At 34.8% G+C, this 144179-nt stretch overlaps 3 protein-coding genes and 1 pseudogene across 3 annotated transcripts; all 4 read right to left on the bottom strand.

Annotated features, from left to right (window-relative positions):
• Positions 1-24632: 24632 nt before the first annotated feature.
• On the bottom strand, positions 24633-26795 carry LOC128280883 (uncharacterized). The gene is made up of 2 exons (XM_053019510.1): positions 26470-26795; positions 24633-25854 (listed from the first exon to the last, which is right to left on the bottom strand). Exons 1-2 carry the CDS (start codon positions 26793-26795, stop codon positions 24633-24635), a joined length of 1548 nt encoding a protein of 515 aa, XP_052875470.1.
• A 9329-nt stretch (positions 26796-36124) lies between these two features.
• LOC108481697 (rust resistance kinase Lr10-like) lies at positions 36125-137620 on the bottom strand (annotated as a pseudogene).
• On the bottom strand, positions 127373-129808 carry LOC108481695 (rust resistance kinase Lr10-like). The gene is made up of 3 exons (XM_053031274.1): positions 129730-129808; positions 129602-129631; positions 127373-128672 (listed from the first exon to the last, which is right to left on the bottom strand). Exons 1-3 carry the CDS (start codon positions 129797-129799, stop codon positions 127534-127536), a joined length of 1239 nt encoding a protein of 412 aa, XP_052887234.1. The 5' UTR covers positions 129800-129808; the 3' UTR covers positions 127373-127533.
• On the bottom strand, positions 133585-134845 carry LOC128295590 (rust resistance kinase Lr10-like). Its single transcript, XM_053031277.1, has one exon. It carries the CDS (start codon positions 134796-134798, stop codon positions 133746-133748), a length of 1053 nt encoding a protein of 350 aa, XP_052887237.1. The 5' UTR covers positions 134799-134845; the 3' UTR covers positions 133585-133745.
• Positions 137621-144179: the final 6559 nt, after the last annotated feature.

Here is a 144179-nt window from a genome sequence, read left to right as displayed (position 1 = left end):
TGGAATTAACTGAGGAGATAAGACAAGACCTTGTTGAGACTATTATGGGAATTCAAAAATGTGGTCTAAAAACGCATACAGGAGGATTTGCAATTGCCAAAATAAACATGAGGTTTTGTGGCACTGTTGGTCCACCATGAAAAGGGATCGCATCAGTTGTACAATGAATGCCAAATTTAAGGGAGTCAAGACTTATGGAGCATGTATGTTATGGGCCCGAGCTCGTCAAAAGTTTCAAGCTGACAATGACTCATCTTTGTGGACGTCAACTGCTCCATTAAGAGGGGAGATAGCTTCATATACCAATATTACAAAGTCAAAAGTCATCCATTTAAAAAAAAAACTACACAATGCCAAAAGTTTGTAGTCTTTTCAAAGATAATGCGCCATACCACGTACAACAAAGGCTGCCAAAAGAAAAGAAAAAGAAGAAAAAACAAATTACAAAATATGACCGAGACTGGTAAAAATTGGCATAAGGTACTAAAGCCTACTCTCTATGCTTACGCTGGGGCAAACAACTTCAATTCCAGTTGTTTCAAATGTTCCAACCATCATCCTTGGAATGGGTGCATTGTTTGGCTTTCTTGAGCAGTCTGATGTGCCGTCAATAGCTACAATGGTTTGCTCCAGGCGGTGGCCATTGATTTCCAGCTATGGGGCATCAGGCCGTATGCAGTCTCTGAAGCTTAAAATGATAGATTCTTTCTTCAAAACCAGTTTCTAACAAAGTGGATGACGGTATCATGAAGGAAGCTCTCTTAGACTTCTATAAAGTTCAGGAAAGAGGAAACCTGATCAAATCATTATTTTCAGGGATGGGGTTAGCGAGTCTCAATTCAATCAAGTTTTGATCAAGTTGTTGAGGCTTGCAAGTTCCTTGACGAGAAGTGGAACCCTAAAGATTGTGGTTATTGTTGTACGAAAAACCATCATACCAAGTTTTTTTTTCAGCAGGGATCTCCTGACAATGTGCTACATGGTACTGTTATTGACAACAAAGTATGCCATCCAAAGAACATTGATTTTTACCTTGGTACCCATGCTGGAATGGTTGGAATCACGAGGCAGACCCACTATCATGTTTTCTTAGACCAGGCTGGGTTTTTGGCTGATGATCTGCAAGAGTTTGTTCATTCTCTATCTTATATGTATCAAAGGAGCACCACAGCCATATTTGTTGTGGCTCCTATTTGCTACACTCATTTGGCAACTTCACAGTTAGAGGTAATTTGTAAAGATTAGGGATGCTTCAGAAACATCATCGAGTCATGGTAGGATGTATGCTCCGGGAGTAATCTCTGTACCTCAGCTTTCCAGGTTGAAGGATAAAGTCATCAACTTATCATTGAACCATCTTTTTGTAGGGTTTGACAGACAACAGCCTGGACTGCTGCTGGGGCAATCCCTTTCTCATGGGTTTATGAATCAAGATTTTTCCTCCAAGCTTTGATGGAGTTAAGAATTGAATACCTCCAGTAAACTTAACTTGAAAGTATTCATCCTAAGCAAATGTACCAAAAATGGATGACACAGACTTATGACAAAGAAGGTTCGTCCAAAAGAATTTCATAAAGAAAACCTTGTGCTGAAAGTTATCCTTCCCATGCAAAAGGATGCAGAATTGGAAAGGGCCATATGTTGCAAAGAGGGATTTCTCTAGAGGTGCACTGATTTTGACAAGAAATGGATAGGAAGAATTTATCTGATCTAGTGAATTCGAACTCGGTCAAGGAGTACTTTGTCTGAAGGAGAAGGGAAGCCAAGGTGAAAACCCGCAAAGGGCACTTTGGGACTTCTATTTCAAAAAAAAGAAAAAAGAAAAGAAAAAGAGAAAAAAATAAAAAGAAAAAAGAGAAAAAAAAAAGAAAAAATGGAGAGGCCAAGGTGAAAACCCACAAAGGGCGCCTTGAGACCAAAAGGGTTTTAAGTTGAAAACCCGAAAGGGCAGCTCAAATTTGGAAAGTCATGCAGTAACGTTGCTATACTAGATTCAACGAGAAGTGAAGTATGTTACATATCGAGGCATCAACGAATTACTTTGGATCTTTTAAACACATGTTGAACTCAAGAAAGTCTTCATGGAGATGGTGTATAGACGCTCAAGCGGCGATATCTGGGGCATCTAATTTCTGTCATATTTACTATCTTTGGATTCTTTTTCTTCGCAAAGATATGTTCTCAGTTTAATCTTTTTGCATTCCTTCCAATAATTTGTCCAAATCTAATTGTCCTCAGGATCAATTTATTTGTCTCCCATTATTCATAAAGTATGTTGCATTGAAATAATGATAGATGAATTAAAATATCTTCACAAATGAAGTTTTGCATATTACTCTAGAAATTTATAGATAATATAAGAAACTGAAACAAGATAATTGTTTAAGGAATTCTCATATGTATGGGTTAGAGATACTCGAGAGATTTTCTTCTTCAGTCCAAAAGGTGGTTGGACGTTTTAAGCAATATTGATCTTAAGAAAGGATCATTTCATAAACATCTTCAGTGGGTCGTAACATTAGGGGAATGATACAGTAGACCAAATTGATGGAGAAAATTCGAGGCATACGAGCAGAGTATGATTGATATGTCGAGAAGAACGAAGTGGAAAGCTCAATAGATGAATGAGTGATGATGTCCGAAATAGGAGTCATTTTCATAAACAGTTTGCATTGTAATATGTCTAATTAGGAGCATTTGACTCATTTCGATCATGGCATCTTAATTATTTAGCATAAGCATAAATTCCAGGAAATCAATTTTACAGGTGGATTCCCAGTGGACAATGTAGCAAGATTGATCGAAAATTACAAAATTCAGCGCCTTAATCCCCTAAGCAGTAGGGTAACAGGTTAAATTTGCAGATCTTATCTCCCTAAGCAAGAGTGGAGCAGATCGAAGACCCACCTTAATCCCTAAGCAAGAGGGTAACAAAGTTAAATTTGCAGATCTTATCTCCTAAGCAGTAGTGGAGCAGATCGAAGACTCGCCTTAATCCCCTAAGCAGTTGGGTAACAGGTTAAATTTGCAGATCTTATCTCTCGAAGCAGTAGTGGAGCAGATCGAAGACTCGCCTTAATCCCCTAAGCGATAGGGTAACAGGTTAAAATTGCAGATCTTATCTCCCTAAGCAGTAGTGGAGCAGATCGAAGACCCGCCTTAACCTCCTAAACAGTAGGGTAACAGGCTAAAATTGCAGATCTTATCTCCCTAAGCAGTAGTGGAGCAGATCGAAGACCCGCCTTAACCCCCTAAACAGTAGGGTAACAGGCTAAAATTACAGATCTTATCTCCCTAAGCAGTAGAGGAATAGATCAAAGACGATGCGCCTTAACCCCTTAAGCAGTAGGGTAACAGGCTAAAATTACAAATCTTATCTCCTTAAGCAATAGTGGAGTGGATTGAAGACTCACCTTAACTCCCTAAGCAGTAGGGTAATAGGCTAAGATATAGCAGATCTGACCTTCAGATGTTTACATCAAACCAGATCCAAGATGACAGATTTGGCATCTTTGTATTAGATGTGGAGCAGATCGAAGACATAGCTGATTTGACTTTCACGTGTTTATGTTGAAGCAAATCTAAGATGATTTAGCGTCTCTGTATTGTCAGAAAGCAGATCGAAGATAGCAGATTTGGCATCTCTGTATTGTCAGAGAGCAGATAGAAGATAGCAGATTTGGTGTCTCTATATTGTTAGAGGGCAGATTGAAGATAGCAGATTTGGCGTCTCTATATTGCTAGAGGGCAGATCGAAGATAGCAGATTTGGCGTCTCTGTATTGTCAGAGGACAGATCGAAGATAGCAGATTTGGCGTCTCTGTATTGTCAGAGGGCAGATCGAAGATAGCAGATTTGGCATCTCTGTATTGTCAGAGAGCAGATCGAAGATAGTAGATTTGGCATCTCTGTATTTTCAGAGAGCAAATTGAAGATATAGCAGATTTGGCTTTCACGTGTTTACACTGAAGCAGATCTAAGATGATTTGGCGTCTCTGTATTAGACGGGGAGCAGATCGAAGATAACAGATTTGGCGTCTCTGTATTAGACGGGGAGCAGATCAAAGATAGCAGATATCGCCTTCTTGAGTTGCAGTGAAGCAGATTGAAGCCGTCAAGAGGCCATTTAAAGAAGATCAAAGATCAAGAACTCAAGACTCGGCGAGCCCGGGCAAAATTGGTCTTTTTATAGTCTTTGCTCTATTCCTATTACACAGTAATGAGCAAAGAGGGGCAGTTGTAGACACTCAATTTTGCCCGGGCCCAGAAATAAGTCCAAAAACAAAAATAATAAACCCCAAAAAAAAAGTCCAAGTTCAGTCCAGAATTACAAATATAATTTGGCCCGATCGGAATGGTCCATTACTTGAATAGATTTAAGGTCCATCTACAAGCTTGACTCATATGGAAATATAATCTTCAATGATATGCAATCTTAGATGTGATATGCAATCTTAGATATGATACAATCTTAGATATTATTGCAATCTTAGATATGATACAATCTTAGATATGATTGCAATCTTAGAAGATATGATTTTGTAATCTTAGAGATTTAATTTGTAGATACCTTTTAATCTTAACCGTTGATATAATTGATCTGTACCGTTGGATTTGGGGAGGCTCAACTATAAATAGAGGCCTCTCCCTTCATTGTAAAAAACTTGACTTCACTTGAGTTTTGGGAAGCAATAAGAATTCTTAAGAGCATTCATTCAAATTTCTCTCTCTGTTGCGTTCTTATTTTCTACGGTTTGTTCTTATTTATTCTTTGTTCATTTTCGTTTTCAACCTTTTTTATTTTGATTTAATCCCTATTTCCTTGATTTTTAATTATCTTTTATATTTTATTTTTTTAATAATTTTAGTATTATATCAAACTATTTTTTTTATTAAATTCTATATTATTCATTGTTTTAAAAAATATATTTCATTTAATTGAAAAAGTTTTTCTTAAATAAGGCAATGTTTGGTGTTTAGAAATTCGGGAAATAGCGCCCTAACATGTTGGTTTGCGATTTTTCGTTTGACTAAATAACCAAATATCCTTTTAATAAATTTGCAAAATCATGAGATAATTTTAGTTACGAGGATTTAAAACATCGTGTCCTAACATGCTGGATGTGATGTTTGTATATTTTCGGAACAAAGGAATCTCAAGTTTCAACTTTAAATTGTTCAAGTTTTAAAATCTTTTCAAATTTTCGATATTAGGACAATAAATAATCAATTCGGTACCAATTTTGGGCGTTACGAGGGTGCTAATCCTTTCTTGTGCGTAACCGACTCCCGAACCTGTTTTCTTGAATTTTGTAGACCAAAATGTTTTATAAAGGTGATCCAATCACATCTAAAAAGGTTGGTGGCGACTCCCATTTTCATTTTTTAAAAAGTCGAACCCGTTTTTCAAACCCCTTTTAAAAATGGTTTCGACACTTTTCTTCTCCCTTTCGTCGGACGTCGCCTCCTTTAAAGATCCCACAGGCTACAGCCGCTGTCAACACTAGCACGACTCCGGTAAGACCTCTCCTTTCTCTCTTATACTTCGTGCTTGTAATAGATCCGAATAAAAAAGGAAAAAAAAAAGAAACAAAATAAAGTCATAAATAATCACCTTTGAAAATATTATTTGGTTGCTTTCTACTGATTTTTGTGTATTGTATACAATCTGTCTTTTGTTTCTCTTCAAAAGAAAGGGAAAAACATAAAATCCCCTTTTACAATAAAAAATTGAAGGCTTTATAGCCAAGTACAAACAGTTTCTACCGTTTTCTTGCTTCAATATCATAGATTGTGGAGCTGTGGAGGAGTGCATGATCGTGGGGAGTGGACGCGTGAGCTAAGGGTCATGTGTGGGCGTGCCGACATGCGTGGGGCGTTGATCGTGGGGGGCTGTGGCGCCAACTGCTTTCAGAACCCTTAGGGTTGCTGGAATTTTTTGTTAGGCCATTTAGGCCAGTTAAGGAGTTGGGCCACTACAATTTGGTCTATTTGGGGTTTGTATTTTGGGCTGTTTTATGTTTTATTTTTGTATATATATGGGCCCGGGCTAAAAATTGGGTCTACAATAGTCACATAATCAATAGTAGTCAGTCTTTGTCTTTAGTACTTTCCTTTACCCCTATTAACATAACTCGGACCTAAACGGATACGCGGATCCAACCCACACACCGAAGATAATATACAGTGTTTCATCGGCCGAAACCGGAATACACCGTAGGGTAACATTAACAGTAACAGTAACAGTTATAACCAGGTACGAAGTACCTCTTCGGAACGAATCCGGAACAGTCACAATAGTTGACACATATAGTGTCTCATCGACACACAGTCGGAATATCCCTGAACACTTCCAATCCTATGGCATGCCAATTGTATCCGACTAGCCCGACATTGTTAATAGGGTATTCAAATTGTTTCATTTCAATACAGAAGTAGTAACAGTTTCCATCATGTCATTCATTATACATTCTAACTATTAAAAAGAACAATTACATTATATTAAATCATTAAATATAGTTTATAGAAATACAAATCGTAGTTCTCGAGTTTACTCGATATCCTCGTTCACTTTCTCTTTTCCCTTTTTCGGTGACATTTCCGGTGCTACGTTGGCTACATAAAATTTAACATTTAAAATTATCAATATATGTTATTTAATAACACGCTCTTTAATTTCCATGTAACTTTTACTATATTTCCAATTAGGTCCTACCACCATAACCATTCTTTTTCTTCAAATAACCTTATAAATTTCATTTTATACCTACTTTAAACAACTTTCAACTCTTAATATTCAATATAAAATATCAATTCTACAATTTAAATAATTTAATCCCTACTATAACAAAACTTATATCTATCTTTACAATTCAATCCTTCTCCCACTTCTAACTTGAATTTTTATCAATTAAACCCATATTTCTTCCATTTATTCAACTTAATCAACATATAAAAATTCAATAACTTTCTAAATTTCAACATAACTCAGATAGTATTTCTTTCTAGGATTCCATAGACACCAAAATTATAAGAAAATGGATAAATCGACTTACCAATTAAGCTTGAAACTCTAAACCCCTAAATTTTCCTTTTTCTTTTCTTTCCCTTTTTTCTTCTTTCTTCCCCTGCTATTCGTGCCCTTCTTTTTCCTTTTTCTTTATGTTGTTTTTTTTTCTTTTATTTATTATAACTATTATATTATATCATTATTATTATATTTTAAATTATTATTATTATTTCTTATATAATAAGTAAATACATATTTGTACATACATTTGTACCAATTAAAATAATACAAATGTATTCATACATACCACACACTTGTCTCCTAAGGCTTTCTTGCTAATTTAATCTCTTGACTTTTCTATAGTTTATAATTAAACTTTTATCCTTTATTCAATCTAGTCCTTTCACTAACTTAGCTTTAATCCAAGCTAATTGACTTAACCAAAATCTAATTAACTACACCACTAATAAATATTTACGAATTCATTTTGCGGAAATTATGATCCGAAAATTTAATTTTTCCGATGACCTTAAAATTTGGGCCGTTACATATTCAAACTTATCTCCCACTGTAAAAAGGTCATGCAAACAATTCATGTTGACACTCTTCTTCTTGATTTTCCCAACTTTCCCAAAAGCTAAAATCTATCCCTAGCCTCTAGTCCACCCTCCTTCGTTATATCACCATCTTCATCATTCGTTGATCTTACTAGTAAAAAACATCATCTTTTATGGTGAGGATATTTTTATAATTATATAAAAAAAGTAAGCTAAAAAAACTTTAAATGATTTTGAGGTGAAACACAAATTATCATATTTTTAAATATTAATAAAGGTAAAATAAAAGTTTAAAAATTCTCAAGGGCTAAATGAATTTATAAATTTAGGGAGGATATATATATATATTTTCTATATGAACTTTAGGGAAAAAATGAATCCACTTAATATGAATTAAACTCAAAACATCATAATCTTCATTACCTAAAATTTATTATATCAACTAAAATCACATTTATTTTTTATCTTTTTTTATAAATTTATTATATAATATTTTTCACCTACATCGTGGGTAAATCAAAATTTAATACATCTTTATTTTGACAAGTACTAGTCCCATATGCATGAAAGAGTATTAAATTGAATTATTAAGTTATAATAATTTTATATTCAAATGGTTTAATCTAACTAATCATTTATAGGTGATAAATTGTACAATTTAGTGTGATTAATTTGATTATTGAAAAATAAAATTTTAATAAATTTGGACCAAGTATTAACCTTTTATCACCTTTATAAATTCCGAAAATAATGAGGATGACCAAGTCAATGCAAGTCTTAAGCCTTAAGTCTTATTTGAAGCACAAAAAATTATCTGTTATTGCTTTGGTCCTTTTATGTACTCCTAGTGTCACGGGGCTAGACCTTTCGTCTCGCAATCCGTTCGGCCTTAGGCAATTTGCACGTCCAAACTCGCCCAAGTCAGACTTTACGCTCAAATGAGGATTCCTTAAGAACTCTTCCCAAGGCACCAATTTGTATAGCGAAAGTGTTTGTGCCAAAAGAAGCTAAAAGTAAGCAAAAGAAAGCCAAAGAAAGAATGCACACAAGGTGTTTGAGTAAATACCCAAGAATTCTATTACTCTTAAGAATTCAACATACAATGGATGGTTTACAAATGAGGGGGAGGCTCTCTATTTATAGTTGAGCTCCCCCAGAACCGACGGTCAAGATACATTTACATCGATGCACGAGATTAATGATATCATATGATTTAAGGGATTTACAAGATATGCCTTATCAAATCTAATCTAATCTTTATAAGATATGATTCTCTCTATCTTTTAAGACTAGTTGCCCAAAATAGCCTAAGTTGCCATATCTTCGCTATTGGGCCACCCAGGCTTCAATCTGACAGGCTTCTCCAACATTCCCTTGAATCGGGCCAGTTCTTGTGGGATGAATGATCCCTATCTAATCGATCGACCTCCATGGGGCGCATTTTGTGCCATGGTCACGGGCTTAAAGCTTTCGCCCGTGACATTCTCCCTCACCCATTCTCGCAACGCCCTCATTGCGACTTTCGAATGACACTGACTTGATTCATCTTGAAACTCTCTCGCTGCCTTGGCTTCTTCCCGACTTGCCTTGCAATCTGGTTGTCCCTTCTTCGGAACCTTTGCCTCGGCTTTCATCACCTCTTAGCTTGAACAGATGCACTCGTGGGTACATCTCGTAGGCAAGAAGTCTCTATTTTAACTTGCCCCAATTCTGACTTGGTCCCATTGGAATCCCCTCTGTAAAAGCCCAAATTAGCCCGGGCCTTTTACAAAAATAAACCATTACAACTAAAATTAAACCCATACAAATAAACCCAAAACCAAACCCAAATTTAACCCAATTCAAATCCCAAAGGCCCAAAAACCTAACTACCTAGCCCAAGCCCAATTAGCCCATTAGTCAAACTAGGGTTTCAGAAAAGCTGAAACCCTAGCCACCTAGCCACCAGCCGTCACTGACCTGGAGCACTTGCTCCACCGCCACTGTCTCCATCAGCCACTTGCACCATCTCGTCGTCCACTTGCCTGCAACAAAAAAGACAGAAAGTAATAGAAAAATGCTTGTAAAAATGGCTATAAAAGCCGAATCAAAACCAATGTAAAGGAGGGACCAATTTTTTATGAATACAAACAATAGATTCGGCCATTGTTAATACCAAGCAATAGATTTCAGATATCAAAAACAGATCTAAACACCAAAGCAGTGAATATCAGAATATAAGAATCGAAATTGGAGAAATAGTAGGTGACGTTTCGTCTTTTAAATTTTAGATCTCTTTTTTTTCTTTTCCTTTTTTTTATACATGCAAATATAGACATATATATATAAACAACAAAAAAAGAAGAAAAAATTACCTTTTCTTTTCCACTGTGGCCGGAGGCGACGGAGCTACGGCGGCGCACAGTGGCCCTCTTGGCCGGCTTCTGGACATGGTCCAGAGAGAAAACCCTTCCCTCTCCCTTTTTTTTTTCTTTCACTTTGCAAAAATGAATTTTTTTTGAAGAAAAAAGCCTTTTATAGCCTCCCAAAACGACGTCGTTTTGGGGGCTACCCTTTAACCCCAAAACGACGTCGTTTTGAGCTAACCCACGTGTTGACCCGACCGGCTCCAAGGATCCGCGTGTTTTTACTTAAAGGTCCAATTGCGCAAATGGCCCTTCCGCCTTTTTATGTTTTCGCAATTGAGTTTTTAATATTTCTTAATTTGACCCTGAAATTTGTTGCGCTTTGTGATTTAGCCCTCTGTCATGCGCTGCGTTTTAGGATGAGGGAATATTGTGCTTTTGGTCCCCCCAGGTTACGCGCATATCATTTTTTAGTCCTTTTCTCTTTGTTTCTTTTTAAAATTGCCCCAAAACTTTGTTTTTGTTCTGAATTTAGTCTTTTTTTAGATTTAAGTTGATTTTTATATTATCTTTGCTATTTTATTTTATTTTAAATATTATTTATATTATTCTTATAACTTTTATTATTAAATTTCTTATTATTACTATTATTTTTATTCCTTTTACTATCTATTATCAATATATTATTACTATAGCTATTATTATTATTATATTATTATCATTATTATTATTATTATTATTATTATTATTATTATTATTATTAATTTTAATACTATTATTACACTTATATGTATATATATTTATATGTAAAGTTATCAATGGTTATTTTAATAGTATCATCACCTTAATATTAATATGTATTTATTTTAACATATATATGTATATATTTATGTAATATTATTAATAATTGTTTTTAACATTATTATTATTTCTTAGATGTATATATCATGTCTTTTAATACTACATTTTTAATACTATATTATGTATATATTTTTACTTGTATTATGTACATATTTTCAATAACTACATCATATGTATATATATTATGTACATACTTTTAATATTATTATGTATTTATTTTAATATATATGTACATATTTATGTAGTATTACTAATAGTATTGTTTTTAAACATCATTATTATTTCTAATATATATATATTATGTACACTTTTTATTTCTATTTTATTTTTTATTTTTTATTATTTTTTATTTGTCAATATTATTTATTATTTTTCTAATATTTTGATATTTTGATATTTTATATTTTATATATTTTTATTATTCGCATCATTATTCGCATTTTTTACAATAATATTCTTAGATCTTTTTACTATCATTTTAGAAACTTTTTTTACATTTTTAATTTTAAAAATAAGACAATGTACCGATTTTAAAATCAAGTATGTGATTTCATCGCTATGTTGGGTGAATTACGTTGGCTCGTGTTAAAAAACGGGACATCCTTTAAAAAAAAACCAAAAATTTTGAATTCTCGTATTTCAATCGGATCACGATTAAATATTAAATTAAACTTGCATTTTTGAGAATTAAGACAACGCGTGTTTAACAAGATACCAATTTTGGGCGTCGCGAGGGTGCTAATACCTTTCTCGTGCGTAACCGACTCCCGAACCCTATTTTTCTCTAGATTTTCGCGTAGACCCAAATTCGGCCTTCATTTTTGTTCAAGAATAAATTTTCTTTTCAAAAAAAGATGATTTATTAGGCATCCGATCACACCTAGAAAAAAGGTCGGTGGCGACTCCATTTCTCTATAAAACCGAAATTCTATTTTTTTAAATTTTCAAATAATCGCCTCAACTAGCGACCAAAGCGAAATTTTTACATCGCTACACCCTTAATTCTCACATCTTGGCTTCGTTTCGGCCACAGTCCCTCGGCCTTCTTGCTTACGAACTTTGAAAGGGCCCCTACGATCTTGCGAAGCCAACAAGTCAGAAATTAAAACACTATTAGTGTGTTTGCAATGTACCTTACTCGTGGCATTCACTCGTCTCGACTGCTTTCGCATGACTTCTTTCTCCTTGAAGTCTGATGCCCAATCCACCTTCCCCAAAGGTGGTGCCTCCACAGTCGACTCTACAGGTTTCATATCAGACTCACGCTCTACTAACTTTTCTAAAGGGGATTTCGTAACATTCTGTTTTGTCGAATTAATGCTTCCCCCATATGAAACATCTTAGACTAGTTGAATTGACGACAACACCTTGGTCCCAACCTTCATATCCCTATGCACTGGCACAACAATCTTTGATGACCGACCAGTGACAATATGGATTTCATCGGCTCATGGAAACAGAACTGTCCGAATCCTGTCAAGGAAGTTCAAACCAAGAACATAATCGTAATCATCTAATTGGATTACCTCAAAGTCTTCCCTGCCTTTCTATTCACCGATTTGTAGCTCCACATTACGAGCTACTCCGACAATTAGGGCCTCTTCAAAATTTACTGTCTTGATCTTCTTATTCGATTTCCTAATCGATAGACCAAGCTTCTTGGAAGCCTTTTCTGATATGAACAAGTCTGACGCTCCCGTATCAATAAGAGCACTCCGCTTCTGACCCACAATATTGATGTCCACAAACATCAACCCCTCTCTACTATTCCTTTTGTTAAGAATAAGAACCATCGAACCGATCCTCGATGTTCTTCCCTTCATATGCTTCACCTCTTCTTTCGGCTTAACTTTTATTTGGATAGGCGACATTATCGATCTCTTCGGATATTTTTGCAACATGTGTGGTCCTTGACAAAGGAAGCATTTTATTCTCTCCCCCTTGTCCCTTGGGTTGTTGGATTCTCGCTTCCCATCTCGTGGTCTCTCATTGCCACTTGTGCTATCAGTTCCCCACTTCGCATCTCGTGGTTTCTCATCGCCACTTGTGCTATCAGTACTGTGGCCATCATCGCTATCTCCCTCTTCATCTTCCTCATAGTTTCTCTCACCATTGCCCTTTCCATTGGGCTGAGACGATTCAAACTTGTCTTTCGTTAGACCAAGTTCAACAAAGGACTCTGCTTCAGCCATGGCTACAGTAAGTTCAGTGATCTCTTGCCTACGCAATTCTTGTTTTGCCCACAGCTTTAACCCATCCTCGAACCAATAGAATGCTTCTTTCTCACTCAAGACGGAGATTTGAAGCATCAATTCACTAAATGCCCGAACATACTCCCGAACAGTGCCTTGTTGCGTGAGACGGTACAACTTAACCCGAGCCTCCTTCTCGACATACTGTGGGTAAAACTGCTTCTTCAACTCTCTTTGGAACTCCTCCCAAGTCCTAATTGAGTTCCCTCCACGTTTCTGATCCGTGGACCTACGACGCCACCACAAGAGAGCCACATCAGTAAAATAGATTGAAGTAGTGTTTACCTTAATTGCATCATCCTCGATGCTCATCGCTCGGAAGTATTACTTTATTTCCCACAAGAAGTTGTCCACGTCTCTCGCGGACCTTGCACCTTTGAACTTCTCCAGTTTGGGAACATCCATTGCTTGTTACTTCGACTTTGAAGACAACATCCCATTATTCAAAGCAGCTTTGTAAATCATGAGCTCTCCCTTAAGCTCTTTGATCTCTTTCTTCATGGCTAACATCATATCCTCGAGATTCTCATTCCTCTCTGCCAGCTTTTTCGTAGTGGAGTTCACTAACTCATTCAGCTTTTCTGCATTGGCACCGAGAGAATCCAACACAAAATCTCTGAGTTGCTCCTCTATTGAGTCAAACCCATCTGTGCGTCCCTCGACCAACTCAAGCGACTCATTCATGTTCCCTACGGATTCCTCGAGATTAGCAACTCAATCTTCCAACGCTGACAGCATGTCCCTCGAGCGACTTACTTTTCTACCCCTCCAACGAGTCTGCATTGGCTCATTCTGATCAATAACTTCTTTTGACATCCCAACAGTGCCTTCGAATCAATAGCTCGGATACCACTTGTCACGGGGTTAGACCTTTCGTCTCGCAATCCGTGCGGCCTTAGGCAATTTACACGTCCAAACTCGCCCAAGTTAGCCTTTACGCTCAAATGAGGATTCCTTAAGAACTCCTTCTAAGGCACCAATTTGTATAGCAGTAGCGTTTGTGCCAAAAGAAGCTAAAAGTAAGCCAAAGAAAGAATGCACACAAGGTGCTTGAGTAAATGCCCAAAAATTCTATTACTCTTAAGAATTCAACATACAATGGATGGTTTACAAATGAGGGTGAGGCTCTCTATTTATAGTTGAGCTTCCCCAGAACCGACAGCCAAGATACATTTACATCAACAGACGAGATTAACGATATCCCATGATTTAAGGGATTTACAAGATATGCCTTATCAAATCTAATCTAATCTTTACAAGATATGATTATCTCTATCTTTTAATATTAGTTTCCCAAAATAGCCTAAGTTGCCATATCTTCGCTATTGGGCCACCCAGGCTTCAATCTGATAGGCTTCTCCAACATTCCTTTGAATCGGGCCAGTTCTTGTGGGCTGAATGATCCCCACCTAATCGATCGACCTCCATGGGGCGCATCTTGTGCCATGGTCACGGGCTTAGAACTTTGGCCCGTGACACTAGTATGGTCTCGGAGGATCTTTATTAAGATATAGCTACAAAACTCCTTGTCAATTGATTTGATGTAATTTTATTTTTTTCATAAAAAATATTTTTATTTAATTAAAATTAAAATTAAAATTAAAATATTTAAAAACTTAAATTTGAAAAATATGTGGAGACTTAAATTAATTCCGTTTAATTTTAAATGAAAATGGTTTAACATAGAGGTGCCCATGAGTCACACTAGGTCGAATCGAGGTCTGGTTCCAAAAAATTTTCAAGCTCGTGTTAGTTTTCAATTCAACCCACTCAAAAGCTCTTTTTCTATTCAAAATAATAAAATATTAAAATATACTTTTAATTAATATTTTATATATTTTATAATTAAATTTAAATTTTAAAATAACTTTTAATTAAATTCAACTCAAACCAAATCAAAATAAAATATAAAATACTATTCAAATTTGACCCAAATTGAGTTGGGCCGGGCAGGCTACCCGGTCATCACAGTTCTATTTTAGCACAGGTAGGTAAAGTTGAATCATTAGATTGGGATCTATGTATGCTTCGCCTAAATACTTATTTAGGCTGAATTACTTGGACTTCATTTATGAATTTAATTTTTTTACTAATATGTGTGAGAAGCCCATTCTTTTACAAATTTTGGGCCACTTCGGTTTCTGTATTCAGGAATTAAACATTCATAAAAATCTAAAAAAATATATTAAATTATTAGTTATTAACTTAACCAGTTCAATCAGTTTGACCATTAGTTCTCGACTCAACTCATTTGATTGGATTAGTTCTCGATTCAACTCATTTGATCGGTTCAACTGACAGAACAACAATAATTAAATGAATTCATTCAACATCCATAAAAATCTAAAAAAGAATATTAAATCAATTCCACATGTTGAATAGCTAAGTTTTTTTTCTCAATTTTTTTATTTTTATTAATTTCAAATAATTTTTTTATTTAATCGATTCAACCATTTTATTCAAACTAGGGACAAAACTAAGGTGTTGGCAAGGTCCTCGATCCCTTTAAATAGAAAAATTTTCATTTAAGTCCTTTTAAAATTTTAATTTAATAAAGATGAATTGCAATTTAAACCCTAAAATATAAAAATTTGATTTAATCCTTTAAAATTATAAAGATATAGGCTATTAAAATAGTGAAAATGCATTTTTGCTATAGTAAAATTACAATTTAATTTCAACTCCTAAATTATTATTTTTATTTAGCCTGGTTCAAACCATTCTTAGTCCAATCAATCCAACCAACCAACCAACCAACCAATCAATCCTATTCCAGTAACATTAGTTACATAATCAAATCTCGATGGAATCCAAATTTAGAGAATCAAAATGGATTTAATTATCAAATTTGTCGTAACCATTTTTTTAAAAAAACGGGAATCGACTTGGATTTTGAAAATAAAAGAACGGGAGTCGCCACCGATCCTTTTTAACGAGGTGTGATCAGGTCACCTCATAAAAGTGGTTGTTTTTAATAAATAGTTTGGTTTATTTAAACAACAATTTTGGTCTCGAGAATCGAGAAAACAGGTTCGGAGTCGGTTACATACGAGGAAGGATTAGCACTCGTCGCCCAAAATTGGTACCTAGTTGATTAATTAGTGTCTTAGTGTCAAAAATTAAAAAAACTTGAAAGAATTTTAAAATACGATCCTTCTTTATAAAAAGCTCAAGTGTTAAAGACTCTCTCGTCTCAAAATGTAAAATGTCACACCCAGTAAGTTAGGACACGACATCTTAAATTTTCGAGAGCGAGCTTGCCTTTTATGAAATCTGTATTTTATTAAAAGGGTATTCGATTATTTAGAATAAACGAGAGAAGTCGAAACCCAGTAAGTTAGGGCACGTTTTCTCGAATTCTCAAACACCGAATATTGCCTTTATTTCTAAACAAAACTCTTATTTCGAGATGACAAAATATCATACCCGGTAAGTTAGGGCACAACACTTCACATCTTCGAGAACAAGCATTTTTTTTAAAACTCGTATAATGATTTAAAAAGAATATATTTCGTTATTTAGGTTAAACGAGAAAAGTCGAAACCCAGTAAGTTAGGGCACGGTTATCTCAAATTGCCTAATATAGGATATTACTTTTATGGAAGAATTGTTTGAATATATTGAGTAACAAAATATAACGTGATTTATAAAGGCAAATTTTGGTATTAATAATAATGTATAATAATAAACGTGGCGATAACAAAAATAATAAGGTGAGCAATTATATAAAAATGAAATGATAGCAAGCCTAGTAGTGTGTAAATATAACAAATGCATGAAGAAAATAAAACCAATGAATACATGAAATAATAAAGATGCATAAAAATGACAAAAGAAAAATGACGATGATGACGAAAATAATAATAATAGTATAAGACGACAATAATACATATGGTATTAAAATATATATAATAATAGAAACGAAAAAAAAATATATGATATATTAAAATATACGGGATATATATAAAATGAGCTCATAATAGTTATAAAATATACATAATAGAATGTATGCATAATATGCTATTTATAATATATATATATGTACATGATATGTGTAAAATGTAATGATAAGCATAATATGATATCAATATATACGTGCATAATATGGAATATTATATATTAAAGGATGTACATATGGGATACGAATGTATTAATCAAAATAATAATGTCATAAAAGAACTAATATTACTATATAAATATATGCGTATATAATGAAAATACATACTACTATATAATAATAATATAGAAATACGAAAAGCAAGTATAATAATAATAATGAAAATATTAAATCAAAGTAATAAACAAATAATGCTATATACAAATATATATATACGTATACATATAAAAGCATACATTAATATATAACAACAATAGTAATAATAAATATAATGTCGAAATGCAAAGAGCAAACAAAATGTAATGGAAATATTAAAGTAAAGTAATTAATATAGTGCTATATAAAATATATATGCATATATATGTAAATAAACATACCTTAATATGTATTAATATGAATAATAGTAATATTAATGGATAAAGGAAACAAAATAATAATGGTACAATAAAAAAATAATGGTAATATGTTGCTAAATATAATAGTAATAGTAATAATAATAATAGTAAATATGATAATAAATAATGTTATTAGTAAAAGAAGGTAGAAATAATATAGAAATCAAATTAAATCGAAAAGGACCAAATTCAAACAAAATCAAAGTTTTGGGGCCAATTTGAAAGGAGATATAAAGAGGACCCATTTAAATACGCGCGTAACCTCGGAGGGCCAAAAGGGCAACTTCCCGAGTCCTTAAAACGGCGTCATGAAGGAGAACCAAATCACAAAGCGATAAACTTGAGGCTAATTTAAAAGACATGAAAACTTGATTGCAAAATGTATAAAAGCGGAAGGACTGCGCATAATTAGACCATTATATAAAACACGCGGATCCTCAAAGCGTCGGATCGGGTTCTTGCGGGTCATGTGAACGGCAGCGTCGTTTTGCTTTTAAATGGGCACCAAAACGGCGCCGTTTAGGTAGGCTATAAAAGCTTGAAAATTTCTAAAAAAAAATCATTTCAATTGCTTGAGGAAAGAAAAAAAGGAGAGAGAGGGAGAGGGCGATTTAGGCCGGGGAATCGCCGCCGGTCACCGGAGCGCCGTCATGCCGTCGCCGGCCACCGTGCACGGTGGCCGGAGTTTCGAAAAGGTAAAAAAATTTTTTTATATATTTTTACTGTTTTTAATATATATGCATACATACATGTAAACAAAGAAGAAAAAAAGTAAAGAAAAAGAAAAGAAAAAAAAGAAAACCGATTCAAACTTAGAGGATTTTAGAAAACCTTTTGATTTCGGTTATGATCTCCTCCTTGAGTTTCGTTTTCGCTTCTTGATATATTGATGATATCTATTCTTTGCTTTGTATTTTTGATAATAATGTTGTTTTTATTTTCTTTTCCAAAAAACCTCCCTACAATAGTTTTGGTGTGGCCTTTTATATGCATTTCCTTACAACTTGCTCGCTTTCTATCTTGTTTATTGTTTGCAGTACCAGTGGTGGAGCAGAGTCCACTTGCAGGCGTCGGTGGTGGAGCAGAGGGTGGGGAGCATGTCTTGTGGCTAGGGTTTCTTGGAGGAGTTTAGGAGGGTGGGCTAGGGTTAGGTGGGGTTTGGGCTTAGTTAATGAGTTAGGGGTTGGTTTGTAATTGGGTTTAGTGGGTTTTGAGTATTGGGCCCAAAATTGGGCTTGTACAGATGCCCCTCTTTGCTTGTTGTCGTGTAACGAGAACAGAGCAAAGACTTGAGAAAGACTAATTTTGCCCGATCTCACTATGTCTGGACTTGTCTAGCGCTCCTTTTCCCCAGGTAGCTTCATTCCAATCTTGTTGCTTCACTCCGCTTCACTGCTCTACTGCAGCTTCAAGAAGGTAAGGTTTGTTTTGATCTGCTCCACTGCAACTCTATGGAGCTAAGACATGTGATTTCAATCTGCTTCACTGAAACTTCAAGGAGATCTGCTGTGGCTTCGATCAACTCCATCTTTGTTTGGGAAGAAGATATTTAATTTTCACTGTTACCCTACTTGCTAAGGGATTAAGGCTTGTCATCTTTGATCTGTTTCCCATCGCTTAGGGTTTTAGATCTGATACTCAACCTATTACCCTACTTGCTTAGGGGTTTAAGGTTCTTCGTCTTCGATCTGCTCCACTACTGCTTAGGGAGATAAGATCTGCAATTTAACCTGTTACCCTACTGCTTAGGGGTTTAAGGTTCTTCTTCTTCGATCTACACCACTACTGCTTAGGGGGATAAGATCTACAATTTGGTCTGTTTCCCTACTGCTTAGGGGTTTAAGATCCTATGAACATCAGCTTGTTACCCTTCTGCTTAGGGGGTTAGAGCTTGGTGGTTTGAATCTGCTTCACTGCATTCGAGGAGGCAAGATCTGTAATTTTCAACTTATTACCCTACTACTTAGGGGGTTAAAGCTCATTATCTTCGATCTGTTTCCCTACTGCTTAGGGGATTAAGATCTATAAATCTTCAATCTGCTTCACTGCAACTTCAGGAAGACAAGATTCACTGGATTCGATTTGTTCCACTGCAACTTCAGGGAGACAAAATCTGTAATTTTCAGCCTATTACCCTACTGCTTAGGGGGTTAAGGCCCATCTTCTTTGATCTGTTTCCCTACTGCTTAGGAGGTTAAGATCTTCATCTTCGATCTGTTTCCCTACTGCCTAGGGAGATAAGATCTGCAATTCGGTCTGTTACCCTACCGATTAGGGGTTTAAGACCCTTCGTCTTCGATCTGTTTCCCTACTGCTTAGGGGGTTAAGATCTGTAAACCTTCAGCCTGCTACCCTATTGCTTAGGGGGTTAAGGCTTATGAATTCACTGATTCTAGGGACATGACCTGTAGAATCAGTTCCCTGTATATATGCTTATGTCAAAGAATTAGGATGTTATGATCAAAATGAATCAAATGTTCCTAATTAGATGCACTTATGAATGTTCTATGAATGTATGAGTGCAGCATGTTGTGAGCATGAATCCCTGCTTAGGTTGCCATTGCTCTTAGTTAATCAAGGTTCCTTTACTGAAATGGTATCCTGTCTTCTTGTTCAGCTTAAATTTTGAATAGAAAACCCAAGGGGTAGTCCCAATTTAAACTCTTTCTTCTCAGATGCTTCCAATCTTTGAGTTTGGTTAGTTCTAAATAATAGTCCTGTTTCAGGTTCCTGTACTATTTAGAAACTTTCAGAGTAATATGCAGAACTCTTTTTGTGAAAATGGCTTTAGTCCATTAATCATCATTTCAATGCAAAATGCTTGAAAAAGATCATGACAAAACTGAAATTTATCAGAAACAACATTTGAAGGGAATATATTAATTACAGTCAACAAACATTGCTGGAATACAAAATGGATAAAAGGGAATAGGTGCCCCAGATATCGCAGCGTGAGTTTCTCTGTACTGACTTCTTGAAGGCTCCCTTTTTTTTGCCCAATATGCGTTTAGGGGATCTAGAGTACTCTTGCTGATGCCCCAAGATGTAACATCTCTCCTCTTTGTTAATTTAGGTACCATAAGACCATCGCATGCCCCACCTTTGATCAAAATTTGAATTGCCCTTTATGGGTTTTCAATTCAAAATCCCTTTGGTCTTAAGATGCTCTTTTGAGTTTTCACCCGCCTCTCTCCTTTTTTTTTTTTTTTTATTTTTTTTTATTTTTTTTAGGCGAAGTATTTCTTAACCGAATCCGAATTCACGGGATTGGATAAGGTCTTGCCATCCATTTCAGCCAATATCAATGCTCCGCCAGAAAAGGCTTTCTTCACCACATAAGGCCCTTCCCAATTCGACATCCATTTTCCTCTGAAGTCTTTTTGTATGGGCAGGATCTTTTTCAGTACTAGGTCTCCCTCGTGGAATTCTCTGGGACGAACCTTTTTGTCGTAAGCTCGCATCATTCGCTTTTGGTACATCTGACCATGGCGAATAGCCCGTAGCCTCTTTTCTTCAATCAAATTCAACTGATCGTATCGGGACTGGATCCATTCTGCTTCATCTAACTTTACCTCTGACAAAACTCTAAGGGAAGGGATCTCGACCTCGATAGGTAAAATTGCCTCCATTCCATAAACTAATGAGAAAGGCGTTGCCCCAGTAGAAGTTCTAATAGACGTTCGATAAGCATAGAGGGCAAATGGTAGCTTCTCATGCCAATCTTTATAAGTTTCCGTCATCTTTCCTACAATCTTCTTGATGTTCTTATTGGCTGCTTTGACTGCACCGTTCATCTTCGGGCGATACGGTGACGAGTTGTGGTGTCTGATCTTGAACTGACTGCAGACATCCGCTATCGTGCTATTATTTAAATTCAATGCGTTGTCAGATATGATCCTTTCTGGCATTCTATATCGACAGATGATTTCCTTTTTTAGGAACTTGCTAACTGCTGATTTAGTGACATTGGCGTATGAAGAGGCCTCCACCCATTTGGTGAAATAATCGATGACCACAAAGATAAAACGATGCCCATTTGAAGCTTTTGGCAAAATCGGCCCAATCACATCCATGCCCCACATCGAGAAAGGCCATGGCGAGGTCATGACATGCAGATGTGAGGGAGGCACATTAATCTTGTCTCCATAGATTTGGCACTTATGACATCTTTTGGCGTAGTTAATACAGTCTCCTTCCATGGTGGACCAATAATAACCGAACCTCATAATTTGTCTGGCCATTGTAAAACCATTAGCGTGTGTCCCGCAGATGCCCTCATGGACTTCTTTCAAGATTTTCTCGGCCTCAATGGCGTCTACACACCTTAATAGTACCTGATCCTTCCTTCTTTGTACAGATCTCCCCATCTAAGACATAGTCACTCGCCAGTCTTCTCAACGTTCTCTTGTCATTCTCGGTAGCTTGGTTAGGGTACTCACGATTCTTCACATATCGTAGGATGTCGTGGTACCAAGGGTGATCATCATTTTCCTCTTCTTCTTCAAGGTTGTAACAATGAGCCGGGGCCTCGTAAATGCTCATTTGGATCGGTTTCACATCTTCTGGCTGGTTCACCTTGATCATAGAAGCCAAAGTTGCTAGGGCGTCAGCCATCTGATTTTCTTCTCGTGGGAGGTAGTAGAAGACAATATCATCGAACTCTTTAATTAACTCAAGGATTAACCTCCGTAATTGATCAATTTGGGGTCTCTTGTCTCCCATTCACCTTTGAGTTGATAAATTACTAGGCGTAATCTCCATATACCTCTAACACATTGATTTTACGTTCTATGGCCGCACGTATTCCCATGATGCATGCCTCGATTCGCCATATTGTTTGTGCAATGAAATCTAATTTACTAGTGAATGGATAATGATCTCCACTCGGGGACACCAGAATCGCCCCGATTCCGCTACCCATGGCATTTGATGCTCGTCAAAGTTTAGCTTCAAGGGTGACCCTCTTGAGGGTCTTCTTGATGGTTGCTATGCACATTAGATCTTCATTTGGGAAATCAAAGTTCAGAGGCTCGTAGTCCTCTAGGGCTCTCTGGCTAAGAAATCTGCTATTGCACTCCCTTTACTACCTTCCGTTCACATAGACTATATCGAATTCAGAAAGTAGAATTTGCCATCGGGCCATTCTCCCGTTCAAGGCAGTTGACTCCATCAAGTACTTCAGAGGATCCATTTTAGAGATCAGCCAAGTTGTATGGTACAACATGTATTGTCTCAGTCTTCGGGTTGTCCAAATCAAGGCACAAGACAACTTTTCAATGAACGAGTATCTCGTCTCACACTCGATAAACTTTTCTTGAGGTAATATATCGCTTTTTCTTTCCTTCCCGATTCATCGTGTTGGCCAAGTACGCATCCCATAGAATTTTCAAATACCGTCAAATACAGTATCAATGGCTTATCTGGATTAGGTGGTGTCAATACTGGGGCATTGGACAAATATTGCTTAACCTTGTCGAAAGTCTTCTGGCATTCCTCGTCCCAACCACCAGGGTTGTGTTTCTTAAGGAGACGGAATATGGGGTCACATTTTTTAGTTAGTTGTGAAATAAATCGAGCGATGTAATTTAATCTTCCTAGGAATCCTCGGACTTCCTTTTGAGTACGTGGTGGAGGTAATTCTTGTATGGCCTTGACTTTGTCTGGGTCGATCTCAATCCCTTTTCCACTGACCACGAATCCTAGCAGTTTTCCTGACCTGGCTCCGAAGGTACATTTTGCAGGATTGAGCTTCAACGGAATTTTCTCAACCTCAAAATAATTTTCTTAAGACTTGCACATGTTCTTTTCATCCGAGATTTGGCGATCATGTCGTCGACATAAACTTCAATTTCTTTATGCATCATATCATGAAATAGGGTAACCATGGCTCTCGATATGTTGCTCCGCATTTTCAATCCAAACGGCATTACTTTATAGCAAAAGGTTCCCACATGGTCACAAATGTGGTTTTATTCATGTCTTGAGGATGCATTTTGATCCGATTGTACCCGAGAAACCATCCATGAAGGAGAAAAGTGAGTAACTCGCCGTGTTGTCCACTAAGGTGTCGATATGAGGCAATGGGAAATTATCTTTCGGCTGGCCTTGTTTAAGTCTCTGTAGTCTACACACATCCGTATTTTCCCATCTTTTTAGGGACGGGGACGATGTTGGCTACCCATTCTGAGTACTTAACTACTTGTAAGAAACCAGCATCAAATTGCTTCTTGACCTCCTCTTTTATTTTTAACAGAACATCGGGCCGCATCCTTCGAAGCTTTTGCTGAACTGGCCTGCATTCTTCTTTGATGGGGAGCCTGTGTACCACAAGGTCAGTACTTAGCCCAGGCATATCCTGATATGACCATGCAAAGACATCCTTGAACTCTTGGAGTAACTCAATAAGGTCCCGCTTTGTCTCTGTAGCGATGCAAGTTCCGATCTTTACTTCTCTTCTTTCTAGTTCATCTCCCAAGTTCACGACTTCTACGGTCTCTTTGTGGGGTAGAATCTGTTTCTCCTTGTGTTCTACCATCCTCAACAAATCGGGGATAAGTTACAATCATGTCATCTCCAAAATCCTCGGATCCTCTAGACACATATCGCGCTCAAAGGGAGACTCCGAATTAATAGCAAGGTCACTCACATCGTTGATATCTGGAGACCTGTTTTGGGCAGAAAGGAAGATGCAAAGAACAAAAGAATCTAAGAACAATGGCATGTACGGTATGAGTATGAAAGAATATTTGCACTGAATAAGACGAAAGGATGCATTTTATTGAAATAACGATTTCGAACATAGGCCTATTTTACAAAAAGACACTTATTACTCCTAGGCCTAGGGTAATAAGCGTGTTTTGGGCATTACTCTGTGTTAGTTTTAAAGACTACAGGAATCTCTTCCGCAGTCCAATTATTCAAAGCACTTTCTGGCTCATAAGGGCGAATGCCAGTCCCATTCTCTTCTCCAGTTCCTCCTTTGAACGTGGCATTAATGTCAAGTTTTCCTCATTTCTTGATGGACTCTTGGCACGCCAATCTTCCCTCGGCATAAATAGTTCCTCCCGACACAAATGTTCGGATATATGGGGAAAGGTCATTGGTTTCCATTTAATCTCTTCCCGCTCAAACGCGCTCTTCTCCTTTCTCGTTTCTTCTCTTGCTCCTCTTTCTTTTGTCTTGCATCCGGCTTGAATCCTAAGCCAAAGCGGTCCCGTTGTCCGTGAGCATAGGTACTTTGACCCTTCCTTGTAGGCTTCTTCCAAGTCCTTTCCACGGCAAGGCTCCTTCCCAACCATCGGTTGTAGTCCCATTCTTGTGGTTTTGGAAAGTCCGGTGTTGGGACTTTATTTCCTTCGACAACAAATGTCGATTTATTTAATTCCAACGATCGAAAAGAACATTCTATGGCTTCATCATCTGTCCCCACATATGGTGCGTTGCTGGTAACAGATGCAATGATGTCTTCCTCCGCATTTATGGTCACCAATCGACCTTCCGTTATAAGTTTAAGCTTCTGATGTAATGATGACGGCACTGCCCCTGCCGAGTGGATCCAAGGTCTTCCCAATAGGCAATTATAAGAGGGTTTAATGTCTATCACTAAGAAGTCTATCTCGTACGTGCTAGGACCGATTTGAAGGGGTAATTCAATCCTCCCCATTACGTTTCTTTCAGTACCGTCAAACGCCCTTACTACATTTAGGCATGTCTTCATATGGGAACTATCCACGGGCAACCTTTTCAGTGTGGATAGGGGTAAGACGTTTAGTGCTGATCCATTATCGATCAGTACCCCCGGTAATGTGTATCCCTTGCAACGCGTGGTAATGTGCAGGGCCTTTGTGGACCCCATGCCTCCTAGTGGTATTTCGTCGTCGTTAAAGAAAATAAAATTGTCAGCGCTGATATTGTTGACCAGGCGGTCCAGTTTGTTGACAGAGATGTCATGCGCGACGTATGTCTCGTTCAGCACTTTCATTAACGCGCTCCGATGCGTTTCTGAGCTCAAGAGTAAGGCCAGCACCGAAATGCGAGCTGGTTGCTTATGTAGCTGTTCAACGACGCTGTACTCACTGTGTTTTAAAAATTTTAAGAATTCCCTGGCTTCATTCTCGGTTACTGACTCATTGACTGGCGATTCGAACTCGACCATCTTTTCTTTCCTTTGCTCTACTGTCGGGACCTTTTCTTTGGCAATTTTGGTTCCTGTGCCTTCGGGAACATAACGTCTCCCACTGCGTGTAAAAAAACCTACGTCTTGGTTTTCTTGTGAAGCACTGGCCGGGCTCTTCTTTCCTGGGATCGTCACATTGCAGCTGTAATTTCATGGCACCCTCTTGCTATCTTTATAAGGGAAAGCAACGGGCTTCTGGATCACGACTTTGGGTGCGACTTGGGTCCCATCTTCATTAGTTCTTAAGCGTGATATGATGACCAATGGGTGGTTGATTTTGCAAGCGTTTCTCGTCGACCCTTCTTCAGAGGCACACACGTACGCTTTTCACGGTTCCGACATATTCAAGAATTCCACTCCTTATTATCCATCAATCCTTGTACTAAAGCCACGAATTGGCTGCATTTCGGATCTCATGGTCCTCTTGGTCGTGGAACTCACAATAATTCTTCGCTTTCGAGGCTTAGCCCCAATTCGTGCCATCAAACCTCTTTCCACCATTTTCTTCCACACTTCTTTCAACGGGGTATTCACTTCTGCAACATTCATCTTAATTTCCTTCCCTGAACTCTTGATTATGGCATTCATACCCTTATCCCCATGATTCGGTAATGGGTTTTCTGCACTAGGTGTATCATCAAATTTCACGATGCCAATGTTGATGAGTCTTTCAACTAGCTTCTTGAAAGTGGTGCAGTTTTCTATCGAGTGCCCTGTGGCTCCTGCATGGTATTCGCATTGGGTGTTTGCGTCGTACCATTTGGGGAATGGGGGTTGCATTGGCTTTAGATAGAAGGGCGACACTACATGGGCATCGAATAAGCTCTGGTACAATTCCTTGTAGGACATCGGGATAGGAGTAAACTGGACTCTTTCCGTGCTAGGCCTTGGGTTGAAGTCCCGTCTTGCGGAGCCATGATGGCTGGTAGTCACCATCTTTGGTTGGCTCATGGTGACTGGCTTATTATACATACTCATGTTGTTCACATCGTTCTCTTTCCTTCTCGGGGTTGATCTCTTAGCACTTTCCCCTGCTTCAATCCTTCCACATCTTACCGCGTTCTCTATCATTTCTCCAGACATTACTATGTCTGAGAAGCTTTTAGTAGCGCTCCCTAGCATGTGGTTAATGAATGGAGCCTTCAACAGTATTGATAAAGAGCATGGTCGTTTTTTCTCCGTAAGAGGTGGTTGAACTTGCGTTGCTACCTCTCTCCATCTTTGGGCGTATTGCTCAAACTCTCATTTTGTTTCTTCTCCATGTTCTGTAATGTGACTCTATCAGGGGCCATGTCTGTCACGTGACTGTACTGCTTCATGAAAGCCTGCGCTAAATCCCTCCATGAACTGATATGGTTACGACTCAGTTGGTTGTACCACCTAGAAGCGGCTCCAACTAGACTTTCCTGGAAACAGTGGATCAATAGTTGGTCATTATTGACATAGCCTGCCATGCGTCTGCAGAACATAGTGATGTGGGCTTCGGGACAGCTAGTCCCGTTGTATTTCTCAAATTCTGGGGTCTTGAACTTTGGAGGGAGTACCAGGTCTGGAACCAAACTTAATTCCTTAGCGTCGATTCCACCACGATAGTCGGTGTTTTCCATTTCTTTAAATTTTTCTTCCAACCATCTACATCTTTCCTCAAGCTCTCTCGGGAGTTCTACCCTTGTCTTTTCTGCTTCTATTACTTCATCGAGATTGAGGACCACAGGGTTGGTCGGATTATCCCCCGGATTAGAGCCCGAACCAGTCTGATAATTCATCTGTGCCGAGACACCGGTTTGAAATGGTTGAGGCCTGATAGTGACTGATGGCCTTCTTGGGTACACATCAGGTTGTGTCTGAACGTCCGCTGGGACAAACCCCGGAGGGTAGACGGGATCTTCGTTGTCATCTCCATTATTGATTATGGGGCTTTTCCCTTTTTCTAATCCACCAGCCAATAGACGCATTAATTGATCCATCATACTCCTTTGGGACTCCAGCATCTGGTCCCTTACATCTTGCTGGATTTTGGCCAGCTGTTCTTGCATACGTATTTGTAGTTGATCCTGCATCTCTTTTTGCATTTGTTCCAATCTTTCTAACCTTTGATCCATTGCTTTTGTTTTCCTCTTGTACCGTGAACGATGTTCCGTGGTAATCGCCATGATTTTTAGGGTTTCTTGTAAGTTTTAGTGCGTATGATGCAATCTTGATGCATGAATGCAATGAATAAGATGGATGCAAAACAGCGTTGATTCCAATTCGATTTCATTAGAGTAACTTTTCTAGAAAACAAGTTTCTTTACATAAAATAGATTACATATAAGGCTTGGCCCTGATACTTAAGGCCTTAACTCGCCTAAGAAGCCAAGCTAGCTTTTGGCCTCGATCCGTCTCTAACTCAGATTTTAAACTCAAAGACATCGGCTTGTACGCTAACGCTTGCAAGTGGTCACCACTTCTGCATTTCTTGAGTCAAAGCCTCGCCCATGATGTAGTCCCTACTCCTGACTTGGTCTTGGGATTGATGAAGTTGCTCCTTCCATCGCTCGTTATTTACTTCGAGGAGCTCTATCTGAAGTTCACGATTTTGCAGCGCTGTTTTGAGTTCCTCTATATTCTTTTTTAATTCTTCGATTCTACTCTGACTAGCTTTCAACTCGATTGCAGAGTTACGCGAGCGGTACTGATATAATAACCTCTCTAACTCTGATACCCGGATCTTTAACCCTTCTTTCTCATTTTGACTTTCTACCAAACTTCTCTTTAGAGCACCTTCTCGAGCTTGAGTATCGCGAAATTTTTCCTCCCACTGGTTGGCTTTGCTTTGCTCTTTTCTAACTTCATGTCGCCATTGTTCGGATGTTTTTCCTAACCCAGCGGTTCTCATTGATCTACGCAGCTTCTTATAGTCCGTTTTTAAACTGTCTAAGTCCTCTTCGGCCTTGTTCTTCCCCTTTCTGAGTCTTTCAGCTTCTAATTTCTGGGCATCGACGTCTAACCCTAACTGCATCTTTTCTTCTTCCAAATGCTCGATCCTTTTTTCTAGCTCTAGACTCTTTCTCTCGAAATCTTGCCTGATGATTTCCAGCTCAGATGGGATTACTTTCAAGTGCTCTTCTACCGACTGAGGATTCCCTTGATCTGATATAGGGATGTTGTCGTTAATCCTCTGATTCCACCATCGGTCGTACTCAGGAGTAGTCATGGGATTTGCAGCAAACTTCTTCATTTTACGAGTCTGGTTCCAGGCATTCGATATCTCGCGAACTTTCTTTTTGTAATTATTCCCTGTGAACGTGAACTCGCACTGGGCCAACCCGTATGTTGGTGGTGTAAACTGTCTGGATCTATATTGTCGCAATGCAAGCAGAGGAGCGTATCCGACGGCTCCCCATACTCCCAACAAGGGAACCCAATCAAAATCTCCGCATCGATATAATATTTCATCAGGGACCATCCACGGGGCTCTCCATTCAACATCTTCTTCTTGCAGATTTTGGAGAACATTCATCCAATTTTCTTCTGTTACATCATCTCGCCTCGGTGTAGCCACTAACTCTTTCAGCGGAGAGTAATTTTCAGAGAAGATACGATATGAGACCTTTTCCACTTTCCAAAAATGGCTGTGGAACCAGGATAGCAAAAGCTGTGCACATCCAATAAATCTCCCTTCACCTGCTCTTCTACAAGCATTTAATGATCTGAAAGTTTCCGCCAAGATTGCGGGTACAGGTGTGGTTCCTTTACTAAGCCTATCAAAAAGGTCAACAACAGCCTCGTCTACATGCCCCAAAGCCTTGGGGAAGATGACCAGTCCATAGATGCTTAAGGCGAAGACATCTACCCTTTTTTTCACGTCGGGGTGTGCTAAGATTAGATCCCTCAGGTTCCTCCATGGGATGCATTTACAATCTCCTTTTTGTTTGATCCGGGCTGTCACCCACTGTTCGCTCATCCCCGTGATGTTCATCAGTTTTTTTGAAAATGCTGGGACGTTGGCAGGTCTGGTATAAATTCTGTCTATTTGAATTTTTGGGCAACGGAGTAAGGTCGTGTATTCTTCTATAGTAGGTACCAAATCTACCTTCCCGAAAGTGAAGCAACTGTAAGCGGAATTCCAATATTGGGCAAGGGCTCGAAACAGGTGCTCGTCTACCTTGACATCGAGCAGATAAGGTAAATCACCGTAATGACAATAGAATAATTGTTTGAACTCGTCGTCCCACTGGTTCCATATTTCTTTCAATTCTTGGAGATTATTTTGGGTTACGCTGATCCGAGTGAAATTCCATAGCTCTGACACATACCCCTTGGTAAGACTATCACCTTTCTCTTGTTGTGTTGTCTCAGCCCATACCCGGACAGCCGCGTTGTCTTCTACTTTATCAAAAAACCCCTTTTCCATGATAAGCTATCTATTTAGGAACCAAACACGAATCAACACCTTTTATGATGAAAATGCCATGCAAATACAAATGAAAGTAAAACAAAGCAAGTCAGTAGTTTATGCACAGTTCAAAGCAAACGAAGAATAATACATATAGCACTTGCTCAGGTAACCACTAGGGTTTCGGAGTGGCTCTACCTAGGGTGGGTTATTAAGGCTCGCTACATGGGGTTTGATTCTAGAATAAGGGTACCTGAACCAGCAGATTCCTCGATCTTCACCCATTATAGGCTCATACTGCATCGAAGTTCGATTCGGGGAATACATTTCCTATGGCTGCACGGAGATGAAAATCTCACGAAGACATAGGTACGGATGTATCCCGAAAGCAATCCACTATCCTGCACGGAGGTGAAAACCTCACGAAGGAATAGTTTTGCGCTCCCACTTAAGAGGGTGTGACCACAACGGTCATGCAATGCAATATGCAACACTATTTAAAGAATCGGACCAACGTAGCAGGTATTATTTAGACCACAAAAATAGCTGATGAAATGCGATAAAAGGATCGTATTTCAAAACCAAATTTTTAATTTTCGATAAAAAGACAAGAGTTAATCAACTTGTGGCTTGACTCTCTCATTCGTGTCCCCAGCGGAGTCGCCAAGCTGTCGTAACCATTTTTTTAAAAAAACGGGAATCGACTTGGATTTTGAAAATAAAAGAACGGGAGTCGCCACCGATCCTTTTTAACGAGGTGTGATCAGGTCACCTCATAAAAGTGGTTGTTTTTAATAAATAGTTTGGTTTATTTAAACAACAATTTTGGAAAACAGGTTCGGGAGTCGGTTACGCACGAGGAAGGATTAGCACCCTCGATACACCCAAAATTGGTACCTAGTTGATTAATTAGTGTCTTAGTGTCAAAAATTAAAAAAAAAACTTGAAAGAATTTTAAAATACGATCCTTCTTTATAAAAAGCTCAAGTGTTAAAGACTCTCTCGTCTCAAAATGTAAAATGTCACACCCAGTAAGTTAGGACACGACATCTTAAATTTTCGAGAGCGAGCTTGCCTTTTATGAAATCTGTGTATTTTATTAAAAGGGTATTCGATTATTTAGAATAAACGAGAGAAGTCGAAACCCAGTAAGTTAGGGCACGTTTTCTCGAATTCTCAAACACCGAATATTGCCTTTATTTCTAAACAAAACTCTTATTTCGAGATGACAAAATATCATACCCGGTAAGTTAGGGCACAACACTTCACATCTTCGAGAACAAGCATTTTTTTTAAAACTCGTATAATGATTTAAAAAGAATATATTCCGTTATTTAGGTTAAACGAGAAAAGTCGAAACCCAGAAGTTAGGGCACGGTTATCTCAAATTGCCTAATATAGGATATTACTTTTATGGAAGAATTGTTTGAATATATTGAGTGACAAAATATAACGTGATTTATAAAGGCAAATTTTGGTATTAATAATAATGTATAATAATAAACATGACGATAACAAAAATAATAAGGTGAGCAATTATATAAAAATGAAATGATAGCAAGCCTAGTAGTGTGTAAATATAACAAATGCATGAAGAAAATAAAACCAATGAATACATGAAATAATAAAGATGCATAAAAATGACAAAAGAAAAATGACGATGATGACGAAAATAATAATAATAGTATAAGACGACAATAATACATATGGTATTAAAATATATATAATAATAGAAACGAAAAAAAATATATGATATATTAAAAATATACGGGATATATATAAAATGAGCTTATAATAGTTATAAAATATACATAATAGAATGTATGGGCAATATGCTATTTATAATATATATATATGTACATGATATGTGTAAAATGTAATGATAAGCATAATATGATATCAATATATACGTGCATAATATGGAATATTATATATTAAAGGATGTACATATGGGATACTGAATGTATTAATCAAAATAATAATGTCATAAAAGAACTAATATTACTATATAAATATATGCGTATATAATGAAAATACATACTACTATATAATAATAATATAGAAATACGAAAAGCAAGTATAATAATAATAATGAAAATATTAAATCAAAGTAATAAACAAATAATGCTATATACAAATATATATATATATACATATAAAAGCATACATTAATATATAACAACAATAGTAATAATAAATATAATGTCGAAATGCAAAGAGCAAACAAAATGTAATGGAAATATTAAAGTAAAGTAATTAATATAGTGCTATATAAAAATATATATGCATATATATGTAAATAAACATACCTTAATATGTATTAATATGAATAATAGTAATATTAATGGATAAAGGAAACAAAATAATAATGGTACAATAAAAAAAATAATGGTAATATGTTGCTAAATATAATAGTAATAGTAATAATAATAATAGTAAATATGATAATAAATAATGTTATTAGTAAAAAGAAGGTAGAAATAATATAGAAATCAAATTAAATCAGAAAAGGACCAAATTCGAAACAAAATCAAAGTTTTGGGGCCAATTTGAAAGGAGATATAAAGAGAGGACCCATTTAAATACGCGCGTAACCTCGGAGGGCCAAAAAGGGCAACTTCCCCGAGTCCTTAAAACGGCGTCGCTGAAGGGAGAACCAAATCACAAAGCGCGATAAACTTCAGGGCTAATTTAAAAGACATGAAAACTTGATTGCAAAAATGTATAAAAAGCGGAAGGACCGCGCGCGCAATTAGACCATTATATAAAAACACGCGGATCCTCAGGCGTCGGATCGGGTTGCGCGCGGGTCATGTGAAACGGCGTCGTTTTGCGTTTTAAACTGGGCACCAAAACGGCGCCGTTTAGGTAGGCTATAAAAGCTTGAAAATTTCTAAAAAAAATCATTTCAGCTGCTGAGGAAAGAAAAAAAGGGAGAGAGAGGGGAGAGGGGCGATTTCCGGCCAGGGGGGAATCGCCGGCCGGTCACTGAGCGCCGGCAAATCATACCGTCGCCACCCACGTGCACTGTGGCGGAGTTTCAAAAGGTAAAAAAAAAATTTTTTTTATATATTTTTTACTGTTTTTAATATATATGCATACATACATGTAAACAAAGAAGAAAAAAGTAAAGAAAAAGAAAAGAAAAAAAAGAAAACCGATTCGAAACTTAGAGGATTTTAGAAAACCTTTTGATTTCTGGTTATGATCTCCTCCTTGAGTTTCGTTTTCTGCTCTTGATATATTGATGATATCTATTCTTTGCTTTGTATTTTTTGATAATAATGTTGTTTTTTATTTTCTTTTCCAAAAAAAACCTCCCCTACAATAGTTTCGGGTGTGGCCTTTTATATGCATTTCCCTTACAACTTGCTCTGCTTTCTATCTTGTTTATTGTTTGCAGGTACCAGTGGTGGAGCAGAGTCCACTTGCAGGAGTCGGTGGTGGAGCAGAGGGGTGGGGAGCATGTGCTGACGGCTAGGGTTTCTTGGAGGAGTTTTGGAGGGTGGGCTAGGGTTAGGTGGGGTTTGGGCTTAGTTGGGCTGAGTTAGGGGTTGGTTTGTAATTGGGTTTAGTGGGTTTTGAGTATTGGGCCCAAAATTGGGCTTGTACAAAATTCATATACAAAAATGGATCTAACTTGAAAACAGCATTGAAACCTGTCTTTCTTGTTTTCTCCATCTCTTAAAACCCCCTGACCTTTGTTTTTTTTTCTAGCCAATTCCTCATAGATTGGATTTGAGTTCCTTAGAGACTTGGGTCATATTTTAGGATAATGTTTGATGCTTTTGGCTTGCGAGTTCTTTGTATTGTAATGGTAATTTTTGTATTTGTGTGAGGAGTATTGTGGTGTTATTTTGCTATCCATTGATTCGATCTGGGTGAAGGTTTTATTTTGAGTCTTTGTGCTTGTACGGGGTACCTTATTTTCGGTATCTGCCTCTTATAAGCCTGTTCTGGGTTTTTCTTTGATATATTTCTATCATTCGAAAAAGATGGAAGTCTAGATTCGATTTGGAAATAGAATTGTGTTTTATTTTCTCTACTTTCCGATTTTCTCAACAATATATATATTTTTTCTGCTTCAATCCAACTTCAATTCTTGCAATATAAACAACTATTTCATTGAATTTTTATTTTATTTTAAACATACTTTTTAAACTATTTTTTTTAGAGATCCTCTACAATTTTCTATTCAAAACTTTATATATTTGGTAAAAGTATCGGAAATTCTTATACTTAGTGTAGATTGCATTTCAACCAATTTATTGAAAATATTGACAAATTAACTCTTATACATTTCGAAACATGTAAATCAGCCCATTTGTTAAAGTTTCTATTAAGTAATGACGCGGACATATTGAAAAATATTTTTTTATGGGTGAACTATAAAAATGGTCATTTAACTATGCTTTTTGTTCTATTTTGTTCATCTAATTATTAATTTTTTTGAGGCTGTCAATAAACTTTTCGAAATTAAATATTTTAGTTACCCTTAGTTTATGTAGCTTTTTTTATTAGTCTAGTAACAAAATTAACCCTCTAATGTTTACACATTTTATTAGTTTATGTGGCCTTTTTTTTTAATTCCTATATAATTGGTACTAATTATTTTAAAAATGTGTGCAATAATTTTTAACCATACTTAAAACCATTTTTAAATTAAATATAAGTATTTAATAATTAATTAAATTAAAAAGAAAAGAAAAGAGATAAATTTTAAAATTATATATGAACTTTGATTTAATATGCAATTGTATATATGAATTTTAATTTGGTACAATTATACACATGTAACTCTAATTGTAGTTCAAATGTATACTTAAAACTTTAATTTTGACTTAACCATACACATTTAAAGAATAAATACATCAATTTATTTTTATATTGAATAAATATAATTATTTATGTGTGCAATATATAAATATAAAATGACGTTATATCAATAATTGTATTAATAATTTATAGGAATTGGATCAGATCAAAATTTCATATATAAAATTATATAAAATTAAAATTTATATATACAATTGTATATTAAACCATAGTACATATATACATAATTCATAAATTTTACACATAATTCATAAATTGTACGAAGTAAGTTTTGCTTAGTGTAATATAACTGTTATTAGAGATTACGCATTCATTTCAGACAAAGCATACCCTTTGAAATTCAAGTTCTGATTCAGATTCTTTCTTTCTTTTTTTTTAATAAAATCTCTATGAAAGGTTTTTTTTTTTTTTAATTCCTTAACGGCAGTGACTTTAGATTATGGAGAAAAGGAGTAAAAAGTAGTGATTTTTGTTGAAGTGGGGATTTTTCTGTTTTAATAGTTTTAGAAATGGGTTTGATGGAGATTTCAATAATGCTTCATGTTGGATTAGTTTTGTTGCTGCTTTGGATGCTTTCTCAATTCAATCTTTGCCATCCACTTGCTTATTTCCTGTCTCTCATCTACCTCTATTTGGTAATCCATTCAACTTCTGCTGAGAATAAAAAATGAATCTTTTTTTTCTTTATTTTTGAACTTGGATTCAACTTTTCCTTTATTGTTTCTGTTACAAAATTCCTTTTATTTCTTTGTCCATCAAAGGTTCATGAAATGTATGTGACGAGATTGAGGAAGAAATTGGGGTTTGAGGAAATAATGCACAAAGAAACTAGACATGTCAACAACAAAATAATAATGTCAACATTCTCAAAAGCAACAACAATTATGTTTTAAAGAAGGAACTAGACATCACACTTAGAGTACAGAAACCATGAAAAACGAAATAAGATATCCAACATCCTCATCACAACAGATTCTTCTTTGATTCATTAGTAGCCTCTCCAATGCAATAACACGATTAAAAGTTATTGTAGCAGTAACTCTTATAAATATTAAAAAATTAACTTCCAAACACATCATGTCTAAATCTAAGTCAAGGTTGATCTAAACATGAAAATTCTAACCAACTCATCTCAATTCAATTCAACTAAATTGACACAAAAATCTATTTATATAATCTATTTTTAATTTATATATAATTTTAGTTATGATTTAAATTTATATATTTAATATTGAACAAATAGTCAAATTACAGAAAATTGGTAATTATGAACAATAACTTAACACATTGGTAATTAAAGAAAATACAAATATATATATAAGCTAAAAGGTGAGATAATGAAGTAAAATGTTTCTAACCTTATGCAATATTTGAACTCGCTATAGTAACATTATCCAACGGTGTACTTGTCTCATCATTAGAGTTCTCACAATTATGAACCTCCATTGATGTTTCAAGAGGAAGTTGATGGAATGGCTTAGGAGGCATCTCAAGGAGTTCAACATCAGATTCAAGCATCTTCAAGACTTTACTCATTGAAGGGCGATCAGAAGGTAGTAATTGTATACACCAAAAGGCTGTTATTATCATCTTCTTCACCATTACTTTTTCATCGTCAGAAACATATCCTAGCTCTATGTCCTCTCCTTGATCTAATCGGTCATAAATCCAAGATGGAAAATAGATCTGACTAGTGTGGTCAGCAAATGCATTCACATTCTTTCTCCTTCCTACCATTTCCACCAGTAACATTCCAAAACTATAAATATCGGCTTTGTATGAGATGCCTCCAAGATTTTTGTAAACCAATTCAGGAGCAATATATCCTATCGTTCCTCGTGCCGCAGTGAGAGAGACAATGCTATCATCTACTGAATACAATTTAGCAAGACCAAAATCGGAAACTTTTGGATTAAAATTCTCATCAAGAAGAATATTGTGTGGCTTGATATCAAAATGTAGGATTTGCATGTCACATCCTTGATGCAAGTAATGAATTCCTTGAGCCACCCCAAGCACAATATCAAACATTTTTTTCCAGCCCAAAGTGTTCTTATTTTCTTCTGTAAATATGATTTTATCTAAAGATCCATTAGACATGAAGTCATATACCAGAGCTTGCTTTGATCCCTCCACACAAAATCCAATAAGTTTTGCCACATTAGCATGATGAATTCTCCCAATAGAAGCAACTTCATTTATGAAATCTTGGCCATTACCTTTTGACTTACCCAACAATTTTATTGCCACTTGATGCCCACTACGAAGCTTTCCTTTAAACAACGAGCCATAACCCCTTCACCTAATTTATCTTTAAAATTTTGGTCATTTTTTAATTTCTTTAAAAGAATACCTTATTGGCACCAGATTATTTTGGCTTTGAAGGAACTCTTCGATCATATCATCCATAGATAAATGTCTTCTTCTCCATTTGTACGTAACAAGAGCAAGCAAACAAATTATCCCAGGAAACGACCTCAAAAAGATAACTCCACCTTTAAACAAGAACAATGTAACAAGTTGAAATTAATCAAATAATATATAACTTACATTCTCAGAAAAAAGTATATACCGTGATAGTTTTATCTTAACTAGTATTTGAGACTAGTCTATGGACTTAATCGAGAGTAGTCTGAATTATATGTTATGTTTTTGTCATTAGCAAGTATATCTCAACAAATTAAAATTCAGAATTTCAAACACAAAAGGAGTAAATTATGTAAAGTGGATACCAAATTATGTAAAGTGGATACCAATTATTCTAACCTCACGCATTGCAATAGATTTGAGAGGGTCATGACATTCACCCAAATTAACACATTCGTAACCCCATCCAATTAGCAAATTCTAAAGAAAGAACATGATTCTTAACCATGAAGGATACTCAACTGTTGTTTCTATTCATGCCAAATACACTTGAAGAAGGACAAATTAAAAATATAATAACCTTCAAATTTCATAAATGAAACAAAATCCTGAACCACCAAAAAGATGCAAGAGAACCCCCAAAAAACAGATTTGATAAATTCAAGAGCTAACTTTGTTGAATGTTTTAGCAATATGAATATCCACCAAACTTATAACCTGTGAACGTTCTAAACAATACCATTATGAAAACAAACTTAAGTAAAACTCTAACATCTTTCTTAACTTGACAAAAAATTTCTTTCATATAGAAGAAGATTGAATTCTGAATTCAAACTCCTTAAAGAGTGCCAGAGGTTTCTTAGTTTTGCAGTGAAATAAAATATAAACTTGCATAATATGATAGGCTCCTTATTCTTTTTTTTTTCCCCCAGAATATAGCCAATATTTTTTCTCAACTAGTGCTACAATTTGTATCTGTGCAAATGCAAATGTGCAAATCTAAAATTAAATATACCTGTTATTGCCAAACAGAGAATATAAGTTCCTGTAAAAAAACCACAAATAAAAACGAAATATAATTATTTCAAGAGAGCAACGAAATAGCAAAATCAAAGCACTTCTAATAAATTTTGGGATGCATACTTCTTGGTTGATACACTGAATCGTAGCCATGGAAAGGGAACCGTACAAAGCTGTCCATATAGTTTCCGAAGGCATATTTCAAGTCTGACAATCTGAATTATATATTCAACAAATCAAAGTAAAATTAATAAAGGAAAATAGGTGTACAAAAATCAATTGAATTTGAAGGTAATCTAAAACACTGTATTTTGTTTTGTGGTATATCTTATTCTAAATATTCCTTTATTTCATCCAATAAATTTTATTAAAACGTCAAGGGGAAACTGACCAAAAGGACATTCATACACCTAAATCACCAATAGCTCGACAACAAGTATGAAAAGTTAGAACTCTCATAAGAAAACAAATGAACAACACAACAAAACCAACCAAATCAAGGAACAAGACATTGAAGAAGAAACAAATCGCATCATCTATTCCATATTTTTAACCAACCGTATTCTAAAAACATTATACCAATTATTTACATAAAAAGTATGCAGCATCTTTTACAGTTTAAGAATTTTACATAACCAAAATTATTTTATATGATGAAAGTTGAGACAAATTTTATTCAAATTAACTAATCCAAAAATATATATTATAGCATTAAAGGATGTAATAGTGAATCATATTCATACATAATATTATGTTTTTTTTTATAATCATGCTGTTGTTTATATTAAGCACTTTTAAAACATTTATTTTATTTTATTTATCCATTATTTATTTTGAAAAGAAAGTTAAATTTAAGAATTATTTTTAATTATCATTAATATAATTAAAATTGCAATCAACCCATGAGACATTAGAAACTAAAAAGAAAAATGTTAGATTAATGATATTTACCTTTTCCACTGTCTTTTTTATAATTATTTTTAATGAAAAGTACTCATCTAAGCAATAAAATTGGAGGAAAACTCTTACATGGATTGAAAAGTTTCTTCTTGCGGCATAATTCTAAATCAAGGCCGTTCAATTCTATATCAAAGCCGAGTAATAGCATCTCGTAGATGTCCGAAGTAGACATGCCGCTGATATTGTCAACCATAATCGGAACCAGGGCATCGATTGTGCAAGATTCGCTGAAATTTCCAACCGGGGTTTGGCTATCTAAAAAATAAAAGTAGGAAGATATAGTGGGACAACGGGAGGCATTAATATACGAAGAAGAGTTCATCGGTTCCGAGCAGTTCACAAGAAACATGACGCTAGACGGAATACCCACCGTATAGGGTACTTTACAGGAGTCATCAACGAGAAAGGAATTGCGAGGAAGGGAGCAATTATCATCCTTGCTGAGATTTGCATCCATAGCTTGCATCGTTTCACATGAGATATTTTGGGATTCGAGATAATTTGGACCGAATTCGATCTTGCAAATATCATAAGAGATGTTTTGGACATAGAATCTCCCATACTTCATGACTAAATTGGTGTGGTTGTTATTGTCACACTCCAGTTCGAACCTATGGTCACCACAGTTGGAAGGTTGGGTTGTTAATCGAAAAGGGTAGCTGATGTTAACGTTTCCACACATTGTAGAGCCGCAATCGTTGTTTGTGTTTCTACCTATGCAAGCTTCTGGTAGTAGAAATAAAGCGATGACGGCCATAAGGCCAAACAATGGCAGTTGGGGTTTTGGTTTTGGCATGCTGCAATTTGGAAAGCGATTAAGAATGAACGAAGGCTAAAACATTAGCTTTGGGGTGGGGGGCAAAAATTAAAGCAAGTCCACATATTTGAAAACCCATATATATATTTTTTAAAAGACATTTATATTACATTTAATTTAATATTTAATAATTTATTATTTTTGGCTTTTATAAAGTCAAAAATCTGATCAGCCTCTAAATGTCTTTAAATTGACAAAATTTAAATATAAAATTTATAGATTAGCAGAAATTAATTTAAGAAAAAGTTGATTTGAGTATATAAAATATGCAAAATAAATATACTATCATTATAATAATTTTATATTCAAATGGTTTAATCTAACTAATTATTTTGAATTTCATTGTCAAGACTTGTAGGTGATAAAATATACAATTTATTATTGATTAATTTTAAAATTATTATTTGGTACATTATTAGTAAGATTAAGATGATCACATGTATGTGTCCATTTATTTATTTATAGATTTTAAATATAATTTAAAGGCCACTTGTTATTATTTAACTTTTGCTTGTGGAATTTTTCTTTCTATCAAATAATAATCCTTAAAATCATTATCTAAAAGGAGAAAGTAATAATATTAAAAAGCAACAAATCAATGAAACTCCGTTTTTTTTTTTGAATAAAAGTAAATGCAAGTATTAAGTCTTCTTTGAAACACAAAAAGACATTTAAGTCTGGTAAGAGCGACAACAACCTTTAATTAAACAAATATAATGATAAGAATATATATAATATACTATTTATCTACTTTTCTTTTGGACGTATAATACCAGATTATTTTGGCTTTGAAGGAACTCTTCGATCGTATCATCCATGGATAAATGTCTTCTTCTCCATTTGTACGTAACAAGAGCAAACAAACAAATTATCCCAGGAAATGACCTCAAAAAGATAATTCCACCTTTAAAGAAATACAATGTAATACATCAGTACTTGTGAAATTAATCAAATAATATATAACTTACATTCTCGAAATAGTATATAATGTGATAGTTTTATGCTGTTTTATAATTAACTACTACTTAAAAGAGGGGCATATTAATTTCACTTCTTTATGGAATTAATTTAGAAATAACAGTGATGCCTTGTGTTTACCCTTCTATACCAAATGAAAAACTTTGAAAGGTCATTGAGAACCCAGGAAAAATAATTCCGAATTATATGTTATGTTTTATATTCTAGCAGGTGCACCTCAACAAATTCAAACTTAGAACTGCACACACAAAGGAGTAAATCATTCAAATTGGATACCAATTATTCTAACCTCACCATGGTCTATGAAGGATACTCAACTTTTATATTCATGTCAAATATACTTGAAGAAGGACAAAGTACAAATATAATAACCTTCAATCTTTTTAAATGAAACAAAGTCTATAATCACCAAAAAATGCAAAACAACCACACAAAAAAAATGGATCGATTGAAGAGCTAACTTTGTTGAATGTTTTAGCAATATGAATATTCACCAAACTTACAACCTGTGGAAATTCTAAACAAGACCATTATGAACATAAACTTAACCAAAACTCCAACATCATTATTTACTTGACAAAAAAAATATTCTTTCGTATAACAGAAGAAAATTGTTTTCAGCATTCAAACTCCTTAAAGAATGCTGTAGATTCCTTAAAGAATGCTGTAGATTTCTTAGTTTTGCAGTGAAATTAAATATGAACTTGTATAGTATGATAGGCTCCGTATTCTTTTTTCCCCCCAAGAATATTGCTACTATCTTTTCTTAACTAGCGCTAGAATTTGTATCTGAAAAAATGCAAATCTGCAAATCCAAAATTAACAATACCTGTTATTGCCAAACAGAGAATATAAGTTCCTGTAAAAAAACCACGAATAAAAACGAAATATCATTATTTCAAGAGAGCAGCGAAATAGTAAAATCAAAGCACTTCTAAATTCTAATGAATTTTGGGAAGCATACTTCTTGGTATAGAATCATTGACATCGTAGTAGACATGGGGGCCACGGAAAAGGAAATGTACAAAGCTGTCCATATAGTTTCTAAAGGCAAATTTCAACCTTGAAAATCTGAATTATATATTCAACAAATCAAAGTAAAATTAATAAAGGGGTGTAAAGGAAAATTCCAAATTTGTGTAAAAAAAATCAATGGAAGGTAATTTAAAACATTATATTCTATTTTGAGGTATATGCTCAAAAATTTTAAAACAATTCTTTACATATTTTTGTTTTCAAAAGTATGCAACATGTATTACAGTATAAGAGTTTTAGGTAACAAAATTTATTTAATATAATGAAAGGTGAGACAAAATTTATTTAAATTAATTAATCCAAAAATATACATTATAGCATTAAAAGACTACGAAAAAGTAAACTCATCCACAACGGTGCAATATTTACGTACTACCAACTAAGTTGCGAAAAAAAGTAACGTAAAATAAAAGAAAAAATAAAGGTAGGTCATACAAAAAGCAAAGGCAGATGTTGTAACTAAAATTTCCAATATGATGCACACTCTAAATGCAAATTGAAATTATTGAACAAACTTACATTTCTTTTAACACATCTGGTTTATAACAGCTCTGGTACTGGCATCTACTCCATTTAACCCAAACACCTTCTAATAGTTTCTTGTAGATATCCGGCGTAGACATGCCTGTTATATTCTCAACCATAATTGGCGCCTCCGCTTCAATAGTGCAAGCTTGATTGAAATCAGATGGATGAGTTTTTGCATCTCAAAAATAGAAATGGGAAGTTGGAAGGGAAGAAGAGGTATTGGATTTGGTGGTACAACGAGAAGCCTCAATATAAAGTGATGAATTTATAGGTTCCGTACAATTCACAACATACATATAATAGTTATAATAGAGAGAACTAAGAGGAAGGGAGTTGCAATCATCCGTGTCCAAGCTTGTATCGACCATTTGTATTGTATAATTTTCATAAAAGATTTGTTGGACAAAGAATTTCCCTTCTCTTGCAACAACAGTGGTGCTATTGTTGTTCTCACACTCAAGTTCAAAGTCATAGAGACCACACTGGGGAGGTTGGTTTTTTAATCGGAATGGAAAACTGATATTCAAATTCCCACAGAAAGTAGAGTCGCAATCTTGGTTAATAAGTTGCCTAGCAAGACAAACACCAGGGAATAGAATTACAAATAAAGCAATATCGGGCATTAGGTGACCCAACAATGGCAGTTTTGATTTTAATTTGGGCATGCTAAAATTTTGGGTAGGGAAGAAGAACAACAATGAGGGTTAACGATTAAGTTTCTAACTAAACCAGGGAAATATATAAGAAAGCTTCAATGGGGACAGAAGATTTTGACTAGTCGTCAGCTTTAATTGGGATGAATATTTTATTTTCAATAAATTGTTATCACCTTTTATTCTTTTATCTTTTTTCTGGAAACACCTCAATCAAAGCACATCTAATTCCAAGGACAGAGCCATGGTTATCTCAAGCAAAAGAAAAAGAAGATTTTAATATTATTCAAAAATTTTAAATAAATTTGGACCATATACTTGTAGATCAACCTTTATCACCTTAATAAATTTCAATTACAATGAGGAGGACCAAGACAATGCATGTCTTAAGTCTTCTTTGAAACACAAAAACATTTAAGTGCAACAAGTGTTATCGCTTTGGTCCTTTTATGTTATGTAAGACAACTATTTGTTGGATATTTCTAAAAAAGAAGTTAATAGTTAGAACTGTCAAGCAAGGCGACTCAATGCCCAATTGTATAGATTTTTTTTATTTTATTCCACGAATACTTAACTACTTTTCAAATAGTTTTTAATATAATTACATGAATTTAAAATAAAAAATTAAATATAAGATATAAATTCTATCTATTTAAGTTTAAATTCAAAACTAAATTCTAATTCTGAATTTTAATTATCCAAAACACAATTGACTTAAATTCAAAAATACATGAAGAGACTTCGAATTCCGTTTCATTTTAAATGAAATCGGTTTAGTATAGTAATGTCTATGGGTCAGGTCAAGCCGGATCGAGATTCAGTTTCAAAAAATTTCCAAGTCCTGGTCTCTTTTTGATCCAACTCTCCCAAAAGCTCGCTTTTCATTCGAAAATATTAAAAATGTTTTTAATTGATATTTTATATATTTTTATAATTAAATTTAAATTTTAAAATATTTTTATTATTTAAATTGAAATATAAAAAATATTTATCCAAATCTGACCCAAATTGAGTTGGGCCGGGTGGGGGATCCGATCATGACAGGAAAGGAAAAAAGGAAAGACAAAGCTTAAACAAACATTCTTGACTTTGAAGAAACTCTTCGATCGCATCATTCATAAATAAATGTCTTCTTCTCCATTTATATGTAATAAGAGCAAGCAAACAAATTATCCTGAGGACAAACCTAACTCCTAAATTAAGAGAAATGCAATGTAAGACGTCAATACTTGTGAAATTAATCAAATAATATATAAATTATATTCTCAAAAAATATATAATGTGATAGTTTTATGCTGTTTTATAATTAACTGATAGTTTTATGCTGTTTTATAATTAACTACTACTTGAAAGAGGGGCATATTAATTTCACTACTTTATGGAATTAATTTAGAAATAACAGCGATGCCTTCTATTTACCCTTCTATACCAAATGGAAAACTTTGAAAGACCATGGAGAACCCAAGAAAAATAATTCCGAGTTATATGTTATGTTTTATAATCTAGCAGGTGCAACTCAACAAATTCAAACTTAGAACTTCACATACAAAAGAGTAAATCATTCAAATTGTATACCAATTATTGTAACCTCACCATGGTCCATGAAGGATACTCAACTTTTATATTCATGTCCAATATACTTGAAGAAGGACAAAGTACAAATATAATAACCTTCAATCTTTTTAAATGAAGCAAAGTCTTGAAGAGCTAACTTTGTTGAACGTTATAGCAATATGAATATTCACCAAACTTACAACCTGTGAAAGTTCTAAACAAGACCATTATGAACACAAACTTAAATAAAACTCGATCTTTCTTTACTTGACAAAAAAATATTCTTTCGTATAATAGAATATTGTTTTCAGCATTCAAACTCCTTAAAGAATGCTATAGATTTCTTAGTTTTGCAGTGAAATTAAATATAAACTTGTATACTATGATAGGCTCCTTATTCTTTTTTTCCCCCCAAGAATATTGCTAAAATCTTTTCTTAACTAGTGCTAGAATTTGTATCTGAAAAAATGCAAATCAACATATCCAAAATTAACAATACCTGTTATTCCCAAACAGAGAATATAAGTTCCTGTAAAAAAACCACGAATAAAAACGAAATATCATTATTGCAAGAGAGCAGCGAAATAGCAAAATCAAAGCACTTCTATTGAATTTTGGGAAGCCTACTTCTTGGTGGATCCCATGAAATGTTGTAGACATAGGGGCCATGGAAAAGGAAATTGACAAAGCTGTCCATATAGTTTCTGAAGGCAAATTTCAAGCCTGACAATCTGAATTGTCGAAACCCTTTTTAATTAAAAAAAATGGGGATCGACTTTCAAAAACAGAAATGGAGTCGCCACCAATCTTTTTTGTTTAGGTGTGATTGGATCACCAAGAAGTTTGGTCATTTTAATAAAACATTTTGGTGTAATAAAACAACGATTTTGGCCTACGAAATTTGAGAAAACGGGTTCGGGAATCGGTTACATATGAGGAAGGATTAGCACCCTCATTACGCCCAAAATTGATACCAAATTGATTAAATATTGTCCTTATGTCTGAGATTTAAAAGAGTTTTTAAAATGTGGTTTCTTTTATAATCATTTGAATAGCCCAAGTTGGTCATCAAAATTCTCTTGTTTTAGAGGAATACAGCATCACATCCAGCAGGATAGGACACGATCCTTTATACCCTCGAAAACACGATAAATTTCGACTTCCAAAAGTTTATATGTTGAAAATTACAAAAGGATGCCCAATTATTTAGTCCAACGAAAAACCGAAACCCAGCACGGTAGGGCACGATTCCTCGAATTTCCAAACATTGAATATGGTCTCGCTTTAGCATTTAGAAAAAACGAGTGAAATTCCAAAGGAATATTCGATTATTTTGAACAAACAGGAAATCGAAACCCAGCACGATAGGGCACTATTCCCCGAATTTCCAAACATCGAACACTGCCATGTTTTAGGGTTTGGAAAAACACAAGTAAAATTCTAAAGGAATTTTCAAATGAATAATTGTAAAACCAGCTTAAAACACATTAATTTGACTTAAAATAAAATGGAATAATTGCTTTTAAAAAGTTGAAAATTATGATGCAACATTTGTGGGCTAAAAGTAAAAATAAAAACATGGAATAATGTGCACACATACAATATTTGGTGCATGAATATAATATAGCTTTATTTAGCCAACTAACAAAACAAACAATTAAATATAATTAATCTAAGAAAAATGATTTTGCATTTTCAAGCATGGGTAGAGAACAATTGATATAATAATACAAAAAAATGAATAATCAATATGCAACAATGATATAATATAAAACAATCAACATAAAATGTATAAGACAAAATAGAAATTAGAAGCTAATGTGATACAAGACAATTTTAAAATAATGATGAATCGAGGAATATAATATACATAATACATGAATTGATGAGTTGATGAATTTGAAATAACTTATGTGTATATAAAACTAATAGAATATGAATGATTATTAAAATATATGTTGTGTGAAAAGAAATCTGAAATAAATAATTTATATAACATAATTTCATATAAAACAAATTAAATTAATTAATGATATGTACAGATAATATATATAAAGATACTAATATATGAAAGTATTTAAAGTAAATAAAATATACCATTTTAAATAAAATCCTTAATGGAGACAAATTATAAATAAATGAATTTAAAAAAATATACATATAAATATATATCATAAATTTTTAAAAATAATAATAATATAAAATCAATAATGCGTACTTAGAGTAAACATAATTTAATATAAGTATGTATAATAACATTAAATTAAATAACATGTAAATCTCTAAAACAACAATATATATATATATATATATATACATATATATATATATATATATATAAAAGAGGAATTTAAAATAGACAAATTAAAAAGGTAAAACAATTTTTAAGAAAAATACAACTGAAAATATGCAAATAATAAACTAATCTAATGTAAAAATTAACAAAATAGCACATTAACATAAAAATAAATGATAAACGAATTAGAAAAAAAATAAAAGAATCACATAAACTAGAAAGAACTTAATCAGAACAAAAACAAGATTAACAGATTAGTTTAAAAATAAATCCAATTATTAAAACAGAATTTAAAACCGTAACTAAATGCGCCCCAAAGAATAGGGACTAAAAATGAAAATATACCGAATCTCAAAGACACAATGCTTAAACATGGACTAAATTAATATTGAAATAAACTGTGAGGCACAAATTAAAATAAAAGGAAACTGGATTTGGGAGACCAGCAAATGCGGGGGGACTTGACGCGCAAATACCCCATTAAAAGATAAAACACGCGGATCCCATAGAAGGTAGGTCGGGTCACGCGGGTCGCCTCCATACAGCGCCGTTTCAGTGTTGGTGCCTTTGGTGCCAAAACGGCACCGTTTTGCACTGCTATAAAAACCATTTTTTTCTAAAAAAAATTCATTTTTGCTGTCTGTTTCTTTAAAAAACTTAAAAAGAACTCTCCCTTTCTCTGCTAGGGTTTTGAAACCCTAGCTTCTGCGCCGCCATCGTTGGTCCACCGCTCGTCCGCCATGGACGGTGGTCGGAGTTGCGTGAAAATGGGGTTTTTAACCCCCTTGTTTACAACCGCATTTGAAAGCCATGCCCTTTTTTAAGCCCCAAAAGAACGAGATGAGAAGGACCCTCCACCTTTCGGACTCGATTTCAACGGCGGAGAAGGGCCCCTCGGCGTCGCAAACACAGGGAAATCAGGTGAGTTTTCTTACTTTTTCACTCTTTGTTTGCTTGCTTTTAAAATAAACACACATAAAAAAAACGAACTAACAGAGATAAAAAAACACCTTGAGAATACTCAATTTTGAACACTATTTTTAGTATTTTTGATTTCTTCGTATGCTCTGTAATACAATCATTTTTTTCAAAAAATGCCCCCCGTATTACATTAGTTTTCTTTCGGTTTTATAGCCGATATATAAATCCCTATTTCACTGTTGTTTTCGCTACTGTTGCCTGCTCCATTGCTCTGCTCTATTTCCTTTCTTTTGTTTGCAGGTCTTTGAAAGTGATGGGACGGTGGCGTGCTGCAGGCGTGGCTAATAGAGTAGGTGGTCAGAAGGAGCAGTCGTACGGTGCACATGGGGCAACGGCGCTTGGTAGTCTAGGGTTTCTTTTCTGCTTTAGTTTTTGGGCTAGGTGGGCTATGTTTTTTTTAGGTTAGGGTTTGATTTTGCTTTGGGTTTGGGCTATTGTTATTAAGGCCCGGTCAAATTTGGGCCTCTACAGCTGCCCCTCTTTGCTCGTTGTCGTGTAACGAGAACATAGCAAAGACCTTAAGAGGGCCAAATTAGTCTCGACTTCTTTGGTGCTCCTCTTCTTCAAGTAGCCTTATTCTAACCCACTACAACTTCAGTGAGATAAGATTTGCAATATGGTAAATTTGAACCGACCTACTGCAACTTCAGAGGTATAGGACTTGTTACTCGTAGCTTTGACCTATTCCACTGCATCTTCCTGGAAATAAGATCCACTATCTTCATTCTGTTCCACTACAACTTTAGGGATATAAGACTTTAACTTCAACCTGCTTCACTGCTACTTTAGAAAGACAAGGTTTGCTATGATCTGCTCTACTGCAACTTCAGAGAGATAAGATCTGTAATTTATAACTTCAATCTGCTCCACTGCAACCTCAGGGAGATAAGATCTAACATGGTAGATTTGATCCGACCTACTGCAACTTCAGAGGTATAGGATTTGTAGCATTAATCTGCTCTACTGCAACTTCAGAGAGATAAGATTTGCTATCTTCAGTCTACTCACTGCAACTTCAGGGAGATAAGACTCATAACTTCAACTTGCTCCACTGCAACTTTAGGGAGATAAGGTTTGTGATTTGTAGCTTCAATCTGTTCCACTTTATCTTCAGGGAAATAAGATTTGCTATATTCAGGCTACTCCACTGCAACTTCAAGAAGATAAGACTTATAACTTCAACCTGCCCCACTGCAACTTTAGGGGGATAATGTTTGTGGCTTCAACCTACTCCATTACAACTTCAGGGAGATTAGGTAGATTTGATCCGACCTACTACAACTTCAGAGGTATAGGGTTTGTAGCTTTAATCTGCTCTACTGCAACTTCAGATAGATAAGATTTGCTATCTTCAGTCTACTCCACTGCAACTTCAAGGAGATAAGACTCGTAACTTCAACCTGCTCCACTACAACTTCAAGGAGATAAGGTTTGTGATTTGTAGCTTCAATCTGTTCCACTGTATCTTCAGGGAAATAAGATTTGCTATCTTCAGCCTACTCCACTACTGCTTAGGGAGATAGGATGGTGGCTTAAATCTGCCCCACTGCAACTTCAGAGAGACAAGGTTTGCTTTCTTCGATCTGTTCCACTGCAACTTCAGAGAGACAAGATCTGCAAATTCACCGATGTTACTACACCATCCTCTAGGGACATGATCTGTAGAATCAGTTTCATGTATCTATGCTTATGTCAAATAATTAGGATGCTATGATCGAAATGAATCAAATGCTCCTAACTAAATGTGATGCTTATGTCAAATAATTAGGATGCTATGATCGAAATGAATCAACTGCTCCTAACTAGATGTGTTATGATATATGAATGCAGGAATGAAAATGATCCTTCTTTTTTTTTAAAACAAAAGGCTTAAGGTATCATTGCTCGTTGCTCATCAGGACACTATCACTGACGTATTACGCTGCCATCTTGTTTGGCTAGTATTTTTGACAGAAAAGTCAAAGAAACAATCACATTCTGTTCAGCAAGCTTGCTCCGCTGTAATTTCAGAGTCCTTTCCACTGTACCTTTTGGGACATACAGTTTGTGCCTCCCACTGCAACTTCAAGGGAATAACATTTGGTTTCTTCCATCCAGTCTGCTGCAACTCAAAGGTATAGGATTTGTATCATCTTCAATCAATTTGATCTGTTACATCGTTCCTTGGGTGTAATGACCATATGTATATGTCTGATATTTGCATGAATGCAGAGTATAATTTTTCTTTTCCCAAGAATGATCCCCTTTTACACTTGGGTTGACATTGCTCATTATTTATCAATGTGGCGTCAGAGACGAAATACCCCTTTTTTTTGTGCAACTAATATCTTTAACAAAGAATCTGGAGAGATAGCCACAATTTAGACTCCTATCTCTCAAATATTTTCAACCCTTATGTCGAAACCATTCTTTTGAAAACGGGGATCGACTTTGTTTAAAAGTGAATATTAAAACGGGAGTCGCCACCAATCTTTTATCAGGTGTGATCGGATCACTTTTGTTTTAATAAATCAATTTTAGTTTACTAAAACAGGGCCTTTGGTCTACGAAACTTGATGAGTTCAGGAGTCAGTTACGTGCGAGGAAGGATTAGCACCCTCGACACGCCCAAAAATTGGTACCGAATTGATTAGTTAGTGTCTTAATGTCAAAATTAAAAATCGGGAAGGGACTGGAAATACGATCTTTTCTATTAATACTGATTTTAAAATTCTTGAATTGACTTAAATCGATTTGTTTAAAGATTTCCTTATCTTGAGATATCGGAGTATCACATCCCGTAAGTTAGGACACAATACCATAAATTCCCGAGCACAAGGTCGTCTTTTAATTTAAATTGGAAATCCGTGTATTTCAAAACTCAAAAGGATATTTAGCTATTTAGAACCAACGAGAGAACCGAAACCCCGTAAGTTAGGGCACAATTCTTCGATGTTCCAAAATGCGAAACATTACCTTATTTATTGAAATTAATTAAAACATGAGAAAAATATTCCTAAAGTGAGAAATTAAAATAGATAAACGACATAAAAAATGATATCATTAATGAAAAATATTAACATGGAATACTAGAATATTAGAATAACAATAATAATGATATTTACAAAAAGGAAAATAAAAACAAATCATGTACTAATAATAAAATAGGAAAAAAATGATATATTTGGTAATAATAATAATAATATGTACATAAAAACATATATATATATATATATATATGCATATAATAAAAGTATGTAATAATAATAATAATATCTACAATAAAAGAAAATATTAGGAAACTTACATAAAAATATATACATAAATTTTTTTTGCAACAATAATATAAAATAATGATATGTACAAAATATATATATATATGTATATAATATAGTTTAAAAATATATATATTAAATTGAAATAGGTAAATAATAATAAAAAGGTAAGAATATACCGAAGCCCCAATATTATGGATTACTGAAATTAATCTCTTTTCTTCTCGGGCTGTTGAAATGGGCCTTTGTGGGTGATCTTAACCGGAGCAGATTGCCGCCAATAGAGTCAGGTTGACCCGACCATTTTAAAATTTAAATTTTTTTTATTTTTTATTTTATTTTTTTTAAGACCAATTTTTATTTAGACCAATTACAAATAAAATCTACATAAAATATACAAAATCCAAATTACTTCAACCTAACATAAACCAATCTCAACCCACTAACTTAATAATCCAACACAACCAACCCAACCCACTAACTTAACATATCATCACCCAACCTACTAATTAACCCAAACTAAATTTAACCCATCAAACCTTACATAAACCAACCCATTAACTAAAATATTTCTTTTTTTAATACTAAACCCCCTCCCCAAAACAAACAAATCTCCAGCAGCAAACAAAGAAAGAAAGAAGAGATCCAAGCTTCAAGCCGCCGAACCCCTCTTTCTCCTTCCACCGTGCGCGCCACCAACAGCCATCGTATGCGCCGCATGAAATCAAGCTACGGGTAGTTGAGGTTTGGGTTTTGGGGTGGCTTATAATCGATTGGCTCGGGTATTTAGAGTGGGTTTCGATTTGGGAGCTTGGTTGTGGTGTTAATGGTGGTTAGTCCTTGGTTGCTTGGTTGCTTGCTTGGATATTGAAGTTTTTCTTGCTTAGATTCTTTGAATGTTCCTTTTTTGGGTTTTTTTTGCTGGAAATTTTTTGCTGGAATTTTTTTTTCTTTTTTCTCAAATGGGAGAATCCCTTCTTTTTGGTGTGGTCTCTTCCTTTATTTCTACCCTTTTGCTTCTTTTTTATGCCATTTGCAAGTAGTGGGTGAAGAAGGAACAACCACCCATGTTTTTGGCCTGAAAATCTGGGAAGTGGTTGCCCAAAATCACGTAATCTGTCTGAAAGACCAAATCACAAATGCAGCAAAACTTCTGGGGCTAAATGTAATTTTTAAAAAATTTAGGGTTAAAATGTAATTTAAGGAAAGTTTAGGGGTCTAAGTGAAATTTAAAGAAAAGTTTAGGGGTCAAAATGTAATTTTTTTTATTTTTTTATTTTTTTTGAAATTTTGTAAATTAAACACGAATTCTAGTCGGACAAAAATTTAATGCTTACAGCTGCCCCTCTTTGCTCATCATTGTGAAACAAGGATAATGCAAAGACTTAAAAGCACTAAATTTTGTTCAAATGTCCAATCTTTATTCTTTATTGAAAAACAAGAAATTGAAAATAGCTCGGGATGCTACCCGAAGTTTAACTCACCTCTCGAATTATGAGTTGATTTTGTAAAAAAGCCAAAAAATTGAAAATACCTCAACGTGTGACCTGAAGCTTAACTCACCTCTCGCAATATGAGTTAATTTTTTTTTTGAAAAACAGAAATTGAAAAATACCTCGGCGTGTGACCCGAGGTTCAACTCATCTCTCGCAATGAGTTGATTTTTTTTTTTGAAAAACAGAAATTGAAAATACCTCAGTGCGTGATTTGAGGCTCAACTCACCTCTCGTAATATGAGTTGATTTTTTTGAAAAACAGAAATTAAAAAATACCTCGACGCGTGACCCGAGCCTCAACTCATCTCTCGCAATATGAGTTGATTTTTTTTTTGAAAAACAGAAATTGAAAAATATCTCGGTGTGTGACCTGAGGCTCAACTCACCTCTCACAATATGAGTTGATTTTTTTGAAAAATAGAAATTAAAAATAGAATTTGAAAAGACCTCGGCATGTGGTCCGAGACTCAACTCATCTCTCGCAATATGAGTTGATTTTTGACGAACAGAAATTGACAATACCTCAGCATATGAGCCAAGGCTCAACTCACCTCTCACAATATGAGTTGATTTTGTTTGAAAAATAGAAATTAAAAACAGAATTTGAAAAGACCTCGGCATGTGGCCCGAGACTCAACTCACCTCTGACAATATGAGTTGATTTTTGACGAACAGAAATTGAAAATACCTCAGCGTGTGAGCCAAGGCTCAACTCACCTCTTGCAATATGAGTTGATTTTTTTGACGAACAGAAATTGAAAATAGATTTTGAAAATACCTCGACATGTGACCCGAGGCTCAACTCACATCTCGCAATGTGAGTTGATTTTTTTGAAAAATATAAATTGAAAAAATACCTCAGTGTGTGATCTGAAGCTCAACTCACCTCTCGTAATATGAGTTGATTTTTTTGAAAGACAGAAATTGAAAATAGCTCAGCGCGTGAGCCAAGGCTCAACTCACCTCTCACAATATGAGTCGATTTTTTTTTAAAGGCAAAAATTGAAAAATAGAAATTGAAAATACCTCGGCGTGTGACCTGAGGCTCAACTCGCCTCTCGCAATACGAGTTGGTTTTTTTGACAACAGAAATTGAAATTACCTCAGCGTGTCCTGAGGCTTAACTCACCTCTTGAATATGAGTTGATTTTTTTTTTTTGAATGATAAAAATTGAAAATAACTCAGCATGTCTTGAGGCTCAACTCATTTCTCTCAATATGAGTTGATTTTTTTTTTTGAAAAACAGAAATTGAAAATACCTCAGCATGTCTTGAGGCTCAACTCATTTCTCGCAATATGAGTTGAATTTTGAAAACAGAAATTGAAATTACCTCAACGTGTCTTGAGGCTCAACTCATTTCTCGCAATATGAGTTGAATTTTGAAAACAGAAATTGAAATTACCTCAACGTGTCTTGAGGCTCAACTCATTTCTCGCAATATGAGTTGATTTTTGAAAAACATAAATTGAACAGAAATTGAAAATACCTCAACATGTCTTGAGGCTCAACTCACCTCTCTCAATATGATTTGATTTTTTGAAAAGCAGAAATTGAAAATACCTCAATGTGTCTTGAGGCTCAACTCATTTATCGCAATATGAGTTGAATTTTGAAAACAGAAATTGAAATTACCTCAACGTGTCTTGAGGCTCAACTCATTTCTCGCAATATGAGTTGAATTTTTGAAACAGAAATTGAAATTACCTCAACGTGTCTTGAGGCTCAACTCATTTCTCACAATATGAGTTGAATTTTGAAAATAGAAATTGAAATTACCTCAACGTGTCTTGAGGCTCAACTCATTTCTCGCAATATGAGTTGATTCTTGAAAAACATAAATTGAACAGAAATTGAAAATACCTCAACGTGTCTTGAGGCTCAATTCATCTCTCGCAATATGAGTTGATTTTTTGAAAAGCAGAAATTGAAAATACCTCAATGTGTCTTAAGGCTCAACTCATTTCTCGCAATATGAGTTGAATTTTGAAAACAGAAATTGAAATTACCTCAACGTGTCTTGAGGCTCAACTCATTTCTCGCAATATGAGTTGAATTTTTGAAACAGAAATAAAAGCATCAAAATACCAAAACATGTTATCTGGTAGAACTCAGGTGTCTTTTCCTTTAATTTAGTACATCTATCATCACGTCCTCTCGCTCTACTGGAGTACCTGTAGATGTCATGCATAACGTTATCTTGATATGCATATGTTTGTCTTAAATGCCTTTATGCCTACATGATTATGCTATGCGCCTTTGGCATGTTTCTCTTATCTCCTTTTTCGTCACGATTTTTTTGTGATGACCTACATTCATTTCTTCGGCTCTTGACTTTCTATTTAGGCCCTGTACCTATCCTCAAGCTTTACAAGTAATCAACGTTTCTCAGATGCCCCTGGTTGAACTTTTTCCTTATCTTGAGACTCTTGTACTTATCAAATTCTTATCTGGGTAATGCTCAACATTTCTTTTGTCTAGAGTATGTCATTTCACTATTTATCATTTAAATAAACCACATAATGAGATACATGAAAATGGTCAGGTAGGGGTAAAGGGACACCTCACATTTATTTATTTCAAATGTAGTAAACAAAGAAAATTAACCAATGATAGTGAAAAAGTGTCATAAAGAGAAAAGGGATCGCATTCAACGGATACAAATGCCCTAGATATTCAATACATGAACTCTTTCACGTTTCTTATCAAGAATCTTTTCAAGCATGGCTTCTTGCGTAGAAGATTTCGAGCTATTGAAAAATGCTTCAAATACTGTAGTCTCACTATTCGACCCAGCGTTCAAAATGCCTTGCTTTTTAAGCCAGTGCTTGCTTCATTAGAATGCCCTTTCGGGTTTTCATCCTAATCTTTTGTGTTAATCAAGATGCCCTTTTCGGGTTTTCACCTTGATTTTTTTTTAAGATGCCCTTTTTCGGGTTTTCATCTTGATTTTTTTTAGGCATAATATTTCTTCACAGCATCTGAGTTCATTGGATTCGGTAACTCTTTCCCATCCATCTCAGTGAGAATCAAAGCTCCACCCGAGAATGCCTTCTTTACGACGTATGGTCCTTCCCAATTCGGTGTCCATTTCCCTCGCAGGTCTCTTTGTATTAGGAGAATCTTTCTCAACACGAGTTCTCCTTCGTGGAATTCTCTTGGCCGTACCTTCTTATCATGAGCCGCGATCATTCTCTTCTGGTACATCTGTCCATGACAAATTGCCTTTAGACGTTTTTCTTCGATGAGGTTTAACTGGTCGTATCGAGCTCAAACCCATTCTGCTTCCTCTAATTTTGACTCCATTAAGACTCGTAGAGAGGGAATCTCAACTTTGATAGGTAGCACAGCTTCCATTCCATAGACTAGAGAGAAGGGGGTTGCCCCCGTAGATGTCCGCACAGATGTGCGATATGCATACAAAGCAAATGGTAGCTTCTCGTGCCAGTCTTTATATGTCTCGGTCATTTTCCCAATGATCTTCTTAATGTTCTTGTTCGCCGCTTCAATAGCTCCGTTCATCTTTGGGTGAGAGGGCGAGGAGTTATGATGCTTTACTTGAAATTGCTCACACACTGCTTTCATCATCTTGTTGTTCAGATTCAATGCGTTATCTGAAATGATTCTTTCAGGCAAACCATATCGACAAATGATTTCCTTTTTTAAAAACCTGCAAACTGCGGTCTTCGTCACGTTGGCAAACGAAGCGGCTTCTATCCATTTTGTGAAGTAATCAATAACCATAAAAATGAATCGGTGTCCATTAGAAGCTTTTGGGGTAATTAGCCCTATAACATCTATGCCCCACATAGAAAAAGGCCACGGAGAAGTCATGACATGCAGGGGTAAAGGGACTACATGAATCTTATCACCATAAATTTGACATTTGTGGCATTTTCTTGCATAACTAATGCAGTCACTTTCCATCGTTAGCCAGTAATAACCGAGTCTCATAATCTTCCTAGTCATAGTGAAACCATTGGCATGCGTTCCACAAGTTCCTTCATGGACATCTTCAAGTATTTTTCTAGTTTCAGCATCACCCACGCGTCTCAATAGCACTTGATCTTTTCCTCTTTTGTATAGGATGTCCCCGTCAAGAACGAATCCAGGTGTCATTCTTCTAATTGTTCTTTTGTCTTTCTCATTTGCTTGTTCGGGATACCTTTGATTCTTGATATATTCTAAGACATCATGGAACCATGGTCGTCCATCTGGCTCTTTTTCAATGCTGAAACAATGTGCAGGGACTTCATATATGCTCATTTGAAGAGGCATTATTTCTGTTTCTCTGTTTGCTTTGAACATTGAAGCCAAAGTGGCTAGGGCATCAGCCAATTGGTTTTCTTCTCGTGGGAAGTAATTAAAAGTTATTTCTTTGAATTCTTTAATCAGCTCTGCCACTAGATCACTGTATTTAACCAATTTCAAATCCCTCACTTCCCAATCTCCACGGATTTGGTAAATCACCAATGCTGAGTCTCCATAAACCTCTAAAGTTTTGACGTTTCGTTCAATAGCTGCACAAAGTCCCATGATACAGGCCTCATATTCTGCTATGTTATTGGTACAGAAGAAATTTAGCCTGGCAGTGAACGGATAATGATTCCCGTCTGGTGAGACTAGGATTGCTCCAATTCCATGCCCCAAAGCATTCGACGCACCATCAAAACTCATCTTCCATGGCTTCTCTTTTGATGACTCGAATTCCTTTTCTGTGATGCACATTAAGTCTTCATCTGGGAAATCGAATCTCAAGGGCTCATATTCCTCTGTCGTTGGAGTCGCTAAGAAATCAGCTATTGTACTCCCTTTTATCGACTTCTGATTTACATAGGCAATGTCGTATTCCAATAGGAGGATATGTCATCGTGCCATTCTTCCTGAGAGTGCAGGTGATTCCATCATGTACTTTATTGGGTCCAGCTTTGAAATTAACCATGTTGTATGATACAACATATATTGCCTGAGTCTCCGAGCTACCCAAACTAGAGTGCAACAGTATTTTTCAATAGACGAATACTTTACCTCGTATTCAGTGAACTTTTTGCTGAGGTAGTAGATCGCCTTTTCTTTCTTTCCTGACTCGTCATGCTGCCCCAGTACGCAACCCATTGAATTTTCGAACACTGTCAGATACAAAATTAATGGTCTTCCCGGAGTTGGCGGTACTAGTACTAGAGGACTAGACAAATATTATTTTATCTTATCAAAGGCCACCTGGCATTCCTCATTCCATTCTCCCGGGTTATGTTTTCGAAGAAGCCGAAAGATTAGGTCGCATTGGTTAGTAAGCTGAGCGATGAATCGGGCGATGTAGTTTAACTTCCCTAAAAATCCTCTGACTTCCTTTTGCGTGCGCGGAGGTGGTAACTCTTGAATGGATTTTATTTTATTTGGATCAACCTCGATACCTCTTTCACTGACAATGAAGCTCAACAATTTTCCCGAGGTAGCCCCAAACGTACATTTGGCCGGATTAAGCTTTAGCTGGAACTTTCTCAGTCTATCGAACAACTTCTTCAGGTTCACTACATGCTCTTCTTCCCCTCGGGATTTAGCAATCATATCGTCGACGTAGACCTCTATTTCTTTATGCATCATGTCATGGAATAACGTCACCATAGCCCTCTGATATGTTGCCCCTGCATTCTTTAACCCAAAAGGCATCACCTTGTAGCAGAATGTTCCCCACATCGTTATGAAGGTAGTTTTCTCCATATCTTAGGGGCCATTTTGATCGATTGTACCCGAGAATCCATCCATGAAGGAAAACAATGAATGTTTTGCTGTGTTATCCACCAACGTATCAATGTGTGGTAAGGGAAAATTATCTTTAGGACTTGCTCGGTTCAAGTCACGATAATCCACGCACATTCGTACTTTACCATCTTTCTTTGGTACCGGGACTATGTTAGCCACCTATTCTGGATATTTGGAAGCTTGTAAGAAACCCGCATCGAATTGCTTTTTGACCTCTTCTTTGATCTTCAACAGCATCTCAGGTCTCATCCTTCTTAGCTTTTGCTGAATGGGTTTGCATTCTGGTTTTAATGGGAGTTTATGGACCACTACATCTTTTTCCAATCCTGGCATGTCCTGATATGACCATGCGAATACATCTCTATACTCGTGGAGTAAAGCAATTAAATTATGCCTAGTGCCCCCTGAAATAGAGATCCCAATCTTCACTTCTTGCTTCCTTTCTTCAGTTCCCAAGTTTATTATTTCAACAGATTCTTGATGAAGAAAAATCTGTTTATCCTCTTGTTCCACCATTCTTAGCAAGTCAGGAGACGAGACATAGTTTTTAGCATTTTCTTCGGCTTTGAATTCTCCTAAACAAACAGCCTTCTCAAAATCGATTTCAGGACTTGTAACGGGTTTGTTCATGCTGTTGACATCTGAGCACCTGAAAGTTGAATGAAAAAGGAAACTATAGAGGGGCATCCCAGTATTGGAACCAACAAACGAAATGTTATGGCATGGCATGAGGAAAATGTAAGGATAGGCTATGAAATGAGAAAATAATTATGAAATTAGTGATAATGCAAAAGATCGTGACAAAATGCATCTTTATTGATATTCATTTGAGTGATAAAAAGCGAATGCAAGCTCTTACAAAAGAATTCTATTATGTCTAAGGACACAATAAAATATTAATGTTTGAGCATTACTCTGAAGACTTATAAACTACAAGAAGGTCCTCGGCAGTCCAATTGTTCAACATGAAACCCGAGGGACAAAGGCGTATCCTTGAGATATCTTTACTTGTGTCAGCTTCTTTGTCAATGACATTTATACTGATGTTTTGAAAACCCTTTTCGATTATTAACATTTTGCCTTGTGCATTATCCTGCCTTGGGTATATCATTCCCGCAGACGTAAATGTTCTTGACAAAGGAGGGAATTCCATAGGCTCACGTTCTGGTTCTCGGCCTAAGGTTCTCACGATCCTTCTTTCTTGATCTTTCTTCTACTGTCTTCTTCTTTGACGCATGTCCGGCTGGAACCCCAAACCGTAGCGGGCCTTATGGTGCAGTGGTTTTAGAGCCCTGACTATTCATTGCAGATATCTCCCGAAACCTCTTCTCGCTCGAGCTCCACTTCCTATAGTCAACTTAACACCCATTCTAGTATTTCTCGACAATTTAGGCACGGGAATTTTGTTTCCCTTAGTGAAGAATGTGGCATTGACGAATTCAAGGGATCAAAAGGAGCATTCCACTACGTCCTTGCTCATTTTAAGGTATGGCGCATCAGTAGAGATAGATGCGACAATGTCTTCTTCTCCCTCGACAGTGACCAAACAACCATCCATGATAAATTTCACCTTTTGATGGAGGGATGATGGGACCGCTCCAGCAGAATGGATCCAGGGTCTTCCCAAAAGGCAGTTATATGAGGGTGTAATGTCCATGACTTGGAACTCGACATCATATATGTAGGGACCCACTTTCAGAGGGATCTCAATCTTTCCTATGACTTCACGCATTGTCCCGTCGAATGCCCTTACCGTAGAATGACAGGGCCTTAAATGGGATAGATCCATCGGAATTCTGGAAAGCGTGGCCAAAGGCATAACGTTGAGTGCCGACCCATTATCGATGAGCACGTTCGGAATTATGTAGCCCTTGCAGCGAGTCATAATATGCAGTGCTTTCACTGAGCCTCTACTGTTAGGTGGTATTTCATCATCACTAAAAGAAATAAAATTATCCGCGTTTAAATTATTCACCCATCTGTCAAGCTTTTCAACGGATATATTATTTGCCACGTAAGCTTGATTCAACACCTTCAGCAAAGCGTTCCGGTGTGGCTCCGAATTTAACAGCAGAGATAAAACCGAGATTCGTGTTGGTTGCTTATTCAATTGTTCCACCACATTGTATTCACTGTGTTTCATAAATTTCAAGAACTCCTGTGCTTCCTCCTCATCCACAGGCTTTTTAGTTTCTTGCACCGGTGGAATTTCTTGCTCGACTTCGGCCTCATGCATCACTGCTTTCCCTATTTGCTTCCAGTCATTGTTCTTTTTCTCCAGTTCGACCTCTTTCGAATAACATCTTCCACTACGAGTGAAATGACCTACCTCCCCAACACTTTCAGTCATGGCTTTAGGTTTTTCATCTTCAGGTGTGACGATATTGACGTCGTATTTCCATGGAACGGCTTTGTCGTCCTTGTACGGGGAAATGAGACTGTAACGCCCCAATTTTCGGGAATTCTGTGAATGTTGGCATAGGTTTAATTATGTTAGTGGGCCTCTAGAAGGCCCAAGCTTAAGATAGAACCCGATAATTTTAGTTAATTTTTGTTCCATAAGAAAAAGGGAGTGAAATTATGAAATAGGACCTATGTGAAAATGTTTGAAAATGCTATAGGCTAATTTGTAGTGGCCAAATAAATAGGAGTGCAAAATAGGAGGATTTGCATGTCAAATTCCCCACTTTTAATGTAGTGGCCGGCCAAGGTGATGGATAGTTGATAATGTATGCATTTTAGCATTTTAATAGTTAATGGATGATGGGCATTAGCATTTTAATAGTTAATGAATGATGGGCATTAGCATTTTAATAGTTAATGGATGATGGGCATGATAAGCATTATGGGCATATTTTTATTGGAATTATGGCATGAGTATGGCACAAATATTAGTATATCATTTATGTGTCATAAAATGTTGAGTGATAAGAATAACAAAAGGAAGTAAAGGAAGGTTGTTGTTCATTCTTTGTTCTCCATAGCTGAATTTGAGAGAGAGCAAATAGGAGAGGAAACCCTTGAATATTCGGTCACTAGGAGGAGGAAAAATTGAAGGCGGTTCGTGTGTGGATCTTGTCAACATATCGTCGCAAATAGGTGTGTAACTAACACCCTCTTTCTTAGTCTAGATCGACAAAAGTCAAAAATTCGAAATGTCGAAAACTGGTATTTTGTAGATTTACGAGTGTGCGAATGCTCGTGAGGTAAATCGATTAATGTTTTTGGTAAGCTGCAATGTTAAGACTGCAAAGTGCATGATTTCTGTGCCCTCGATATTTTTGGGCTTAATGGGCCAAGATTGGAATGATGGGCCAACGGCCCAATTCGGTAAGAACCCCGGTAGTGATTTCATTAGTACGTGAAAGGTAGGAATATGCATGAAAACCCTAAAATAGATAAATTCTTGAAATACCTTTAAAAGTGGAAATTTTACGCTTTTACCCCTAGGAGATAAATTATCGAAATACCCCTAGGTTAAATTGACCTAAATGCATGTTTGATGTTGTTATTTCTCGCATGCCATGTTGTTATTATCGATGCATGGATTTGGGATATTGACGGAGGAAGTACTGAAAGTGGCTTGTCCACGTACTGGAGGCTTTGCCTCAATTTACTGTTAACTGAGTAGCAAGGCTGCAACTGTGGAGTGTTGGGCTGGGTGGGTTGAGCTATTCCCCACATGAAGTGTATGGCTGGTACGGGTGGAGTGTAGTGGTTGGTGGGTTGAGTTGTCTCCCCAAATGGGCTTGCATATGTTTACTGATGTTGCATGTATTTTGAAATGGGCCTATGGGCCATACTGTTATCTGAATAAGGGGCTAAGGCCCAGTTTATTGTAATCTGAAAAGGGCTCTGGCCCAGTACCACTATTACTTGAATGGGCTTAGGCCCAATGGGCTTGAGCTGACTTGGGCTTTGAATGGGTTTTCCTTACACACTGAGTTTCCCCAAAGTCACCCATTCTTTAACCTTGCAGGTGAGTCTTGATGTGGGTGACTTGGAGCCGGAGGGGATTCAGAGTGGCCATTGTGAACACTTTTGGGTTTGAAAAAGAGACTGGTTTTCTTAAGTTATTTTTAATTACTATTTAAGTTTTGAGTTGTAATAAGGCCATTTTAACTTTATTTTCTTCTTTGATTTTCTGGGATTATATTATTTTAAACAACTTTAAATTGATGGATAATAATAATTCAAATGGGCTAGACTTAGGGCACGATTTCAAAGCGATATTTTTTTAAATAACACGATGACACGAATATTCAATTTACCAAAGATAACCACTCAAAGAAATTTCAACTTGTTATAACCAAGTGTGGCAATTGATGTGGACATGTCTAGGATTGTATCCAATCGGAGAGCTTGGTACTTAAGCAGCCTTCATGACTCACCTCCTCTGTTATGGATACCTACCTGGTGCCCAGCTTCCATTCACTTGGTTAGTTTGACAAAATTCGGCTTTTTAAAACACTAAAAAGGAAACACGGGTTTTTGACTTCAAAGTGGCACGTCGGATTCGGCCTTAACATCTGGGCCGGGTTTGGGGTACTACATTTAGTGGTATCAGAGCCTAGGTTGCAACAACTCGGCTGTGGATCGGGTCCAAAAAGGGTTTTCAGAACGTTATGCCAAAAAAAAAGAGGGTATTTTTGGAAAAACCTGACTTTTGAAAATAAAATTTTCTATTTAAAGGAGATAATCTCCGAACTTATTTTTCTAACACAAATGTTTGGAAAATGGATTTCAAAAAGTCTAAATCTTTTGAGTTTATCTGAAACCGATAAGGTGGCACTGAATCCACGGCACCAAGGTCGTAAGTACTATTCATTTTATATCTTGAATCTGCATCAGTAGTTAGTACTAAACCTTAGAGATAGTACTATAGATAATATAGCGTAAAGGCTACGAAACTGAGACTGTAGGGTAAACTAAGCCCTAGGAAACTGAGACAGTAGCTAAATTATGGTTACGTGAGAACAACCCTGAAACCTTATCTGTTCATAAGATATCTGTAATAAACAGTGGAAACAGTAAACTAACTGCATAAAATTCGTAATCAGATAAATCGATATGAGTACAAGAGCTACTCGGGGAAGAGGCCGTGGTCGAGGCCGTGGTCGCGGCCGAGGTAGTACTCAAGTCGGATCTTCGTCTTCTGAACACATACCCGCTGGAGTAGCACGACCACCACCGGTGGATGAGAATGGGCCGTATGATCGGGCCGCGGGGGATGATGCTCTGTCCCAGGCGATGTTAAGAGTTTTGGAAAGGGTGGTTGGAGCTAATATTGGGCCCATGAATAGGGGGTCCATTTCTAAGCGGCTCCGGGCCAACGGAGCGGAAGTTTTTAGGGGTGTATCTGGAGTAGTCCCAAATGTGGTAGCATCTTGGTGGAAGCCACGGAGCGGATTATGGATGACTTGGACTGCTCAGTAGAGCAAAAGTTAAAAGGAGCAGTATCCTTACTACGGGATGAGGCGTATCAGTGGTGGATCACTGTGAGAGAGGGTACCCCAGCTGAGAGGGTAACCTGGGAGGTCTTTAACTAGTCCTTCAAGGTGAAGTATGTCGGAGCTAGCTATGTGGATGCGCGAAGGAAGGAATTCTGAACGACCTGTGGTGGTAAGACCGTTGCTGAATATGAGGCGAGTTTGCGATTGAGCCAATATGCTAATGGTATTGTCTCTACCGAATCTGAGCGCAGTGTTCGCTTTGAGGATGGCCTCGGGGATGAGCTAAGGGTGCTCATAGCTCCGCAAAGAGAGCGCGATTTATTGATCGATAGAAAAGGCTAAGATAGCGAAGAGGTGAAGTAAGTGAACGAGGGAACCGTGATGAGGATCGAAATCGATTCAGAGAGATCTTTGGACCAACTGGTGCCGCAAACCGGAATGTTAAGAGAGCTAGGATGGAAGAACCGATTCGGCGGTTCCGGTGAATACTGTTAGACCACAAGCTTGTGGAGATTGTGGTAGAATGCATCTGGGGGAATGTTGGAAATGTTCTGGGGCTTGTCTTTATTGTGGATCAAAGGAACATAAGATCAGGGATTGTCCTAAAAGGCCAACTCAGGCTCAAGTGGTTGAACAAAGGGCTGTGCGACCTGTGCAAACAGCGCGAGGTGGACCGTCGCCGTCGAGAGGTCATGGCCGAGGTCGCGGTGGCAATGGCCATGGACATGGGGCACCTGGCAAGGGTACTATTAACACTAAGGCTCGGCAGCCAGCTTTGGTATATACTGCTCGTCGCCGCGATGAGGGTGACGCACCTGACGTCATAACTGGTACGTTTTTTATTTCTAGCATACCGTATACTGCCTTGGTGGATGTTGGATCTACTCATTCCTATGTTGCATGTGCCATATCTGGATCATTGGGTGTGCACTCTGAGGAGATTGTGAGTGGGGTATCTGTACTAAGTCCTTTGGGTCACTCAGTTAGGGTAGACAAACTGTATAAGGATGTACCCTTAGAAACTCAAGGTAAGATTTTCCCTGGAGATCTGATTGAGTTACCATTCAGAGAGTTTGATCTCATTTTGGGAATGGACTGGCTTGTTAAGCATAAAGCGACTCTGGATTGTGCTGCTAAACGAATGGTGTTAAGGACCACAAAGGATGAGGAGGTTATGGTGATATATGAGCGAAAGGATTATTTGTCCAATGTAGTGTCGGCATTAAGAGCCGAAAAGTGGATTCAAAAAGGTTGTGAGGTCTATTTAGCATTTGTAAGTTAGTCAGAAGAGGAGGGACCAACAGTGGATAAGGTTAGGACCGTAAAGGAGTTCCAAGATGTTTTTCCGGAGAAGCTTCCAGGATTGCCTCCGAATCGAGAAGTTGAGTTTGGAATAGATTTGTTGCCGGGAACGGCGCCTGTGTCCATCGCACCGTATAGGATGGCACCGAAGGAGTTAGTGGAGTTAAAGGCTCAAATTCAAGAGTTGTTGGATAGGGGCTTCATTAGGCCAAGCGTGTCTCCATGGGGAGCACCGGTGCTATTTGTGAAGAAAGAGGACGGGACAATGCGCATGTGCATCGATTACCGCCAGTTGAACAAACTGACGATAAAGAACAAATACCCTCTGCCAAGGATTGATGATTTATTTGACCAACTTAGAGGAGCTTCGGTATTTTCCAAGATTGACCTTCGATCTGGATACCATCAGTTAAGGGTAAAGGAAGTGGATATTCATAAGACAGCATTCAAGACTCGATATGGTCATTACGAGTTCCTGGTTATGCCGTTTGGGTTGACGAACGCACCTGCCGCTTTCATGGATCTAATGAATCGAGTGTTCCAACCTTACTTGGACCGATTCATGGTAGTTTTCATCGATGATATTCTGGTATACTCGAAAACCGAGGAGAAACATGAGGACCATCTACGTATTGTGCTGCAAGTACTGAGAGAGAAGAAACTGTATGCAAAGTTTAGTAAGTGTGAATTTTGGTTGCGAGAAGTGGCTTTCCTAGGTTATGTGGTTTCTGCTGAAGGAATTAGAGTGGATCCTCGAAAAATTGAGGCAGTTCTGGGATGGAAGCCACCAAAATCAGTATCGAAAATTCGGAGTTTTCGGGTTTGGCGTGCTATTACCGAAGGTTCGTGAAGGATTTTCTCGATTGTTGCACCATTGATGAAACTGATTAGGAAAGGGTAGCATTTGTCCGACCGAGAGTCGACAAAAAGCTTTTGACCACTTGAAAAGGTATTGTGAAGCACCGGTGTTGATTCAACCGAGTCAGGAAGGACTTCACGTGTGCGATGATGCGTCACATGTGGGGTTAGGATGTTCTTGATGCAAGAGGGTAAGGTGGTCGCTATACTTCCCGACGACTTAAGTCTCATGAAGTGAACTACCCTACGCACGACTTAGAGCTAGCGGCAGATGATCTTCGCGTTGAAAATCTGGAGACATTACTTATATGGAGAAAAGTGTATCATATACACGGACCATAAGAGCCTAAAGTATCTGTTAACTCAGAAGGAGTTAAACCTTAGGCAACGAAGATGGGTAGAGTTACTTAAGGATTACGACTGTTCGATTGAGTACCACCCAGGTAAGGCTAACGTGGTGGCTGATGCGTTGAGTCGAAGGGTTGTTTCTGATTTGAGAGCCTTGTTTGCACGTTTGAGTCTGTTTGATGATGGAAGTCTGTTAGCAGAATTGTAAGTGAGGCCTATTTGGACTGAACAGATAAAAGAAAAACAGTTGAAGGATAACTCGTTGGTTCTTCGGTTTCAGCAAGTTAAGAAAGGTGAGAATGAGGATTTTGGACTGAATACTGAAGGAGTTTTATGCTTCCGAGGAAGAATTTGTGTTCCGAAGGACTCTGACTTGAGGCAGTCAATATTGAAGGAAGCTCATGGGGACTTTGTGCCATGCATCCGGAGGGAATAAGTTGTATCACGACTTGCGAGAACTATCTTGGTGGCACGGGCTTAAACGAGAAGTAACGGAGTTCGTGGGAAATGTCGACATGCCGTAAGTGAAAGTGAACATCAATTTCATACGGATTACGCAACCGGTGAAAATTCCATTGTGGAAGTGGGAGAGAGTCACTATGGACTTTGTGAGTGGGCTACCTTTGACACCCACCAAGAAAGATTCTGTGTGGGTAGTAGTGGATAGGTTAACAAAATCTACCCATTTCATACCAGTTAATACTGATTACTCCTTGCAAAAGTTGGCTAGGTTGTATGTGGCAGAGATAGTACGACTACATGGAGTGCCAGTGTCGATTATTTCCGACCGAGACCCTAGCTTTACATCTTGGTTCTGGAAGAAGTTGCAGGAGGCATTGGGTACACGTTTGGATTTCAGTACTGCCTTTCACCTACAGACAGATGGACAGTCATAGAGGGTTATTCAGATTTTGGAGGATATGTTAAGGGGTTGTATCATCGATTTTCGTGGGAGTTGGGAGGACTACTTGCCATTGGCGGAGTTTGCATACAATAACAGCTACCAAGCAAGTATTCAGATGGCTCCATATGAGGCACTTTATGGGCGGAGATGTCATACGCCTACGCGTTGGACAGAGTTGGGTGAACGACAAGTGCTTGGACTGGAGTTGGTGGTAGATACTGAAAGTAAGGTTAAGTTGATAAGAGATCGATTAAAAGAAGCATCTGATAGACAGAAGTCGTATGCAGACCTAAAGCGCAAAGAGATAGAGTTCACGGTTGGGGATATGGTTTTCTTAAAGGTTTCACCTTGGAAGAAGATCTTGAGATTCGGCAAGAAAGGCAAATTGAGTCTGCGGTTTATAGGGCCTTATCGAGTTCTTAAGCGGGTAGGGCCAGTAGCGTATCAGTTAGAGTTACCACCAGAGTTAGACAGAATCCATGACGTTTTTCATGTGTCTATGTTAAGACGATATCGATCGGATCCTCACATGTTGTGCCGTGGAGGAGATTGAAGTAAGGACCGATTTGACCTTTGAGGAAGAACCCATACAAATTTTAGATCGAGAGGTTAAAGTTCTAAGAAGGAAGTCGATTCAGTTGGTAAAAGTCTTGTGGTGTAATCATGGGAGGAAGAAGCTACTTGGGAATCGAAGAGACTATCGTCAACAATACCCTCAACTATTTGGATCGTAAATTTCGAGGCCGAAATTTCTTTAAGGGGTAGAGTTGTAACGCCCAATTTTTGGGAATTCGTGAATGTTGGCATAGGTTTAATTATGTTAGTGGGCCTCTAGAAGGCCCAAGCTTAAGATAGAACCCGGTAATTTTAGTTAATTTTTGTTCCATAAGAAAAAGGGAGTGAAATTATGAAATAGGACCTATGTGAAAATGTTTGAAAATGCTATAGGCTAATTTGTAGTGGCCAAATAAATAGGAGTGCAAAATAGGAGGATTTGCATGTCAAATTCCCCACTTTTAATATAGTGGATGGCCAAGGTGATGGATAGTTGATAATGTATGCATTTTAGCATTTTAATAGTTAATGGATGATGGGCATTAGCATTTTAATAGTTAATGAATGATGGGCATTAGCATTTTAATAGTTAATGGATGATGGGCATGATAAGCATTATGGGCATATTTTTATTGGAATTATGGCATGAGTATGGCACAAATATTAGTATATCATTTATGTGTCATAAAATGTTGAGTGATAAGAATAACAAAAGGAAGTAAAGGAAGGTTGTTGTTCATTCTTTGTTCTCCATAGCTGAATTTGAGAGAGAGCAAATAGGGGAGGAAACCTTTAAATATTCGGTCACTAGGAGGAGGAAAAATTGAAGGCGGTTCGTGTGTGGATCTCGTCAACATATCGTCGCAAATAGGTGTGTAACTAACACCCTCTTTCTTAGTCTAGATCGGCAAAAGTCGAAAATTCGAAATGCCGAAAACCGGTATTTTGTAGATTTACGAGTGTGCGAATGCTCGTGAGGTAAATCGATTAATGTTTTTGGTAAGCTGCAATGTTGGGATGCAAAGTGCATGATTTTTGTGCCCTCGATATTTTTGGGCTTAATGGGCCAAGATTGGAATGATGGGCCAACGGGCCCAATTCGGTAAGAACCCTCGGTAGTGATTCTGTTAGTACGTGAAAGGTAGGAATATGCATGAAAACCCTAAAATAGATAAATTACTGAAATACCTTTAAAAGTGGAAATTTTACAGTTTTACCCCTAGTAGATAAATTACCGAAATACCCCTAGGGTTAAATTGACCTAAATGCATGTTTGACTGTTGTTATTTACTGCATGCCATGTTGTTATTATCTGATGCATGGGACTGGATATTGATTGAGGAAGTATTGAAAGTGGCTTGTCCACGTCTTGGAGGCTTTGCCTCAATTTTATCGTTAAGCGAGTAGCAAGGTGCAATCGTGGAGTGTTAAATTTGGGTGGGTTGAGCTCTTCCCACATGGAGTGTATGGCTGGTACGGTGGAGTGTAGTGGTTAGTGGGTTGAGTAGTCTCCCAAATGGGCTTGCATATGTTTACGATGTTGCATGTATTTTGAAATGGGCCTATGGGCCATCTTGTTATCTAAATAAGGGCTAAGGCCCGTTTATTGTAATCTGAAAGGGCTCGCCCAATACCACTGTTACTTGAATGGGCTTAGGCCCAATGGGCTTGAGTGACTTGGGCTTTGAATGGGTTTTCCTTACACTGAGTTTCCCCAAACTCACCCTTCTTTAACCTTGCAGGTGAGTCTTGATGTGGGTGACTTGGAGCCGGAGGGATTCAGAGTGGCCATTGTGAACACTTTGGGTTTGAAAAAGAGACTGGTTTTCTTAAGTTATTTTAATTACTATTTAAGTTTTGGGTTGTAATAAGGCCATTTTAACTTTATTTTCTTCTTTGATTTTACGGGATTATATTATTTTAAACAACTTTAAATTGATGGATAATAATAATTCAAATGGGCTAGACTTAGGGCACGATTTTAAAACGATATTTTTTAAATAACACGATGACACGAATATTCAATTTACCAAAGATAACCACTCAAATAAATTTCAACTTGTTATAACCAAGTGTGGCAATGGATGTGGACATGTCTAGGATTGGATCCAATCGAGAGCTTGGTACTTAGCGACCTTCATGGCTCACCTCCTCGTTATGGATACCTACCGGTGCCCACTTCCATTCACTTGGTTAGTTTGACAAAATTCACTTTTAAAACACTAAAAAGGGAACACGGGTTTTTGACTTCAAAGTGGCACGTCGGATTCGGCCTTAACGTCTGGGCTGGGTTTGGGGTGCTACAGAGACGGTACTTTGATTATCATTTTTGGTTTCACAGGCTCCTTCGTCGCGTCATAATAAATTACCAACGGTCGATCCGCGCTATAAGGGGGACCTGATGACTGGCTATTAGAGGCGCATATTTCTTTTTCGTTGGCCTCTTCTCTCTTATTAAGGACCTTAATCTCCTTATTATCCATCCGGTCTTGAAGTAACCTTTTAAATTCCTCACACGATTGAATGTCATGCCCTACAATTCCATGGAAATCATAAAAAACCTGACCTTCTTCTCTGAGATTATCGTCGGGGCGACAGAGCAATCCCTTCTTAACCAGTGCTTCCCAGATTTTCTGCAGAGGCGTCTTTATTTCTGAAACACATCTTCTGACTTGCCATTCCCCTTCTTTCCCTGCTGCGCCCACATTTCCTTCGGTATGGTTAGGGAACGGGTTCCCAGTTGCGTTACTGGCACTATCGAATCATAGGATACCCACATCAATGAGTCCTTGAACTCTCCTCTTAAAGGCTAGGCAGTTTTCCGTGGAATGTCCCTGGTTTCCCGCATGGTATGCACAACTAGCGTTTGGATCGTACCATTTCGGGTACGGGGGTTTCAGGGGTTTCATGTGAAAAGGGGTACGACATGTGCGTCGAACAAAATATAGTACAACTCCCTATACGTGATTGGGGTGGATGCGAACTGGGGTTTTCTCGAGTTCAGTCTCGAATTGGGTCTTTGCCTTTGGAAAACTTGATAGCTGGTAGTTGCCTTCGAACGACCCTTGTTATACCTACTCGCATCATTCGATTCATTTTTCTTCTTCTCCGGGGCCTTTAAAGTCTACTCTCCCTTTTCTTTCCTATTTGCCAAAACAACTAGTTTGGCTCGATCATTTTCTGGGTTAAAACCTAAACCTATCGGGAAGTTCGACGATGAGGCATCGATCGGATATTGGGGTTCGATAATGACGGTGCCCTTGCATGTTTGGTTTGATCGGGGACGCCATCGGGCAAGACTTGGGGAATAGACGATGTCTTCATCATCCTCACTATTAACCACTGGACTACTCTTTTTTTCAAATTCTTTGGCCAGTAAATGGGTTAACTGGCCGATCATATTTTTTGGAGTTCCAGCATTTGTTCTCGCATATCTTGTTAAATTTGGATCAATTGCTCTTGCATCCGTATTTGCCTTTGCTCTATTCTTTCCAACCTTTGGTCCATATCCTTTGTCGGTTTTGAAATAATTTTACCTAATTAGGGTCTTTTAATGAAAGTTTAATGCCAATAATGCAATGCAATGCAATGCAAATGTATGGAATGAATGCAAAAGAAATGAAGGCGTTGATTCTGAATTCAATTCCATTAGAACAACTTTTCTAGAAAACAAATTCCCTTACATGAAAATAGATTACATATGCGGTCTTGCCCTTCATAGTCCAAGTAAACGCTGATCTTTTCTTCATGGTCGAATCTTGTAAATTCTCCAAAATATGCCTTTGCTAGCTCATTGCTGCTTAATCTGAGCCTCGATCTCTTGCTCACTTATCTCCATGATACTTATCAAAAAGTACTGGCTCTCGGATAATCTTCGTCGGTAATTAAATCCAGTCATTTATTCCTTCGTGGACTTCTAGCTTTCTCTAGTCATGCACTTGGATAACCTTTGTTGGCTTGAATCTCCGGCAATTACATCATGTATTCCACTTTGGACATCAGCTTTCTCTCATTGTGTTTATTTGGACTATATTTAGACGACCGCACTATAATTCACTTTATCAAAAAATTCGTTTCCTTATGACAAACTATTCTATTTAGGAATCGAATTTCGAATCAACACATTCTTTTCTTTGATGTAATGTAATGCAAATGCATGAATGCAAAAAAAAGGAAGGCATTGATTCTAAATTTAATTTCATTAGAACAACTTTTCTAGAAAGTAAATTCTTTTACATAAAACAGACTACATATACGGCTTTTCTATCATATTCCAAGTGAAGACACCTATCTTCCTCTTCATATCCAGATCTTATGGTCGAGTCTGACGAATTCTCCAAGAGATGTCTATATTAACTCCTTTTTTGCTCGATCCAAGCTGCGACTCGTTGCTCACTTATTACTGTGATACTTGTCAGCTCCTTTAAGAAGGTCAAGACGTGACGGCTCTCGAATAGTCTTTGTCAGTTTCTGTCTTCAGGAAATGAAGCAAAGTCTTGTATTTCTTCACGGGCTATCAGTCTTCTTTCATGTGTTCACTTGGACCATATTTAGACAACCGTATTATAATCTACTTTATCAAGAAATTCATTTTCTTATGACAAACTGCTCTATTTAGCAATCAAATATGAATCAATACCTCCTTTCTATAATGATGTAATCCAATGCATTTATATAAAAAAACAAAAACAAAACACGTTAGCACAGGAGAAATAAATCAAATAAAGCACCTAGTCGGGTGACTGCTAGGAGTTCGGAGTGGCTTTACCTAGGGTGAACTCCTAGGTCTCTCTATATGCTGCTTAGTTCTAAAGTAGGGGTACCCAAACCGGCAGATTCCTCGATCCTCACCCATTATAGGTTCATACAGATCGAGTTCGATTCAGGGGAATACATGTCCCTACGGCTATACGGAGGTGAAAACCTCACGAAGACGCAGGTACGGATGTATCCCGAAAGCGATCCACTATCCTATATGGAGGTGAAGACCTCACGAAGGAGTAGTTTTTCACTTCCACTTAAGAGGGTGAAATTGACCAATAATGCGATGCGATATGCAAAGATACCTCAAAGAATTAAACCACTTAAAGCAAGCATATTATGAAGAGAGTCGTGAAAATAACAGACAACGTGCAATGCAGTAAATTTAAAATTGATTTTCAATTTTTGACAAAAGACAAAAATAATCAATTTAAGGCTCGACTCTCGAGGTCCCCAGTGGAGTCACCAAGCTTTCGAAACCATTCTTTTGAAAACGGGGATCGACATTGTTTAAAAGTGAATATTAAAATGGGAGTCGCCACCAATCTTTTATCAGGTGTGATCGGATCACCTTTGTTTTAATAAATCAATTTTAGTTTACTAAAAGCAGGCCTTTGGTCTCTGAAACTTGAGAGAATGAGTTCGGGAGTCGATTCACGTGCGAGGAAGGATTAGCACCCTCGACCGCCCAAAAATTGGTACCGAATTGATTAGTTAGTGTCTTAATGTCAAAAATTAAAAATCGGGAAGGGACTGGAAATACGATCTTTTCTATTAATACTGATTTTAAAATTCTTGAATTGACTTAAATCGATTTGTTTAAAGATTTCCTTATCTCGAGATATCGGAGTATCACATCCCGTAAGTTAGGACACAATACCATAAATTCCCGAGCACAAGGTCGTCTTTTAATTTAAATTGGAAATCCGTGTATTTCAAAACTCAAAAGATATTTAGCTATTTAGAACCAACGAGAGAACCGAAACCCCGTAAGTTAGGGCACAATTCTTCGATGTTCCAAAATGCGAAACATTACCTTATTTATTGAAATTAATTAAAACATGAGAAAAAATATTCCTAAAGTGAGAAATTAAAAATAGATAAACGACGCAAAAAATGATATCATTAATGAAAAATATTAACATGGAATACTAGAATATTAGAATAACAATAATAATGATATTTACAAAAAGGAAAATAAAACAAATCATGTACTAATAATAAAATAGGAAAAAATGATATATTTGGTAATAATAATGATAATATGTACATAAAAATACATATATATATATATATATATGCATATAATAAAAGTATGTAATAATAATAATAATATCTACATTAAAAGTAAATATTAGGAAACGTACATAAAAATATATACATAAAAATTTTTTACAACAATAATATAAAATAATGATATGTACAAAATATATATATATGTATATAATATAGTTATAAAAATATATATATTAAATTGAAATAGGTAAATAATAATAAAAAGGTAAGAATATACCGAAGCCCCAATATTATGGATTCTGAAATTAATCTCTTTTCTTCTCGGCTGTTGAAATGGGCCTTTGTGGGTGATCTTAACCGGATCGATTACGCTAATAGAGTCGAGTTGACCGACCATTTTAAAATTTAAATTTTTTTTTATTTTTTATTTTATTTTTTTTAAGACCAATTTTATTTAGACCAATTACAAATAAAATCTACATAAAATATACAAAATCCAAATTACTTCAACCCAACATAAACTAATCTCAACCCACTAACTTAATAATCCAACACAACCAACCCAACCCACTAACTTAACATATCATCACCCAACCCACTAATTAACCCAAACTAAATTTAACCCATCAAACCTTACATAAACCAACCCATTAACTAAAATATTTCTTTTTTTTAATACTAAACCCCCCTTCCCCAAAAACAAACAAATCTCCAGCAGCAAACAAAGAAAGAAAGAAGAGATCCAAGCTTCAAGCCGCCGAACCCCTCTTTCTCCTTCCACCGTGCGCGCCACCGACAGCCATCGTATGCCCCGTGTGAAATCAAGCTACGGGTAGTTGAGGTTTGGGTTTTGGGGTGGCTTATAATCGATTGGCTCGGGTATTTAGAGTGGGTTTCGATTTGGGAGATTGGTTGTGGTGTTAATAGTGGTTAGTCCTTGGTTGCTTGGTTGCTTGCCGGATATTGAAGTTTTTTCTTGCTTAGCTTGCTGAATGTTCCTTTTTTTGGGTTTTTTTTTTGCTGGAAATTTTTTTGCTGGAATTTTTTTTCTTTTTTCTCAAATGGGAGAATCCCTTCTTTTTGGTGTGGTCTCTTCCTTTATTTCTACCCTTTTGCTTCTTTTTTATGCCATTTGCAAGTAGTGGGTGAAGAAGGAACAATCACCCATGTTTTTGGCCTGAAAATCTGGGAAGTGGTTGCCCAAAATCACGTAATCTGTCTGAAGGACCAAATCACAAATGCAGCAAAACTTCTGGGGCTAAATGTAATTTTTAAAAAATTTAGGGTTAAAATGTAATTTAAGGAAAGTTTAGGGGTCTAAGTGAAATTTAAAGAAAAGTTTAGGGGTCAAAATGCAATTTTTTTATTTTTTATTTTTTTTGAAATTTTGTAAATTAAACACGAATTCTAGTCGGACAAAAATTTAGTGCTTACACCTTAGGCTTGGTGAGTTCTAAATGATGGTCATGTTTCAGGTTCCTATACTATTTAGAAGCTTCAAGAGTAATATGCAAAGCTTCTTTTGTGAAAGTATTATTGGTCCACTAATCGTTATTTCACTGCAAAATGCTCCAAAAAGATCAAAATAATGGACAAGAATGAAATTGATTGGGAGCATAGCTCGAAATGAATAAATTAATCAAAGATTGCAAATGCAATAAGAAGGAAATTAACTCAAAATGAATAAGTTAATCAAAGATAGCAAATGCAATAAGAAGGTAATCAAAGATAACAAATTCAAAATGGGCAAAATGGAAGCTAGGTGCCCCAAATATCGCAGCTTGAGCTTCTCTGAATCAACTTCTTGAGGACCTTTCTGAGCTCAATATGTGTTTAGGGGATCCGGAGTACTTTGTCGATGCCCTAAGACATAGCATACTTCTTCATTGTTAATTCAGGCATAGCAAGATTACTGTATGCCCCACTTTGATCAAAATTTGAGCCGCCCTTTTTGGGTTTTCAACTCAAATCCCCTTTGGTCTCAAGGCGCCCTTTACGGGTTTTCACTTTGGCCTCTCACTTTCTAGATGAAAAAATTCTTAACTGAATCTGAATTCACAAGATTGGGCAAGTTTTTTTTTTTTTTGCCATCCATTTCGAAATGCTCCTCTAGAACAGGCCTTCTCCACTATATAATGTCCTTCCCAGCCTGACGTCCATATTTCTCTTAAGTCCTTTTGTATAAAAAGGATCTTTTCAGCATCAAGTTTTCCTCATGGAATTCTCTAGTGCGTACCTCTTTATCGTAAGCTTGCATCCTTCGTTTTTGGTACGTTTGACCATGACGAGTAACTTTCAACCTCTTTTCTTAAGTTTACTGGATCCATTCTGCTTCATCTAATTTTAGTTTTGACAAGACTCAGAGAAAAGTAATATCATCTTCAATAGCCGAAAGCGCTTCTATTCCATAAACCAATGAGCAATGTGTTGCCCCGGCTAAGGTCCTAGCCGACGTTCGATAAAAATAGTGGATAAATGGTGACTTCTTATGCCAATCTTTACAAGTCTCGGTTATCTTCCCCATTATCCTTAGTTTTTTTTTGTTTGCTGCCTTTGCTGCACTGCAATATGGCGACTAATCTTTGAACAGACTACAAACTCTTGACATTGTGCAGTTGTGTTAGGCATGATCCTTTCTGACATTCTTTGTTGGCACCTTTTTTCTCTTTTTTTTTTCAGAATTTGATGACTGTCGACTTAGTAATATTGGCATATGAAACGACTTTCATCCTCTTGGTGAAGTAATTGATGCCTGCTAGAAGCTTTCGACAAGATCAGCCCAACAACCTCCATGCCCTACATAGCGAAAATCTACGAAGAAATGAAGGGACACATGGATCTTGTCTCCATAAATTTGGCATTTATGGCATACTAATGCAATCCTCTTCTACGGTGGACCAGCAAAATCCATCTCATCATTAGCCTGGCCATCGTAAAACCATTAGCATATGCTGTTCAAACACCTTGTAGCATCCTCACGCCTTAGTAACCCAAGCATATCTTGATGCAATCATGTGGAAACATCTTTGACTTCTTGGAATGACTCAATGATGTCTTGTTTTGTCTTTAGGGTGACGCAGACTCCGATGTTTGCTTCTTTCTCTTGCCCTAGGCTTACTGTCCACTGACTTTTTGTAAGGTAGGATCTGTTTTCATCTTACTCTATCATCCTTAACAAATCATGAGATATGTTACAATCTTTGTCATCTTCCAAGTCCTGAGATCCCTCAAGACACATATCTCGCTCAAAGGAGATTCTGGGTCAGTAGCAACGTTTCTCGTGTCGTTGATATCTGGAGACCTATTGAAGGCAGATGCCAAAGAATAAATGATTTTAAGGATAATTATTTGTACGGTATGATCATGAATAAAGAATAAATGAATATTTGAAAGAAAGTCTAGAGAACAAAAGAATCTAAGAATAATTATTTCTACCACATGAAATGAAATAAAAGAATATTTACTCAAAAAGATGCATTTTATTGAAATAAAGACTTAGGACACCAGCCTATTTCACAAAAGGATTCTCATTGCTTCTAGGCTTAAAGCAACAAGCGTGTTTTGAATATTACTCTATATCAGCTCTAAAAGTAAAAAGATCTCTTCCACAGCCCTATTGTTCAAAACACTCCCAAGTAATGCAAGGGTTTGGAAACTTTTATTCCCCGATTCCTTCTTCAGATATGTCATTCAGATTCCCCAATACTCCTTCCAGGCTTTTGACTTGTTCAAGGCATCGCAATTCCTTTGCCCTCACTTTCTAATATCGCATTTACTGCATTGTCAGAGTGATTAGGTTTTGAGGAATCGTCGAACTTCACAATTCCCATTTCAATTAACCTTTCGATCAACTTTTTAAATGTAGTGCAATTTTCGATTAAGTGTCTCGTTATTCCCGCGTGGTACTCGCATTGAGCATTCTCATTATACCATTTTGGGAACGGAGGTTACACTAGTTCCGAGTAGAATGGAGACACCACATGCACATCAAAAAGATTCTAATACAACTCCTTATATGACATTGGAATGGGTGTAAATCGAAGCCTTTCTGTATTTGACCTCGAGTTGGATTTCTGCCTTGAAGAGCCTTAATAGCTAGTGGTTACAGTCTTCGGCTGGCCTACGTTGACCAATTTGGGATACCCTTTGCTCATATTGTTCACTTAATTTTTGTTTCTCTTTGGGGTTGACTTCTGGGCGCTTTCACCGTCTATCTTCCCGCTCCTGATTGCGTTTTCAATCATCTCGCCAGACATTACTATATCTGAGAAGCTCATGGTAGCACTTCCCAACATATGGGTAATGAACCGGGCTTTCAGAGTATTGACGAAAAGTATCGTAGTTTCTTTCTCCAGAAGAGGTGGCTGGACTTGTGTCGCTACCTCTCTCCATCTTTGGGCATATTTCATGAAGTTTTCACTTTGCCTATTTTCCATATTCTGCAGTGTAATTCTGTCGGGCACCATGTCTGTCACGTAGCCATATTGTTTCATGAAAGCTTGTGCTAAGTCCTTCCATGAATGAATTTTGGCACGGCTCAGTTGGTTGTACCATTTCGCAGCTGACCCAATCAGACTATCTTGGAAGCAATGAATTAACAGTTGATTGTTATCAACGTAACCTATCATTTTTCGGTAGAACATCGTGATGTGAGCTTCAGGGTAACTAGTCCCATTATACTTTTCAAATTCTGGAGTCCTGAATTTTGGCGGGAGTACTAAATCTGGAACCAAGCTGAGATCTTTGGCGTCAACCCGACGATAGTAATCAACATTTTCCATCGCTCTAAGTTTTTCTTCCAACCACTTGTATCGATCTTCGAGTTGTCTTGGCAGTTCAACTTTTGCTTTTTCTATTCCTACCATTTCGTCTAGATCAGGAACTTCATGATTGGTTAGACTGTTCCTTGGATTGGAACCTGAGCCTGTCGGGTAGTTCATAGGTGCCGAGGTACCGGCCTGGTGTTGTTGTGATTTGATAGCAATATGTACATCTTGCAGACATGTCTGATCGTTTATCGGGGTGAAACCGGAGGGTACAGAGGCTCCTCATTGTCCTCCCTAGCATTGATCATGGAGTTTTTTCCTTTTTCTAGCCCCTTAGTCAATAATTGAGACAACTGATTCATCATATTCCTTTGAGACTCTAGCATTTGGTCCCTCATATCTTGCTGGATCTTCGTCAGTTGCTCTTGTATTTACAGTTGTAACTGGTCTTGTATCTCTTTTTGAAGTTGTTCCAGTCTTTCCAATCTTTGATCCATATATTTTATCCTTTTCCTTGTATCGTAAAGATGCCTAGTCGCTTGACTTTTGTCGGTTTCCAGGTTAACTGAAATAATTTTATCTAATTAGGGTTCTTTTAGGGATAGTCTAATGCAAATAATGCAATGCAAATGCAAATGCATGGAATGAATGCAAAAGAAAAGAATGCGTTGATTCTGAATTCAATTTCATTAGAACAACTTTTTTAGAAAACAAATTCCTTTACATAAAACGGATTACATATACGGCCTTTCCCTCCTATTCCAAGCTAAGACATCTATCTTCCTCTTCATATCCAGATGTTATGGTCGAGTCTTGCGAATTTTCTAAAAGATGTCCCCATTAACTCCTTTTTGCTTGATCCAGGCTACGACTTGTTGCTCACTTATCCCCGTGATACTCGTCAGCTCCTTTAAGAAAGTCAAGACGTGACGGCTCTCGAATAATCTTTGTCGGTTTTAATCATCGGGCAATGAAGCAAAGTCGTGTATTTCTTCATGGGCTATCAGCCTTCTTTCATTGTGTTTACTTGGACCATATTTAGACAACCGTGTTATAATCCACTTTATCAAGAAATTCGTTTTCTTATGACAGACTGTTCTATTTAGCAATCAAATATGAATCAACACCTCCTTTCTATGATAATGTAATGCAATGCAGTCAAAAACAAAACACGTTAGTACAGGAGAAATAAATAACAAATAAAGCACCCATTCGGGTGACCACTAGGGGTTCGGAGTGGCTCTACCTAGGGTAAGCTCCTAGGTCTCTCTATATGTGGCTCGATTCTTGAGTAAGGGTACTCGAACCAGCAGATTCCTCAATCTTCACCCATTATAGGCTCATATGGATCGAGTTCAGTTCAGGGGAATACATTTCCCTATGACCATGCGGAGATGAAAATCTCACGAAATCACAGGTATGGATGTATCTCGGAATCAACCGACTAGCCCATGCGGAGGTGAAAACCTCACGAAGGCATAGCTTCTCACTCCCACTTAAAAGGTGTGACCACAACGGTCATGCAATACAATGTGCAAGGGTATATGCATAAAAAACTCGAAGCAATAAAGAAAATATGAATAAAATAATAAAAATTGTAAGAAAAACGGATGAAATGCAATAAAGGGATCATAAGTTTAAAACGAATTTTTAATTTTTGACAAATGAAAAAAATCAATCAATTTATGGCTCGACTCTCAAAGTCCCCAATGGAGTCGCCAAGCTGTCGAAACCCTTTTTAATTAAAAAAACGGGGATCAACTTTAAAAAACAAAAATGGAATCGCCACCAATCTTTTTTGTTTAGGTGATTGGTTCACCAAGAAGTTTGGTCATTTTAATAAAACATTTTGGTTTACTAAAACAACGATTTTGGCCTACGAAATTTGAGAAAACGGGTTCGGGAGTCGGTTACGTATGAGGAAGGATTAGCACCCTCATTACACCCAAAATTGGTATCAAATTGATTAAATACTGTCCTTATGTCTGAGATTTAAAAAAGTTGTTAAAATGTGATTCCTTTTATAATCATTTGAATAGCCCAAGTTGGTCGTTAAAATTCTCTTGTTTCAGAGGAATATAGCATCACATCCAGCACGATAGGACACGATCCTTTATACCCTCGAAAACACGATAAATTTCGACTTCCAAAAGTTTATATGTTGAAAATTACAAAAGGATGCCCAATTATTTAGTCCAACGAAAAATCGAAACCCAGCACGGTAGGGCACGATTCCTCGAATTTCCAAACATTGAACATGGCCTCGCTTTAGCATTTAGAAAACACGAGTAAAATTCCAAAGGAATATTCGATTGTTTTGAACAAACAGGAAATCGAAACCCAGCACGATAGGGCACTATTCCCCGAATTTCCAAACATCGATTTGGGAGACCAGCAAATGCGGGGGGATTTGACGCACAAATACCCCATTAAAAGATAAAACGCGCGGATCCCATAGAAGGCAGGTCGGGTCAAGCGGGTCGCCTCCATACGGCGTCATTTCAGTGTTGGTGCCTTTGGTGCCAAAACGGCACCGTTTTGCACTGCTATAAAAATAATTTTTTTTCTAAAAAATTTTCATTTTTGCTGCCTATTTCTTTAAAAAAACTTGAAAAAAACTCTCCCTTTCTCTGCTACGGTTTCGAAACCCTAGCTTCTGCACCGCCATCGTCAGTCCACCACTCGTCCGCTATGGACGGTGGTCGGAGTTGCGTAAAAATGGGGTTTTTAACCCCCTTGTTTACAACCGCATTTGAAAGCCATGCCCTTTTTTAAGCCCCAAAAGAACGAGAGGAGAAGGACCTTCCACCTTTCAGACTCGATTTCAACGGCGAAGAAGGGCCCTTCGGCGTCGCAAACACGGGGAAATCAGGTGAGTTTTCTTGCTTTTTCACTCTTTGTTTGCTTGCTTTTAAAATAAACACAAAAAAAAAGAAATAACAGAGATAAAAAACACCTTGAGAATACTCAATTTTGAACACTATTTTTTGTATTTTTGATTTCTTCGTATGCTCTGTAATTCAATCATTTTTTTCGAAAAATTCCCCCTGTATTACATTCGTTTTCTTTCTGCTTTATAGTCGATATACAAATCCCTATTTTACTATTATTTTGGCTACTGTTGCCTGCTGCCTTGCTCTGCTCTGTTTCCTTTTCTTTTGTTTGAAGGTCTTTGAAAGTGACGGGACGGTGGCGTGCTACAGGCGTGGCTAGTGGAGTAGGTGGTCAAAAGGAGCAGTCGTACGGTGCACATAGGGCAACGGCGCCTGGCAGACTAGGGTTTCTGTTCTGCTTTATTTTTTGGGCTAGGTAGGTTGTGTTGTTTTTTAGGTTAGGGTTTGATTTTGTCTTGGGTTTGGGCTGTTGTTATTAAGGCTCGGTCAAATTTGGGCCTCTACATGAATGATATATTCAACAAATCAAAGTAAAATTAATAAAGGGGTGCAAAGGAAAATTACAAATTTGTGTAAAAAAATAAATGGAAGGTAATTTAAAACTTTATATTTTGTTTTGTGGTCTATGCTCAAAAAAATTACAACAATTCTTTACATATTTTTGCTTGTAAAAAGTATGCAACATGTATTACAGTAAAAGAGTTTTTAGGTAACTAAAATTATTTAATATAATGAAAGGTGAGACAAAATTGAAAATTCATCCACAATTTAGATAACTAAATTGAAAATTCATCAAAATAAAAATAAAATAAAATAAAAGAGAGACATTATATTTTATGAAGGTTTGCAGAATTTAGAAACATAATCAAATATAATTGTCCAAAAAGAAGACAAGACAGCAGAGGCAGATACTAAATTAGAAATGCTTTTAGTTCATTCGATTGTTAGATGTTCATAAATTTTAGTATGATGCACACTCAAAATGCAAATTACTTAAATTATTGAAGAAACTTACATATCTTTAAACGAAACTTTGTTTTTATAGTAGTAGCAGCTCGAGTATTTGTATCTACTCGATTCAAACCAAAAATCGTCTAATAGTTTTTTGTAGATATCCAACATAGACATGCCTGTTATATTATCAACCATAATTGGAACCGCCGCTTCGATAGTGCAAGCTTGATTGATATAAGATGGGTGGGTGTCTCCATTTAAAAAATAGAAATGAGAAGTTGGAAGGGAAGAAGAGGTACTGAATTTGGTGGTACAACTAGAAACCTCAATATAATGTGAAGATTTTATAGGTTCTTTGCAATTCACAACATACATAATGCTAAACTCTACCCCTTTATTGCCAACAGAAAAATAATTTTTTTTTAAAGAATCATAATAACAATATACAGAACTAAGAGGAAGGGAGTTGCAATCATCCGTATCCAAGCTTGCATCGACCACTCGTATTGTATGATTTTCGTAAAAAAATTGTTAGACAAAGAATTTCCCTTCTCTCCCAACTAAAATGGTGCGATTGTTGTTGTCACACTCAAATTCCAGGTCATGACAACCACAATGGTGAGGTTGGCTTTTTAATCAGAATGGAAAACTGATATTCAGATTCCCACGGAAAGTAGAGCCGCAGTCGAGATGTCTCACAAAACAAACACCAGGAAATAGAATTACAAATAAAGCAAAAGCGGGCAACAATGACAGTTTTGCTTTTAATTTTGGAATTTGGGTAGGGAAGATGAATAATAATAGGAGTTAACTGTAAATGCCCAAATTTGACCCGGACTTAATAACAACACCCAAACTTAAAACCAAAACCCTAAGCCCACAACATTTTCAACTCAAAAAACAAAGGAAAACCCTAGGTGCGCCGCATCTAGGTCTGCCCTTGCCATGTGCCGTCTGACACTTCTCAACCACCCCGCTGACGTACACACCATCTGCAAAGAAGGAAAAGAAAGAAGACAAAGACCATGTGCAAGAACAATAATCAACAGTAGAAAAGTAGATATGTATTCGACTATAAAAAGCCCTAATGGATGTAACTTTAATTGGGGGTTTTTGAATAAAAAAGATTGAAATAAAAACTCAATATTCGAAATACAAAAATCCCTTAGAAATCGAAATCAAAAATAACAAAAAGGTGGTTTTTTTTTCTTGATTACTTTGATTTTATGTTTGTTTTTGTTAGAAGAAAGAAAACAAAAGAAAAAGAAAGTCGAACATTACCGTCACTCTCGTGTTCCACCACCGTGGGTGGCCGAGGACCTCCCTCTCCAATGAAAGAGGGCATTTTCGGGCTAGGGAGTCAAAAAGAAAAAAATGATGACTTTTTATTTTCCCAACCACCATGGACGGCAACGCCGTCTCCGACAACCGGCAGCCACCACGGTGGCCGATCGCCTGGACCATGGCCTGAGAAGAAAGGCCTAGGGAGAAAAAGAACGTTTGAAATTTTTTTTTCCTGAATGTAGGCTGAAATGATTTTTTTTTTAACTTACATAGATTATCCAAAACGGCGCCGTTTTGGTGGGCATTCATAAGCCCCAAAACGACGCCGTTTAAGCTCAAGACTAGAGACCTGACCCGCTCCGGATAGAAGATCCACATGTTTTCATTTAAAAAGGGTTATTTACCATTTAAGTCCTTCCGTTTTTATTATGTTTTAATCCAATCCTTTTTACTTTTAATTTTTGCCTTTAATTTCGACTTTGTCTCGATTTAGTCCCCTAAAGGACGGTGCGCATTGAAAAAAGGGATATTTCCCTAATAAGTCCCTCCTCCCTTACGTGTGTCTCATTTTAGTCCAAATTCCAACTTTTCTTTTTTTAATTTGTCCCTAAAAGTTCATTTCTTTTTATTTTGGTCCCTTGATCATTTAATCTTGTTTATTTTTCCTTTTTTATTATTTTCAATATTTTGCTTTTACTTTTATTTTCTTTAGATTTTTTATTTACTTGCTTTATTTAAATTCAACCCCTTTAATTTTTATTTTTATTTTAAGATTTGTACTTTAAACTCTGTTTAAATCACGATTTAGTCCTTGCTTTCAATCTCATAGTTTATTCGCATTCGTATTTGTTTATTGATTTGCTCATTTATTAATTTATTTCTTCCTTTTTTGTCATTTCTTTTATTATTATTATTATTTTTTAAATAGACCTTTTATTCTTATTATCCCTACCATCGTCACTTTATCATCTATTTATTTGTCTATATCTTTTATATACTTTCAAAAATTAGATTATTATTATTATTATTATTATTATTATTATTATTTTATTCGTTTCATTTGATTTTTTTAGGTTGCTCATTTTCAAGTTTTTATTTGAACCTTTTATTTTATTTTTATTTCATTTATTTATTTATTTCTTATTTATAATTAGCCCCTTTATTTATTTACCTCATTATTATTACTTTCATTATTGTTTATTTTAAGGATTATTTATTTATTTCTTTATGTATACATTTCACATGTTTCAAAGTTTAGATTATTATTATTATTATTATTATTATTATTATTATTATTATTATTATTATTATTATTATTATTGTTACCTTCTTTTATTTTTATTTTTTTCATCTTGCTTGCTTTTGAGTCTTTTTAAAACCTTTTGTTAGTTCATGCATGTATTGCTTATTTTATTATTTCTAGTTAGCTTGTCTTCTTCATTTGTTTATCTCGTTGCCTCTTTTTGTTATTCCTATCATCGCCATTTATATCACCGTATTTATACGTATTTATACATGATTCACGATTACTGTCTTACATTTGTTATCAAGCATATTGTGCCATTATTATTGTAAATCCACGTTGCATCATTGTTTATAAAATACAAGTTTATATTCTAGCCATGCCCAAAAGAATTAAGCGTATATCATTTTTGAATATTTCATTAATTTTATCCAAATTTGAAACAAAAGAAAATTTTGAAAACAAGGGATATTTCGTGTTTTGGAAATACGAGAAGTCGTACCTTAACTTACGGGGTTTCGATTTTCTCGTTAAACCTAAATAGTCAAATATCCCTTCAATTGTAAAAAACGCATGATATTTTTAAAATAAGGCAATATTCTGTGTTTAGAAATTCGAGAAATCGCGCCCTAACTTACTGGATTTCGATTTTTCTCGTTTAACCTAAATAACCGAATATCCTTTTAAAATTAAAATGCATGAATTTTGAAAATCAAAAAGAAATCTTATTCTCGAGGTTTTAAAATGTTGTGTCCTAACGTGCTAAATGTAACCTTTTATTACTTCGGGACAAGAAAGTCTTTAGCATCCGTTTCGATTCATCCAAACATTTTTTGTAAAATTAACATTGATAAAAAAGGAGGATCTTATTTTTTAAAATTCTTTTTGAGTTTCTAAATTTCGATATTAAGACATTAATTAATTAATTAGGTATACCAATTTTGGGAGTACGAGGGTGCTAATCCTTCCTCGTACGTAATCGACTCCCGAACCCGTTTTCTCGAATTTTGTAGACCAAAATCGTTGTTTTAATAAAACAAAATATTTTATTAAAACAATCAAATTACAGGGTGATCTGATCACACCTAAAAAAAAGATTGGTGGCGATTCCATTTCCGTTTTTAAATAAAAGTCGACGCCTTTTGACCAAAAAAATGGTTTCGACAGCTTGGCGACTCCACTGGGGAGTTTGAGAGTCGAGCCATAAATTGATTAATTTTTGTCTTTTGTCGAAAATTGAAAGTTCGTTTTAAACTTACAATCCCTTCATTGCATTTCATCCATTTTTCTTACGGTTTTCATTATTTTATTCCTATATTCTTTATTGCTTCGAGTTTTTTTTATGCATATATCCTCGCACATTGCATTGCATGATCGTTGTGGTCAGACCTCTTAGGTGAGAGTGAGAAACTATTCCTTCGTGAGGTTTTCACCTCCGTGTAGGATAGTGGATCACTTTTGGGATACATTCGTACCTATCTCTTCGTGAGATTTTCTTCTCCGTACAGCCATAGAGAAATGTATTCCCCTGAACTGAACTCGGTCTATATGAGCCTATAATGGGTGAAGATCGAGGAAGCTGCTGGTTCAGGTACCCTTACTCTAGAAATGAGCCACATATAATGAGCCCTAAGAGCCAACCTTAGGTAGAACCACTCCAAACTTTAGAGGTCACCCGGATAGGTGCTCTATTTGTCATTTATGTTTTCATACTGATGTGTTTCTTTTAGGATTACATTGCATTTTCCTCTTAGAAATCTTTTCTTTCTATTTCACTCGTCTTTGTTACGATCCTCATCATTATGGTTTATAATTGTTGTATTAGTTTGAGTTTTGGTATCCTTCTGCACATTACATCGCACGATCGGTCAATTTTACCCTTTTAGGTGGGAGTGAGAAGCTATGCCTTCGTGAGGTTTTCAACTCCGCATAGGCTAGTAGACTGCTTCCGGGATACATCCGTACCTATGTCTTCATGAGATTTTCATCTCCGTATGGCCGTGGGGAAATGTATTCCCCTGAACCAAACTCGATCCATATGAGCCTATAATGGGTAAAGATTGAGGAATCTACTGGTTCAGGTATCCTTTCCTTAGAACTAAACCACATATAGAGAGACCTAGGAGCCCACCTTAGGTAGAGACACGCCAAACCCTAGTGGACACCCAGATAGGGGTTCTATTTTATTGTTTATTTCTTCTGCACTGACGTATTTTGTTTTGTTTTGCATTGCATTACATCATCATAGAAAGAGGTGTTGATTCATATTTTATTTGCTAAACAGAAGAGCTTGTCATGGGAAAATAGATTTCTTGATAAAGTAGATTATAATACGGTTGTCTAAATATGGTCCAAGTAGACACAACGAAAGAAGGCTGATAGTCTACGGAGTAAAACAAAACTTTGTTTCATTGCTCGAGAATTCAAGCTGACAAAAATTATTCGAGAGTCGTCACATCTTGACTTTCTTAAAGGAGATAATGAGTATCGTGAGATAAGTGAGCAATGAGTCGCGACCCGGATCAAGCAAAAAGGAGATAGAGGAGGCACTCCATTGAAGAGTTCGTGAGATTTGATCTTGACATCTGGATACGAATAAAATGATCGATGTCTTCACTTTGAGTATTAGGATAGGGCCGAATATGTAACCCATTTTATATAAAGAAATTTGTTTTCTAGAAAAGTTGTTCTAATGGAATTGAATTCAGAATCAACACATCTCTTTCTTTTTTAATGTATTTCATGCATTCGCATTGCATTTTATTATATGCATTAGATTTTCCAAAAAGGACCCTAATTAGGTAAAATTATTTCAGAACCGACAAAGGATATAAACCAAAGATTGGAGAGAATAGAGCAAATGCAAATACAGATGCAAGAGCAATTGACCAAGATTCAATAAGGTATGCGGGAATAAATGCTGGAATTTCAAAGAAATATGATGGGCCAATTAACCTAGTTACTGGCCAAAGAATTTTAAAAAAATGAGTGGCCCAGTGGTCAACAGTGGGGATGATAGTGAAGACCTCATCTATTCCCTAGGTTTTACCCCAATAAGCGTCCTGACTCGACCTTACGCATATCCACAAGGGGTACTCGTCATTATTAAACCCCAATATCAGACTGGTACCTTGACACTATTGAACTTCCCAATGGGTTCAGGTTTTAACCTGAAGGATAATCGAGCCAAACCTTTTGTTCTGGAAGAAACAAATGAAAGGAGAGACTGGACTTTAAAGGCCCCGAAGAAGAAAGAAAAAGAAGTGAATAGTACGAATAGGTATAACAAGGGCCATTCAGAGCCGATTACAGTATGCTAGCCAAGGACGGTAACTACCAGCCATCAGGTCTCCCCAAGGCAAGAACCCAATCCAAGACTGAACTCAAAAAAAACTCAGTTCGTGCCCATCCCAATCACGTATGGGGAGATGTACCAAATTTTATTTGACGCACATGTTGTATCCCCTTTCTACGTAGAACCAATACAGCTTCCATACCCTAAATGGTACAATGTAAGCTGCCAATGCGAATGCCATGGAGGAATCACAGGGCATTCGATTGAGAACGTCGCTTTTAAAAAGATGATCGAAAGACTCATCAATTTAGGTATCGTAAAATTTAATGATCCCTCTAGTGCAGAAAATCTGTTACCCAACCTTTCTGTTAAAGGGGTAAACATTATGAATTCCATGATGGATAGGGGCATGAGATCCAAGGATGCGTCGAGCTCAGGACCCTAGTACAAGGCCTGATGGATAATAAAGGAATTGAAGAGATCAAAGGCCTGGTGGGAATGTTGGGAAATCAAAACATTAACGACATATCCGAAGAGGGAACCCAGGAATAGACTTTTCCAAGCTTCTGCCTTCATGTACTTGAGAGTGTTTTGAATAGTGGGGCTGTGGAAGATATTCTTGTATTTTTAGAGCTAATTTAGAGTAATATTCAGAACACGATTGTTGCTTTAAGCCTAGAGGAAATAAGAATCCTTTTGTGAAATAGGCTTGTGTTCAAAATCTTTATTTCAATGAAATGTATTTTTTTTAGCAAATATTCTTTTATTCTCTATATATTCTTTGGTTCTTTGGACTCTCTTTCAAATATTCTTTTATTCTTCATTCATGATCATACCCTACAAATAATCATCCTTAGAATCATTTATTATTTGAAATCTACCTTCGTACCTACATCAGGTCCCCAGATATCAATGATATGAGCGACACTGTCACTGACTCAGAGTCTCCTTTTGGGTGAGATATGTGTTTAGGGGGATCGTAGGACTTTGAAAATGACAGAAATCGTAACTTATCTCCTGATTTGTTAAGAATGATAGAACAAGATGAAAAACAGATCCTACTCTACAAAGGGTCAGTGGACATTGTAAGAAAAGAGGTGAAGATCAAAGCCTAGCTCACCACAAAGACAAAGCGAGACATCATTGAGTTACTCCTAATTCAAAGATGTTTTCGCATGATCGCATCAAGATATGCCTAGGCTACTAAGACGTGAGGATGTTATAGGGTGTTCGAAAAGCACATGATAATGGTTTTTTTCGATTGCCAGGCTAATAATGAGGTACGGGTACTGCTGGTCTACTATGGAAAAGGATTGCATCAGTTATAAATGCCAGATGGAGGAAGACAAGACTTATGTACCTCCTCCATTTCTTCACAGATTTTTTATGTGTGGGGTATGGATGTTATGGAGCTGATCTCGTCAAAAGCTTCTGGCCAACACTAATTTATCCTTGTAGTCTTCGGTTACTTCACTAAGAGGGTGAAGGTAGCTTCATATGCCAATGTTACAAGGTCGATAATTATCAAATTCAAATCCAAAAAAAAAATAAGAAAAGAGATTAAGTGCAGGCAAAGAATGCCAAAAAGGATCATGTCTAACAATACACAACCTCACAATGTCAAAAGTTTGCAGTTTATTCAAAGATCAGACGTCATATCACAGTGCAGCAAAGAAAAAAAAGATCGTGGAAGATAATCGAGACTTGTAAAGATTGGCGTAAAGAAGTTACCATTTACCCTTTATACTTATCAAACGTCGCCTAAGACCTTCGTTGGGACAACACATTTCTCATTAGTTCATGGAATGGAAGCGGTTTTGCCTGAGTCTTATCAAAGCCGAAGTTAGACGAATCCGAATGGATCCAATTCTAATGTGATCAGTTGAATTTGATCGAAGAAATGAGGTTGAAAGCTATCCACCATGAGCAAATAATAAAAAGGTTCACCTCAAAAGAGAAACCTAGTATTGAAAAAGGTCTTTCATATATAAAAAGGACTTCAAAGGAAGTGTACGCCAAACTGGAAAGGACCTTATATGGTAAAGAAGGCCTCCTCTGGAAGAGCGTCGATATTAACCAAGGTAATGGCAAGAACCTGCCTAATATTGTGAATTCGAATTCAATCAAAAAATACTTCACAAAAAAAAGACAGAAAAAGAAGAGGCCAATGCGAAAACCCACAAAGGGCGCTTTGAGACCAAATGAATTTTGAATTGAAAACTCGTAAAAGGTAATTCAAATAAAAATAGGGCATGTAGTAGTCTTGCTATGCTTGAATTAACAATGAAGAAGTATGCTACGTCTTGGGGCATTGACAAAGTACTCCGGATCCCCTAAACACAAATTTAGCTCAAAATAGTCTTCAAGAAGTAGGTACAGAGAAGCTCAAACTCCGATATCTGGGGCACCTAGCTTTCTATTTAACTCATTTTGAATTTTCTATCTTTGATTACCCTATTCTTTTCAAGATACGTCCCAATAAATTTCCTTTTTAATTGCATTTGTGATCCTTGATTAACTTACTTGCTTCGAGCTATGCTTTTAATTAATTTCCTTCTGGTCCATTGTTATGATCTTTTTCAAGTATTTTGCATTGAAATAACGATTAGTGGACTAATAACACTTTCATAAAAGGAGTTTTACATATTACTTTGGAAGCTTCTAAATGATACAAGAACTTAAAACATGACTATTATTTAGAACTTACCAAGCCTAAGGGTTGAAAATATTTGAGTCTAAATTGAGATTATCTCTTCAGATTTTCAGTCTAAAATTTTGGTTGAATAAAAGACAAGACATTTCATCAGTGATACAGCCTCGACAAATAACGAGCAATGCCAACCCAAGTGTAAAAGGGGATTATTTTCGGGAAAAGAAAAATAATACTCTGCATTCATGCAAATATTAGGCATATATATCTGGTCATTACACCCAGGGAATGGTGTAAAAGATCAAATTGATTGAAGATGATACAAATCTCATACCTTTAAGTTACAGCGGGATAGATGGAAGAAATCAAATATTATTCCCTTAAAGTCACAGTGGGAGGTACAAACTTTATGTCCCAGAAAGTATAGTGGAAGGGACTCTGAAATTACAGCGGGGCAAGCTTGCTGAGCAAAATATGATTATTTCTTTAGGTTTTCTGTTAATAATACCAATAGAACAAGATGGCAGCATAATACGTCAATGATAAGGCCCAGATGAACAACGAGCAATGAAACCTTAAGCCTTTTAAAAAGGATCATTTTCATTTCTGCATTCATATATCATTCATAAGCATCACATCTAGTTAGGAGCATTTGATTCATTTTGATTATAGCATCCTAATTATTTGGCATAAGCATAGATACACGAAACCGATTCTACAAGATCATGTCCCTAGAGGACGGTGTAGCAATATCGGTGAATTCACAACCTTATCTCTCTAAGGTAGCAAGAGAGCAGGTTGAAAATTGTAATCTTATCTTCCTAAGGTAGCAAGGAAGCAGACTAAAGATTGAAGATCTTATCTCCCTAAGCAGTAGTGGAGTAGATCAAATATGGTGAATCTTATCTTCCCGAGGTAGCAGGAGAGCAGATTTTAGCCACCAGCCTTATCTCTCTAAGGTAGCAAGAGAGCTAGTTGAAGATTGAAGTCTTATCTTCTTGAGGTAGCAAGGAAGCAGACTAAAGATTGAATATCTTATCTCCCTAAGCAGTATTGGAGTAGATTGAATATGGCGATTCTTATCTTCCCGTGGTAGTAGGGGAGCAGATTTTTGCCACCAGCCTTATCTCTCTGAGTTAGCAAGAGAGCAGGTTAAAGATTGTAGTATTATTTTCCTGAGGTAGCAAGGAAGCAGACTGAAGATTACAAATCTTATCTCCCTATGCGATAGTGGAGTAGATCGAAGACGGCGAATCTTGTCTCTCTAAGCAGTAGTAGAGTAGGCTAAAGATTACAGATCTTATCTCCCTAAACAATAGTGAAGCAGATCGAAGACGGTGAATCTTATTTCCCTAAGCAATAGTAGAGTAGATTTAAGCCACCATCCTATCTCCCTAAGTAGTAGTGGAGTAGGCTGAAGATTACAGATCTTATCTCCCTAAGCAGTAGTGGAGCAGATCGAAGACGGCGAATCTTGTCTCTCTAAGCAGCAGTGGAGAAGATTTAAGCCACCATCCTATCTCCCTAAGTAGTAGTGGAGTAGGCTGAAGATTACAGATCTTATCTCCCTAAGCAGTAGTGGAGTAGATCGAAGATGGCGAATCTTGTCTCCCTAAGCAGTAGTGGAGCAGATTTAAGCCACCATCCTATTTCCCTAAGCATTAGTGGAGTAGGCTGAAGATTACAAATCTTATCTCCCTAAGTAGTAGTGGAGTAGATCGAAGATGGCGAATTTTGTCTCTCTAAGCAGTAGTGGAGCAGATTTAAGCCACCATCCTATCTCCCTAAGCAGTGGTGGAGCAGGTTGAAATCAACAATTCTTATCTCCTTGAAGTTTTAGTGGAGTTAATCGAAGCTACAAATCTCTTCTCCCTGAAATGACATTAGAGCTGCTCGAAGCCACAATTCTTATCTCCTTGAAGTTTTAGGAGAGTAGATCGAAGCTACAAATCTCTTCTCCCTAAAAGGACATTGGAGCGGCTCGTAGCCACAATTCTTATTTCCTTGAAGTTCCAGCGTAATAGATCGAAGCTACAAATCTCTTCTTCCTAAAATGGCATTGGAGTGGCTCGAAGCCACAATTGTTATCTCCTTAAAGTTCCAGCGGAGTAGATCGAAGTTACAAATCTCTTTTCTTTGAAATGGTATTAGAGCGGCTCGAAGTCACAATTCTTATCTCCTTGAAGTTTCAGCGGAGTAGATTGAAGCTACAAATCTCTTCTCCCTGAAATGGTATTGGAGCGGCTCAAAGCCACAAATCACAAACCTTATCTCCCTAAGGTTGCAGTGGAGCAGGTTGAAGTTACAAGTCTTATCTCCCTGAAGTTGCAGTGGAGCAGACTAAAGTTGCAGTGGAGCAAGTTGAAGTTACAAGTCTTATCTCCCTAAAGTTGCAGTGGAGCAGATTGAAGATAGCGAATCTTATCTCCCTGAAGTTGCAGTAGAGCAGGTTGAAGTTACGAATCTTATCTCCCTGAAATTGTAGTGGAGTAGATTGAAGCCGCTAGTCTTATTTCCTGATGTAGCAAGGAAGCAGACTGAAGATTGTAGATCTTATTTCCCTGAGATAGTAGTGGAGCAGATCAAATATGGCGAATCTTATCTTCCTGAAGTTGCAGCGAAGCATATTGAAGCCACTAGCCTTATCTCTCTGAAGTTGCAGCGGAGCAAACTGAAGATAGTGATTCTCATTCCAATGAAGTTGCAGTGGAGCATATGGAAGTTACTTGAAGAAGAAAAGCACCGAAGAGGTCAAGATTCTACAAGACCCGACAAATTTGGCATTTTTTAAAGTCTTTGCTTCATTCTCGTTACACGACAACAAACAAAGAGGGGCAGCTGTAAATGCCCAAATTTGACCGGGCCTTAATAACAACAGCCCAAACTTAAAACCAAAACCCTAAGCTCACAACATTTTCAACTCAGAAAACAAAGGAAAAGCCTGGGTGCGCCGCACCTAGGTCTGCCCTTGCCATGTACCGTCTGACACTTCTCAACCACCCTGTTGACCTCCACACCATCTGCAAAGAAGGAAAAGAAAGACAAAGACCATGTGCAAGAACAGTAATCAACAGTAGAAAAGTAAATATGTGTTCGACTATAAAAAGCCCTAATGGATGTAACTTTAATGGGGGGTTTTTGAATAAAAAAGATTGAAATAAAAAACTCAATATTCGAAATACAAAAATCCCATAAAAATCGAAATCAAAAATAACAAAAAGGTGGTTCTTTTTTCTTGATTACTTTGCTTTTATGTTTGTTTTTGTTAGAAGAAAGAAAACAAAAGAAAAAGAGAGTCGAAACATTATCGTTACTCTCGTGTTCCACCACCATGGGTGGCCGAGGACCGCCTTCTCTAATGAAAAAGGGCATTTTTCGGGCTAGGGAGTCGAAAAGAAAAAAATGCTAACTTTTCATTTTCCCTGCCACCGTGAACGGCGGCGCCATTGTCAGCAACCGACAGCCGCCACGGTGGCCAATCGCCTGGACCATGGCCTGAGAAGAAAAGCCTAGAGAGAAAAAGAACGTTTGAAATTTTTTTTTGAATGTAAGCTGAAATGATTTTTTTTTTGTTTTTTTTAACTTATATAGATTATTGAAAACAGTGCCGTTTTGGTGGGCATTCATAAGCCCCAAAACGATGCCATTTAAGCTTAGGACCCGAGACCCGACTCGCTCCGGATAAAAGATCCGTATGTTTTCATTTAAAAAGGGTTATTTACACTTTAAGTCCTTCAGCATTTTTATTATGTTTTAATCCAATCCTTTTTTACCTTTAATTTTTTCCTTTAATTTCGACTTTGTCTCGATTTAGTCCCCTAAAGGATGGTGCGCTTTGGAAAAAGGGATATTTCCCTAATAAATCCCTCCTCCCTTACGTGTGTCTCATTTTAGTCCAAATTCCAGCTTTTCTTTTTTTAATTTGTCCTTAAAAGTTCATTTCTTTTTATTTTGGTCCCTTGATCATTTAATCTTGTTTATTTTTCCTTTTTATTATTTTCAATATTTTGCTTTTACTTTTATTTTCTTTAGTTTTTTTATTTACTTGCTTTATTTAAATTCAACCCCTTTTATTTTTATTTTTATTTTAAGATTTGTACTTTAAACTCTGTTTAAATCACGATTTAGTCCCTTGCTTTCAATCTCATAGTTTATTCGCATTCGTATTTGTTTATTGATTTGCTCATTTATTAATTTATTTCTTCCCTTTTTTGTCATTTCTTTTATTATTATTATTATTATCCTTTTATCGTTACCATTATTTTTTAAAATAGACCTTTTATTCTTATTATCCCTACCATCGTCACTTTATCATCTATTTATTTGTCTATATCTTTTATATACTTTCAAAAATTAGATTATTATTATTATTATTATTATTATTATTATTATTATTATTGTAGCGACGTAAAAAACTTTTGTTTGGGGTCGCTAATTGTGGCGATTTTTTAAGAAACTTGGAAATTGAAATTTGATTTTAAAATAAACCAGGAGTCGCCACCGATCTTTTTTAGGGTGTGATCGGACACCCACTAGATTCCTTTTTTTAAAAAAAACAAAATGAAGGCTAAGTTTAGGTCCACGTCAAATTCCAGAGACAAATTAGGGTTCGGGAGTCGATTACGCGCGAGGAAGGTATTAGCACCCTCGCGACGCCCAAAATTGGTATCTTTTAAACATGTGTTGTCTTGATTTTCAAAAATACAAGTTCAATATAAAATTTAATCGTGATCCGATTGAAAAGACGAGAAATTTTAAATTTTCCTTTTTTTTTGAGGAGGGTGTTCCGCCTTTAACATAAGCCAACAAATTCCATCCAGCATAGCGATGAAATTCGATGACTTAATATTGAATCGGTACATTGCCTCGATTATTAAAATTAATTGTAAAACAAGACTGTGATTTTCGAAGTAATATAAAAAACAATTAAGATGAAACAAATGGCAGAACTAGAAGTATATTAAAGTGAATATAAGTGTGACAAGTATATTAAAAATCAATGATGATATATGCACAATATATACATATTAAAGATAATAATAAAAGAACAATTGATAATACTTCACAAACGTATATACACATTAAAATTTATATAATATATAAAATATAACAAAGAACACATATATATAATACACGAAATATATACGGGTATAATATATATTGAGATATTTACATAAACCTATACAAAAACGACTAATAATGATACTACATAAGTATATACATAAATATATTAAATTTATATACTTATTATAGATATATACATAAATAATGAAACATATATTAATATTCGCATGGTAAGGATAAAATATATACGTAAGATAATATAAAAAGGAACATATATGCATATATATATATATATATATAGATATTATGGTATTTAACAACATATACATGAAACAAGAAAAGAAATATATTAACAAATAATATAAAGATATATATATAATAACATAGAAATATATGAATAGTACAATATTTACAAATATATGAAAATAATATAATGAAATATACTGAAATAGTACTATATACACATAAATATATACACATGTATAGTGAAATATATATATACTAATATTGATAATAAATATAGTAGGAATATAAATAATAAAATAATATATACTGACACGGTATAAAAAACGTATATACACATAATAGTATGTACATAAGACAATACAAAATATATACACGAAAGGTTATAAGAAAATATAACTAATAATATTGAAAATACACACACATATATATATATATAACATAATGTTTAAAACACATATATATATAATATTATACATTAAGGCATATAGTAAATACATTTAATATAACAAATATAAATATTATAACTAATAAATAACAGAAAATGAAAACAAATAAATTAGAAATAAAGCAGGAAATTAAACAAAGGGGCTAAATTGAACTTAAAACAACATTTTGGGGCGAAATTAGAAATAAATAGCAAGAAAGGACCAAAGTGTCACGCGCACATAACTTGGGAGGACTAAAACAGCAAATATTCCCTTTCACCAAAACGCTGCGCAGTACGGAGGGACTAAATCGAACAGCATGTAAAATTATGGGGCCAAATTGAAAATAAGAAAACTTGATTGTAAAACCACAGAAAAGCGGAAGGGCTAAAAGCGCAATTAGCCCTTCCGCTACAAAAACACGCAGATCCTGTTGAAGCGGGTCGACCCGACCCGGGGCCTAAAACGGCGCCGTCTTAATTTTAAAGGGGGGACCAAAACGGTGCGTTTTGGTCCCCTATAAAAGTTAAAATTTTTTGAAATTTTCATTTTGCAGCAGAATGAGAGAAAAAAAAAAGAAAAAAAGGAAAGGGGAGAGGGGAGAGGAGAAGGGAATCCGGCCAGGGGGTCCATCTACGATCGTCGACCGTCATTGGCGCCAAACCACAAGATCTGATGGCGAAAAAAGGTAAAAATTTACTTTTTTTGTTTTTTTTTATATTTTTATAATATTGTGTATATATATGTTTGGGTGTATTAGAGTATAGAAAGAAAAAAAGCCAATGAAAAGAAAAAAAACGATTCGGTAATAGGAAAGAAAATAGGTTTTTCACCTTTCTCTTTGACCTGGGTTTTGATAATATTCAATACTGATATATTGTTGCTCCTGAAAACCAATCTGTATTCTCTGCTTCTTTGTTTTTAAACTGCCGAAAATAAGAAAAAGAAAAAAACAGAAAAAGACCCCCTATACTCTTACATTCGGATCTGGCCTTTATAGCCATTTCTATACAACATTTTTTTAAGTTTCTTGCCATTGCTCCTTGCCGTCTGCTCTGTCTTGGCGTGCTTGTCTCGTTTTGCAGGTGAAATGGGTGACCAGACGCGTGCGTGGAGGCATGTGACGTGTGTTATAGCCCAAATTTTGCCCCATTTACAATTTTGACCCACCTACCCAATACACAAGACCCATTAAACCCAAACCAACAAACCAAATCCCATAGCCCAAATATCACCAGCCCAATACTCAACTAGCCCAACATAAAAAAAAAAAGAAGAAGAAGAAGAGAAACAGACAACAAGAAACCTTGGCTACCACACCTCACTTTCCTCTGACACTAGCACCATCTTTGGTCACCACCATGTCGGCTACCACGCCCCATGCTTCTGCCAACACCATCTCCGAATGCCTGGCACCTCCATACCTTGCAAGCAGCAATGAAGAGATAGAAACTAATAGAAAATGAAAGTGTAAAGGCTATAAAAGCCATGAAAACAAGTGTAAAAATGGCAGAGCAAAAAAAAAATTCCAGCAGCAAAAAAAATTTCCAAAAAAAAATTCCAGCAGCAAAAAAATTTCTAGCAAAAAAATTCCAGCAAAAAAATTTCCAGCAAAAAAATTCCAGCCAAAAAAATTCCAGCAAAGAAAATTCCAGCAAAAAAAAAACCAAAAAAAGGAACATTCAGCAATCTAAGCAAGAAAAAACTTCAATATCCGGCAAGCAACCAAGCAACCAAAGACTAACCACCATTAACACCACAACCAAGCTCCCAAACCAAAACCCACTCTAAATACCAGAGCCAATCGATTATAAGCCACCCCAAAACCCAAATCTCAACTACCCGTAACTTGATTTCACGTGGCGCGTACAATGGCTGTTGTTGGCGCGCACGGTGGAAGGAAAAAGAGGGGTTCGGTGGCTTGAAGCTTGGATCTCTTCTTTCTTTGTTTGTTTGCTGCTGGAGATTTGTTTGTTTTGGGGGGGGTTTAGTATTAAAAAAAAAAGAAAGAAATATTTTAGTTAATGGGTTGGTTTATGTAAGGTTTGATGGGTTAAATTTAGTTTGGGTTAATTAGTGGGTTGGGTGATATGTTAAGTTAGTGGGTTGGGTTGGTTGTGTTGGGTTTATTAAGTTAGTGAGTTGGGTTGGTTTGTATTATTATTATTATTTTTAAATTAGTGAGTTGGGTTTAGTTTGGTTTGAAATATTAAGTTAGTTGGGTTGGGATTATTTTGTAATAGGCTGAAATGATTTGAATCTTTTGCCCTTATGTGAATTTTATTTGGGCCATGTAAAAATTTGGTCAAAAATAAATAAATAAATAAATTTTTAAATAGTCGGGTCAACCCGACTCTATTTGCGGCAATCTAATCCAGTGACGATCACCAACAAAGGCCCATTTCAGCAACCCGAGGAGAAAAGAGATTAATTTCAGTAACCCATAATATTGGACTTGGTATATTCTTACCCTTTTATTATTATTTACTCATTCAATTTAATATATATTTTAGATCACATATTATTACAACATTATTATTAGTTTTCTTTTTATTATTTTAGAAATATTTTTATTTTCTTTTAATTAATTTCAACAAATAAGGCAACGTATCGATTTAACATAAGGTCGTTGATTTCATCGCTATGTTGGGTGAATATCATTGGCTCGTGTTAAAAATGGGACATCCTTTTTGAAAAATCGAAAAATTTAAAAATTCTTGTGTTTTGAAATAGGATATTTATTTTTGTGATTATTGGTAAGTGATCAAATTTTATTTTTAAAATGCAGATGAGGATAGGTAATTTGTCAAAATTCTAGTGTTGTAAACTTTTCGTGTTTTCAAAATTTTCGTGTTTTAAAAATTCTCATTTTTCAATTGGATCATCACTAAATATTAAATTGAATTCGTTCTTTGAAATTAAAGACAACGCGTGTTTAACAATATACCAATTTTGGGCGTCGCGAGGGTGCTAATACCTTCCTCGTGCGTAACCGACTCCCGAACCCTATTCTTCTCTGATTTTTGCGTAGACCCAAATTTGGCCTTCATTTTTGTTCAAATAAATTTTCTTTTCAAAAAAGATGATTTATTAGGTGTCCAATCACACCTAGAAAAAAGATCAGTGGTGACTCCCCATTCTAAAAAAAACGAAAGTTGGTTTTTCAAATTTCCAATAAATTACCTCAATTAGTGACCGAAAGCTAAAATTTTTCCGTCGCTACAGCTGGCGACTCCACTGGGGACCCTAACCTTTTTTTGAGAGTCGAGTCGAATTAAGCGTGCATTGTCGAAATTTTCAAAATTCCTCGTTCAAGTAAATATTTGGTCGTGATCCGAAAATCTCGTTTTTGAAAAATCATGCACTTGCATCTGTTGGAAATATTTTGCTAACTTATTTTATCCTTTTGTTTTTAAGCTCTAAATTCTTATGACTCTGGTTTAATTTTAAATAAAACGAAAGGTTTGTGAGTTTCTCCCCACACACCGTGCACGTGCATTTTTGCATAACATGAGCTCTATACCCAGGCTCCGTCCATTTAAGTGAAAGTAAACGCTATGCCTTTGTGAGTTAACTCGTCCCTCCGCACAGGCTAGTGAATACTTTCGGGTTACATATGACTTATGCTTTCGTGAGTTAACTTGTCCCTCCGCATAAGCATAAGTAAATGTAATCCCTCGAATTGGACTCGAAAGCCTATGATGGGCAATGACTGAGGCTCTATACTAATCTTAGTAGATGACAGTATGGACAATTTGAGTACCTATCTAGAGCCAAAACCGCATATAGTGAACTGTACGAGCCACCTAACTAGAGCCATGCCTAATCTTTGTCCGTTTACTAGTCACCGAAATAAGTACACGGGAAAAACACATCTTACCTTCTGTTTCTTTTACATTTACGCTTTCTATGCAAGGGAATCGAGTCCATTGGACCAAGGAGCTTAATTTGTTAGATTTTCCACAGTTTTTCTCTGTTCATATGTGTTATGCTAACCAAGGTTGTTTGTCTGTATTTCTATTTTTCATCATGCATCAAAGGCATCTTGTTAGGAAGGTGTTGATTAGAGATTGGTTGCCAAAAACGGGTTTCTGATGGAGGAGTCAATTATACGAATGACCGAAATGTTGTGTAATAGACTCTTTTGATTAAGGAAATGCCTAAATAGGGCTATCTTGAAATTAACACCAAATTTTTGCATATTCATGATGACATTCATCGCCATTTATTCATTCATCCATTCATTGCATGTACATGTCCCTTAATCATTCATCGAGGTGAAACCGTATGATCTACAGGTTGTGACCTTCTGATGCGGAATCAAGCCATTCGTATAAGACGCGGCTAAGAGCTAGAACTATGGAGGCCGAATTCAATGAGAGAATTGAAAGAATAGAAAAGGCCCAAAGAGAATTGCAAGAACAGTTGGCTAAATCACAGCAGGAAATGAGAGATCTGATGGTAAGGTCTCGAGAGGAACCACTCAAGCAAAGGGATCAAATGGCCAAAATGATGGAGATGATGTCAGCTTTTGTTAAAGGGAATAGACTTATGCAGAGTCCTGACGTTATAGAACCTCAGTCAAGAGTTAATCATGATCAGGATCCGTTTTATCCCCCAAGATTCACCCTGCCTCACATTCATGTAACGCAAAGAGGATGTCCTCAAAAGGAGCCTGTAGGCTTGGAGCAACGACCTGTACCACCTACTCATTTAGGGCAAGGTATATCTGTATCAAACCCCGAAGGTAATCCCGTTGATCCCAATATTCCAGATTGGGATGACCCAGTAGAGATAGCCAAGTTGAAATTAGACGATCATGATGTTTGGGGCAAGTATAGGAGTTTTGAAGAAAGGCTCAAGGCAATCGAAGGCGCTGAAGTCTTCTCTGCATTAAGTACCAAGGAGCTCAGTCTGGTGCCTGATCTGGTTCTGCCTCTGAAGTTTAAAGCACCAGATTTTGAAAAATACGATGGAACGAGATGTCTAAGAACGCATCTTGTCATGTTTTGCCGAAAAATGACGAGTCATGTGAATAAAGATAAGTTGCTAATACACTGTTTCCAAGACAGCTTGGTCGGATCGGCTCTTCGATGGTATAATCAACTTAGTAGAGAAAGGATCCGATCATGGAAAGACTTAGCATCAGCATTTTGTGAACAGTACAAGCATGTGTCTGACATGGTGCCTGATCGAATGACTCTACAAAGGATGGAAAAGAAACCAGCAGAAACCTTTAGACAATATGCTCAAAGGTGGAGAGATATCTCGGCTCAAGTGGAACCACCATTGACTAAGACTGAGATAACAGTCCTTTTCATCAATACTCTGAGAGCACCATTCTATGACAAGTTGGTAGGAAGTGCTACGAAAGACTTTGCGAACATTGTGATATCTGGGGAACTTATGGAGAATGCCATCAAAAATGGAAGGATGGAATGCCCTGAGAGCTCAAAAGGGCAGCACCCATGAAGAAAAAAGAGCTAGAAACCCATGTGGTGGGAATAGGAAGCCACTATGCTTCTAATTCGTACCCAACTCAACCATGACCCCGATATCACCCACCTCCGAATTTCACATACTTGGGAGTGTTTTGAACAATGGGACAGTGGAAGAGATCCGTGTACTTTTAAAGCTAATCTAGAGTAATATTCAAAACATACTTATTGCCTTAAGACCTAGAGGTGATAAGATTTCTTTTGAGAAATAGGTTTCGGTCCAAGATTTTTATTTCAATGAAATGCATCTTTCTGAGTAAATTTTCTTCTCTTTATAGATTCTTTTATTATTTGGACTTTCATTCTTTTATTTTACATTCATGATCATCCTATACAAATAATCATTCTTAGAATCATTTATTCTCTAGAATTTTCCTTTATACCCACAGTAGGTCCCCAGATATCAATGTCACGAGCGACGCTGTTACTAACTCCCTTTGGAGCAAGATGTGTGTCTAGAGGAATCTCAGGACTTCGAAGATGACAGAGACTGTGTCCATCTTCTGATTCGTGAAGGATAACAGAATGAGATGAAAACAGACCCTAACTTACAAAGGGTCAGCTGACATTGTGAGCTTGGGAAAGTGATGAAGATCGAAACCTAGCTCACCGTAAAAATAAGGCAAGACTATTGAGTTATTTCTAAGAATTCAAGGATGTTTTTGCACGATCATATTAAGACGCACTTAGGAACATCTGGAAAGAGGTCCATAAGGGTGTCTAGAGAACACATGACAATGGTTCTGCAATAGCCAAGCTAATCAATGAGGAACGGATGTTGTTGGTCCACCATGGGAAGGGAATAGCATCAGTTATGACATCAAGACTCACGTGCTTCTTTCATCTCTTCACAAACTTTTCAATACGTGGGGCATAGATGTTCTGGGGATGATCTCGTCAAAAGCTTCCAGTCAACATCATCGTCGTGGCCGTCAATTGCTTCACTAAGAAGATGAATGTAGCTTCATATGCCAATATTATAAAGTCGACAGTCATGAAAAGAAAAAGAAAAAAAGAAAAAGAAAAAAAAGGATAAGAAAAAAACAAAAAAAAAAGAAATCAAATGCCAGAAAGAATCATGTTTTAATGCGTAACTGTACAATGTCATATCACAATGCAACAAAGGCTGCCAAAAGAAAAATACAAAAATCAAGAAAAGTTATAGAAGGTGACCGAGACTTGTAAATATTGGCATAAGAAGCTACCTTTTACTTTTTGTGCTTATTAAAGATGACCAGGACCTTCACTGGGGCATTAGAGGTGGTTCTGTCCATGGAAATTAAGATTCTTTTTCTCCAAGCTTTGATTGAATCAAGAATTGGATGAAGTAAAATGTATTCATTAAACTTGACTGCAGAAAAGGATTTGAAGGTCAAACGCGTATGATACTGAGTTATGACGGAAATGGTTCACCCAAAGGAATTTCATAGTAGGAACTTGGTATTGCAGAAGATCCTTTCTATACGAAAGGATTTCAAAGGGAAATGGATGCTTAAGAACTTTATGAGGTAAAGGAGGCTTTCCCCGAAAGAACACTGATCCAATCCTAAATTCGGATTCAGTCCAGAAATACTTGAAAAGGAGTGGCCAAGGTGAAAACCCGCAAAGGGCGCCTTGTGACCTTTATTCATTCAAAAGCAAAAAAAAGAAAAAAGAAAAGAAAATGGAGAGGTTAAAGTAAAAACCCGCAAAGGGCACCTTGAGACCAAAGGGGTTTTGAGTTGAAAACCTAAAAAAGGCAGCTCAAATTTTGTTCAAAGGTGGGGCATATGGTAGTCTTGCTATACTTGAATTAACAGTGAAGAAGTATGCTACGTCTTGGGGCATTGACAAAGTACTCTGAATCCCCTAAACACTTGTTGAACTCAAAATTGTCTCAAAAGGAGTTTGTACAGAGAAGCTCAGGCGGCGATATTTGGGGCACTTAGCTTTCCATTTTACCCATTTCTGAATTTATCTTTGATTATCTTATTCTTTTCAAAATAAGCTTTCAATAAACTTGCATTTACTCTCATTGTTCAACTTGTTTGTTTCGAACTATGCTCTTAACCGATTTTCTTCTTGTCCATCAATTCGATCCTTTTCAAGCATTTCGCATTGAAATAATGATTAATGGACTAATCATACTTTTATAAAAGGAATTTTGCATATTACTCTGAAAGCTTCTAAATAGTACAGGAACCTGAAACCAGTCGGTTGTTCAAGAGCTTACCAAGTGTAAGGGTTGGAAATATTTGAGCTCAAATTGAGTTTATCTCCTCAGATTTTCTATCAAAAAATATCAGTCGATGGAACAAGTTACAGATCATACACCCTTGAGTTCTGATGAGATCTGATCCTATAGCCAGGAACTGTAGTGGAATGGTTTAAGGATAGTGCCAACCTTGTATCCCAAAATTACAGTGGAATGGACCCTGAAGTTACGGTGGGGCAAGCTGGTTGAGGAAAACGCGATTATTTCTTCAGATTTTGGGTCAAAATACCAACCGAGCATTAGGGCAGCGTACTACGTCAGTAATAGAGCCCTGATGGGCAATGAGTGATGACGCCTTAAAAAAAAAAGAAGAAGATCGAGATGAAAACCTGAAAAGGGCGTCTTGATAAACAAAAATTAGGATGAAAACCCGAAAGGGCGTCCTAATGAAGCAGGTTTGGGCCCAAGGAGTAAAAAGATTCAAGAAGTGAGTCAAGCAGCAAGACTACAGTATTTGAAGGATTTTCAGCAACTCGAAAATTTATACGCAAGAAGACATACTCAAAAAGATTCTTGATTAAGAAATGTGGAAGAGTTCATGCGTTGAAGATCTAGAGTATTTTGAAATGACATGCTCCAAACAAAAGAAATGTTGAGCATTACCCGGATGAGAATTTGATAAGTACAAGAGCCTCAACGCAAGGACAAAGTTCAACCAGGGCAAGAGAGCGATAAGCGAGAAACGCAGATTACTCGTGAAGCTAGAGGATGGCACAGGCACTCAAGAGAAAGTCAAGAGTCAAAGCAATGAACACAGATCATTAAAAATCATGACGGAAAGGGACATCGACAAACATGCCTAAGGCGCATAGCATAATCATGTAGGCATAAAGGCATTTAAGACAAACATGTGCATATCATGATAACATCATGCATGACATATATACAGTACTCAAGAGAGTAAGAAGATGTGATGATAGTTGTATTGAATTAAAGGAAAAGACACCGAGTTCCACCGGATAACATGTTTGATGATTCGATGCTTTTATTTCGTTTCAAAATTCAACTCATATTGCGAGAAATGAGTTGAGCCTCAAGACACGTTGAGGTAATTTCAATTTGCTTTTCAAAATTCAACTCATATTTGAGAAATGAGTTGAGCCTCAAGACACGTTGAGGTTTTTCAATTTCGCTTTCCAAAATTCAACTCATATTGCGAGAAATGAGTTGAGCCTCAAGACACGTTGAGGTAATTTCAATTTCTATTTTCAAAATTCAACTCATATTGTGAGAAATGAGTTGAGCCTCAAGACACGTTGAGGTAATTTCAATTTCTGTTTTCAAAATTCAACTCATATTGTGAGAAAAGAGTTGAGCCTCAAGACACATTGAGGTATTTTCAATTTTTGCTTTTCAAAATTCAACTCATATTGCGAGAAATGAGTTGAGCCTCAAGACACGTTGAGGTAATTTCAATTTCTGTTTTCAAAATTCAACTCATATTGCGAGAAATGAGTTGAGCCTCAAGACACGTTAAGGTAATTTCAATTTCTGTTTTCAAAATTCAACTCATATTGCGAGAAATGAGTTGAGCCTCAAGATACATTGAGGTATTTTCAATTTCTGCTTTTCAAAATTCAACTCATATTGCGAGAAATGAGTTGAGCCTCAAGACACGTTGAGGTAATTTCAATTTCTGTTTTCAAAATTCAACTCATATTGCGAGAAATGAGTTGAGCCTCAAGACACGTTGAGGTAATTTCAATTTATGTTTTCAAAATTCAACTCATATTACGAGAAATGAGTTGAGCCTCAAGACACATTGAGGTATTTTCAAAATCTGCTTTTCAAATTAAGTTTCAAAAAAATCAACTCATATTGCGAGAGGTAAGTTGAGTCTCAGGTCACATGCTGAGGTATTTTCAATTTTTGTTTTCAATTTATGTTTTTCAAAAAATCAACTCATATTGCGAGAGGTGAGTTGAGCCTTTTAATTCCTGTTTTTCAAAAATCAACTCATATTGCGAGAGGTGAGTTGAACCTTTTAATTTCTGGTTTTCAAAAATCAACTCATATTGCGAGAGGTGGGTTGAACCTTTTAATTTCTGTTTTTCAAACATCAACTCATATTGCGAGAGGTGGGTTGAGCCTTTTAATTCCTGTTTTTCAAAAATCAACTCATATTGCGAGAGGTGAGTTGAACCTTTTAATTCCTGTTTTTCAAAAATCAACTCATATTGCGAGAGGTGAGTTGAGCCTTTTAATTTCTGTTTTTCAAAAATCAACTCATATTGCGAGAGGTGAGTTGAGCCTCAGGTCACATGTCGAGGTATTTTCAAAATCTGCTTTTCAAATTAAGTTTCAAAAAGATCAACTCACATTGCGAGAAGTGAGTTGAGCCTTAGCTCATGTGCTGAGCTATTTTCAATTTCTGTTTTAATGTCTGTTTTTAAAGAATCAATTCATATTGCGAGAAATGAGTTGAGCTCAAGATCACACACCGAGTAAAGAACAAAGATTGGAGCCAATTGAAGGCACCAGATTTTGTCTCCCTGAAGTTGCAGTGAAGCTGGTCAAGGATATCAGATCTTACCTTTCTGAAGTGGCAGAAGAGAAGACCAAAACCTTATCTCACGGAAGCAATAGAAGAGAAGATTGAAGCTGTAGATCTTATCCTTCTGAAGTTACAGTGAAGCAGATGGAAGCCACAAATCTCATATCCTTGAAGTTACATTGGAACAGATTGAAGCTACAAGGCATATCTCCGAATTTGCAGTGGAATGAACTAAAGCTACAAGATGCGAGGGACTGGAAAGAGACTACCTGAAGAAGAGAAGCGCTAAAGAGGTCAAAGCTCGACGAGGCTGGGCAAAATTGGTCTTTCCTAAAAGTCTTTACTCTATTCTCGTTACACGACAACAACTCTGTTCTCGTTATACGACAATGAGTAAAGAGGGGCAGCTGTTATAGCCCAAATTTTGCCCCATTTACAATTTTGACCCACCTACCCAATACACAAGACCCATTAAACTCAAACCAACAAACCAAATCCCATAGCCCAAATATCACCAGCCCAATACTCAACTAGCCCAACATAAAAAAAAAGAAGAAGAAGAAGAAGAGAAACAGACAACAAGAAACCTTGGCTACCACACCTCACTTTCCTCTGACACTAGCACCATCTTTGGTCACCACCATGTCGGCTACCACGCCCCATGCTTCTGCCAACACCATCCCTGCATGCCTGGCACCTCCATACCTTGCAAGCAGCAATAAAGAGATAGAAACTAATAGAAAATGAAAGTGTAAAGGCTATAAAAGCCAATGAAAACAAGTGTAAAAAGGGGGGAGCAAAAAAAAAATTCCAGCAGCAAAAAAAATTTCCAAAAAAAAAATTCCAGCAGCAAAAAAATTTCCAGCAAAAAAAAATTCCAGCAAAAAAATTTCCAGCAAAAAAATTCCAGCCAAAAAAATTCCAGCAAAGAAAATTCCAGCAAAAAAAATTTCCAGCAAAAAAAAACCAAAAAAAAGGAACATTCAGCAATCTAAGCAAGAAAAAACTTCAATATCCGGCAAGCAACCAAGCAACCAAAGACTAACCACCATTAACACCACAACCAAGCTCCCAAACCAAAACCCACTCTAAATACCCGAGCCAATCGATTATAAGCCACCCCAAAACCCAAATCTCAACTACCCGTAGCTTGATTTCACGTGGCGCGTACGATGGCTGTTGGTGGCGCGCACGGTGGAAGGAAAAAGAGGGGTTCGGCGGCTTGAAGCTTGGATCTCTTCTTTCTTTCTTTGTTTGCTGCTGGAGATTTGTTTGTTTTGGGGGGGTTAGTATTAAAAAAAAAAGAAAGAAATATTTTAGTTAATGAGTTGGTTTATGTAAGGTTTGATGGGTTAAATTTAGTTTGGGTTAATTAGTGGGTTGGGTGATATGTTAAGTTAGTGGGTTGGGTTGATTGTGTTGGGTTTATTAAGTAAGTGAGTTGGGTTGGTTTGTATTATTATTATTATTTTTAAATTAGTGAGTTGGGTTTAGTTTGGTTTGAAATATTAAGTTAGTTGGGTTGGGATTATTTTGTAATAGGCTGAAATGATTTGAATCTTTTGCCCTTATGTGAATTTTATTTGGGCCATGTAAAAATTTGGTCAAAAAAAATAAATAAATAAATTTTTAAATAGTCGGGTCAACCCGACTCTATTTATGCAATCTAATCCAATGACGATCACCAACAAAGGCCCATTTCAAAGAACCCGAGGAGAAAAGAGATTAATTTCAAGAACCCATAATATTGGATTTGGTATATTCTTACCCTTTTATTATTATTTACTCATTCCAAATTTAATATATATTTTAGATCACATATTATTACAACATTATTATTAGTTTTCTTTTATTATTTTAGAAATATTTTTATTTTCTTTTAATTAATTTCAATAAATAAGGCAACGATCGATTTAACATAAGGTCATTGATTTCATCGCTATGTTGGGTGAATATTATTGGCTCGTGTTAAAATGGGACGTCCTTTTGAAAAATCGAAAAATTTAAAAATTCTTGTGTTTTGAAATAGGATATTTATTTTGTGATTATTGGTAAGTGATCAAATTTTATTTTTAAAATGCAGATGAGGATAGGTAATTTGTCAAAATTCTAGTGTTGTAAACTTTTCGTGTTTTCAAAATTTTCGTGTTTTAAAAATTCTCATTTTTCAATTGGATCATGATTAAATATTAAATTGAATTCGTTCTTTGAAATTAAAGACAACGCGTGTTTAACAAGATACCAATTTTGGGCGTCGCGAGGGTGCTAATACCTTCCTCGTATGTGAACCGAACTCGAACCCTATTTTTCTCTCGATTTTATGTAGACCCAAATTTGGCCTTCATTTTGTTCAAATAAATTTTCTTTTCAAAAAGATGATTTATTAGGTGTCCGATCACACCTAGAAAAAAGATCGGTGGCGACTCCCCTTTTTAAAAAAAACGAAAGTTGGTTTTTCAAATTTCCAATAAATTACCTCAATTAGCGACCGAAAGCTAAAATTTTTACGTCGCTACAACGTGCGTGGGGAGTGGTGGTGGTAGTGCGCAAGGTGGCCAATGGTTGGCCCTTGGTGAGAAGGGGCGGCTGACAAGATGGGAGCTAGGGTTTGCTGCTGAAATCTTTTAAGCAAATGGGCTATTAGGGTTTTAAAATTTGGGCTCAGGTAGTTTTAGGCCTGGGATTATTATGTAAATGGACATTGGACCCTTTTTTATTTGGGGTTTTATTATTTTATGGACCTAGGTTGAAATTGGCTATTACAATTATTATTATTGTTATCATTTTATTCGTTTCATTTGATTTTTTTTAGGTTCCATTTTCAAGTTTTTATTTGAACCTTTTTTTTTTTCATTTATTTATTTATTTCTTATTTATAATTGCCCTTTATTTATTTACCTCATTATTATTACTTTCATTATTGTTTATTTTAAGGACTATTTATTTATTTCTTTATGTATACATTTCACATGTTTCAAAGTTTAGATTATTATTATTATTATCATTATTATCATTATCATTATTATTATTATTATTATTATTATTATTATTATTATTATTATTATTGTTACCTTCTTTTATTTTTATTTTTTTCATCTTGCTTAGCTTTTGAGTCTTATTTAAAACCTTTTGTTAGTTCATGCATGTATTGCTTATTTTATTATTTCTAATTAGCTTGTCTTCTTCATTTGTTTATCTCGTTGCCTCTTTTTGTTATTCCTATCACTGTATTTATACGTATTTATATTCACGATTGTTGTCTTACATTTGTTATCAAGCATATTGTGCCATTATTATTGTAAATCCACGTTGCATCATTGTTTATTAAATATAAGTTTATATTTTAGCCATGCCCAAACGAATTAAACATATATCATTTTTGAATATTTCATTAATTTTATTCAAATTTGAAACAAAAAAAAATTGAAAACGAGGGATATTTCGTGTTGTGGAAATACGAGAAGTCGTACCCTAACTTACAGGGTTTCGATTTTCTCGTTAAACCTAAATAGCCAAATATCCCTTCAATTGTAAAAAACACATGATATTTTTAAAATAAGGCAATATTTTATGTTTAGAAATTCGAGAAATCGTGCCCTAACTTACTGGGTTTCGATTTTTCTCGTTTAACCTAAATAACCGAATCTCCTTTTAAAATTAAAATGCATGAATTTTGAAAATCAAAAAGCAAGCTTATTCTCGAGGTTTTAAAATGTTGTGTCCTAACGTGCTGGATGTGACCTTTTATTACTTTGAGACAAGAAAGTCTTTAGCATCCGCTTCGATTTATCCAAACATTTTTTGTAAAATTAACATTAATAAAAAAGGAGTATCTTATTTTTTAAAATTCTTTTTGAGTTTCCAAATTTCGACATTAAGACATTAATTAATCAATTAGGTACCAATTTTGGGCGTTACAAGGGTGCTAATCCTTCCTCGTATGTAACCGACTCCCGAACCCGTTTTCTCGAATTTCGTATTGTTTTAATAAAACAAAATATTTTATTAAAACAATCAAATTACGGGATGATCTGATCACACCTAAACAAAAAAGATTGGTGGCGACTCCATTTTCGTTTTTAAATAAAAGTCGACGCCTTTTGACAAAAAAATAGTTTCGACCTTAACGATTAAGTTTCTAGCTAAACCAGGGAAATATATAAGAAAGCTTCAGTGGGAGAAGAAGCATTAATGGGGACACAATACTTTAACTAGTCTTCAGCTTTAATTGGGATTAATATTTTATTTTTATTACATATTTCTCAGTTACACCTTTTATTCTTTCTTTTTTCTTTTCTGGGAAACACCTCAATCAAAGCACATTTAGTTCCAAGAAGAGAGCCATGGTTATCTCACCGGGAGGACCAAGGGGCCAAGACTTTAAAAATAAATAAATTCCTTAAGTATAAAGAAATTAGATTTTAAATTTAATATATATAAAATACATGTAAATAAGATCTTACAATTATTTAAAGTTTACTTTAGATATGATTATTTAACCTCAAATTGATATTACAATTATTTAAGTTTATTTGTTATCAAACTAATATTTAAATATTAGATATGATAATCATTTAGATTTATTTTTATTAAAATAATATTTAGATACTATTTTATATTAATTTATATTAATTTATTAAATTAAATTAAAAATATTACCAAATATTTTTGTTACCGAATGAATATTTAGATACTACTCAATATTAATTTATCAAATTAAAACTAAAAATATTACTAGATTTATTATAAAATTTATAATTATATAAAGAAATCAAACTAAAAAAACTTTAGATGATTTTGGGGCCACACACAAACTATCATATTTTTAGGTTAAAATAAAAAATTTTAAATCTCAAGGGGCTAAAAGAATATTTACAATATTTGGGTCGGGGGCCTGCTATTACCCATCAATTCACCCCTGAAGATGTTTTTATTTTTATATGAACTTCAGAAAATTATCCTAATTTTCATTATCTAAAATTTATCATATAAACCAAAGTCACTTTTAGTTTTTATATCATTTTTTTGTAAATTTATTATGTAATTTTTTCACCTATATAGTAGGTATGTCATATATATAAAAGTAGGAGCGTATATAGGAGCTGGTAGGATCCTTGGTCCCTCTAAAATAGGAATTTTTTATTTAAGTTCTTTAAAATTTTTAAAATTTTAAATTAGTAAAGATAAATTTGTATTTATCCCATTAAAATGATAAAATTTTAATTTAAAAATTATAAAAATATAGACTATTCAAATAGCAAAATTATATTTTACTATCATAAAAATTACAATTTAATTTTGACCCTTAAAAAAATTTTGGCTTTGCCTGTATAATGTAATATTATATTGAGTTATTAAGTATAGAATTTATTATAATAATTTTATATTCAAATGGTTTAATGTAACTATTTTGAATTTCATTATAATGACTTATTGATAATATTGATAATAAATTTTACAAGATTAATTTATTGATAATAAATTTGGACCAAATATGAACCTTGTATCACCTTAATAAATTCCAACTACAATATGAGGAGGACCAAGACAATTCAGTCTTCTTAGAAACACAAAAACATTGAAGTAGCTGAGAGTGACAACCATTATTGCTGTGGTCCTTTTGTGTTATGTAAGTCAATTATTTAGGCCATGTTTAGTTCAATATAATGATATATCCATTACAATTTTATTTCGTGGGCCTACACTAAATAACTGTTTGGTTCAATGGAATGTTCTATTACGGGCGTATTCTATTACAGGTCTATGCAATGAAATTATTTGATTTCTATTTCATTTCCTCACTACCGATTACTGATTCGGTATTTAAGGATACCATTGTTGAAAAGTCAAATTAAAAGGGGTGTTGAAAAGTCAAAAAAATGGGAGGTGCAAGTGGCACCGAAAGAAAAAAATGGTAGGCAAGTTGTTTAAAGTTGAATGAGATAATTGCAATTTTGGTCCCTAATTTTTTAGGCCATTTGCAAGTTAGTCCCTGAACCTCAACTATAAATAGGCCTAACCATTTCTCATTTACACCATCCTAACCAATCTTTCTCTCTTAGTTTTCTCTCTTCTCCCATTTGAGAATTCTTAAGGAATTCTATTTGTTTGTAATATTTTGGAGATAGTAAAGTTATCATCTGGTGTTAGTGCCCGAGGACGTAGGTATAATTTACCGAACCTCGTTAAAACTCTTGTGTTCTTTTTGTCCTATTTTTCTTTCAATATTTGAGGGTATAATAGTAGTATTTAATTATGCTATTAAATTACGTTAGAAGGAATATTCGACTAAGGAAAGACTTGGTATTTAAGAGATCCTTGTGATCCACCTCTTCCCTGGAATTGAACTTTGTGTGATTTTTAGTACAATAATTTACACGCTTCCGACCCTATTGGAACAACAAGTGGTATCGAGAGAAGGTTAATCATAGTATGCTCTGTGGTTGCAGTTTGAACTGATCTTCCACATCAGAAAAGATTTCCTTAGGTATATTGAAAGATTATGGAGAAAACGGTCGGTGTAGGAGCTTCAACATCGTCCATGTGGACAAGACCGACAATTGCAAATGCAAGACTGACCGTGGAGATCTTTGATGGCACGGGCCATTTTGGTATGTGGCAAAGTGAGGTTCTAGATGCCCTTTTTCAGCAGAGTCTAGACATTGCCATTGATGAAGAGAAACCAGATGATGTACAGGAGAAAGATTGGAAGGCGATCAATCGGTTGGCATGTGGCACAATTCGATCATGCCTTTCTCGAGAGCAGAGGTATGCTTTTTCAAAGGAGACTTCTGCAAATAAGTTGTGGGTGGCACTTGAAGAAAAATTTTGAAGAAAAACAGTCAAAATAAGCTCCACTTGAAGAAAAGACATTTCGCTTCACTTACGCCCAAGTACCACAATGAATGATCACATCACCAAATTTAATCAGTTAGTCACTAATTTGCTAAATATGGATGAGACATTCAAAGGTGAAGATTTGGCTTTGATCTTTGTTGGGGTCACTTCGAGGAGTTTGAGTTCCTAGAAACTACTCTACTTCATGGCAGGAGTGATATATCTCTGAGCGAAGTCTGTGCGGCCTTATACAGTTATGAACAGAGAAAGAAGGACAAACAGAAAAACTCAATCAGAGATACAGAAGCTTTAGTAGTCCGAGGTCGTTCATACACTCGGAAGAAAACTCAGAAGGGGAGATCAAAGTCAAAGTCCAGACTCGGGAAAGATGAATGTGCCTTTTGTCATGAGAAAGGCCACTGGAAGAAAAATTGTCCAAAGCTGAAGAATAAGGGAAAAGCTGCTGTAGATGCTTGTGTTGCAAAGCATGATACTAGTGACTCTGAACTATCACTGGTTGCATCATCATCGTCGTTCCATTCAGATGAGTGGATATTGGATTCGGGTTGTACCTATCATATGTCCCCTAACCGGGAGTGGTTCTCTGATTTAGTAGAACTAAATGGAGGAGTTGTTTATATGGGCAATGACAATGCCTATAAAACTGTTGGGATAGGTTCAATCCAATTAAAGAATCAAGATGGATCAACCAGAGTTCTGACTGATGTTCGGTATGTGCCCAGTTTGAAGAAAAATCTCATCTCATTAGGAGCCTTGGAATCCAATGGTTCAGTTGTTACTATGAGGGATGGGATTTTGAAAGTGACATCTGGCGCACTTGTGATATTGAAGGGCATCAGGAAAAATAACTTGTATTACTACCAAGGTAGTACAGTTATTGGAGCGATTACTTCTGACTTCCAGAACAAAGAATTGGACTCAATGCGGTTGTGGCATATGAAGTTGGGACATGCCGTGAAAAATCCTTGCAAATTCGCAAAGCAAGGATTGTTGAAAGGTGCAAAGGCTTGCAAATTAAAATTTTGCGAGCATTGTGTTCTGGGAAAGCAAAAGAGAGTGAAATTGATCGCTATCCATAATACAAAAGGTATTTTGGAATATGTTCACTCAGATGTGTGGGGGCCTTCCAAGACACCTTCATTGGGAGGAAAACACTACTTTATTACTTTTGTTGATGACTTTTCCAGAAGAGTTTGGGTGTATACCATGAGAACTAAGGATGAAGTGCTTAGAGTTTTTCTTAAATGGAAAACTATGATCGAAAACCAGACTGGCAAGAAAATCAAGCGGCTTAGGACGGACAATGGAGGGGAATATAAAAGTGATCCGTTCTTCGATGTGTGCCAAGAGTATGGTATTGTTCGACACTTCACAGTTAGGGATACACCACAGCAGAATGGATTGGCAGAGCGTATGAATCGAACATTGCTGGAGAAAGTTCGATGTATGTTGTCCAATCTTTGGGTTGGGCAAGCAATTTTGGTCGAGGTTGTGACATCTACCGCCATCTTGTTAATCGCTTGCCATCATCTGCATTAGAAAGAAAAACTCCTATGGAGGTATGGTGCTGAAAACCGGCTCTGATTATGATTCCTTACATGTGCTTGGATCCACCGTGCATATTACCATGTGAAGGAGTCAAAGTTAGATCCGAGGGCAAAGAAAGCTCTCTTTATGGGAATCACTTACGGAGTGAAGGGATTTCGTCTTTGGTGCTTAAGCACAAAGAAAATGATCTGTCGCAGAGATGTTACCTTTGATGAATCGCCACATTGAAAAGGTAGCAGATAAAGATATTCAGACGAGCAATACTCCACAAAGGTGGAGTGTACTCCAAAACAGTGGAGTTTGAGCGGATGGGGATTTGCCCAGTTAATAAGTCTAATTCTCCACCACAATGGAGGAATTAGAGGTTGAAGAGGTTTGACCCAAGAACCACTAAGTACACCGAACCGATTCATGATTGCAAGGCCACGGAGAGAAATTCGTAAACCTACTCGATTTACTGATATGGTGGCCTACACCCTTCCCGTTGTTGATGATATTCCTATCACTTATCAAGAAGCAATGCAAAGCTTAGAAAGTGATAAATGGAAAAGCGCCATGGATGAAGAAATGCAGTCTCTCCTAAAGAACAATACTTGGGAGTTGGCGCAATTACCGAAAGGTAAAAGGGCAATCGGATGCAAGTGGGTATTCGCAAAGAAAGATGGATCTCCTAGCAAGAAGGATATTCGCTACAAGGCAAGATTGGTAGCTAAAGGCTACGCTCAGAAGGAGGGAATTGACTACAATGATGTATTTTCCCCTGTTGTGAAGCATTCCTCCATTAGAATTTTGTTGGCATTGGTAGCACAGTTGAATTTGGAACTAGCTCAACTTGATGTTAAGACGGCTTTCTTGCATGGTGAGTTAGAAGAGGAGATCTATATGACTCAGCCCGAAGGATACATAGATGCTGGTGGTAGAAATTGGGTTTGTAAGCTAAACAAATCGCTATATGAATTGAAGCAATCCCCGAGGCAGTGATACAAGTGATTTGATAGCTTTATGAGAAGGCAGAAGTACACAAGAAGCAAATATGACAATTGTGTGTATTTGCAGAAGCTGCATGACGGATCTTTCATTTATCTACTCTTGTATGTTGATGATATGTTAATCGCTCAAGAGCCAAAAGAGATAGATAAGTGAAGGCTCGGTTGAATCAAGAGTTCGAGATGAAAGATCTAGGTGAGGCCAAGAAGATTCCGGCATGGAGATAAGTAGAGATAGACAGAGAGGCAAGCTTTGTTTGAATCGAAGCAATATCTGAAAAGGTATTACAATGTTTTGGTGTAAATGAAAACACAAAACATGTAAGTACCCCACTTGCTTCTCATTTGAAACTTAGTGCTCAATTATCTCCAAAACTCAAGAAGAAAGAGAATATATGGCAAAAGTCCCATATGCTAATGCAGTTGGGAGTTTGATGTATGCGATGGTGTGTACGCTGCCCGACATTTCACAAGTTGTTGGAGTTGTGAGCGGTATATGCATGATCCCGAAAAGGACATTGGCAAGTCAGTGAAATGGATTCTACGGTATCTTTGAAAACCGTAGATGTTGGTTTAATTTTTGAACAGGATGAAGCACTTGGTCGGGTTGTAGTTGGATATGTTGATTCCGACTTTCTGGTGATTTAGATAAACGTCGCTCAACTACGGGTATCTGTTTACTCTTGCGAAAGCCCCGTGAGTTGGAAGTCTACCTTACGATCTGATGAGTCGTGTCTACTACAGAGGCGAATATATGGCGATTCTGAAGTCATTAAGGAGGCTATTTGGCTTAATGGATTGTTGAAAGACTTAGGAGTTGTTCAAAGTCACATAAGTTTATATTGTGACAATCGAGCGCTATTCATTTAGCGAAAAATCAAGTCTATCATTCAAGAACCAAGCATATCGACGTAAGATATCACTTTGTGCGGAAGTCTTTGAAAAGGAAAAATTCTACTTGAAGATTCCGACAGCAGATAATCCCGCAGATATGATGACCAAGGTGGTAACAACAATCAAGTTTAATCATTGTTTGAACTTGATTAACATCCTGAGAATTTGAGCACCTTCAGGTGTATGGTGCTCGAGAGCGCATTTGGAGGCACTACAAAAGATAACTTTATCGAATTTGGGGAGTTGAAGGAAGTGTGTGAAGATGTGATTATCCTAATCAAATCTTCAAGGTAGAGATTGTTGAAAAGTCAAATTAAAAGGGGTGTTGAAAAGTCAAAAAAATGGGAGGTGCAAGTGGCACCGAAAGAAAAAAATGGTAGGCAAGTTGTTTAAAGTTGAATGGGATAATTGCAATTTTGGTCCCTAATTTTTAGGCCATTTGCAAGTTAGTCCCTGAACCTCAACTATAAATAGGCCTAACCATTTCTCATTTACACCATCCCAACCAATCTTTCTCTCTTAGTTTTCTCTCTTCTCCCATTTGAGAATTCTTAAGGAATTCTATTTGTTTGTAATATTTTGGAGATAGTAAAGTTATCATCTGGTGTTAGTGCCCGAGGACGTAGGTATAATTTACCGAACCTCGTTAAAACTCTTGTGTTCTTTTTGTCCTATTTTTCTTTCAATATTTGAGGGTATAATAGTAGTATTTAATTGTGCTATTAAATTACGTTAGAAGGAATATTCTGACTAAGGAAAGACTTGGTATTTAAGAGATCCTTGTGATCCACCTCTCTTCCCTGGGAATTGAACTTTGTGTGATTTTTTAGTACAATAATTTACACGCTTCCGACCCTATTGGAACAACAACCATTATCACAAAAACGCTCTCTACTTTCTCACTTGAAAAAAAAACGAACAGACAATCACCTTCATCGTAGCATCAAGTAAAACATTTTCTCCCTCTGTTCTTTCCATTAGTTAAAACCATCAACCAAGGCACATTCCACCTTAACCCATGCATCATGCTAGACGAGACTCAATGGCCAATTGGATAATTTTTTATTTATTTTATTCGAGGAATACTTAAGTGCTTTTAAATAATTTTTAATATAATCACATGTGTTTTTCATGAATTTAAAATGTAACAAAATAAATATAGGATATAAATTCTATTTAATTAAGTTTAAACTCAAAACTCAATTTTAAAACTTAAATTATTTTAAAATTTTAAATTTGAAAATATATGAGGAGACTTCGAATTCCATTTCATTTTAAATGAAGTCAATTTAGCATAGAAATGTTCATACGTCAGGTCAGGCCAAATCGAGATATAGTTTTAAAAAATTCTTAAGTCTTGATTCATTTTTAATTCAATCCACCCAAAAGCTTGTATTTTTATTCAAAATAATAATATATTAAAAATATTTTTAGTTGATATTTTAAGTATATTTATAATTAAATTTAAATTTAAAAATATTTTTATTATTTAAATTGAAATACAGAAGTACTTATCTAATCGATTTGAGTCGGGTGGGTTACCCGATCATGACAGGCCTAGTTTAGCAAAGTTTGTTGAATATGAAGGTAGGTTTTATTTTTAACTAATATGTGACTGAGGCCCATTCTTTTAGGAGTTTTGGGCTCTTTGATTTCTGTATTCGGGCTTGATGGCCCATTAAATTTTTTTGTTTTTACTTTTATTTTAATTCTACATACCTTCCATATTATTATTTAGGATAATATAATTTTTGACCCTAATTTTGATAGTTAGGTGCACTTTAATACTTTTTTTGTCTACTTTGACGGTTGAACTTGACAATTAGGAATATTTTGGTCCCTGAATTTGAAAAATATGAAAGTTTTATAATGTGATTCTCTAAAATTGTGCTATATCATCACTTGAAAATTTTAAAAAATTATATAAATTTTAGAGAATGACGTGGTACAATCTCTAAGTGTCACATTCATTATTTTAATAATTAGATCGGTGATTAAACTAGCCGGACCACTAGTTCTAATTCAACTAGTTTGATCAGTTCGACTGTTGGACCAACAATAATTAAATAAATCATTAAACATTCATAAAAATCTAAAAAAAAGAAAAGAAAATTTGATTAAACCGATTAAACATGGTCAACAGTCGAGGGTTGTTCTCAATTTTCATTTTTTACTAATTTCAAGCAATTTTTTTATTTAATTGATTCCACCTTTTTGTTCAAACCATTATATTGATCGATTCTCAATCCAATCGATCTGACCATCCAATCCACTTCTATGCTACTAACACTAGTCACATTATCAAATCTTGATGGAATTCAAGTTTAGGGGACCAAAATAGACCTACTTGCCAAGTTCAGATACCAAAATGGACAAAAAAATTTACAAGTACCAAAGTGAACCTAATTTTCAAGTTAACGAGTCAAAAATTAAATTACCCCTTATTTTTATTAGTTTCACTACAAAAATTATATGAGTTCTATAAATTGCAATATATCCTATTGTTCCTCGTGTTGCAGTGAGAGAGACAATGCTATCATCTATTGAATACAATTTAGCAAGACCAAAATCCAAAATTTTTGGATTAAAATTCTCATCAAGAAGAATATTGTGTGGCTTGATATCAAAACGTAGAATTTACATGTCACATCCTTGATGCAAGTAGTGAATTCCTTGAGCCACCCCAATTAAACAAAATACCAAACATTTTTGTCCAACCCAAAGTGTTCTTATTTTCTTCTGTAAATATGATTTTATCTAAAAAGGATAAAAAACCACAAGTAAAAAATAGCGGAAGAAATTAAGAAATTGAATGCACAAATTTAATTTGGAAAAGTCCCTCCAAAGAGGATAAAAAACCACGGGTAAAGAAAATTTTACTATTATGACAAAAGAACGAAAAGTACAAAGATGGAGATAAAAACTAAATCCCGAAACCTAAAAATAAAGAATTCTCAAAATGTAAACACAAAATTCTCCAAAAGTGTTATGAGTTCTAACTTTGTTGTAAAAAAGCCTTTTTACATGCTAAATTTGTAGGTCAAATATAACAAAATAATATAAACTAATTAAAATTCGACTAAAATAAATAAACAGTGTTTAAATTGGAGATTATCACTCAAATTTGACTGAAATATGCGGCATACTCAATAATAAAGATATCACTTCAATGGTATAAAGCTACATAAATTCTTAGCTATGTTTTTGAAATATTTTCATGAAGGCATGTGCAAAAAATTTTCAATATATTCTAAACAAATTCATTGTCTTAATATTACTTATTTAAAATTAAAACCACATTTATTTTTAAAAAACATCCAACAATGTATTTGGCTCATCCAACAATTTATTTTTAAAGGACATTTATTTAAAAAGAACCAAATGAGAAACACTATACAACTTTATAAAGTCGACAACACATTCAACATTTAAAGCACAAAGAAACTAGATAGGCCAACAACAAAACAATAATGCCAACATTCTCAAATACTGCAACAAATTTGTTCTAAAAACAAAAGATAGCTAGCGCATCGCACCTAGAGCGTGGAAAGACTTGGATTCAATCATTGTAACAACGAAAAAGGAAACAAGATATCTAACATCCTCAACACAATATATTCTCCTCTGACCCTCCAACAGCCTCTACAATGCAATAACACAAGAAGAGGCTATTGTGATAGCAACTCTTGTAAATATTCCAAAATTAACTTTTAGATGCATCAGGTCTTAATCTAAGACAAAGGGTTTACCCAAACATGAAAAATCTAACCAACTTAATTCAATTCAAAGGTAATATCAATGTTGAATTTACTCAAAATTTATTTTTAACTATAGTTATCTATGTACATATGTGACACACATAATAAGATACTAATATATATATATATATAAGCAAAATAATATAAAGCTAAAAAGTGAGATAATGAAGTAAAATGTTTCTAACCTCGTACAATATTTCAACTTGTTATAGTAACAGTATCCAATGATGTACTTAGCTCATCATTAGTATTCTCACAACTATGAACCTCCATTGATGTTTCAAGAGGAAGTTGATGGAATGGCTTAGGAGGCATCTTAAGGAGTTCAACATCATATTCAAGCATTTTCAAGACTTTACTCATTGAAGGACGATCAGAAGGCAGTAATTGTATACACCAAAAGGCTGTTATTACCATTTTCTTTACCATTGCTTTTTCATCGTCAGAAACATCTCTCAACTCCAAGTCCTCTCCTTGATCCAATCGGTCATAAATCCAAGATGGAAAATATATTTGACTAGTGTGGTCAGCAAATGCATTCACATTCTTTCTCCTTCCAACCATTTCCATCAGCAACATTCCAAAACTATAAACATCGGCTTTGTATGAGATGCCTCCAAGATTTTTGTAAACCAATTCAGGAGCAATATATCCTATCGTTCCCCGTGCCGCAGTGAGAGAGGCAATGCTATCATCTACTGAATACAATTTAGCAAGACCAAAATCTGAAACTTTTGGATTAAAATTCTCATCAAGAAGAATATTGTGTGGCTTGATATCAAAATGTAGGATTTGCATGTCACATCCTTGATGCAAGTAGTGAATTCCTTGAGCCACTCCAAGCACAATATCAAACATTTTTTTCCAGCCCAAAGTGTTCTTATTTTCTTCTGTAAATATGATTTTATCTAAAGATCCATTAGACATGAAGTCATATACCAGAGCTTGCTTTGATCCCTCCACACAAAATCCAATAAGTTTTACCACATTAGCATGATGAATTCTCCCAATAGAAGCAACTTCATTTGTGAAATCTTGGCCATTACCTTTTGACTTGCCCAACAATTTTATTGCCACATGATGCCCACTACGAAGCTTTCCTTTAAACACTGAGCCATAACCCCCTTCACCTAATTTATCTTTAAAATTTTTTGTCATTTTTTTAATTTCTTTAAAAGAATACCTTATTGGCACCAGATTATTTTGGCTTTGAAGGAACTCTTCGATTGTACCATCCATAGATAAATGTCTTTTTCTCCATTTGTACGTAACAAGAGCAAGCAAACAAATTATCTCAGGAAACGACCTCAAAAAGATAACTCCACCTTTAAAGAAATACAATGTAACATGTTGAAATTAATCAAAGAATATATAACTTATATTCTCAGAAAAAAGTATATACTGTAATAGTTTTATGTTAACTAGTATTTGAGACTAGTCTATGGACTTAATCGAGAGTAGTCTGAATATGTTAAGTTTTTGTCATTAGCAGGTATCTCTCAACAAATTAAAATTCAGATATTTCAAACACAAAAGGAGTAAATCATGCAAAGTGGATACCAATTATTCTAACCTCACACATTCCAATAGATTTGACAGGGTCATGACATTCACCCAAATTAACACATTCATAACCCCATCCAATTAGCAAATTCTAAAGAAAGAACATGATTCTTAACCATGAAGGATACCCAACTGTTGTTTCTATTCATGCCAAATAAACTTGAAGAAGGACAAATTAAAAATATAATAACCTTCAAATTTCATAAATGAAACAAAATCTAGAATCACCAAAAGATGCAAGAGAACCCCCCAAAAAAAAGATTTGATAAATTCAAGAGCTAACTTTGTTGAATGTTTTAGCAATATGAATATCCACCAAACTTATAACCTGTAAAAGTTCTAAACAATACCATTATGAAAACAAACTTAAGTAAAACTCTAACATCTTTCTTAACTTGACAAAAAATTTCTTTAATATAGAAGAAGATTGTATTCTGCATTCAAACTCCTTAAAGAGTGCCAGAGGTTTTTTTTTTTTTTCTCAACAGTCGAACTGTGCTGTTGCCAGAGGTTTCTTAGTTTTGCAGTGAAATTAAATATAAACTTGTATAATATGATAGGCTCCTTATTCTTTTTTTCCCCGAATACAGCTTAATATTTGTTCTCAACTAGTGCTAGAATTTGAATCTCTGCAAATGCAAATGTGCAAATCTAAAATTAAATATACCATTATTGCCAAACAAAGAATATAAGTTCTCGTAAAAAACCACGAATAAAAACGAAATATCATTATTTCAAGAGAGCAGTGAAATAGCAAAATCAAAGCACTTCTATTGAATTTTGGGAAGCCTACTTCTTGGTGGATTCCATGAATTGTAGTAGACATGGGGCCATGGAAAAGGAAATAGACAAAGCTGTCCATATAGTTTCTGAAGGCAAATTTCAAGTCTGACAATCTGAATTATATATTCAACAAATCAAAGTAAAATTAATAAAGGAAAATAGGTGTACAAAAATCAATTGAATTTGAAGGTAATCTAAAACACTGTATTTTGTTTTGTGGTATATCTTATTCTAAATATTCCTTTATTTCATCCAATAAATTTTATTAAAACGTCAAGGGGAAACTGACCAAAAGGACATTCATACACCTAAATCACCAATAGCTCGACAACAAGTATGAAAAGTTAGAACTCTCATAAGAAAACAAATGAACAACACAACAAAACCAACCAAATCAAGGAACAAGACATTGAAGAAGAAACAAATCGCATCATCTATTCCATATTTTTAACCAACCGTATTCTAAAAACATTATACCAATTATTTACATAAAAGTATGCAGCATCTTTTACAGTTTAAGAATTTTTACATAACCAAAATTATTTTATATGATGAAAGTTGAGACAAATTTTATTCAAATTAACTAATCCAAAAATATATATTATAGCATTAAAGGATGTAATAGTGAATCATATTCATACATAATATTATGTTTTTTTTTTTTATAATCATGCTGTTGTTTAATGTGTGAGAAGCCCATTCTTTTACAAATTTTGGGCCACTTCGGTTTCTGTATTCAGGAATTAAACATTCATAAAAATCTAAAAAAAAATATTAAATTATTAGTTATTAACTTAACCAGTTTAATCAGTTTGACCATTAGTTCTTGACTCAACTCATTTGATTGGATTAGTTCTCGATTCAACTCATTTGATCGGTTCAACTGACAGAACAACAATAATTAAATGAATTCATTCAACATCCATAAAAATCTAAAAAAGAATATTAAATCAATTCCACATGTTGAATAGCTAAGTTTTTTTTCTCAATTTTTTTATTTTTATTAATTTCAAATAATTTTTTTATTTAATCGATTCAACCATTTTATTCAAACTAGGGACAAAACTAAGGTGTTGGCAAGGTCCTCGATTCCCTTTAAATAGAAAAATTTTCATTTAAGTCCTTTTAAAATTTTAATTTAATAAAGATGAATTGCAATTTAAACCCTAAAATATAAAAAATTTGATTTAATCCTTTAAAAATTATAAAGATATAGGCTATTAAAATAGTGAAAATGCATTTTTGCTATAGTAAAAATTACAATTTAATTTCAACTCCTAAATTATTATTTTTTATTTCGCCCCTGGTTCAAACCATTCTTAGTCCAATCAATCCAACCAACCAACCAATCAATCTAATCAATCCAACCAACCAACCAATCAATCCTATTTCAGTAACATTAGTTACATAATCAAATCTCGATGGAATCCAAATTTAGAGAATCAAAATGGATTTAATTATCAAATTCATATACAAAAATGGATCTAACTTGAAAACAGCATTGAAACCTGTCTTTCTTGTTTTCTCCATCTCTTAAAACCCCCTGACCTTTGTTTTTTTTTCTAGCCAATTCCTCATAGATTGGATTTGAGTTCCTTAGAGACTTGGGTCATATTTTAGGATAATGTTTGATGCTTTTGGCTTGCGAGTTCTTTGTATTGTAATGGTAATTTTTGTATTTGTGTGAGGAGTATTGTGGTGTTATTTTGCTATCCATTGATTCGATCTGGGTGAAGGTTTTATTTTGAGTCTTTGTGCTTGTACGGGGTACCTTATTTTCGGTATCTGCCTCTTATAAGCCTGTTCTGGGTTTTTCTTTGATATATTTCTATCAGTTCGAAAAAGATGGAAGTCTAGATTCGATTTGGAAATAGAATTGTGTTTTATTTTTCTCTACTTTCCAGATTTTCTCAACAATATATATATTTTTTCTGCTTCAATCCAACTTCAATTCTTGCAATATAAACAACTATTTCATTGAATTTTTATTTTATTTTAAACATACTTTTTAAACTATTTTTTTTAGAGATCCTCTACAATTTTCTATTCAAAACTTTATATATTTGGTAAAAGTATCAGGAAATTCTTATACTTAGCTGTAGATTGCATTTCAACCAATTTATTGAAAATATTGACAAATTAACTCTTATACATTTCAAACATGTAAATCAGCCCATTTGTTAAAGTTTCTATTAAGTAATGCGGACATATTGAAAAATATTTTTTATGGGTGAACTATAAAATGGTCATTTAACTATGCTTTTGTTCTATTTTGTTCATCTAATTATTAATTTTTTGAGGCTGTCAATAAACTTTTCAAATTAAATATTTTAGTTACCCTTAGTTTATGTAGCTTTTTTATTAGTCTAGTAACAAAATTAACCCTCTAATGTTTACACATTTTATTAGTTTATGTGGCCTTTTTTTAATTCCTATATAATTGGTACTAATTATTTTAAAAATGTGTGCAATAATTTTAACCATACTTAAAACCATTTTTAAATTAAATATAAGTATTTAATAATTAATTAAATTAAAAAGAAAAGAAAAGAGATAAATTTTAAAATTATATATGAACTTTGATTTAATATGCAATTGTATATATGAATTTTAATTTGGTACAATTATACACATGTAACTCTAATTGTAGTTCAAATGTATACTTAAAACTTTAATTTTGACTTAACCATACACATTTAAAGAATAAATACATCAATTTATTTTTATATTGAATAAATATAATTATTTATGTGTGCAATATATAAATATAAAATGACGTTATATCAATAATTGTATTAATAATTTATAGGAATTGGATCAGATCAAAATTTCATATATAAAATTATATAAAATTAAAATTTATATATACAATTGTATATTAAACCATAGTACATATATACATAATTCATAAATTTTACACATAATTCATAAATTGTACGAAGTAAGTTTTGCTTAGTGTAATATAACTGTTATTAGAGATTACGCATTCATTTCAGACAAAGCATACCCTTTGAAATTCAAGTTCTGATTCAGATTCTTTCTTTCTTTTTTTTTAATAAAATCTCTATGAAAGGTTTTTTTTTTTTTAATTCCTTAACGGCAGTGACTTTAGATTATGGAGAAAAGGAGTAAAAGTAGTGATTTTTGTTGAAGTGGGGATTTTTCTGTTTTAATAGTTTTAGAAATGGGTTTGATGGAGATTTCAATAATGCTTCATGTTGGATTAGTTTTGTTGCTGCTTTGGATGCTTTCTCAATTCAATCTTTGCCATCCACTTGCTTATTTCCTGTCTCTCATCTACCTCTATTTGGTAATCCATTCAACTTCTGCTGAGAATAAAAATGAATCTTTTTTTCTTTATTTTTGAACTTGGATTCAACTTTTCCTTTATTGTTTCTGTTACAAAATTCCTTTTATTTCTTTGTCCATCAAAGGTTCATGAAATGTATGTGACGAGATTGAGGAAGAAATTGGGGTTTGAGGAAATAATGCACAAAGAAACTAGACATGTCAACAACAAAATAATAATGTCAACATTCTCAAAAGCAACAACAATTATGTTTTAAAGAAGGAACTAGACATCACACTTAGAGTACAGAAACCATGAAAAACGAAATAAGATATCCAACATCCTCATCACAACAGATTCTTCTTTGATTCATTAGTAGCCTCTCCAATGCAATAACACGATTAAAAGTTATTGTAGCAGTAACTCTTATAAATATTAAAAAATTAACTTCCAAACACATCATGTCTAAATCTAAGTCAAGGTTGATCTAAACATGAAAATTCTAACCAACTCATCTCAATTCAATTCAACTAAATTGACACAAAAATCTATTTATATAATCTATTTTTAATTTATATATAATTTTAGTTATGATTTAAATTTATATATTTAATATTGAACAAATAGTCAAATTACAGAAAATTGGTAATTATGAACAATAACTTAACACATTGGTAATTAAAGAAAATACAAATATATATATAAGCTAAAAGGTGAGATAATGAAGTAAAATGTTTCTAACCTTATGCAATATTTGAACTCGCTATAGTAACATTATCCAACGGTGTACTTGTCTCATCATTAGAGTTCTCACAATTATGAACCTCCATTGATGTTTCAAGAGGAAGTTGATGGAATGGCTTAGGAGGCATCTCAAGGAGTTCAACATCAGATTCAAGCATCTTCAAGACTTTACTCATTGAAGGGCGATCAGAAGGTAGTAATTGTATACACCAAAAGGCTGTTATTATCATCTTCTTCACCATTACTTTTTCATCGTCAGAAACATATCCTAGCTCTATGTCCTCTCCTTGATCTAATCGGTCATAAATCCAAGATGGAAAATAGATCTGACTAGTGTGGTCAGCAAATGCATTCACATTCTTTCTCCTTCCTACCATTTCCACCAGTAACATTCCAAAACTATAAATATCGGCTTTGTATGAGATGCCTCCAAGATTTTTGTAAACCAATTCAGGAGCAATATATCCTATCGTTCCTCGTGCCGCAGTGAGAGAGACAATGCTATCATCTATCGAATACAATTTAGCAAGACCAAAATCGGAAACTTTTGGATTAAAATTCTCATCAAGAAGAATATTGTGTGGCTTGATATCAAAATGTAGGATTTGCATGTCACATCCTTGATGCAAGTAATGAATTCCTTGAGCCACCCCAAGCACAATATCAAACATTTTTTTCCAGCCCAAAGTGTTCTTATTTTCTTCTGTAAATATGATTTTATCTAAAGATCCATTAGACATGAAGTCATATACCAGAGCTTGCTTTGATCCCTCCACACAAAATCCAATAAGTTTTGCCACATTAGCATGATGAATTCTCCCAATAGAAGCAACTTCATTTATGAAATCTTGGCCATTACCTTTTGACTTACCCAACAATTTTATTGCCGCTTGATGCCCACTACGAAGCTTTCCTTTAAACACTGAGCCATAACCCCCTTCACCTAATTTATCTTTAAAATTTTTGGTCATTTTTTTAATTTCTTTAAAAGAATACCTTATTGGCACCAGATTATTTTGGCTTTGAAGGAACTCTTCGATCATATCATCCATAGATAAATGTCTTCTTCTCCATTTGTACGTAACAAGAGCAAGCAAACAAATTATCCCAGGAAACGACCTCAAAAAGATAACTCCACCTTTAAACAAGAACAATGTAACAAGTTGAAATTAATCAAATAATATATAACTTACATTCTCAGAAAAAAGTATATACCGTGATAGTTTTATCTTAACTAGTATTTGAGACTAGTCTATGGACTTAATCGAGAGTAGTCTCAATTATATGTTATGTTTTTGTCATTAGCAAGTATATCTCAACAAATTAAAATTCAGAATTTCAAACACAAAAGGAGTAAATTATGTAAAGTGGATACCAAATTATGTAAAGTGGATACCAATTATTCTAACCTCACGCATTGCAATAGATTTGAGAGGGTCATGACATTCACCCAAATTAACACATTCGTAACCCCATCCAATTAGCAAATTCTAAAGAAAGAACATGATTCTTAACCATGAAGGATACTCAACTGTTGTTTCTATTCATGCCAAATACACTTGAAGAAGGACAAATTAAAATATAATAACCTTCAAATTTCATAAATGAAACAAAATCCTGAACCACCAAAAAGATGCAAGAGAACCCCCAAAAAACAGATTTGATAAATTCAAGAGCTAACTTTGTTGAATGTTTTAGCAATATGAATATCCACCAAACTTATAACCTGTGAACGTTCTAAACAATACCATTATGAAAACAAACTTAAGTAAAACTCTAACATCTTTCTTAACTTGACAAAAAATTTCTTTAATATAGAAGAAGATTGTATTCTGCATTCAAACTCCTTAAAGAGTGCCGGAGGTTTTTTTTTTTTTTTCTCAACAGTCGAACTGTGCTGTTGCCAGAGGTTTCTTAGTTTTGCAGTGAAATTAAATATAAACTTGTATAATATGATAGGCTCCTTATTCTTTTTTTCCCCCAGAATACAGCTAATATTTGTTCTCAACTAGTGCTAGAATTTGAATCTCTGCAAATGCAAATGTGCAAATCTAAAATTAAATATACCTGTTATTGCCAAACAAAGAATATAAGTTCCTGTAAAAAAACCACGAATAAAAACGAAATATCATTATTTCAAGAGAGCAGCGAAATAGCAAAATCAAAGCACTTCTATTGAATTTTGGGAAGCCTACTTCTTGGTGGATTCCATGAATTGTAGTAGACATGGGGGCCATGGAAAAGGAAATAGACAAAGCTGTCCATATAGTTTCTGAAGGCAAATTTCAAGTCTGACAATCTGAATTATATATTCAACAAATCAAAGTAAAATTAATAAAGGAAAATAGGTGTACAAAAATCAATTGAATTTGAAGGTAATCTAAAACACGTATTTTGTTTTGTGGTATATCTTATTCTAAATATTCCTTTATTTCATCCAATAAATTTTATTAAAACGTCAAGGAAACTGACCAAAAGGACATTCATACACCTAAATCACCAATAGCTCGACAACAAGTATGAAAAGTTAGAACTCTCATAAGAAAACAAATGAACAACACAACAAAACCAACCAAATCAAGGAACAAGACATTGAAGAAGAAACAAATCGCATCATCTATTCCATATTTTTAACCAACCGTATTCTAAAAACATTATACCAATTATTTACATAAAAAGTATGCAGCATCTTTTACAGTTTAAGAATTTTACATAACCAAAATTATTTTATATGATGAAAGTTGAGACAAATTTTATTCAAATTAACTAATCCAAAAATATATATTATAGCATTAAAGGATGTAATAGTGAATCATATTCATACATAATATTATGTTTTTTTTTTATAATCATGCTGTTGTTTAATGTGAGAAGCCCATTCTTTTACAAATTTTGGGCCACTTCGGTTTCTGTATTCAGAATTAAACATTCATAAAAATCTAAAAAAATATTAAATTATTAGTTATTAACTTAACCAGTTTAATCAGTTTGACCATTAGTTCTTGACTCAACTCATTTGATTGGATTAGTTCTCGATTCAACTCATTTGATCGGTTCAACTGACGAACAACAATAATTAAATGAATTCATTCAACATCCATAAAAATCTAAAAGAATATTAAATCAATTCCACATGTTGAATAGCTAAGTTTTTTTCTCAATTTTTTATTTTTATTAATTTCAAATAATTTTTTATTTAATCGATTCAACCATTTTATTCAAACTAGGGACAAAACTAAGGTGTTGGCAAGGTCCTCGATTCCTTTAAATAGAAAAATTTTCATTTAAGTCCTTTTAAAATTTTAATTTAATAAAGATGAATTGCAATTTAAACCCTAAAATATAAAAATTTGATTTAATCCTTTAAAAATTATAAAGATATAGGCTATTAAAATAGTGAAAATGCATTTTGCTATAGTAAAATTACAATTTAATTTCAACTCCTAAATTATTATTTTTATTTCACCTCGTTCAAACCATTCTTAGTCCAATCAATCCAACCAACCAACCAATCAATCTAATCAATCCAACCAACCAACCAATCAATCCTATTTCAGTAACATTAGTTACATAATCAAATCTCGATGGAATCCAAATTTAGAGAATCAAAATGGATTTAATTATCAAATTCATATACAAAATGGATCTAACTTGAAAACAGCATTGAAACCTGTCTTTCTTGTTTTCTCCATCTCTTAAAACCCCGACCTTTGTTTTTTTTCTAGCCAATTCCTCATAGATTGGATTTGAGTTCCTTAGAGACTTGGGTCATATTTTAGGATAATGTTTGATGCTTTTGGCTTGCGAGTTCTTTGTATTGTAATGGTAATTTTTGTATTTGTGTGAGGAGTATTGTGGTGTTATTTTGCTATCCATTGATTCGATCTGGGTGAAGGTTTTATTTTGAGTCTTTGTGCTTGTACGGGGTACCTTATTTTCGGTATCTGCCTCTTATAAGCCTGTTCTGGGTTTTTCTTTGATATATTTCTATCAGTTCGAAAAAGATGGAAGTCTAGATTCGATTTGGAAATAGAATTGTGTTTTATTTTTCTCTACTTTCCAGATTTTCTCAACAATATATATATTTTTTCTGCTTCAATCCAACTTCAATTCTTGCAATATAAACAACTATTTCATTGAATTTTTATTTTATTTTAAACATACTTTTAAACTATTTTTTTAGAGATCCTCTACAATTTTCTATTCAAAACTTTATATATTTGGTAAAAGTATCGGAAATTCTTATACTTAGCTGTAGATTGCATTTCAACCAATTTATTGAAAATATTGACAAATTAACTCTTATACATTTCGAAACATGTAAATCAGCCCATTTGTTAAAGTTTCTATTAAGTAATGACGCGGACATATTGAAAAATATTTTTTTATGGGTGAACTATAAAAATGGTCATTTAACTATGCTTTTTGTTCTATTTTGTTCATCTAATTATTAATTTTTTTGAGGCTGTCAATAAACTTTTCGAAATTAAATATTTTAGTTACCCTTAGTTTATGTAGCTTTTTTTATTAGTCTAGTAACAAAATTAACCCTCTAATGTTTACACATTTTATTAGTTTATGTGGCCTTTTTTTAATTCCTATATAATTGGTACTAATTATTTTAAAAATGTGTGCAATAATTTTTAACCATACTTAAAACCATTTTTAAATTAAATATAAGTATTTAATAATTAATTAAATTAAAAAGAAAAGAAAAGAGATAAATTTTAAAATTATATATGAACTTTGATTTAATATGCAATTGTATATATGAATTTTAATTTGGTACAATTATACACATGTAACTCTAATTGTAGTTCAAATGTATACTTAAAACTTTAATTTTGACTTAACCATACACATTTAAAGAATAAATACATCAATTTATTTTTATATTGAATAAATATAATTATTTATGTGTGCAATATATAAATATAAAATGACGTTATATCAATAATTGTATTAATAATTTATAGGAATTGGATCAGATCAAAATTTCATATATAAAATTATATAAAATTAAAATTTATATATACAATTGTATATTAAACCATAGTACATATATACATAATTCATAAATTTTACACATAATTCATAAATTGTACGAAGTAAGTTTTGCTTAGTGTAATATAACTGTTATTAGAGATTACGCATTCATTTCAGACAAAGCATACCCTTTGAAATTCAAGTTCTGATTCAGATTCTTTCTTTCTTTTTTTTTTTAATAAAATCTCTATGAAAGGTTTTTTTTTTTTTTTTTTTAATTCCTTAACGGCAGTGACTTTAGATTATGGAGAAAAGGAGTAAAAAGTAGTGATTTTTGTTGAAGTGGGGATTTTTCTGTTTTAATAGTTTTAGAAATGGGTTTGATGGAGATTTCAATAATGCTTCATGTTGGATTAGTTTTGTTGCTGCTTTGGATGCTTTCTCAATTCAATCTTTGCCATCCACTTGCTTATTTCCTGTCTCTCATCTACCTCTATTTGGTAATCCATTCAACTTCTGCTGAGAATAAAAAATGAATCTTTTTTTTCTTTATTTTTGAACTTGGATTCAACTTTTCCTTTATTGTTTCTGTTACAAAAATTCCTTTTATTTCTTTGTCCATCAAAGGTTCATGAAATGTATGTGACGAGATTGAGGAAGAAATTGGGGTTTGAGGAAATAATGCACAAAGAAACTAGACATGTCAACAACAAAATAATAATGTCAACATTCTCAAAAGCAACAACAATTATGTTTTAAAGAAGGAACTAGACATCACACTTAGAGTACAGAAACCATGAAAAACGAAATAAGATATCCAACATCCTCATCACAACAGATTCTTCTTTGATTCATTAGTAGCCTCTCCAATGCAATAACACGATTAAAAGTTATTGTAGCAGTAACTCTTATAAATATTAAAAAATTAACTTCCAAACACATCATGTCTAAATCTAAGTCAAGGTTGATCTAAACATGAAAATTCTAACCAACTCATCTCAATTCAATTCAACTAAATTGACACAAAAATCTATTTATATAATCTATTTTTAATTTATATATAATTTTAGTTATGATTTAAATTTATATATTTAATATTGAACAAATAGTCAAATTACAGAAAATTGGTAATTATGAACAATAACTTAACACATTGGTAATTAAAGAAAATACAAATATATATATAAGCTAAAAGGTGAGATAATGAAGTAAAATGTTTCTAACCTTATGCAATATTTGAACTCGCTATAGTAACATTATCCAACGGTGTACTTGTCTCATCATTAGAGTTCTCACAATTATGAACCTCCATTGATGTTTCAAGAGGAAGTTGATGGAATGGCTTAGGAGGCATCTCAAGGAGTTCAACATCAGATTCAAGCATCTTCAAGACTTTACTCATTGAAGGGCGATCAGAAGGTAGTAATTGTATACACCAAAAGGCTGTTATTATCATCTTCTTCACCATTACTTTTTCATCGTCAGAAACATATCCTAGCTCTATGTCCTCTCCTTGATCTAATCGGTCATAAATCCAAGATGGAAAATAGATCTGACTAGTGTGGTCAGCAAATGCATTCACATTCTTTCTCCTTCCTACCATTTCCACCAGTAACATTCCAAAACTATAAATATCGGCTTTGTATGAGATGCCTCCAAGATTTTTGTAAACCAATTCAGGAGCAATATATCCTATCGTTCCTCGTGCCGCAGTGAGAGAGACAATGCTATCATCTACTGAATACAATTTAGCAAGACCAAAATCGGAAACTTTTGGATTAAAATTCTCATCAAGAAGAATATTGTGTGGCTTGATATCAAAATGTAGGATTTGCATGTCACATCCTTGATGCAAGTAATGAATTCCTTGAGCCACCCCAAGCACAATATCAAACATTTTTTTCCAGCCCAAAGTGTTCTTATTTTCTTCTGTAAATATGATTTTATCTAAAGATCCATTAGACATGAAGTCATATACCAGAGCTTGCTTTGATCCCTCCACACAAAATCCAATAAGTTTTGCCACATTAGCATGATGAATTCTCCCAATAGAAGCAACTTCATTTATGAAATCTTGGCCATTACCTTTTGACTTACCCAACAATTTTATTGCCGCTTGATGCCCACTACGAAGCTTTCCTTTAAACACTGAGCCATAACCCCCTTCACCTAATTTATCTTTAAAATTTTTGGTCATTTTTTTAATTTCTTTAAAAGAATACCTTATTGGCACCAGATTATTTTGGCTTTGAAGGAACTCTTCGATCATATCATCCATAGATAAATGTCTTCTTCTCCATTTGTACGTAACAAGAGCAAGCAAACAAATTATCCCAAGAAACGACCTCAAAAGATAACTCCACCTTTAAACAAGAACAATGTAACAAGTTGAAATTAATCAAATAATATATAACTTACATTCTCAGAAAAAAGTATATACCGTGATAGTTTTATCTTAACTAGTATTTGAGACTAGTCTATGGACTTAATCGAGAGTAGTCTGAATTATATGTTATGTTTTTGTCATTAGCAAGTATATCTCAACAAATTAAAATTCAGAATTTCAAACACAAAAGGAGTAAATTATGTAAAGTGGATACCAAATTATGTAAAGTGGATACCAATTATTCTAACCTCACGCATTGCAATAGATTTGAGAGGGTCATGACATTCACCCAAATTAACACATTCGTAACCCCATCCAATTAGCAAATTCTAAAGAAAGAACATGATTCTTAACCATGAAGGATACTCAACTGTTGTTTCTATTCATGCCAAATACACTTGAAGAAGGACAAATTAAAATATAATAACCTTCAAATTTCATAAATGAAACAAAATCTGAACCACCAAAAAGATGCAAGAGAACCCCCAAAAAACAGATTTGATAAATTCAAGAGCTAACTTTGTTGAATGTTTTAGCAATATGAATATCCACCAAACTTATAACCTGTGAACGTTCTAAACAATACCATTATGAAAACAAACTTAAGTAAAACTCTAACATCTTTCTTAACTTGACAAAAAATTTCTTTCATATAGAAGAAGATTGTATTCTGCATTCAAACTCCTTAAAGAGTGCCGGAGGTTTTTTTTTTTCTCAACAATGACTGTCTTTGTTGCGAGAGGTTTCTTAGTTTTGCGGTGAAATTAAATATAAACTTGTATAATATGATAGGCTCCTTATTCTTTTTTCCCCGAATACAGCTAATATTTGTTCTCAACTAGTGCTAGAATTTGATCTCTGCAAATGCAAATGTGCAAATCTAAAATTAAATATACTGTTATTGCCAAACAAAGAATATAAGTTCACGTAAAAAACCACGAATAAAAACGAAATATCATTATTTCAAGAGAGCAGCGAAATAGCAAAATCAAAGCACTTCTATTGAATTTTGGGAAGCCTACTTCTTGGTGGATTCCATGAATTGTAGTAGACATGGGGGCCATGGAAAAGGAAATAGACAAAGCTGTCCATATAGTTTCTGAAGGCAAATTTCAAGTCTGACAATCTGAATTATATATTCAACAAATCAAAGTAAAATTAATAAAGGAAAATAGGTGTACAAAAATCAATTGAATTTGAAGGTAATCTAAAACACTGTATTTTGTTTTGTGGTATATCTTATTCTAAATATTCCTTTATTTCATCCAATAAATTTTATTAAAACGTCAAGGGGAAACTGACCAAAAGGACATTCATACACCTAAATCACCAATAGCTCGACAACAAGTATGAAAAGTTAGAACTCTCATAAGAAAACAAATGAACAACACAACAAAACCAACCAAATCAAGGAACAAGACATTGAAGAAGAAACAAATCGCATCATCTATTCCATATTTTTAACCAACCGTATTCTAAAAAACATTATACCAATTATTTACATAAAAAGTATGCAGCATCTTTTACAGTTTAAGAATTTTTACATAACCAAAATTATTTTATATGATGAAAGTTGAGACAAATTTTATTCAAATTAACTAATCCAAAAAATATATATTATAGCATTAAAGGATGTAATAGTGAATCATATTCATACATAATATTATGTTTTTTTTTTTATAATCATGCTGTTGTTTATATTAAGCACTTTTAAAACATTTATTTTATTTTATTTATCCATTATTTGTTTTGAAAAGAAAGTTAAATTTAAGAATTATTTTAATTATCATTAATATAATTAAAATTGCAATCAACCCATGAGACATTAGAAACTAAAAAGAAAAATGTTAGATTAATGATATTTACCTTTTCCACTGTCTTTTTTATAATTATTTTTAATGAAAAGTACTCATCTAAGCAATAAAATTGGAGGAAAACTCTTACATGGATTGAAAAAGTTTCTTCTTGCGGCATAATTCTAAATCAAGGCCGTTCAATTCTATATCAAAGCCGAGTAATAGCATCTCGTAGATGTCCGAAGTAGACATGCCGCTGATATTGTCAACCATAATCGGAACCAGGGCATCGATTGTGCAAGATTCGCTGAAATTTCCAACCGGGGTTTGGCTATCTAAAAAATAAAAGTAGGAAGATATAGTGGGACAACGGGAGGCATTAATATACGAAGAAGAGTTCATCGGTTCCGAGCAGTTCACAAGAAACATGACGCTAGACGGAATACCCAACGTATAGGGTACTTTACAGGAGTCATCAACGAGAAAGGAATTGCGAGGAAGGGAGCAATTATCATCCTTGCTGAGATTTGCATCCATAGCTTGCATCGTTTCACATGAGTTATTTTGGGATTCGAGATAATTTGGACCGAATTCGATCTTGCAAATATCATAAGAGATGTTTTGGACATAGAATCTCCCATACTTCATGACTAAATTGGTGTGGTTGTTATTGTCACACTCCAGTTCGAACCTATGGTCACCACAGTTGGAAGGTTGGGTTGTTAATCGAAAAGGGTAGCTGATGTTAACGTTTCCACACATTGTAGAGCCGCAATCGTTGTTTGTGTTTCTACCTATGCAAGCTTCTGGTAGTAGAAATAAAGCGATGACGGCCATAAGGCCAAACAATGGCAGTTGGGGTTTTGGTTTTGGCATGCTGTAATTTGGGAAGAGATATTTGAAAACCCATATTCTTTTTATGATTTTTTTAAAAGACATTTATATTACTTTTAATTTAATATTTAATAATTTATTATTTATATTATAAATACTGAAAATGGCTTAATTTCTATATTTATTTGTGATATATTTTTAAATTATGTTATTTATTATTTTAATAATATTATTTATATTTATATTCTTTTTATTATTCATTTAGGGAATAATTTGAGAAAAGATGTTTAAAATTATTCATCACTATAAAATGTACTAAAATGTCTTATTTTAAGACATAGTATCAATGTCACTGATAAAAATATCAAATCAAATATTTACTTTAATAACCTTAGGATATATATTTAAACTTATATCCCACTGTAAAAGGGTCATGCAAATAACTCATATAGACACTCTTCTTCTTGATTTTCCCAACTTTCCCAAAAACTAAAATCTATCCCTAGCCTCTACTCCACCCTCCTTCGCTCTATCACCATCTTCATCATTTGTTGATTTTACTAGTTAAAAACATTATCTTTTATGGTGAGGATATTTTTATAATTTTATAAAAAAATCAAGCTAAAAAAAACTTTAAATGATTTTAAGGGTGAAACACAAACTATCATATTTTTAAACATTAATTATAAAGGTAAAATAAAAGTTCAAAAAATTCTCAAGGGCTAAATGAATTTATAAATTTTGGGAGGATTTTTTATTTTTTTATATCAACTTTAAAAAGAAAAAAAATAAATCCACTCAATATAAACTAAACTTAAAACATCATAATCTTCATTACTTAAAATTTACCATTAATACATCTTTATTTTGACAAGTATTAGTCCCATATGTATGAAAGAGTAGTATTAAATTGAATTATTAAGTTATAATAATTTTATATTCAAATGGTTTAATCTTAACTAATCATTTATAAGTGATAAATTATACAATTTAGTATGATTAATTTGATTATTGAAATAATAAAATTTTAATATTATTAAAATTTTAATAAATTTGGACCAAGTATAAAAGTGGCGTAGTCAGGGGAGCTGGCATGAGCCCCGGCCCCCCCTTAAAATGGAAAATTTCACTTTAGGTCTTTACAATTTTTTAAAAATTTTAAATTAGTAAAGGTAAAATTCACTTTGGCCCCTCCTAAAATTATAAAAATTCAATTTAATCCTTTATAAATTATAAAAATATAAACTATAAAAAATTAAAATTTTATCTGTCCTTAAAAAAATTTTCTGACTTCGCCCCTGAGTATAAACCTTTTTATCACCTTAATAAATTCCAACAGACCAGGACAATGCAAGTCTTAAGTCTTCTTTGAAACACAAAAGACATTCAAGTGGCTGAGAGAGCAACAACTGTTATTGCTTTGGTCCTTCTGTGTTATGTAAGTCAAGTATTTTGTTGGATATTTCTAAAAAGTATGTTAATTGCTAGAACCGTCAAGCAAGGCATAATCCACCCTAACCCATGCATCACGTATGTTAGACGAGACTCAATGTCTAATTGTATATATTTTTTATTTTATTCGACGACTACGTCAATATTTTTAAATATTTTTTTAGTGTAATTATAAGTGGTTTTGTATGTTTTACATGAACTTAAAATATATCTATTTATAAGGGAAAGAAAATTTAATTGCAGATTAATTGGCTAAATTATGTCTAAATTGAAAATTAAATTTACAGATTTTTATGTACCCCTACTGCAGTACTCTTGAAGGTTCTTCGTCAAGATACAGCTAGAGAAATTCCTTCTCAAATGATTTGATGTAATATCGTTTTTTTTCAAAAAAAATATTTCTAGTTAATTAAGTTTAAATTTAAAATCAAAATTTTAATTTTAATTATTCAAAATTCTCACTTAAATTAATTCAAAACTTAAATTTGAAAATACATGAGGAAACTTAGATTAATTTCATTTCATTTTAAATGAAGTCGGTTTAATATAGAGGTGTCCACGGATCGGACTATATCGAATTGAGGTCCGGTTCCAAAAAATTTCCAAGCTCAAGTTAGTTTTTAATTAATATTTTATATATTTTTCAAAAATAAAAAATATTTTCAATTAATATTTTATATATTTTATAATTAAATTTAAATTTAAAAATATTCTTTTATTATTTTAATTGAACTTGGGCCATACTTATCCAAATCTAACCCAAATTGAGTTGGGCGGGGCAGGCTACCAGGTCATCACAGTCTTGTTTAGCACAGGTGAGTAAAGTTGAATAAATAGATTGGGATATATGTGTGGTTCAGGTAAATACTTATTTGGGCTGAATTATTTGGACTTCATTTATGAACCATTCTTTTAGGAATTTTGGGCCTCTTCGGTTTCAGTATTAGGAATTAAACATTCATAAAAATTTTAAAAAGTTCCGATTCGACTAATTAAACCGGTTCAACTGTAGATTAACAATAAATAAATGAATCAACAATAAAAAAGTTTATGTACTTAACAATGGTTTGCATTTTAACCATTTTATTAAAAAATTGATAAATTAACTCTTATACATTTCAAACATGCAAAATAACCCTTCGCTAAATTTTTCTATTAAAAGATGATGTAGACATGTTGAAAAATATTTTTTTATGAGTGAATTATAAAAATGTTCATCTAACTATGCTTTTTGTTCTATTTTATTCACTCAACTATTAATTTTTTGAGGTTGTTAATAAAATTTTCAAATTAAATATTTTAGTCACCTTTAGTTTGTGTGGCCTTTTTATTAAACTAATAACAAAACTAGCCCTCTAATGTTTACACATTCTATCAACTATATCCTAAATATAAAAAAATTAATAAATTTAGCCCACAATGTTTATATAATTTGTTATTTTAGTTCTAATTGAAAAAATGATAAATTGTAAGTCAATTTTATGATTTTTTTAAAAATTAAAGTTAAAATGATAAATTTTATAAACATTAAAGACTAAATTTATTAATTTCTTTTATATTTATGATCTAATTAATAAAATGCGAGTAAGATAAGCCGCGTCAAGCAAACTTTAAACTCGGCGATTTTTTTTAAAAAATTATATCGACTGAATCCATAAACACCGAGGGCAATGGATAACCACTCACGGCAACCTCCAACGGCACCTGTCATGTCCTCACGTACTTAGTCCTAGGCCACTTAAACAGCGCCACGACCTCCCTAGCCAGCTGCACAAGCCACAGGAACGGTGCCACGCTCTCGTTCTCACTGTTATGTAAGCTATAAGAAGCAATCCTGCAAAACTGGAAAGGAGGTGAGCCATGTTAGTAAATTTTCAAACCAAAACAACAAATTCAAATTTATGTTTTAAGGTTTATAAAAACATTTTTAACTAAAATGTATTTTTTTTTATCTCAGTCCATATTTAGATCTCTTCTCCTTAACTTTCTTTTCTTGATTTTATCATATTTAATATTAGGTTAGAGATTGTCGAAACCATTTTTATTTTGAAAAATAGAGATCGACTTTAAAACGAAAATGGAGTCGCCGCCAATTCTTTTTGTTTAGGTGTGATCGGGTCACCTTGTGATCGATCATTTTAATAAAACATTTTGATTTATTAAAACGATGATTTTGATCTACGAAATTTGAGAATAAAAGTTCTGGAGTCGGTTACGCACGAAGAAGGGTTAGCACCCTTGTAACGCCCAAAATTGGTACCGAATTGATTAATTAATGTTTTAACGTCAAATGTTTGAAAAGATTTTAGAATACGATCCTTTTATTTTTTATTTTTTTAAAAAGAATACTTGAATAAATTAAATAGAATGCTAAGACCCTCTTATCTCGAATAAATAAAATGTCACATCTAGTAAGTTAAGATACAACATTTCAAATCCTCGAAAATAAGTTTATCTTTTAATTTTCAAAAGTCGTGCATTTAAGTTTAAAAAAAAATATTCGGTTATTTGGATCAAATGAAAAATCGGAACCTAGTAAGTTAGGGCACAATCTCTCAAAATTTCAAATACAGAATATTGCCTTTATTTTTTAGAAATCCTTACATCGAGAAAACAAAGTGTCATATCCAATAAGTTAGGACACAACATCTTGAATTCCCGAGAATAAGCTTTTACTTGAAACTTATTTGTTTTGATTTAAGGAAGGGTACTCGATTACTTAGATTCAACGAGGAAAATCGAAACCCAGTAAGTTAGGGCACAATTTTCTCGAAGCTCTCAAATACGGGATTGCTTTATTTTGAAAAAAAAAAACTTTCGAATAAAAAGAAACAATTAAACGAAAAGCATTTTTATTTTAAACAATAATTTGTGAATAAAATGTCGAACTAATAAATTACAAAACACAAATACTAAAAAAATAATTCACGAAAACTACAAGATGGACCAATTTTAAAACTAATATAGACAATTAAAAGAAATGATAATAAAATAACATAGTTAATAACGCAAATAATAATAATACATTAATAAAAAAATAATACGTCAATAATAATATTAATGATAAAAATAAAAATAATATATATATACACGAGAATGATGAAAGTATGTAAGTAATAATAATAAAACAATAATAGTAATAATAATCATAACAAATATGAAAAGAAAAATATAGGGTAATGAAAATATAGAATTAATTAACTATAATAATAGTAATAATAGAATAATGCTAACAGTAACCATAAACATAGTAATAACGATTAAAATAATAATAACAACAATAAAATAGAAGACAATAATAATAATATATTAATAAAATAATAATAATATAGAAAAAAATATTATATAAGAAGATATAAATAAATGATAAAATAAAATAAAGGTATATAAGATTTTAGGTAAATAAATAAATAGAATGAAAATATAACAATAGTAGTAATAACGGTACAAAACTATTTAATATAGTATCATGATGATAATAAAAATAATAATAATAAAATAATAAAATAACAATATGTTTCTAATAATAATAAATAAATAATGGTAATAAATATATATAAAATAATGTAACAGTAATAAAATAAATATTATATAATAATAACAATATTAAAAATAACACTCTTCCCCTCCCTTCTAAATCCGCCATCGATCAGTCCTGCTCGTCCTTTGGACCCCACGTAGTCGTTGGCATGCCACCCACTACACACTGAAATAGGACTTAAAAAACTCTTTTTCGGTAATTTTAAAATGAGTAAGCTTCTTCCCTTTATTTTTACTTTCGTATAAAAAAACAAAATAAAATTGAAAGAAAAAAAAAAACAAACAAAGAACTTAAAACGAGAATAGATAAAAAAACATCTTTTGCTTTTGCTTTGATCCTTGATTAATCTCTAAAAATCAGCCCTTTTACAATAGTTTTGAATGGCTTTTATAGCCAAATTTTACAATCGATTCCTCTTTCTTTTTGTAGGCAAATGGGGTGATGGAGTTAGTGGAGTGGTTTAGTAAGGTAATTTAGTGGTCGGTTTAGTGGGGTGTTGGAGTTAGTAAGGTGGTATTTGGGTTGTAAATGGGCTTTATATATTGGATTGTTGTTTATTGGGCCCCGGGCTAAAATTGGACCCTACAGAGATTTATGTTTTTATTCTACATTTGGTAAGAATATTATTTTTTTTTTCACATGTTTTCGTCTATAAGAAACAATTGATAATTTTTAGCCATTAGTATGATTTGTTTGTGGCAAACAGAAGGAAAATTTTGTACTTATTTTGAAGAGATTTTATTTTTAACGAGAGTTCTAAATATGTTCTTAATTTCAAGTTTAATTTATACTAATTATTTTTTATTTTATGTATAACTATTTTAACACATATATATTAAATAAACTCTTTTCTAATGTTATTATACTAAGCAAATGTGTCGTTTATTGTGTATGATATATTCATAAACTTATTAAAATGTGGATTCGATATGGTATGAGGTTGTGATTAATCAAGTTAGTAAAATAGTGATGGAATTATGCATGAATTAGATAAGATAGAATTCGAATATAAATTCTCAAAATTCTTTAACTTATCTACTAACTTGACAAAATGTTATAAAATTTATTTAACAAATAAAACACATGGTAAAAGATAAAAGAAGATAAAAGAATTTGTGTGATGAGAATTAGGTATGCAACTATCCTATCAAAATAGCTGTTTTTTTTTTTATAAATTCAAAAGGAGTATAATCTTGTGTAGCATGCATCATATCACTTTCTACATGATAAACATATTAAGTATAAAATAAGGAGCATTCATTAATTGATTCGGAATGTAATTTAAAAAATATATAAAATGTAATATAATAAAATAAAATATTGGAGGTCTTTTTTTTTTTCTGCTTGCTACGAAACGTGATCAGGAAACTTTAAAGGGTTGGAATTTTCTTTTTCACATCAAAAGTTAAAAAATTTATTTTTGGGCGCTTTTCAGCCTTGGGTTATGGCCGTCCGTGTAGAAGCCCAAATTGCCTGGGCCCAATTATATGAAAACCCAACCAAACCTCTAAACCCATTAAAACCCTTAACCCATGACCCATTTACATCTACCCAAACCCAATTCAAAAGCCCATTAAGCCCCCAAAAAAACTTAACCCAAAAAAAAAAAAAAAAAAAAAAAAAAAGAAAAACTTACCCCAAAAAACCTAA

Source organism: Gossypium arboreum, chromosome 1 (genome assembly GCF_025698485.1).
Source record: "Gossypium arboreum isolate Shixiya-1 chromosome 1, ASM2569848v2, whole genome shotgun sequence".
In the NCBI taxonomy this organism is placed as follows: Eukaryota; Viridiplantae; Streptophyta; class Magnoliopsida; order Malvales; family Malvaceae; genus Gossypium; species Gossypium arboreum.
Note: the sequence above shows the minus strand (reverse complement) of the source record. Positions and strands in the feature narration are given on the sequence as shown.

Excerpts from the sequence above, each read along its gene's own strand:
- LOC128295590 (XM_053031277.1), bottom strand. The coding sequence starts at position 134,798 with ATGGATGATATGATCGAAGAGTTCCTTCAAAGCCAAAATAATCTGGTG.
- LOC128280883 (XM_053019510.1), bottom strand. The coding sequence starts at position 26,795 with ATGTCTGGAGAAATGATAGAGAACGCGGTAAGATGTGGAAGGATTGAA. Across the intron at positions 25,855-26,469 it reads CAACCCCCATTCCCCAAATG|CTGCAATGTGACGATCCCAG; the intron begins GTACGACGCAAA and ends ATGAAATTACAG.
- LOC108481695 (XM_053031274.1), bottom strand. The coding sequence starts at position 129,799 with ATGGACAGCTTTGTCTATTTCCTTTTCCATGGCCCCCATGTCTACTAC. Across the intron at positions 129,632-129,729 it reads TTCATGGAATCCACCAAGAA|GAACTTATATTCTTTGTTTG; the intron begins GTAGGCTTCCCA and ends GTTTTTTTACAG. Across the intron at positions 128,673-129,601 it reads TCTTTGTTTGGCAATAACAG|GTGGAGTTATCTTTTTGAGG; the intron begins GTATATTTAATT and ends TCTTGTTTAAAG.